General features: G+C 53.0%; 8 protein-coding genes and 3 long non-coding RNA genes across 16 annotated transcripts; 6 read left to right on the forward strand and 5 right to left on the reverse strand.

Moving 5' to 3' along the window:
- SRRT (serrate, RNA effector molecule) lies at window positions 233-13,655 on the forward strand. The gene is given in 21 exon segments (XM_003354479.3): window positions 233-541; window positions 798-937; window positions 5,990-6,118; window positions 6,375-6,521; window positions 6,774-6,962; window positions 8,780-8,949; window positions 9,080-9,264; window positions 9,475-9,573; window positions 9,655-9,772; window positions 9,977-10,063; window positions 10,066-10,133; window positions 10,468-10,529; window positions 10,645-10,723; window positions 10,940-11,128; window positions 11,730-11,903; window positions 12,001-12,154; window positions 12,323-12,516; window positions 12,707-12,863; window positions 13,047-13,136; window positions 13,255-13,381; window positions 13,465-13,655. Coding segments are annotated over 20 exon segments (2,616 nt in total). The 5' UTR covers window positions 233-541; window positions 798-815; the 3' UTR covers window positions 13,541-13,655.
- Window positions 13,722-14,740, reverse strand: UFSP1 (UFM1 specific peptidase 1 (inactive)). The gene has a single exon (XM_003354480.4). It carries the CDS (start codon window positions 14,297-14,299, stop codon window positions 13,871-13,873), a length of 429 nt encoding a protein of 142 aa, XP_003354528.1. The 5' UTR covers window positions 14,300-14,740; the 3' UTR covers window positions 13,722-13,870.
- Window positions 14,902-20,725, reverse strand: ACHE (acetylcholinesterase (Cartwright blood group)). Of its 4 annotated transcripts, none has more exons than XM_003354481.4 (5): window positions 20,616-20,725; window positions 17,920-19,006; window positions 17,076-17,560; window positions 16,120-16,289; window positions 14,902-15,248 (listed from the first exon to the last, which is right to left on the reverse strand). In XM_003354481.4, exons 2-5 carry the CDS (start codon window positions 18,982-18,984, stop codon window positions 15,127-15,129), a joined length of 1,842 nt encoding a protein of 613 aa, XP_003354529.1. In that variant the 5' UTR covers window positions 18,985-19,006; window positions 20,616-20,725; the 3' UTR covers window positions 14,902-15,126. The 4 variants fall into 4 exon arrangements, with proteins under 4 accessions (XP_003354529.1, XP_020941910.1, XP_013850941.2 ...); XM_021086251.1 differs by having other exon boundaries at window positions 17,920-19,009; window positions 20,616-20,696; XM_013995487.2 differs by lacking the exon at window positions 20,616-20,725 and having other exon boundaries at window positions 17,920-19,621.
- On the forward strand, window positions 19,790-45,156 carry LOC110259881. Of its 2 annotated transcripts, none has more exons than XR_002342301.1 (5): window positions 19,790-20,429; window positions 23,318-23,505; window positions 25,891-26,065; window positions 42,154-42,265; window positions 42,802-44,701. It is a non-coding gene; the product is annotated as an uncharacterized LOC110259881 (long non-coding RNA). The 2 variants fall into 2 exon arrangements; XR_002342300.1 differs by lacking the exon at window positions 19,790-20,429 and adding an exon at window positions 21,897-22,483 and having other exon boundaries at window positions 42,802-45,156.
- Window positions 52,289-56,944, forward strand: LOC110260077 (mucin-3B-like). Its single transcript, XM_021087975.1, has 3 exons — window positions 52,289-56,421; window positions 56,494-56,639; window positions 56,801-56,944. Exons 1-3 carry the CDS (start codon window positions 54,330-54,332, stop codon window positions 56,942-56,944), a joined length of 2,382 nt encoding a protein of 793 aa, XP_020943634.1. The 5' UTR covers window positions 52,289-54,329.
- LOC110260078 (elastin-like) lies at window positions 56,980-59,756 on the reverse strand. The gene is made up of 5 exons (XM_021087976.1): window positions 59,706-59,756; window positions 58,701-59,417; window positions 57,702-58,418; window positions 57,047-57,421; window positions 56,980-56,991 (listed from the first exon to the last, which is right to left on the reverse strand). Exons 1-5 carry the CDS (start codon window positions 59,754-59,756, stop codon window positions 56,980-56,982), a joined length of 1,872 nt encoding a protein of 623 aa, XP_020943635.1.
- On the forward strand, window positions 62,081-65,045 carry LOC110259882 (mucin-3B-like). The gene has a single exon (XM_021086252.1). It carries the CDS (start codon window positions 62,566-62,568, stop codon window positions 64,498-64,500), a length of 1,935 nt encoding a protein of 644 aa, XP_020941911.1. The 5' UTR covers window positions 62,081-62,565; the 3' UTR covers window positions 64,501-65,045.
- On the forward strand, window positions 65,467-69,946 carry LOC110259883 (mucin-3B-like). 2 transcript variants are annotated; one of them, XM_021086253.1, is made up of 9 exons: window positions 65,473-65,710; window positions 65,917-65,975; window positions 66,591-66,739; window positions 67,104-67,169; window positions 67,517-67,679; window positions 67,792-67,968; window positions 68,077-68,165; window positions 68,474-68,526; window positions 68,702-69,946. In XM_021086253.1, the coding sequence occupies exons 1-9, from the start codon at window positions 65,582-65,584 to the stop codon at window positions 68,741-68,743; spliced, it is 927 nt and encodes a 308-aa protein (XP_020941912.1). In that variant the 5' UTR covers window positions 65,473-65,581; the 3' UTR covers window positions 68,744-69,946. The 2 variants fall into 2 exon arrangements, with proteins under 2 accessions (XP_020941913.1, XP_020941912.1); XM_021086254.1 differs by lacking the exon at window positions 68,474-68,526 and having other exon boundaries at window positions 65,467-65,710.
- On the reverse strand, window positions 65,590-67,606 carry LOC110259884. Its single transcript, XR_002342302.1, has 3 exons — window positions 67,510-67,606; window positions 66,295-66,360; window positions 65,590-65,676 (listed from the first exon to the last, which is right to left on the reverse strand). It is a non-coding gene; the product is annotated as an uncharacterized LOC110259884 (long non-coding RNA).
- LOC110259885 lies at window positions 69,905-73,200 on the reverse strand. The gene is made up of 2 exons (XR_002342303.1): window positions 72,696-73,200; window positions 69,905-70,165 (listed from the first exon to the last, which is right to left on the reverse strand). It is a non-coding gene; the product is annotated as an uncharacterized LOC110259885 (long non-coding RNA).
- MUC12 (mucin 12, cell surface associated) lies at window positions 78,196-89,249 on the forward strand. The gene is made up of 12 exons (XM_021087977.1): window positions 78,196-78,223; window positions 81,679-82,509; window positions 82,921-83,022; window positions 83,695-83,822; window positions 84,102-84,166; window positions 84,894-85,045; window positions 85,418-85,489; window positions 85,583-85,745; window positions 86,417-86,578; window positions 87,186-87,262; window positions 88,693-88,781; window positions 88,934-89,249. The coding sequence occupies exons 1-12, from the start codon at window positions 78,196-78,198 to the stop codon at window positions 88,973-88,975; spliced, it is 1,911 nt and encodes a 636-aa protein (XP_020943636.1). The 3' UTR covers window positions 88,976-89,249.

Genomic DNA, 110,357 nt, shown 5'->3' on the forward strand with positions numbered 1-110,357 from the left:
AGGCTCCCAGATCAAAGCTGCGGGTCGGGGTACCAGCGGCTGGATGCGAACTGATTCAGACACACCCGGGGAAGCGCGACCTTCGACCTCGGCGAGAGGAAACTCACCCTCAAGCCCAGAGGCTTCTACCGCCCACCAGAGGCCACACTTGATCCAGCGCGGCTCCCATAGCTTCTCGCCCGTGCCGTTCTCGTCCCGGAAAGCTCGCGAGGCTTCCGGGTCCCCGCCCCTTCCCATCGGCCCCCGGTGCTCCCCGCCTTTGCCTCTGTGGTTTGGTTCCGTTCTGTCCCCGCGGGCTCCAGTTTGTATTTCGAGGTGCCATTCTGCGGGTGACGCAGGCGCAGCTCGGGCGGCGCGCGCCGACCGCCCATCTTTGGTTGTCCCGCTCTCTTCGCGTCTACTCGGCCCAGTCACCGAGAGCCCCGCGTCTCCCCCTCACCCGAATCCGTCCCCGTCGCGCGCCCGAGGGAAGGGGCGGGTCCAGGTTGCCCGGAAAATCTGCCGGCCGGAGCGCGAGACTAACGGCCGCTGCCGCTCCCAGGTGGGGGAGGGGAGGGGCCTGGAGAGCAGGGGCTGGGGCGGGCAGGAGGGCGAGAGGCCCGCGGGTGCGGGGAGCCGGGCGGGAGACCCCTGGCAGCTGGTGGAGCCCTGCAGCTGAAGGGGAAGAGGGCTTAGAATGGCGGGAGCAGCGGAAGGCTGGCCTCTGCGGACGGAGGGGGGCGTGCTGCTTCAAAGGGACAATCCTTTGCGCTTGTCGTCATTGTTCATTATCCTATTTATCCGTGTTTCGCCTCCAGGTCCTCTCAGACCGCGCCATGGGTGACAGTGATGACGAGTATGATCGAAGGCGCAGGGACAAGTTTAGAAGGGAACGCAGCGACTATGACCGTTCTCGGGAAAGAGATGAGAGACGTCGAGGGGATGATTGGAATGACCGGTAAAATGTTACTCTTCCTTAATTTTGTTCCAGCGCATTATTCTCTTGCACTCCACTTTTCACTGCATTGCCCTTAAGGTCTTATTAGGGTGAACCATATGAAATCGCTCATCCTTGACCATTTCACGTGGTTCATTCACCTCTTTGCTTTTGGTCCAATAGTTGTCTGTGTAATGACTAGAAGATCAAAGCGGTGAAAGTAAGAGAGTTTGAATATAAAAGAGCAATACTTGTGTGTGCTGTTTATTGTTTGTAAATTATACACCGAAAAGGTTGATTCAAAAAGAAAGTAATGTTACAGAATTGGTTTGACTGGAGAGGTTGTCCGACCAGTTTCCTGGCAGGATATGATTAAATGTCGTTGTCTAGCCTAAAATCAGCAAGAGTTCTTTGAAAAATGATGGTCGGGTTAATTGATTAGGTTTGACTCTGGTAGTAATTAGTTTTTTGGGATGTTCTTTTTTAAAAAAAAAAACAAAACCTTTTCATTTTATTTTTTCGGCCATATTTGTAGCATGTGTGTTCCTGGGCCAGGGACCGAACCCACGCCAGTACAGTGACCCAAGCCGCAACAGTGACAATGCTGGATCCTTAACCCACTAGACTACAGGGAACTCCTAGTTTGTTTGTTTTTGTTTTGCCGAACCTGCAGTATATCTGGGATATTCTTGAGTTATAGTTAAGGTGTATAGTTAGGCTGTTAAAACGCTGATGTTTTAAGTAACTGATATAAGAGGAACTGTGGAAGACTTTCATCTAAGGGACATCACAAATGTCAGTCAGTGAGCTGATAGCACAGGCTTGACTTGGAAACAGCCAAAAAATGAAGAGTTTGAGGTGGCCTATTTTGATAGCATTTTTTCATGCAATATCATTTTGAAAAATAGGTTTAGTAAACTGTTTAGGTCTTTTAGTCAGTTTATCTCTTCACCGTGGAGGCTTTATGTGGCACTTTGTTTTCCTTAGTATTTTCTAAGAAAGTCAGAAGAAAACTAAAGGTGTTTTTGGGATTCTGAGGATGAATAAGGTATAGTTATTGCCTTTAAGAAGTTTGTAGTCTGGGGCTTGGAGTGGGGAGCAAAGTGGCCCTGGGTGTATGTTGCAAGTGAATATACATGAGAGGTCATGATAAAGGCTCGAAACGTTGAGGGAACAAATGTTCTGAGGGAGGGGAGAAGTGGTGGAGGCAGTGTAAGGGAGAGCAACAGGAAAGGGACATTTAGCAAGACTTGGAAAGGTAAATGGGAATTCCTGAGAGACAGGAATGTACAGCTTGGAGTTGGGGACATAATGTGTGCAGAAAAGAGCATATGTTCTAGTTTTTATAGAGTAGAACCTCTTAAAATACGTAAGGGCTCCGTGAGCTCACAATTATTTTTATTACTGTTTTTATTTTATTTATTTATTTACTTATTTTTTTGTCTTTTGCTCTTTTGGGGCCGCACCCGTGGCATATGGAGGTTCCCAGGCTAGGGATCGAATCGGAGCTGTTGCTGCCAGCCTGTGCCACAGCCACAGCAATGCCAGATCCGAGCCTCGTCTGCGACCTACACCACAGCTCAAGGCAATGCCGGATCCTTAACCCACTGAGTGAGGCTAGGGATCGAACCCACACCCTCATGGTTCCTAGTCGGATTTGTTTTCGCTGCGCCACAATGGGAACTCCTGTTTTTAAATTTTTATTACTTAAATTTTTGTTGTTGTTGTTTTTTAGGGCGGCAGCTACAGCATATGGAAATTACCAGGCCTGGGTTCTAATTGGAGCTGCAGCTACTGGCCACCGCCACAGCCACAGTAACACCAGATCTGAGCTGCATCTTCGACTTATGCTGCTTGAGGCATTGCTGTGGTTAACCCACTGAGTGAGGCCAGGGGTCAGACCTGCATCCTCATGGATACTATTTGGGTTCTTAACCAGCTGAGCCACAATGGGAACTCCCCATTATTTTTATAGTAACACTAAGATAGTATGGTTCTTTCCATTGTATTGACATTTGGTGCTATAGCAGTGGTGGATAGAACTGCTGGTGCCTCAGGGCAGTGGCAATAAACAGTTTAAAAAGTCAGTTGCATTTAATGTCCTTGATGAAGCAATAAAAATTTCAAGTTTTATTAAATTGGATTCTTTTTTTTTTTTTTTTGTCTTTTTGTCTTTTGTTGTTGTTGTTGCTATTTCTTGGGCCGCTCCCGCGGCATATGGAGGTTCCCAGGCTAGGGGTTGAATCGGAGCCGTAGCCACCGGCCTACGCCAGAGCCACAGCAACGCGGGATCCGAGCTGGGTCTGCAACCTACACCACAGCTCACGGCAACGCCGGATCCTTAACCCACTGAGCAAGGGCAGGGATCGAACCCGCAACCTCATGGTTCCTAGTCGGATTCGTTCACCACTGCGCCACGACGGGAACTCCTGGATTCTTGACTATATGTTTTTTTAAATAATGTGTTGAATAGGAAGTAGGCATATGGGAGTTCCCGTCATGGCTCAGTGGTTAACCAGTCTGACTAGTATCCATGAAGATGTGGGTTCGATCCCTGGCCTTGATCAGTGGGTTAAGGATCTGGCGTTGCTGTGAGCTGCAGTGTAGGTTGCAGATGCAGCTGGGATCCTTCGTTGCTGTGGCTGTGGTGTTTAGGCTGGCAGCTGCACCTTTACTTGACCTCTAGCCTGGTGCCTCCATATGCTGCAAGTGCGGGCCTAAAAAGACAAAAAAAAAAGGAAGTAGGCCTAAAGCACTTCCCCTGTATGGCATAGTGGTTATCTTGAGGAGAGGGGCATTTGTGGGATTGAGTTGTGAGCTGAACCAATCATCCTTATCCTTTCTGTCCCCCATCCAAGTTTTCCCCCTTCTCCTTCCTGCCCCCACGGGATGCCATTTTTTACCTGTCAAACGGTGCTTATTCATGTTTCGGTATTTGGCAGACATGAAAAAGCCAAGATAATTTGTTACTTTAAGAAAAATTGTCAGTTTTGTTGTCAATGAGGAAGTGGAACTTTGCAGTGAAAACTAAAATTTTGGAAGATTTATATCTACCATTGTCAGCTTGACAGCTTCCCGTTACTTGAAAGATTTTTCTGCTGAGATATAGGTAGTGATACTAATGATTATGATGTTTTGATACTGTGTAATGTGATGTGTCAAGATCCAAAGAGCAAGATAGAACAATGAATTTTAATATAGGCTCTTACATAATGTCCACTGATGTAGTTTCAGATTCAACATTGTAGCTAGCTTTTAAGAAACTATCTCTTGCTAAATTTTGGGTGGTATCAAAGAATATCCCCAATTACCCGAAAAGGCTATTAAATATTAAAGTATTGCCTTTTCAAATTATGTGTCGATGTGAGGCCAGCTTTTCTTCATGTTTTTTCAGCCAAATAATATATCATAACAGGTTGAGTGGAAAAGTAAATACTACGATGGAGTTCCTGTCGGGGCTCAGTGGTTAACGAATCTGACTAGGAACCATGAGGTTGCGGGTTCAATCCCTGGCCTTGCTCAGTGGCTTAAGGATCCGGCATTGCCGTGAGCTGTGGTATAGGTTGCAGATGAGGCTCAGATCCTGTGTTGCTGTGGCTCTGGCATAGGCCGGTGGCTACAGCTCTGATTTGACCCCTAGCCTGGGAACCTCCATATGCAGTGGGAGCGGCCCAAGAAATGGCAAAAAGACAAAAAGAAAAAGAAAAAAGCAAAGTAAATACTATGAGAATCCAACTTTGTTAAGCCAGACCTTATGAAGATTTGTAAATGAAAAAACAGTGCAGGCATTCCCGTTGACTAGTATCGATGAGGACACAGGTTCGATCCCTGGCCTTGCTCAGAGTAAATACTATGAGAATCCAACTTTGTTAAGCCAGACCTTATGAAGATTTGTAAATGAAAAAACAGTGCAGGCATTCCCGTTGACTAGTATCGATGAGGACACAGGTTCGATCCCTGGCCCTGCTCAGTAGGTTAAGGATCCCACGTTGCTATGGCTCTGGTGTAGGCCTGCAGCTACAGCTCCGATTTGACCCCTAGCCTCGGAACCTCGATATGCTGCAGATGTGGCTCTAAAAAGACAAACAAAAACAATTCAGCTTTCCTCACTAAAATTCTCTTTGGAAAATTGTCATTTTTTATAAAAACATTTAACTTTTGTTACCATGTAACTTCCAAACTAATAGGTATTTTATTTTCTGTCGTAATTTTGAACATAGGTAAGTATTGCTAGATATAACCCACATAAGCAAAAGCTCTTAAACCTTCAGTAACTTTTTAGAGTGTCGTAGGGCCCCAAGACCAAAATATTTGAAAACCACTGGTTACAACAGATCTTCTTTTTTACCTTGTTAAGATGGGAATGGGGTTGGCTGGTGACTGGTAGAGAGCCTGGAATGACAGGCAGGAACCGAGGTTTTGAACAGTATTGTGTACTGACATTTAAGCAGGGATGTGGCATGATCACATTTGTGTTTGAGAAAGATCACTTTGATCTTACGGTGAAGAAGGGGGAGAGACCAGAGGCGGGAGAACCAAACTAGGCTGCATTTAAAAGAGAAATGGCCAGAACCAGGGCTCACGGACGGACGAGGGCAGAATTTGTGCGGATGGCAAAGAAAATGACTGCTTCACTAGGCCTTGAAGCAGAGGATTAACTAGCCAATAACAAGTTAGTGGTGAGAGTGACACTTGCTGACTGGATACCTGGCACTATATTGGTGCAGCTGAGGGTGGGAAGCAGGAGAGGGGCAGAGTCTGGGCCCACGGTGCCACATGGAGATACTAGGCTCAGTGCCGCCGTGTTGAAGTGGAGGTGACGGTGGCCGTCTGGGACGAGATGGCGCACGTTGGTCTGGAGCTCAGGAAAAAGGCCAGGCTGGAGGGGGAGCTGGCGAGCCATCAGTTTGTGGCGAAGTGAGGCAAGCAGGCAGGAGTCTTTTTCTGCTTAGAGTAGAGGGTGGTGGTACCATTGCAGGCTTTCAGTCCGGCGGCCTCTCAGATAGGACGGGAAGGGCCTGTCCAGGAACGTGACCTTGGCGTATCCAGCCATGTCTTCCTCCCTGTTCCCAGAGAGTGGGACCGTGGCCGGGAGCGCCGCAGTCGGGGCGAGTACCGGGACTATGACAGGAACCGGAGGGAGCGCTTCTCTCCCCCCCGCCACGAGCTCAGCCCCCCGCAGAAGCGCATGAGGCGAGACTGGTGAGATGGCAACAGTTTGTCCGGCTTCTCTCTTTCGCCTCTGTTCTGCCTGGCCTCAGCTGTCTTCCTTCACGTCTGCCGAGAACTTTCTTTGTCACTTCCTTTTCTCAAGCTCCCCGTAAACCTTTTTTTGTCCCTTTAAACCCTTGGATGAGAGACCGCATTCCATATACGCCTTTCCCTCTGTCCCATTCTCCTTTGTGCTCTGGAGAGACCGTTCTCTTCTCTGTCTGACTTTTGTGTCCCCCACCCTCAGGGATGAGCACAGCTCTGACCCATACCACAGTGGCTATGAGATGCCCTATGCTGGGGGGGGTGGGGGCCCAACTTATGGCCCCCCTCAGCCCTGGGGCCACCCAGACGTCCACATCATGCAGCATCACGTTCTGCCTATCCAGGCCAGGTAAAGACCTGGGGCTCTGGGGTTCTCGGGAGAAGGGCGTCAGTAGGCTTGGGGGATGGATCGGGGTTGCCGAAGACCATGGCTGGAGCCAGGAAGTGGGTTAGGCACATAGGCCTGCCTGTGGGCTGGTAGCATTTGGTGCCTGGGGTGACGTCCCTGGTGGGCAAAGGAAGGGGGCAGCTGGCTACCTCGGCCCCCCATGCCCCCACCCTCTTCCCCCACAACCAAGACCTCCTGACCGGGCCCCCCCAGGCTGGGCAGCATCGCTGAGATTGACTTGGGCGTGCCGCCGCCCGTGATGAAGACCTTCAAGGAATTTCTCCTGTCACTGGATGACTCTGTGGATGAGACAGAGGCAGTTAAGCGCTATAATGACTACAAGCTGGACTTTCGAAGGCAGCAGATGCAGGATTTCTTCTTGGCTCACAAAGATGAGGAGTGGTGAGTGCCCCTGCTCCCGTGCTGTCTTTTCCCTGGCACGTTTCCCCTGGCCCTGCCAGTGGAGCCTGCAGCCCTGTCCTCTTCCCGTTTTCCCCAATCCAGACCTCCTGGGGGAGGGGGATGGGAAGTACACCAGCACTGGCTGATGGGTTCTCCTCCTCACTTCCACGTCCGCCACGGCCCCCACCCGTCTCCCTCCCGCACTGTCCTCAGTGAGCGAGACACCTCCAGGCAGCTGGCCAGAGCCACCTGTTCCCTTGGGGCAGCAGACAGACTGCTTCCCACTCGCTGATTTGGGTCATTGTCATCCCTGATCGCCAGGACCCCGTGTGGCTGTGGCTTCCTCCCAAAAGCAACGAGTGAATCCAGACAAGAAAAGCAAAGATCTCAGGGTCGTTTGACAGAAAAAGAATTTTAATTTTTTTCCTTTTGTGGATGTTTTAATTTTAATCAACCATCTTTTCCCCCCTTCCTGCTCCTCCTCCTCCTCATCCTCTTTCTGCTCCTCCTCCTTGAAAAGAGCCAGAACTGGGAACTACACCCGCTCATCGACGGAGCTCGGAGCAAACCCACCTCCACCCCCACCATACCCAGCCCATACATGAGCCCCCAGGGCTGACCGCGCTGCCCCGGCCAGGCAGACAGGCAGGGCACCGCTGTGCACAATGCAGCGCTTTAGCTGAATGTGATTGCTCAGGCAGTTAGTCAGTCAGGGCCCCCACCGCGGAGTCCCGCGGGGGTGGGGCATCCAGGCCGGGCCGCCCCAGCCAGGAGCCAGCCGGTGGCCCACCAGCCAGCATGGGCCCTGGGCGCGGCTAGTTAAATCTTGAGCTCTGTTTGACCAAGCGGCCAAGGTAAAGATCCTGGAGGTGACGCCTGCGGCTTTCCTTCCCTCTTACGCTCGACTTGTGGTTCTGTTCTGTCACTGTTCCCTCTTCTTTCTCCGTGTCTCTGTCTCACTCTCCCATGGACCTTTCATTCTTTTCTGTTCCCTTTCTTGCTCCTGCCTAACACTTCTTTCTACTGTTCCCCCCACCCCCACCCATGTCAGTTTGGTCTTTAATTTTCCCCTTTGTTTTTGATTTCTGGGACTTTCTCACAGTTTCCACTTTCTATTTTGCATATCCTGATTTCTTCTGTCTCCTCCCAGTCCTGTTTTAAGTTTTTTTCATGTTCTGCCCTACCCCTCCACCCCATTTCTCTCTCAATCCCTGTGGGCAGTGCCTGAGGTTATAAGGGCACTTCGGTTTCTCCCTTTGGTCTTCTCCTGTCCCTTCACCATCTGCTTATCTTCCCAAGGGGGGAGAAAGGTATCCTGCCTTTTTTGGCTTTTCCTTTCTGGTGATTTCAGGTTTCCCTGTTTTCCACCTAGGGATGGAGGGAGCTGGTGGGAGCAGTCCTTTTAATGGCTGCTAGTTTGGGGTTGGCAAGGAGAGGGCGGTTCTTTGGGGCCTGCGGTTTCCTCAGTGTTCCTCTCGGAAGCTTTGGGAAACTACACTTTTTAAAATTAGTGTTTCCCAGACACTTAGGGCAGTCGTCTGCCTCCAACCCTGGCTCCCCTTATAGTCCCGTTCTTCCCAAATCCAGAGCTCTTAGTTCCTGGCTCTCCCCCAGAACTTCTCAGAGCATAACCTCTGGTTACTTTTGGGGGGATTGGGTGGTTCTAGCGCACCCCTCTCCCCTTATCTCTGCTTTTATGATCTTTTGTGGGTGCGAGAGGATGGGGGCTATGCCCTGACTTTCCTGGGCCCCTCCCCATGTCCTGGCCCTGGCCTCCAGTGACTGTTTGGTCTCTTCCCTCCCCACTTCTTTCCCAGGTTTCGGTCTAAGTACCACCCAGATGAGGTGGGCAAGCGTCGGCAGGAGGCCCGGGGGGCCCTGCAAAACCGACTAAGGGTATTCCTGTCCCTCATGGAGAGTGGATGGTTTGATAATCTTTTGCTGGACATAGACAAAGCAGATGCCATCGTCAAGATGCTGGATGCAGGTATGTGGGCTGGGAGGATGGGGTCGTCTGGCGATCAAAGGTTTGGGTGGAAGTGGAAGTAGATTGACAGTAAGCCAGAGGCTGAAGGCCTGGGCCCTTGGTTTGTGACCTCTGCTCCTTTTGTTGGTAGCTGTGATTAAGATGGAAGGAGGTACAGAGAACGATCTACGCATCCTGGAGCAGGAGGAGGAGGAGGAACAGGCAGGAAAGCCTGGGGAGCCCAGCAAGAAAGAGGAAGGCCGGGCTGGACAGGGCCTGGGGGATGGAGAGCGTAAGGCCAATGATAAGGACGACAAGAAAGAAGACGGCAAACAGGTCTGGGTGCTGGGGCGTTAAGGGGCTGCCGGCGAGGCCTGGGGAGGAGAAATGGAGCTGCTTGGGTGTCCAGATGAGCTGAAACTCCAGGGGGTTGTGTGTTGGGTGGAGGAGGGCGAACCTGAGGGCTCAGCTATGGAGGGTGGGAAGGGTCCTCTGATAGGGCTGAAGGGGAGACCGACATCCCTGATGATTTGTCGCTACCTGTAGGCTGAAAATGACAGTTCTAGTGATGACAAAACTAAGAAATCTGAGGGTGACGGGGATAAGGAAGAGAAGAAAGAAGACGCTGAGAAAGAAACCAAAAAGGTAGGATCTCCCTTGCATGGGGTCAGGGTTGGGGCTGGGCCCTGGTACCTGACTTACCTCCCCTCGCCGTGCCTCTCACAGAGCAGCAAGAAGCGGAATAGGAAGCATAGTGGTGACGACAGCTTTGATGAAGGCAGTGTGTCTGAGTCAGAGTCCGAGTCTGAGAGTGGCCAGGCTGAGGAGGAGAAGGAGGAGGCTGGTAGGCATTCTTTCTCTGCTTTAGTCCAGTCTCTTTCTGCTGAACAGGGCTGGGAGGGGGGAGAGGTTGGTGAAATTGATGGGAGGGTGGCCTTTTGGGGGAGACTGGAAGGTTTGATAGTGGGCGGGAGGTTTGATAGCGTCTCTCCCCCTCCACTCTGAGTCAGCAATAAATTTTCACTAACTACCACTGCTTTCTGCATAGAAGATGCAGTCAAGGAAAAGGAGAAGCCCAAGGAAGAAGAACGGGAGAAGCCTAAGGATGCCCCTGGGCTGGAATGTAAACCCCGACCCCTCACAAGACTTGCTCTCTCTTCATGCGCAACATCGCACCCAACATCTCCCGGGCTGAAATCATTTCTGTGAGTGGGGAAAATGGTTTTGGGGGCGGGGACGACACCCAAGGTCCATTCCGTCGGCGGAGTGGGGGAGACAGGGAGAAGGTAATCTGGCGCTGCCTCTGACGTGCATCCTATTTCTCTAATGGGGAGGCCCCCTTCCCATGGGCCCATGCTGTCAAGGCTGGCCCTGATTGTATCATTTGCTTCCAAGTACGATTATCCTTTAGCCTTTTGTGGGTTTTTCCTAATCTGAGGAAAGATTAAAAGGCAGTTCTCCGGGATTTTGAGGACATGGGGATTGGAGAGAGAAGTGAATCTTTGCACTAAGTGGGTTTCTGTTCCTCTGCTTTTCCAGCTTTGTAAAAGATATCCAGGCTTCATGCGTGTGGCACTCTCGGAGCCCCAGCCCGAGAGGAGGTGAGGAACGGAGGGAGCGTGACCCTGGATACCTTGGGGAGAAGTTGCAGGGGAAGATGAGGGGCCAACATTACTTCCATCTCAGGAGTATGCTGGCATTTTCTTTCTTGTCTAGGTTTTTCCGTCGTGGCTGGGTGACCTTTGACCGCAGCGTTAATATCAAAGAGATCTGTTGGAACCTGCAGAATATCCGAGTGAGTGCTGGGAGAGGGACTGCCGAGGAGGAGGCAGTGGGGCTTTCCATGCCCCGCACAACCTCTGACTCTGGGGCTCTGGGACCCTTCCTGTGAACAAGTCACACCTGTTCCCTGTCCTCAGGGAACTCAGTCTGATCACCAGCGCTCTCAGACAGGCCAGTCTTTGAGGGATTCTTCTTGGGCAGGTGTTGGTAAGCTTTCTGTTCCCTCCAGCTACGGGAGTGTGAGCTGAGCCCTGGCGTGAACAGAGACCTGACTCGTCGTGTCCGCAACATCAACGGCATCACGCAGCACAAGCAGATAGTACGAAATGACATCAAGCTGGCAGCCAAGCTGATCCATACGCTGGATGACAGGACCCAGCTCTGGGCCTCTGAGCCTGGGACACCTCCTTTGCCAACGGTCAGTGGCTCCTCGTGGAACTTTTTTTTGGCCACACCTGTAGCATGTGAAAGTTCTGGGCCAGGGATCAAGCCCGAGCCACAGCAGTGACAATAGGCATCTGTAACCACTAGGCCACCAGGGAGCTCTCATGGGACTCTTTTAACAGGCTGCTGGCACCACTTCACCTGCTATGGGCACCTTTGGCCCTACTTGATCTGTAGTATTGATCTCTCGTCCCTACCCACGTTTTTTTTTTTTTTTAAATGGCCACAGCCATGGCATATGGAACTTCCCGGGCTAGGGATTGAATCTGAGCTGTAGCGGTGGCAGTTCCTTTGCTGGGCCAGGAATTGAACCCTCGCCTCCACAGTGACCTGTGCTGCTGCAGGTGGATTCTTACATGCCACAGTGGGAACTCCCCCACCCACATTTTTGCCTCTCTCCTCCTGGTAGCACCTCCAGCTTCCAACAGAACAAATTGGCTTTAGGGATTATGGGTCAGGGCAAAGAAATACAAACATGAAAATAAATAATGAGGCACAGGTGGCAGGCCACTTGAGTCCTTGTCAGAGAGGAGGTTCCTTGGTGACCTGCTCTGAGGAGTTTGTCTGCCCCCCAGAGTCTGCCGTCGCAGAACCCCATCTTGAAGAACATCACTGACTACCTGATAGAGGAAGTGAGTGCTGAGGAGGAGGAGCTGCTGGGGAGCAGCGGGGGGGCCCCTCCTGAGGAGCCTCCTAAGGAAGGGAACCCGGCAGAGATCAACGTGGAGCGGGATGAGAAGCTAATCAAGGTGCCGGTGGGAGCAGAGTGGGGAGCGTGGGAGGGCCTGGCTCCAGGTGGTAAAGAGGCCGCAGCATAGTGAACTCAAAGCTTCTCACTTCTCTTAGGTTTTGGACAAACTCCTCCTCTATTTGCGCATTGTGCATTCCCTGGATTATTACAACACATGCGAGTACCCCAACGAGGACGAGATGCCCAACCGCTGTGGCATCATCCACGTTCGGGGGCCCATGCCGCCCAACCGCATCAGTCATGGAGAAGGTGAGCGCTCGGCTTCCCTGCTCCTGGTTCCCTTTCTCCCAGATGCCTCTGGCCTGGGTTCTGCTCTGGTAGCAGTGCTCTGCCACCTCCTGTAATCTCCTCCGTCTGGCTTATTCCTTGCCTTTGGCTCCCTTCTCCAACCGGCTGTCCTCTGTTCCCCAACTACAGTGCTAGAGTGGCAGAAGACGTTTGAGGAGAAGCTGACTCCGCTGCTGAGTGTGCGGGAATCTCTTTCAGAGGAAGAGGCCCAGAAGATGGGTCGCAAAGATCCTGAGCAGGAAGTAGAAAAGTTTGTGACCTCCAACACTCAGGAACTGGGCAAGGATAAGTGGCTATGCCCTCTCAGTGGCAAGAAATTCAAGGTCTGGGATGTCAGAGAGCTGTGTGTTAGAACTGTGGGAGGAGAGGGTTGAGCCAGGAAGCCTCCTCAAAGCCTGGGGGGAGCAACTCTCCCTACCCCCCTCTCCGGGGCTGGAGGGAGGGGAGAGGGTGGGTCTGGGGAGGTAGGGAACCTGCACTGGCACCTCTGTCCTGACCCCTCCTCTCCCCTAGGGCCCTGAGTTTGTGCGCAAACATATCTTCAACAAGCATGCAGAGAAAATTGAGGAAGTGAAGAAGGAGGTGGCGTTTTTTAACAACTTTCTTACGGATGCCAAGCGCCCAGCTCTGCCCGAGATCAAGCCAGCTCAGCCACCTGGCCCTGCCCAGAGTAAGATACGATCCGTGAGGGTCAGCCACATCCCCTGTTCCTTGACTATTGAGACTCCCGGTTCTCTTTAACGTGTCATACCTGAAAAGTCTCCTCCCATTCTCGAGCCAAATCACTAAAAAGCAGTTGTCCCCCCCCCCCCCGCAGTAATTCATGTTCCTGTCCGTGTTGTACTCCCCCCAGGCCTGACTCCGGGACTCCCCTACCCGCACCAGACTCCCCAGGGCCTGATGCCCTATGGTCAGCCTCGGCCCCCCATCTTGGGCTATGGAGGTAAGTGTAAGAGGGAGTCAAAAGGACTTGATGATGGTGAGGGGCCGAGAGAAAGAAAACTTAGCTAGGATGTAGTTGAGGTCACGGTTTTTCAGCTCAACATTGATGTTTTTCATAGCTGGTGCCGTTCGCCCTGCAGTCCCCACAGGAGGGCCTCCGTACCCCCATGCTCCCTATGGTGCTGGCCGAGGGAACTATGATGCCTTCCGAGGCCAGGGAGGTTATCCTGGGAAACCTCGAAACAGGTGAGAATGGGCTGCCTAAATATTCTTGCTCCCTTTTGGGGTCAGCTCTCATCATCCTATCTTACCTCTTTCTTATCTCAAAGGATGGTCCGTGGAGACCCACGGGCCATTGTGGAATACCGTGACCTGGATGCTCCAGACGACGTGGATTTCTTTTGAGCCATCTTTTCCTCACTCCTGGTATCATCTACAAATATGACTGCTTTGTCCCATCCAACTCTGAGAAGTTTTTGTACGTTCAGCCTTACTGCCGATAAAAGCACTTCCACGGTCACACTCTTTACTTAGTGTATAATATACACCTCCCCACATTCTCCCAAAGATTGACTGGGGCCATGGGTAGCTGGGCCTTGCCACTTTATTGACACCAAAGGTCCCAGGTTTTGCTGGGACTTCCTGGGGGCCTGATGTCAGGCAGCCTCTGCCTTTGAGTTGGGGGTAGGTGAGTGTATATGGAACTAGAGATGTTTTGGTTCTGGGATCTTAGCCTCAGTCCAAGGCATTTCGCTGCTTTTCCGAGTTACAGCTGGTCAAGCACAGGTTGTAGAAGGAGTTGGGGTCAAAGGCTGTGCTTACCTCTTGCCAGCCCACCCACCCAGCAGCCTGTAATTCACTGGGGTTTTTCGGAGCACCCCAGCAGTGAGGGTCCAATACCAGGACATAGGCTTCTGTGCCTGGCCCCAGGCACACTCCCAACAAGGCCTTGGCCTGGGCATCTGCATCCCCGCCAACCATTACAGGCCCCCCGCCTCCTGCAAAGTGAGAGTAGAGCCTCTCCAGCTCCCCCTGAAGCCCTGCTCCACGGGGCACGTGGCATAGGCGCCCCTGAGGCCCCCCGAAATGATCCAGGCAGAGGCTGGCCTCTACACACCCGATCCAGCTCCGAGAGCCCCGGAAGCCGGGTGGCTTGTCTCCCATGTCCTCCAGGGCCGCCTGCACGGCAGCCAGCCCGGGTACCCCCGTCGGCCGGCCCTCTGGCCACGAGCACAAAGTCTGCAGAGTGCGGTAACCGCAGCCCCAGCCCCGGTCATCCAGGCCGTCGCAGCCGTAGTGGTAATAGAGGTAATGGCCCGAGAGGAGAGCCAGGCGAGCGGGGCCGCGGGCGGGCGGGTCCAGGCCCAAGTGGACATCCTTCAGCGGCTCCAGGGCGGTGGGTGGGCGCGGTGGTCGCTGGGCCGGGCAGGTGCGGTCTCCGTGCGGCGCGAAGCGAACTCCGGGCTCCAGCGCGTCCTCTCGGCCCCGAGGCTCGAGCCAGCTGCGGGCAGACTCGGCGTGCGGGCCCCACGTAGCAGCGGAGAGAGAGGCCGCCCCTTAACGTCGAGGCCGAGCCGCGGGGCTCCCACAATGCACCGCCGCGTCGCCGGCGTCACCGCGCAGGCGCGAGCTCCGCCTCGCGGGGCGGGCGCCGGCCCCCCCTCCCACGCCAGCGATCAATCCGTCCCACCGGCTTTCGCACCCACGCTTCCATTCACCCGGTGGTTGAGGCTTTCTTCCCAGATCCCAGCCCCAGTCGCGCACACTTCTGTGGCTGATAACAGTTTATTGGCAGCCCAGAGGGGCGAAGGCACCGTGGGGGAGGGGGCTCGGCCCGAGACATGCAGAGGGCGGGGAGCCCCAGGGGAAAGGTGGGTGGGCAGGGTCTAGGAATCCTCTCTGTTATATCCCAGCCCTTAAATAAATAGTATATACAGCTGGGGGGGCTGGGCGAGGCGGGCAGGGCAGAGGGACGTGGGGTCCCGCCTGGATCACAGGTCTGAGCAGCGATCCTGCTTGCTGTAATGGTCAAACTGGTTCTTCCAGTGCACCATGTAGGAGCTCCAGCGGTGGAACTCGGCCTTCCACTGGCGCTCCGCCTCGTCCAGCGTGTCTGCGGCCAGGGCGCCCGGCAAGTGGGTGCGGGGAGGACAATGGAAAGGAAGGGAATGGACGTGCGGGGGTGGGTGGGGGGCAGTTCGGGGAGGACACACGGAGAATGTAGGAGGCCATGTGGGATGGTGGAAAGAGGATCAGGAGAATATGCGAAAGAGGGAAGACGGAAGACCAGAAAGAGGACAAGGATAGAGGCGGGGCCGGAGAAGGATGGCGGGAAGGAGGAGGGAGGGGGAGAAAATGACCGGAAGACGGGCACAGAAGGGGTCAGAGGAGGAGGATCCGTGGGTTGGTGGGGAAAAGAGAAGAGACAGAAATGGTTGGCGGTTATAGCCCCACTGTGTGGTGCTATCTAGCCCCAGGGCCTCACTCTCTCCCCAACACCAAGCTCAGGCTCCAAAGAATAATTTTATATAAAAAAGAAAATTGGCTTTTTCATTTCCACTTAGACAACGAAGGCGTGTGGGTCCCTGAGATGGGTCACCGGTCCTCTCCAGCCCCCCAGCCCTGTCCAGTTTGAGTTTCTCGGTTTGAGGAGGGAGGGGGCGCTGGGTCGGAGATCCCTGAGTGGGGCCCTTCCCCACGGTCCGACCACTCTTTAGAGGAGGGGCCCCCTGAGGCCGGAGGGGGAAGAGGCCATGGTCACAGCCGCAGGAACCGGGAGAGGAAGAGGAGGAGGAGGGATAGGGGGAGGCCGGGCCTGGGCCTCGGGGCAGCCTCCCCGTGGGCGGGGCCTGAGCAGGTGCAGGGGGCCTCCGAGGCTGGGGGGAGAAGAGAGGGGTTATACCCTGCCGGCTCCCGCACCCCTCTCTCTCTCCGCGCCCCTTTCCCGTTCCTCCGCCCAGCCCTGCCTGCGGGCTTCTGCGTACCTGTGGCGCTGAGCAATTTGGGTAGGAAGCGGTTCCAGAAGGCGCAGGCCTGGGCACGCAGCCCGCGTCGCACCTCCAGCGGCCGCAGGTTCAGGCTCACGTACTGCTGCGCTCCCGCCGTGTACGGGGGCCACTGCGGGGCTTTGGAATCCCAGGGGTCATTGGGGTCCCTGCGGAAGGAAAGAGAAGGTTCGGCCTCAGGCAAGCCAGCCCCTCCCTGGGGCCTGCGGAATGGAGATGGAGAGTAGGGGGAGGCAGGCTGCTTCCTGACCCCGTGCCCTCTTAGGCTCCAGGGAGAGCCTCATCCCCTCCCTCCCACCGCCTCCTTAATCCTTTCTCTTTTCCAACAGTCCCTGTTGCCTGGAGTCTTCCCCTTCCTCCTGCCTTCCCTCTTTCTGCTGTTCCTCTTCTTTTCCCTCAGTTTTACTGCTCCATCTTTGTTTCTCCCATTAAAAAAAAAAAAAAAAAAAAAAATTGCTGATTTATTGAGCCCTTTACTATATAAACAGGCCTGGTCCTCTCTCTACAAACGTCATATTTACTTCTGCCAACACCCGTATGATGCTGAATTTATGGTCCCCTTCTTCAGACAGGTAAGCTGTCTGCGTGCGCGCACACATGTCACAGCTAATAAAATCACCACCAGTCCAACTGATCCAGTTCTACACTTCAGCTCCTAACTGCGACGGTAACTCCTTTGTCCTTGTCTGTCTCTTCTCTTCACCTCCCTCGGTTCTGTCCCTGTCTCATCAGGATGTGCCACTGCCTCCCCCCTCCCCTTCTCTTGAGGTCTCCTTTGTCATTCTCTCTCCCCCTTTGTCTCCCTTCCTTTCTGAACTTGTCCCCCGCCCAGCCCTTCCTGTCTGCTCTGCTTTTCTGCCTCTTTCTCTGTCTGTCTGTCCCCTCCCCTTGCCTCCCAGGTTCCTGGGGGCCTTCCTCCCCTCAGTACCGCTGACCCTGTGCGGGCGAAGTTGGCCCAGTATCTCATCAGTCGCTGGGCAAAGGTTCTCTCCTCGACGGTGTAGTTTAGCGAGGGTTCCAAGGGGAGCCCGAAGATGAACTCGATCTCGTAGCCGTGGGGCACCCCCATCCAGAGGGGCCAGGAGAGTGTGGATGCTCGGTGTTCAAAGACGTAGGCATAGACTCTGGCGCCCTGGGCGGCCAGTCGCCCAGCCAGCTGGGCCACGGGGCACACGACGTTGTGGTCGCCCACCAAATCACTCATGGCCTCCCTCAGGCGTGCTGGGTCCTCAGGGTGTAGCCAGTCTGTGTAATGCAGGACCACAGCCTCGGCAGCCAGGTCGCTTGCCTGGGGGACCCCGACCCGCACCCCGGCCAGGAACTGGGCCCGGCTGATGAGAGACTCGTTGTCTTTGCTGAAGCCTGGGGCCCCGTAAACCAGAAAATAGGAGCCCTCATCCTTCACCACACCCACCAGCACCTGGGGGGACAGGATGGAGGGATGGGGGGTGGGGAAGCACAGACAGACAGGCAGACAGAAACAGATGGACAAAGAGCCAGAGAGATGAACAGTTATAGACCCAGAACCAGGGAGGAAGAGAACTGGAGATTGGGAAAGGGAAGGAGAGCACGAGAAAATACGCCCACATTTCCTTTCCTCTCTGTCCCCCGGACCACCCTGGGATTGGGTCCTGAGGGAAGAGGAGGTGGCCATGGGGCCCAGAAGCCTGGACCTTTGGGACTGGGTCTTGAGCCCTCTTGTCTGGGTTCCCAGGGGGAGGGGCGGGTGGGAGAACAGGCCTAGAGGAACAAGCTCCGCCCCCTCCAGCCACTAGTCACCTGTAGGCTGTGGAAGTCTCCAGCATTGATGAGGGCCTCAGGCGTGTCACTGAGAAAGTCTCCGTCCACCACAGGCACGAAGGAGAAGCGGAAGACGCTTTCCTGAGGCAGCACATGCCACTCGTGGTCCACGAGATCCTGAGCTGTCCGCGTCCGCAGGCAGGCCACCAGTTCTGTGTCATTGCCACCAGCTCCACCTGGGGGACAGCCCACGAGGCGGGCCAGCAGTGTGGCCCTGCGGCGGGCCTCTCCCACACCCACCGTGGCCCAGGGCCCATTGGGTGCACCGCTCTGCAGCACCGCCCTGTGGAACAGGCCCCGGCTGGGTGGGGACAGCAGGTGCATTCCTACAGAGGCTGCACCTGCGCTTTCCCCAAACAGAGTCACTGACATTGGGTCCCCTCCAAAGGCTGCCACATTCTCCTGCACCCACTGCAGTGCCAGCCTCTGATCCAGCAGACCCACATTGCCAGGGGCCTCCCGGCTCCCGGGCAGGGCCAAGAAGCCAAAGGCTCCCACCCTGTAGTTCATGGACACCAGCACAGTCCCCTCCACCTGGGCCAGGAAGCGGCCATCATACACGTCCAGGGAGGAGGCCCCGCTGTAGAAGCCACCCCCGTAGATCCAGACAAGGACAGGGGTGGGGGACGCAGGCCTGGGGTACGGTGTCCACACGTTGAGGTAGAGGCAGTCCTCACTCAGCTCACGGTTGGGGTTCCACATCTCAGTGCCCTCAAAGCCAGGGTACAAGGTGTCCACATATTGGTAGCAGACGCTTTGGAAGGCTGTGGCATCCAGCACCCCTGGCCAGGGCCGCTTGGGCTCCGGTGGCAGAAAGCGACGGGGGCCCACAGGTGGCTCTGCGAAGGGGATGCCCAGAAAAGCAGAGACAGGGCCCCCAGGGGCCATTAGGCTAATGCCTCGAAGCCGGCCCCCACGCACCGTCACCAGCAGCTCCGGGTCCTCTGGGCCCTCAGCCTCTGCCCCTCCTCCCAGAAGGAAGAGGAGGAGAAGGAGTGGGGAAGCCAGGGAGGGCGTGTGCAGGGGACACCACGGTGGCCTCATGGCTGCCGGGGCAGGCAGGCGTCTGCTGGGAGAAAGAAAGGCAGAGGGTGAAGGCTTGAGGCTGCCAGGAGGGAGGAGATGATTAGGTAACACTCTTGCCCAGGGGTTATCACTGAGCTGCAGAAGAGGTGGGGCAGGTTGGCAGAGAGGAGGAGAGAAATGGTGAGAGGGAGGGAGACAGACAGAGACAAGGACATAGACAGGGAGAACCAAGGGGGCACAGAGACGAGGCGCGCGTGCACACACACACACACACACACATACACACACACAAACAAATGCCGGGGACAAAGATGAGAACTGCCGAGCAATACCCTCCCCTGCCCCGCAGAGGACCCCCCACCCTCCCCTGCTTCCCAGCTGGGTGAACTGGGTTGGGCCCAGTGCAGGCAGTGTCAGCACCAGCACCAGAGGCCGCAGGCCACCGGACAGGCCACCCGACAGGGGCGGGGCCCTCATTGATGGGAGGCGCCGATGGGGGAGCTTGAGGTGGCGTGAAGGCGCAGCCTCTTCTGCGTTGGTCAGGGCCAGGGCCCTGGGGGAGGGGGAGGGTTTGGCACGCAGGGTGTGAGAGCGGCAGGTCCCTGGGTACCCCAAATCCTGCCTAGCCCACACCCTGCTCCACCCACCCCCACTTCATCCAGTCTGGCACAGCGCTCTGGTACTCCCCGGTGCCTGTCAACTGCGCACCCCCCTCGCCCAGCCTCAAAGAACAGACTCGCCAGTTCTGGCCCCCCAGGATTCCAATCCCCCATCTACCCGATGCTGCAGCGCATGCTGTCGCCAGCGGGGGGCAGTAGAGACCGAAAAAAGGTCGGCGCTCCCTGCCTGGAATCCTGGAGCTGGGAACTTAGGGCGGGGGTCTGGGGGCTTGAGGCATTGCCGAGGGGTCTGAAGGGCGACCAGGGTCGCCAGTGTTCTTGGAGCTCCGGAGATCCCCGGCTGTAGGGGCGGGGGCGCTATTTTGGTGCAGCAGCTGCTGCGGTTCCGGCATCTCCAGCCAAGGGATCAAAATTCCCCGGGTCGGAACTCCCCCCTCTCCCGCCGGTCACCCCTCACCCAGCCCCCGCTGCCCCGAGCTGGGGTGGTGGTGATGGAGATTAACTAGGAAACCCGAGTGGGGCTAATTATAACTCGGGGCTTCCGCTAAGCCTCCCCTTCCCCCAAAATAGAGACGGAGTCCCCGCGGGCGGGGGACGCCTGGGCCTGGGAGGGGGCTTCGGCTGGGCGCTGCTCAGGGGCGCTGAGGTCGCAGGATCCGGGGGCACCCAGCCCGGCGCCAGGAACCTGCGCAGCTCGGATTCCGCCCTAAGCAGGGGGCGTCTTCCAGTGGCCCCCAGACAGTCTTGGGGGCGAGCACAGGCAGCGGCGCTCGAGGGTCCCCACGGGAATTCGAGAGCAGAAGCCGGGGCCTGCCCTGCAGGTTGCCGCGCGCGCGGGCGACCGTAAGTATGCGGCGGCGAGGGAAGAGTTAAGGATGAGTGTGGGGCGGCGGGGGGCGTCGCTGGGCAGGCCCCGGGGCGCGGTGGGCGTCCCGTGTGGGGGCCTGGGTCCCTCGGGGAGCTCGCCGGCCTCGGACACGGAACGGACCGCGGGCCGGGGGAGGGTCCCGGGCGGGGCGGGAGACTCACCTGAGGCGGCCGAGCCGGGCCGGGCCGGGCCGCGCCGGGAGCTGGAGGCGGCCGATGTTCCCCGGCGCAGGCTGAGCCGACTCTGACAGCCGCCGCCTCCGGCCCCCCGCACACACCCCCTCCGGGCCGCTCGGCGCCCCCGCCCGCCCCCGCCCCCGCCCACTGTCTCCGCCCCCGCCCCTCCCCGCCTACTCCGGGCTGCCACCTCCCCTCCCTCTGCCTCCCACGAAGCCCAGCTCCCAGAGACCCCGGGGCCCAGACGGACTTCAGGGACAGACGCCGCCGACAGACGGACAGACACGCAGGGACAAACACGTTCGAAAGACCCGCAGCGGCGGAGCAGACAGCCACAGGGACAGACGGACGGACAGAAGCCCGGGGAGACAGACACGCGCAGACAGTCTCATGCCGTGACAGCCAGAGACAAACGGTGACCGACATTCACAGACGGATGGACACACTTGGATACACTGACACGTTGGGGCTGGGGGGGGCAATAAATGAGCATCCCTGACCACGACACAGCAGGGGTGGCATGGGAAGACTGGCGCGTGAAAATGTGGCTGGGGACCCCCTCAGGGGTCTGGGTGGCACCGGTGGAGAAAAGAGGTGGGACACCTCTCGGGATGAGGGCACACCTGTGGGAATGAGGATGTGAACATGAGATCACGAAGGGACACGAAGGGGCCCCCGAGGAGGAAGGAGACCCCCGGGCGGAGGGAGAGGTGACTCTGGGACAGCAGAAGGGAAGGCCAAGGTGGTGGCACGCGCAAGGCTGTGGGGCGAGGCCTCACTCCGCCGCTGCGGTGGAAACTTCTGGAACCCCCGCGGGTGGGTTTGCGCTGGTTCCCTGACGGGTGACCTCGTACTTTCGTCACCAGGGTCCGGTCAGGGCATGACATCACCAGGCCAGGCTCTCATTGGCCGCCGCGGCCAGCAGGTGGGAGCGGCCTGGCCCAGGCGCCCCCAGCCTGGTCCGAGGGGCCTGGGCCCCATGACTCCCCAGGTCCCGCTCTGCAGGGAGTCACCCATGGGGACCGTGGGGCCGCGGCTGCGGCGTTCCTGCACCCAAGATGAGGGTGGAAAAAGAGGGCAGACGTGTGCCCGCGCTAGTGCGCCAGGCGCAAGCCCCCTCCTCTCCTGGGGCAGCCAGCTCTGGAGTCTGCTGCCGGCTCGCTGCGTGAGAGAACGGCCGGCACGGGCGAGCGTCGGGGTGTGCGTGCGTGCGCGCGCGCGCGCGCGCGGCGGTGCGGGCGCTGCGTGGGGCGGGCTCGCCCGCGCACGCTCACTCAGCCGCCGAGCTCCTCAGCGTCTCGGGCCCGCGACCGCTGCCGCGAGGAGCGTGGGGCACCGGGACTTGGGGTCTCGCGGTTCCCCGGAATGCAAGAGACACGCCTATCTCTGGGCCGCGCGGTCGCGGCTCTCCAAGCTGGGCCGCCCCAGCCCCAGCCTGCCCGCCCGCTCCTCGGGAACCAGCCCCTCAGGCGCGGGACCCCGCGCTGGGTCTACTCTTCGCTTTCGCGTGGCGGCCGCCAGGTGGCGCCGAAGGCAGCCGCTCCAGCCTCGGAAACAGGGATGGTCCATCAAGGCCTTGAGGGTGATGGGGGCTTGCCCCCCTGTCTCTCCAAAACGGGCTGTGCCACGCAGGCACCTCATCAGACTTCTCTGGTCGTGAGGTCCTAGGCCCAGACCACAGACATAAGGGAGGTCAGGAACAGCTTATACCCTGAGGTGGTCATAAACCAGTGATAGCTTAGAAGGTGAAAGGGCTGTTCTAGAAGCTGGCCCAGCAGAGATCTCCTCTGCTGGCTTCTGCTCGCTTTGCAGTGGCATCAGTGGGGCAATAACTGTTGGGGGATCCATGGCAGGTAAGGGCAAGAAGGTTGTGGGGTTTCTTTCTCTCTCTCTCTTTTATTATTATTATTTTTTGCTTTTTAGGGCTGCACTGGCGGCATATGGAAGTTCCCAGGTTAGGGGTCTAATCAGAGCTGCAGCTGCCAGCCTACACCACAGCCACAGCAACACCAGATCCGAGCAGCATCTGTGATCTACACCGCATCTCACGGCAACGTGGGATCCTTAACCCACTGAACAAGGCAAGGGATCGAACCCATAACCTCATGGTTCCTAGTGGGATTCATTTCTGCTGCCCCACAGATGGGAACTCCGGTTGTGGAATTTCTGAAGGCAGTCAGAACTTTATTATTTTGGGGGGAGGCTGGGGGTGAAATATGGAAAGTCAGCCGGTGGGAGAGAAAAGGAGAAATTGTACCTGAAGGTGCTTGAGACCCTGGGGCAGGAAGAGGATGATGTCGTTTATGTCAATACCGTTCTTCTCCTTCTGCAGGTGTGGGGAGGGTAGGGGCCGGGCGGCACTAGGGAGATGGGAGGAAGGGTCAGCAGGCCAGGTAGGGGGGTAGGTTGGGATCTGAGGAGGGTGTCCTGATCTTGGAGCCCCTGCTGTGCTTTTCCAGGTTCTGGGTCAGGGAGGGAGGTCAAAAGGACTTGCAAATCTGCATGGAGTCCTAGGGTGCAGGTGTGGGAGACCCTGCAGAAGGAGGCCAGGACTCTGTAGCTGCCCGCAGCTCTGGGAGATGTGCTGAGGAGCCACGTGCATCCTCAACCTGCAGTTTGTCCCAGGATTGGGAGGATGGAGGAGACCATACAGACTGTGTTCTCATCTCAGAACCTTTTAAAATTAGCAGCGGACCACTCCAGAGAGCCAGGATTAAGGGTGCAGGTGTCAGGAGATCCACAGCGTCCTGGAGCAAGCCCTGGACGGGGTTCTCACTCAGAGTTCTGCCGACTGGTGGGGAGACCTCTGGAGGGACAACACTGCTCGTCTTGGCTTCAGTTTCCCCACGTCCAAAATGGTGGATTGGACTTGAAGGTATGTCAGAATCCCGGGGCCACTTACAGGCGCTGATCCACCTGGTGTTGGGTGGAGTCCTTAAATCTGCATTTTTAGCAGGTCATCAGGGCAGTCGCAGCACGAGGGTGGTCTGACAACCACAAGAGGAAAAATGTGGGATGAGGTGCCCCCATAGTGGCACCAAACTGACCTCCTCGGGGTCAGCAGGCTGAGTAGGTCAGCAGGAAGTGCTCCGGGTAGTCAGCGGATTCCAGACCTGACCCAGACACCTCTGGCCACCAGGGCAGATGGATAAAGATTTGCGCTTATTCTTAAAAGTGGGTAGAACTACCCGGAACAATTCCCTTTTTTACCTTGAGCCTTTCTCTAACCTTTGTCAACAGGGACCTCACCTGTTGACCCATAACACCTTCCCCTGTGTAGTCCAACATAGTCACCTCCCCCGTGTGACCACACCTCCACAGCTGTCACTACAGAGATGTTCTCATCCATTTCTTCCTTCTTCCTGTCTGCTTATCCGGGAATCCATCTGGCTTCTGTCATCAGTGCTGCCAATTCTACAGCTCTTGCATCTCTGTCTTCTACCTTTGCTAACACAGGGAACCCCTACTTCCACTGAAGTCCTCTGCCAGCAAAAAGGATTCTCATCTCTGTTGATGTGTTAGGATTCAGTTCAGCTATGTGAGACAGAAAATCAAACAATAATGGCTTGAATTAAATGTAATGGAAATATATTTCCCTGTGAGATAAAAGGGACCCAGAAGTCAGCCATGGAGGGTGGGCAGGATGCCCTCGACGTCAGGGACCTGATTCCTTTACATAGAGTTTTCTTGCTTAATCATTTTCAATATGTAGCTTCCACTGCGTGGTGTAACATGGCTGCTGGAGCATCAGCCATCACATCTACATTCCTACCAGCAGGAAGGAGGAAGGACTGAGGAAGGGTATCCATACTCCCTTTAAGGACACTTTTTGGGAATCACAGACACACAGACTTCCATTTATATCCCACTGGCCAGAACTTAATCCTAAGGTCAGAACTGGCTCTACAGGAGGTTCAGAGATGTAGTTTTTGTGCGGGATGACTGTGCTCATCTCAGACTTGGCTATCCTAATCCTGCGGAAGAAGAGGGAGCAGATACAGGGGACGGTCACTGTTTATCAAGCCTCGGGTAACTTCCTTTACCTCTGTCAGTGCAGGACTCAAACATACTTCTCAAATTTTTCAACTCAGGGATGACGTCGCCCCCCCCCCGCCCCCGGTGGCCCCCTACCCCGATTCCTTCATGAATGTCCCCGTCCTGCGTTTAGCCAAAGTCTATACCCAGTTGCCTTTCCTCAACATGCACTGGTTTTCTGGCTGCGCTGCGAGGTGGGAGTCCGCTGGGGGGCGCTGTGCGCAAGCCTGGCCGGAGCCGCTGTGCCGCCGCAGACGCTGAGGCTCCATTGTGCTTTCACTAGGCAGAGCCCCGTGAACCCGCTGGGGCTGAGGGAGGGAAAGGGATTCCTGACGGGCAGCGCCACCGGGGTCTCCTCATCACCCCAGGGCTCAGAGCGAGGAGGGGCGTTGATTACCTATACCACAACTCGTGGCAACGCCGGATCCTTAACCCAGTGAGCGAGGCCAGGGATTGAACCCGTGTCCTCCTGAATACTAGGGGGGGGTTCGTTATAGCTGAGCCGCAACGGGAACTCCACCTCGTGACCCCTTCTGAAGGTTGGCCTAAAATTCATACTTGATCCAAGTTACAGCGTTTTGTGTGATTCCTTTTTGGACTCATCCATCCATCCCATTTGTGTCTTTTTCCTCTTTTGCTCGTTTTGATCATTTTGCACAGTTTTTAGCCAGTCTTGGGAGAGTCTCATTTTATTTCCACAATCCTGTTAAGTATTTCACCAGTTTACCGTATTTCCCATGCAGTTCATCACACATCCTTTATTCTCTCTCCCTTTTTCTAGCTGAGGGTAGGGTGGTGTGTGGGGGTTCATACTCTTATGCTCTGGATTGACTCATTTTAGACATCACTATCCTTCTTGGGTTGATTTTGGCTCGTGAGCTGTAATGGTTCCGAAAGGGCTGAAGGGTGTAATATAATTCACAGTGAGTACATTTCGCCCCGTGTTACCATTTATCCGCTCTGGTGTCAGAACCCTGGAGGAACTCAGATCTGGGAGTGTGACTCAGCACCCACCTGATGATCCCTGGCGTGCTGGCCTGCTGCCCACTCAGATCCTGGTTTCACACAGGCTCCAGCCACCCCGATGCGGTTTCAGTCTAAACGTTAGCAGCGCATCTTGGATGACTTCTTGGGAACAGCTGGTGCGGTTGGAGTAGATGGTCTCGATGTTTGACACCCAGCGAGCTCCTGTAAATGTTCCCTTTTGCTCCTGGCCGCCCTGCAGGTTACCAGCCAGCCACCGAGAGCCATCCCAAAGCAGTTTCCTTGAATGACCTTGGCTGCGACCCAGGGACACCAAGCATCAAACCCAGGAGTTGGTTGCAGAGCCTGGAAGGACCTGTCTGGGCTGGCTGCAGGATTAACTTTGTGGCCGACGGTCCAGCAGCTAGAGCCCCAAGGTGAGTGTCCACACCATCGGGGACATCGGAGCAGGGCTAGGGAGTATCCCCGACCCAGTGGTACCTCCATCCACATGAGTGTTTACTGGGGCTTGTTTGCCCGCCACTGTGCCTGACCACTTGGCATAGCACCATCCTGACGAATTCTCACTCACAACATTGCAGAGTGGTACATCCTCTAATCCTGCAAGTGAAGAGTCAGGAGATGGAAATGGACACAGAGAGGTTAAGCTGTGAATTACTTCCATCAGCTGCTCAGTGGAGGGCCTGGATTTCGGCTGGGAACCCTGACCCGTGGGGGTGGCGTGCTTTGGAGTCACTCACTGCTGTGACTTCCAGAAGCCTTCCTCGAGTCAAGGACATGAAGACAGGTGGGGTGGGCGCCCGTGCTTGCTGGGACCCCCCTCCTCCCTGTCTGCCTGCCGGCCCTTCCTGGCCTGCTCGCTCTCTCCCTCTCAGGATCCTGCCCGGCAGACCCTCCAGCCATCTCAGACCCTGAAGACCGGTGGGTCTGGGCGAGGGGTGTGAGGCTATTGCCCAGCATTTCAAGGGTGGAGGGCAGGGGCAGGGGCAGGGGCAGGACACACTCCGGGGAGGAGAATGGTCTCTGCGGTTTCCAGGGGCCCTCCCCTCTCACCACGTGGGACCTCACACCTCCATCCCACTTCCACGCTGAGACCTCCCCCCACAGCACGAGCCCACCCTGCTCAGCCAGGTCAGAGGGCACTGGCTGTCCAGCCTTGACCCAGAGCCCAGGGTAGCCCCAGGCTCCATCTCTCTGGCCCTTCCCTGGCCACCCGCCCCCCCATTTCAGGGGCCACTTCCAGAGCCCCTTCCTTCCGCCCTCACTTCCTGGGCCTCTGTGATTTTCAGGGATTGAGATTCAAGGAGAAAGGGCACCCCTCCCTGGCTGCGTCTCTGGAGGCTGGTGGGCTCTTGGGACAGGGAAGGGACAGCAGGACAGAGGACGTGAGGTCCCCAGGGACGCTGTGGTGTGAGGAAGGTGGGAGGAGTTTAAGCTGGGAGGTGGCAATGCTTCAGCCCTTCTCGCCGCCTCACTTCCTTTCCTCCTTCATGTGGTCATTTTCATCACCCCATCCATCCTCCTTTGCCTGCAGGACAAGCCCCAGATTCTCCCAGGCACACATGCACTTCTTTTACTTTATTTATTTATTTTTACCAAATAAAGTATGGCTTTTGTTAATAATAATGGACCAGTATGGGTTAGTTAGTTATAGCAGATCCCATGCGCTTGTTTGAATTGTCAGAGGGGATCTCCCTTTCTGTCACTGGCAAGCTGTGCTGGGTGGGGAGCGGGGATGTGTCTGGAAAAGAAGCTATGAGGGAACTGGGGTGCTCTCTTAGAGGTTGGGGTCTAATTCTTCTTTTGGTGGTGTGTTGTCTTTTTCTTCTTTTTTTTTTGGTCTAATGTGTGGTTACGTTTGTGAATGTGTTCCATGGGCATCTGCAAGAGAGTTCTCTTCTCTGTTTTCAGGATACAGAATTCATTACCTAGATCGGTTGGATTTGCCTTATTCAGTTGTTTAGGCTTTTTGCATTCTATTAAGCTCTTTCTACATCCATTTCTTTTTTGGTCCTTTTGATTTATCCTGGGCTGAGAGAAATGAATTAGTGTTCTCATATTCATGTGCTTCTATTTTTTTTTTTTTTTTGTCTTTTTGCTGTTGTTGTTGTTGCTATTTCTTGGGCCGCTCCCGCGGCATATGGAGGTTCCCAGGCTAGGGGTTGAATCGGAGCTGTAGCCACCGGCCTACGCCAGAGCCACAGCAACGCGGGATCCGAGCCGCGTCTGCAACCTACACCACAGCTCACGGCAACGCCTGATCGTTAACCCACTGAGCAAGGGCAGGGACCGAACCCGCAACCTCATGGTTCCTAGTCAGATTCGTTAACCACTGCGCCATGACGGGAACTCCGCCTGCTTCTATTTCTTATATATTTTTTATAGGTTTAGCTCTAAAAATGTTGATAACTTTGCAAATGGGCACATAGATGTCCATAACTGTCATATCTTCATTGTGAGCTACACACTCTGCCGTTAGAAAGTGTCTTTCGTTGTGGCTTTGCGGGTTAAGAACCTGACATAGTGTCTGTGAGGATTCGGGATGGATCCCTGGCCTCGCTCAGTGGGTTAAGGATATCAAAAGTGGTCCAACGTTACTGTCCTTAAGGAAATGCAAATTAAAACCACAGCGAAATACTATCACACACTGATAAAGGACAGCTAAAATTAAAAAGTACTTCCAAGAAATTTTCCAGGTTAAGGATCCAGACTTGCTGCAGCTGTGGTGCAGGTTGCAGCTGTGGTGTGCGTTCAGTCCCTGCCCTAGGAACTTCCACAGGCCACAAATGTGGCAAAAAAAAAAAAAATGTATATGTATATATGTATATATATATACACTGACAGAAGTTCTCTGGTGGTTTAGTACATTAAGGATCCAGCGTTGTCACTGCTGTGGCTCGGGTCATTGCTGTGGTATGCATTCTGTTCCTGGCCCAGGAAATTTCACATGCTGTGAGTGTAGACAAAAAGAAAGAAAAAATTTTTTTGAGCTGTTGAGTATAAACATTTTGAATAAAGAACTTTTTTTTGGTGTATTTTAAAATGGATACATAGGAAATTGACCTGCCTTTTTCATCAAAAATGAGAAGTCTAGTAGGAATTACACAGTACAGCCAGAGAATGCACACAACCCAACATTAAAATGTTTGGATTTGATGCTTATTTATGTTATGGTTTATTCTCTGATCTGAGTTTGAATGGGGAACCTTCATATGTTTTTTTCCTTTTGTCATGCCCATGGCATGCAGAAGTTTTCCGTCCAGGGATTGAACCTGCGCCACAGCAGTGACAGTGCTGGATCCTTAACCTGCTAAGCCACCAGGGAACTGCTTTCCTATATGTTTTAACTGTGTTTATTTGGGGTTTTATTTAATCTGAGGTAAGTGATAATTGGAAGCATCTTAAAATGTAAAATTAGGAGCTGGTATCCATGAGGACTCAAGCTCGATCCCTGGCCTTGCTTATTAGGTTAAGGATCCAGTGTTGCCGTGAGCTAGGTGTAGGTCCCAGATGTGGCTCAGATCTGGCATTGCTGTGGCTGTGGCCGGTAGCTACAGCTCTGATTCAACCCCCTGGCCTGGGAATTTCCATATGCTGAGGGTGTGGACCTAAAGAGACCGAAAAAAAAAAAAAAAGAAAAAAAAAAGAAGTAAAACTGTAGGTGTTCTCTTGTGGCTCGGTGAAGGTAAGGATCTGGCATTGTCACTGATGTGGCTCAGGTTGCTGCTGTGGTGCAGGTTCAATCCCTGCCACAGTTGCAGCCAAAAAAAAAAAAATTATAGATGCAAAGTGACAATTTATAGACTTGCACACAATATCTCACAAGTTACCAGAGCAATGCCGAACATGTTCTTCCGTAAACTTTCTGGCTGATTTTTAATTTAGAAAAGATTCTTTTATTTATTTATTTTTTTGGGTCTTTTTGCCTTTTCTAGGGCTGTACCTGCGGTATATGGAGGTTCCCAGGTTAGGGGTCTGATCAGTGCTGTAGCTGCCGCCCGACACGACAGCCACAGCAAAGCGGGATCTGAGCCGCATCTGCGACCCACATCAAACATCACAGCACGGCCCATCCCCAGCCCACTGAGCAAGGCCAGGGATCAAACCTGCAACCTCATGGTTGCAAGTTGGACTCAATAACCACTGAGCCATGATGGTAAGGCCTAGAAAAGATTCTAAGATATGGCCAGTAAGGTTAAATTTAAGCTGTACAAGGTTATATTGCAATATAATTTTATTTATATATTTATTTACTCCTTATACAACCATTATTTTACTGATTTATTTTATTATTACTCAAACGAATTTATCACATCTGTAGTTGTGTAATGATCATAACAATCTGATTTCAATCTGAATTCCATCCCATGACCCAAGCACATCCCCCCGCCCCCGAAACCATCCCCTCCGGAGACCAAGTTTTTCAGTGTCTGTGAGTCAGCATCTGTTCTGCAAAGAAGTTCCGTCTGTCCTTTTTTCAGATTCCACATGTCAGGGAAAGCGTGTGATGTTGGTGTCTCATTGTATGGCTGACTTCACTTAGCATGATAGTTTCTAGGTCCATCCATGTTGCTACAAATGCCGGCATTTCGTTCTTTTTGATGGCTGAGTGATATTCCATTGTGTATAGGTACCACATCTTCTGGATCCACTCCTCTGTCGATGGGCATTGAGGTTGTTTCCGTGTCTTGGCTGTTGTAAGTAGTGCTGCAATGAACACTGGAATACATGTGTCTTTGCGAGTCGTGGTTTTCTCTGGATAGATGCCCAGGAGTGGGATTGCTGGATCAAATGGTAGTTCTATGTTTGGTTTTCTGAGGAATCTCCATGCTGCTTTCCACGGTGGTCGCACCAATTTACAGTCCCACCAACAGTGTAACAGGGTTCCTTTTTCTCCACACCCTCTCCAGCACTTACTGTTTGTAGACTTTTGGATGATGGCCACTCTGGCTGGTGTAAGGTGGTGCCTCATCGTGGTTTTGACTTGCATTTCTCTAATAATGAGTGACGCTGAACATCGTTTCATGTGTTTCTCGGCCATCTGTATGTCTTCTTTGGAGAACTGTCTGTTTAGATCTTCTGCCCATTTTTGGGTGGGGTTGTTTGTTTTTTTGGTATGGAGCTGCAGAAGGTGTTTATAAATTTTGGCGATTAATCCCTTGTCCGTCGATTCATTTGCAAAGATTGTCTCCCATTCTGTGGGTTGTCTTTTTGTGTTGTTGAGGGTTTCCTTTGCTGTGCAGAAACTTTGAAGTTTGAGTAGGTCCCGTTTGTTTATTTTTCTTTTTTGTTGTCAATACTCTCTAAGAGGTGGATCTGAGAAGATGTTGCTGTCGTTTATGTCCGAGAGTGTTTGGCCTGTGTTTTCCTCTAGGAGTTTGATAGTGTCTGGTCTTATGTCTAGGCCTTCAATCCATTTTGAGTTTATTTTTGTGTATGGTGTTAGGGAGTGTTCTCATTTCATTCTTTTCCATGTGGCTGTCCAGTTTTCCCAGCACCACTTATTGAACAAGCTGTCCTTTCTCCATTGTATAGTCTTGCTTCCTTTGTCATAGATTAGTTGGCTGTAAGTGCATGGGTTTAATTCTGGGCTTTCTGTCCTGTTCCACTGATCTATATGTCTGTCTTTGTGCCAGTACCATGCAGTTTTGACGACTGTTGCTTTGTAGTGTAGTCTGAAGTCCGGGAGCCTGATTCCTCCAGCTCCATGTTTCTTTTTCAGGATGTCTTTGGCTATTCTGGGTCTTTTGTACTTCCAAACAAACTTTAAAGTGTTTTGTTCGAGTTCTGTGAAAAATGTCCTTGGTAATTTGATAGGGATTGCATTGAATCTGTAGATTGCCTCGGGTAGCGTAGTCATTTTGATAGTATTAACTCTTCCAATCCACAAGCATGGTATATCTTTCCATCTATTTGTGTCATCTTTGATTTCTTTCGTCAGTGGCTTGTAGTTTTCAGAGTACAGGTCTTTTGTTGCTTTAGGTAGGTTTGCTCCTAAGTATTTTATTCTTTTGGATGCGATGGTAAACGGGATTGCTTCCCTAATTTCCTTCTCTGCTTTTTCGTTGTTAGTATATAGAAACGCTATCGACTTCTGTGTATTGATTTTGTATCCCGCGACGTTGCCAAATTCGTGGATGAGCTCTAACGGTTTTCTGGTAGAGTCTTTAGGATTCTCTAGGTATAGTATCATGTCATCTGCAAATAGTGATAGTTTGGCTTCTTCCTTTCCAATTTGGATTCCTTTGATCTCTTTTACTTCTCTGATTGCTGTGGCTAGGACTTCCAGAACTATGTTGCAGAGTAGTGGCGAGAGCGGACATCCTTGTCTTGTTCCTGATCTCAGCGGGAATTCGTTCAGCTTTTCACCATTGAGAATGATGTTCGCTGTGGGTTTGTCGTATATGGCCTTTATCATGTTGAGGTAGGTTCCCGTTATGCCCACTTTCTGAAGGGTTTTTTTTTTTTTTTTTTTTTTTTAATCAGGAATGGGTGTTGGATGTTGTCAAAGGCTTTTCCTGCGTCTATTGAGAGGATCATATGGTTTTTATCCTTCAGTTTGCTAATGTGGTGTATCACACTGATGGATTTGCGGATATCGAAGAACCCTTGCATCCCTGGGATGAATCCCACTTGATCATGACGTGCAGTCCTTTTAATGTATTGTTGGATGCGGTTTGCGAGTGTTTTGTTGAGGATTTTTGCATCGATGTTCATCAGTGATATCGGCCTGTGGTTTTCTTTTTTTGTGGAGTCGTTGTCTGGTTTTGGTACCAGGGTGACGGTGGCCTCATAGAATGAGTTTGGGAGTATCCCTTCTTCTGCAATTTTTTGAAATGGTTTCAGAAGGAGAGGTGTTGGCTCTTCTCTAAATGTTTGGTAGAATTTGCCTGTGAAGCCATCTGGTCCTGGACTTTTGTTTGTTGGAAGTTTTTTAATCACAGTTTCAATTTCAGTTCTTGTGATGGGTCCATTCATCTTTTCTATTTCATCTTGGTTTAGTCTTGGAAGATTGTACTTTTCTAAGAATTTGTTCATTTCTTCTAGGTTTTCCATTTTATTGGCATATAGTTGCATGTAGTAGTCTCTTATGATCCTTTGTATGTCTGTGATGTCCGGTGTTACTTCTCCTTTTTCATTTCTAATTTTATTGATTTGTGTCCTCTCTCTTTTTTGCTTGGTAAGTCTGGCTAGGGGTATATCGATTTTGCTGATCTTTTCGAAGAACCAGCTTTTCGTTTCACTGATCTTTTCTGTGGTTTTCTTTGCTTCTATTTCATTGATTTCTGCTCTGAGCCTTATGATTTCTTTCCTTCTACTAACTTCAGGTCTTGTCTGTTCTTCTCTCTCGAGCTGCTTTAGATGTAAAGTTAGCTTGTTTATGTGAGCTTTTTCTTCTTTCCTGAGGTGGGCTTGCATTGCTATAAACTTTCCTCTTAGAATGGGTTTTGCTGCATCCCATAGGTTTTGGGGTGTTGTGTCTTTGTTGTCATTTGCTTCTAGGTATTTTCTCATTTCCTCTTTGATTTCTTCAGTGATCCATTGGTTGTTTAGTAGCATGCTGTTTAGTCTCCACGTGTTTGTGTTTTTTTGCAGTTTTTTCCCTTGCTGTTGCTGTCCAGTTGTATGGCGTTGTGGTTGGAAAAGATGCTTGATATGATTGCAGTTTTCTTAAAGTTACCGAGGTTGGATTTGTAGCCCAGGATGTGGTCAGTCTTAGAGAGTGTTCCATGTGCACTTGAGAAGAGTGTGTATTCTGTTGCTTTTGGATGAATTGTCCTATAAATATCTATTAAGTCCATCTGGTTTAATGTATCATTCAGGGCCTGCGTTTCCTTATTGATTTTCTGTCTGGTTGATCTGTCCATTGCTGTAAGTGGGGTGTTAAAGTCCCCCACTATTGCTGTGTTATTGTTGATTTCTCCTTTTAAGGTTGTTAGCAGTTGCCTGATATGTTGTGGTGAACCTGTGTTTGGTGCGTAGATATTTAAAATTGTTATATCCTGTAAATATCTATTAAGTCCATCTGGTTTAATGCTTCATTCAGGGCCTGTGTTTCCTTGTTGATTTTCTCTCTGGTTGATCTGTCCATTGCTGTAAGTGGGGTGCTAAAGTCCTCCACTATCATTGTGGTATTGTTAATTTGTCCCTTTAAGGTTGTAAGCAGTTGCCTTATATATGTGGTGAACCTATGTTGCGTGCGTAGATATTTAAAATTGTTATGCCTTCTTCTTGGATTGATCCTTTGATCATTATGTAATGACCTTCTTTGTTCCTTAAAGTATTCCTCATTTTAAAGTCTATTTTGTCTGATATGAGTATTGCTACTCCAGCTTTCTTTTGATCCCTGTTTGCATGAAATATTTTCTTCCATCCTCTCACTTTCAATTTGTATGTGTCCCTACAAGTGAAGTGGGTCTCTTGAAGACAGCATATATATGGATCTTGTTTTTGTATCCATTCAGCCAGTCTGTGTCTTTTGGTTGGGGCGTTTAGTCCATTAACATTTAAGGTAATTATTGATGTGTATGTTCTTTTTTTTTTTTTTTTTTTTGTCTTTTTGTCTTTTTGTCTTTTTTGCTATTTCTTGGGCCACTCCCGTGGCATATGGAGGTTCCCAGGCTAGGGGTCAAATCGGAGCTGTAGCTGCTGGCCTACGCCAGAGCCACGGCAACACGGGATCCGAGCCGCGTCTGCAACCTACACCACAGCTCACGGCAACGCCGGATCGTTAACCCACTGAGCAAGGGCAGGGACTGAACCCGCAACCTCATGGTTCCTAGTTGGATTCGTTAACCACTGCGCCACCACGGGAACTCCTGGTGTGTATGTTCTTATTGCCATTTTTTAAATTACTCAAATGAAGTTATCACATCTGTAGTTGTGTAATGATCATAACAATCTGATTTCACAGGCTTTCCAAGCACATCCCCCCACCCCCCCAGACCGTCCCCTCCGGAGACCATAAGTTTTTCAGTGTCTGTGAGTCAGCATCTGTTCTGCAAAGAAGTTCCGTCTGTCCATTTTTCAGATTCCACATGTCAGGGAAAGCGTGTGATGTTGGTGTCTCATTGTATGGCTGACTTCACTTAGCATGATAGTTTCTAGGTCCATCCATGTTGCTACAAATGCCGGCATTTCGTTCTTTTTGATGGCTGAGTGATATTCCATTGTGTATAGGTACCACATCTTCTGGATCCACTCCTCTGTCGATGGGCATTGAGGTTGTTTCCGTGTCTTGGCTGTTGTAAGTAGTGCTGCAATGAACACTGGAATACATGTGTCTTTGCGAGTCGTGGTTTTCTCTGGATAGATGCCCAGGAGTGGGATTGCTGGATCAAATGGTAGTTCTATGTTTGGTTTTCTGAGGAATCTCCATGCTGCTTTCCACGGTGGTCGCACCAATTTACAGTCCCACCAACAGTGTAACAGGGTTCCTTTTTCTCCACACCCTCTCCAGCACTTACTGTTTGTAGACTTTTGGATGATGGCCACTCTGGCTGGTGTAAGGTGGTGCCTCATCGTGGTTTTGACTTGCATTTCTCTAATAATGAGTGACGCTGAACATCGTTTCATGTGTTTCTCGGCCATCTGTATGTCTTCTTTGGAGAACTGTCTGTTTAGATCTTCTGCCCATTTTTGGGTGGGGTTGTTTGTTTTTTTGGTATGGAGCTGCAGAAGGTGTTTATAAATTTTGGCGATTAATCCCTTGTCCGTCGATTCATTTGCAAAGATTGTCTCCCATTCTGTGGGTTGTCTTTTTGTGTTGTTGAGGGTTTCCTTTGCTGTGCAGAAACTTTGAAGTTTGAGTAGGTCCCGTTTGTTTATTTTTCTTTTTTGTTGTCAATACTCTCTAAGAGGTGGATCTGAGAAGATGTTGCTGTCGTTTATGTCCGAGAGTGTTTGGCCTGTGTTTTCCTCTAGGAGTTTGATAGTGTCTGGTCTTATGTCTAGGCCTTCAATCCATTTTGAGTTTATTTTTGTGTATGGTGTTAGGGAGTGTTCTCATTTCATTCTTTTCCATGTGGCTGTCCAGTTTTCCCAGCACCACTTATTGAACAAGCTGTCCTTTCTCCATTGTATAGTCTTGCTTCCTTTGTCATAGATTAGTTGGCTGTAAGTGCATGGGTTTAATTCTGGGCTTTCTGTCCTGTTCCACTGATCTATATGTCTGTCTTTGTGCCAGTACCATGCAGTTTTGACGACTGTTGCTTTGTAGTGTAGTCTGAAGTCCGGGAGCCTGATTCCTCCAGCTCCATGTTTCTTTTTCAGGATGTCTTTGGCTATTCTGGGTCTTTTGTACTTCCAAACAAACTTTAAAGTGTTTTGTTCGAGTTCTGTGAAAAATGTCCTTGGTAATTTGATAGGGATTGCATTGAATCTGTAGATTGCCTCGGGTAGCGTAGTCATTTTGATAGTATTAACTCTTCCAATCCACAAGCATGGTATATCTTTCCATCTATTTGTGTCATCTTTGATTTCTTTCGTCAGTGGCTTGTAGTTTTCAGAGTACAGGTCTTTTGTTGCTTTAGGTAGGTTTGCTCCTAAGTATTTTATTCTTTTGGATGCGATGGTAAACGGGATTGCTTCCCTAATTTCCTTCTCTGCTTTTTCGTTGTTAGTATATAGAAACGCTATCGACTTCTGTGTATTGATTTTGTATCCCGCGACGTTGCCAAATTCGTGGATGAGCTCTAACGGTTTTCTGGTAGAGTCTTTAGGATTCTCTAGGTATAGTATCATGTCATCTGCAAATAGTGATAGTTTGGCTTCTTCCTTTCCAATTTGGATTCCTTTGATCTCTTTTACTTCTCTGATTGCTGTGGCTAGGACTTCCAGAACTATGTTGCAGAGTAGTGGCGAGAGCGGACATCCTTGTCTTGTTCCTGATCTCAGCGGGAATTCGTTCAGCTTTTCACCATTGAGAATGATGTTCGCTGTGGGTTTGTCGTATATGGCCTTTATCATGTTGAGGTAGGTTCCCGTTATGCCCACTTTCTGAAGGGTTTTTTTTTTTTTTTTTTTTTTTTAATCAGGAATGGGTGTTGGATGTTGTCAAAGGCTTTTCCTGCGTCTATTGAGAGGATCATATGGTTTTTATCCTTCAGTTTGCTAATGTGGTGTATCACACTGATGGATTTGCGGATATCGAAGAACCCTTGCATCCCTGGGATGAATCCCACTTGATCATGACGTGCAGTCCTTTTAATGTATTGTTGGATGCGGTTTGCGAGTGTTTTGTTGAGGATTTTTGCATCGATGTTCATCAGTGATATCGGCCTGTGGTTTTCTTTTTTTGTGGAGTCGTTGTCTGGTTTTGGTACCAGGGTGACGGTGGCCTCATAGAATGAGTTTGGGAGTATCCCTTCTTCTGCAATTTTTTGAAATGGTTTCAGAAGGAGAGGTGTTGGCTCTTCTCTAAATGTTTGGTAGAATTTGCCTGTGAAGCCATCTGGTCCTGGACTTTTGTTTGTTGGAAGTTTTTTAATCACAGTTTCAATTTCAGTTCTTGTGATGGGTCCATTCATCTTTTCTATTTCATCTTGGTTTAGTCTTGGAAGATTGTACTTTTCTAAGAATTTGTTCATTTCTTCTAGGTTTTCCATTTTATTGGCATATAGTTGCATGTAGTAGTCTCTTATGATCCTTTGTATGTCTGTGATGTCCGGTGTTACTTCTCCTTTTTCATTTCTAATTTTATTGATTTGTGTCCTCTCTCTTTTTTGCTTGGTAAGTCTGGCTAGGGGTATATCGATTTTGCTGATCTTTTCGAAGAACCAGCTTTTCGTTTCACTGATCTTTTCTGTGGTTTTCTTTGCTTCTATTTCATTGATTTCTGCTCTGAGCCTTATGATTTCTTTCCTTCTACTAACTTCAGGTCTTGTCTGTTCTTCTCTCTCGAGCTGCTTTAGATGTAAAGTTAGCTTGTTTATGTGAGCTTTTTCTTCTTTCCTGAGGTGGGCTTGCATTGCTATAAACTTTCCTCTTAGAATGGGTTTTGCTGCATCCCATAGGTTTTGGGGTGTTGTGTCTTTGTTGTCATTTGCTTCTAGGTATTTTCTCATTTCCTCTTTGATTTCTTCAGTGATCCATTGGTTGTTTAGTAGCATGCTGTTTAGTCTCCACGTGTTTGTGTTTTTTTGCAGTTTTTTCCCTTGCTGTTGCTGTCCAGTTGTATGGCGTTGTGGTTGGAAAAGATGCTTGATATGATTGCAGTTTTCTTAAAGTTACCGAGGTTGGATTTGTAGCCCAGGATGTGGTCAGTCTTAGAGAGTGTTCCATGTGCACTTGAGAAGAGTGTGTATTCTGTTGCTTTTGGATGAATTGTCCTATAAATATCTATTAAGTCCATCTGGTTTAATGTATCATTCAGGGCCTGCGTTTCCTTATTGATTTTCTGTCTGGTTGATCTGTCCATTGCTGTAAGTGGGGTGTTAAAGTCCCCCACTATTGCTGTGTTATTGTTGATTTCTCCTTTTAAGGTTGTTAGCAGTTGCCTGATATGTTGTGGTGAACCTGTGTTTGGTGCGTAGATATTTAAAATTGTTATATCCTGTAAATATCTATTAAGTCCATCTGGTTTAATGCTTCATTCAGGGCCTGTGTTTCCTTGTTGATTTTCTCTCTGGTTGATCTGTCCATTGCTGTAAGTGGGGTGCTAAAGTCCTCCACTATCATTGTGGTATTGTTAATTTGTCCCTTTAAGGTTGTAAGCAGTTGCCTTATATATGTGGTGAACCTATGTTGCGTGCGTAGATATTTAAAATTGTTATGCCTTCTTCTTGGATTGATCCTTTGATCATTATGTAATGACCTTCTTTGTTCCTTAAAGTATTCCTCATTTTAAAGTCTATTTTGTCTGATATGAGTATTGCTACTCCAGCTTTCTTTTGATCCCTGTTTGCATGAAATATTTTCTTCCATCCTCTCACTTTCAATTTGTATGTGTCCCTACAAGTGAAGTGGGTCTCTTGAAGACAGCATATATATGGATCTTGTTTTTGTATCCATTCAGCCAGTCTGTGTCTTTTGGTTGGGGCGTTTAGTCCATTAACAGTTAAGGTAAATATTATTTTTTTTGGTCTTTTTGCTATTTCTTGGGCCACTCCCGTGGCATATGGAGGTTCCCAGGCTAGGGGTTGAATCGGAGCTGTCGCCACCAGCCTACGCCAGAGCCACGGCAACACGGGATCCGAGCCGCGTCTGCAACCTACACCACAGCTCACGGCAATGCCTGATCGTTAACCCACTGAGCAAAGGCAGGGACCGAACCTGCAACCTCATGGTTCCTAGTTGGATTCGTTAACCACTGCACCACGATGGGAACTCCTAAGGTAATTATTGATGTGTATATTCTTATTGCCATTTTAATAATTGCTGTGGATTTGTTTTTGTTGCTCTTTTTTTCCCTCCCTTCTTTTCTTGTTCCCTCCTCTTCTGGTTTGGTGACTATCTTTAGTGTTGTATTTGAGTTGATTTTTCTTTATTTGTTTATCAATGGTAATTCTTGGTTTGTTGTTTTTCTGAAGTTTTGATATAAGAGTCTACATTTATATGAGATTGTTTTAAGTTGTTCTCTTAATTGCAAATTCATCTCCAGTGTCCTGCATTTGTACCCACCTCTTCTCTTGATTTCTGATGGTGGTGGTATGATTTTGCATGGATGATTTCATATCTTTACTGTATATATACCTTTCTGGTGAGCCTTGTCATTTGTGGTATTTTTGTTTCCCGTTGCTGTCTTTTCTTTTCTGCCTAGAGAAGTTCCTTTATTATTTGTTGTAAGGCTGGTTTAGTGTTGCTGAATTCTCTCATGTTTTGCTTATCTGTGAAGGTTTTGATTTCTCCTTCAAATCTGGATGAGTGCCTTGCTGGGTAAAGTAATCTTGGTTGGAGGTTTTTTCCTTTCATCACGTTAAGTATATCATGACACTCCCTTCTGGACTGCAGAGTTTCTGCTGAAAAATCTGCCGATAACCTTATTGGGGTTCCCTTGTATGTTATGTTTCTTTTCCCTAGCTGCTTTCAAGATTTTCTCTTTGTTTTTAATTTTGGTCAGTTTGATTAATATGTGTCTCAGTATATTCCTCCTTGGGTTTATTTTATATGGTACTTGTTGTGCTTCCTGGATTTGAGTGAGTGGTTCCTTCCCCATGTTAGGGAAGTTTTTGGCTATTATGTCTTGCAATATTTTTTCTGTCCCCTTCTCTCTCTCTTCTCCTTATGGCACCCCTATAATACAGATGTTGGTGCATTTAACATTGTCCCAGAGTTCTCTGAGACTCTCTTCGTTTTCAGTCTTTTTCTCTTTTCTGTTCTGCATTTGTAATTTCTACTAGTCTGTCCTCCACCTCCCTTATTTGTTCTTCTGCCTTCTGTATTCTGCTGTTAGCTGCCTCTAGTGGATTTATTTCAGTTATTGTATTTTGCATCTCTTCTTGTTTAAGTTTTATATCTTATATCTCTTTCCTCAGTGTTTCCTGTAAGTTATCCATCTTTGCCTCCAGTTTATTTCCAATGTTTTGCATCATCTTCAGCATTAACAGTCTAAAGTCTTTTTCCTGGAAGCTGAGAATCTCCTCATGGCTTAGCTCATTTTCTGGGGGTTTTCCTTTCTCCCTCATCTGAGTTAAAGTCCTCTGTCTTTTCATTTTTATAGGTTTTTGGTGTGGTGACCTTTTTACAGATAATAGAGTTGTAGTCTGCCCCCCATGTAGCTGAAGTCGGTATGGGGGCTTGGTGTAGGCTTCCTGATGGGAGGGACTGATGCCTTCCCCCTGGTAGGTGGAGCTGATTCTGATCCCTCCGGTGGGTGGGGCTTAGTCTCTGGATGGGGTTAGAGGTGGCTGTGTGCCTGAGGGGTCTTTAGGTAGCCTGTTTACTGAGGGGTGGGTCTGTGATCCCACCTGGATTGTTGTTTGCTCTGGGGCTTCTCAGTGCTGACGGGCCAGATTTTCCCAATATGGCCACCTCCAGAGAAAGATACTGGCTGCTGAATATTCCCAAGAGCTTTGCTTCCAATGTCCTTCCTTCACAACAAGCCGTATTCACCCCTGTTTTCCCAGGATGTCCTCCAAGAACTGCAGTCAGGTTTGACCCAGATTCCCATGGAGACTTTGCTTTGCCCTGGGACCCAGTGCACGTGAAAGTCTGTGTGCACCTTTTAAGAACAGGGTCTCTACTTCCCCCAGTCCCATGGAGTTCCTGAGCACAAGTCCTACTGGCCTTTAATGCCAGATGCTCCAGGGGCTCTTTCTCCTAGTGCCAGAAGCCTACACGTGGGAGTTTGATGTGGAGCTCAGAGCTCTCATCCTGTAGGTGCGTCTCTGTGAACCAGTTAGTTTCTAGTTTGTGGGGCTTCCCACCCGGGAGGTATGGGGTTGTTTATATCGCATAATTGCCCCACCCCACCTCTTGATGTGGCCTCCTCTTTGTCTTCTGGAGTAGGACATCTTTTTTTTTAAGGTTTCTGGTCTATTTGGTTGAAGATTGCTTAGCCTTTAGTTGTGAATTTTGTTTTTAGGAGAGAAGTTGAGCTCCTTTCCTTCTGTTCCGCCATTTTAATCCCATCCTCTATCAAAAGTTTCTGAATCACTTTGTCTGAGCTGTGTCTTTTCTATGGACAGTTGGATTTTTCTTTGTGTGCTAATGTTGAGGTCTTTTTAAAAAGTAGGTGAGCTTAATTCATTTTTATTTATAGGACAGCTCATTTTTTCCCACTCCCTGCCCCCATGATTTCTCTTTTATAACTGAAAAAAAAAACCACGTTCATTGTTTGGACTATGCTTTCTTTTGTGTATATTTCTTCTCATAATTTGGAATATTAAATTACTAGTGGGTACTGGTATAGAATATGTAACTTATAGCTGTAATTCTGTTTCTCTCTGAATTACTTCCCTTGTATGAGCAACAATGAAATCGTATCCTCCTCTTCTCCCATCTTCCTGTCCTCCACCTCCTTTTTTTGTATTTATTATTTAAATGTTTTTCAGTATAGTTGATTTACAGTGTGGTGTTAGATGCTGGTCTACAGCAAAGTGATTGAGTTTCACACACACACATATATTCCTTCACATTCTTTTTTATTTTAGGTTATTACAAGATATTAAATATAGATTCCTATGTGGTACAGTAGGACCTTGTTGCTTATCTTATTATCTTTCTTAATATTTACCTTTGTACTTAAATAGTTTTATGCATTTATTGCTTGTTAATCAGCGTCAAATGAGATATATAAGTCTCCAGCTGTAAAAGGTAAGGAAGTCAACATCCTCCTCCCCTCCCATTTAACAGTACATACTATTTTTATGTTGTTAGGTTTTATAATGCATACACTGTCTTCTAACCATGATACTGGAATCCTGGAGTGGAATGTATTCTAGTACACGGTCACCCTCTGTTTTCTCGCCTCCTCAACTGTTACGGAGGGCAAACAGTCATGATCAGGACTGCATCTTGGCTGTTCTCCTCCCAGAGACTATGAGGTTTTATCTCTTCCATACAGAGAACACTGTGAACCAAGCATCCTACAAGGTCAAGCTCTGCAATCTGTGAATTCTGCTTCCGGGTGAATCAAACCAGAGCCGAGGGGGAGGGGAAACAGCAACCGGGAACCGGTAAGCTTGCCCTTTCCTTAAAGAGCAGTAACTGTCAAGCAATATAAGTTGCCTGGGTCAGGGGTGGGGGGGCCCTCAGGAGATAGGAGAAACTCCCCAAGAGTGGGCATTGCACTGAGTGGGAATTGGACGCCCCCCCTTGCCCCCCACCAGTAGTGCTTTCAACAGCCCAGGGTGCCTGGTAAAAACCCCAGACAGTTCATGTGGACCACACTGGACCACTGAAAATTGAACAAGTAGTGCTTCCCCTCTGCGGGGCTGTGCCTGACATCACTACTGTCTTAGATGCCTTGGCCACGGCTCTGGAGTGCAGGTACCGCATGTACCGTCCAGGAGCCCAGTAGAGCATGGCATGGACTTTGCAAATGCATTCTTCAGTGGGCCTCTGGCCACTGAGTCTCAAGATCAAGTAGTCTTTACCTGGGAGGGGCAACAATGGACCTTTCAAGTGCTTCCCCAAAGTTACCTGAACAGCCCTACCGTATGTCATGGGATGGGAGCCCCAAACCTGTCCCTGTTCTCTTTCCTCACCCCAGGAAAATGGGCCCGTTGCCTTGATGACTAAGGCGAACATGTGAAGACTTGCACTCTGCAGGCTTTGTTGGAACACCTGCAAGGGAGGTTTTGGAATTGTTTGGGTGAGGTGTGTGTTATCCCAGAAGCTGTTTGGTAAGATGCAAGACTCTCCAACCCCTAAGTATGTGAGAGAGATGCAAGGTTTTGTAAGGATTTGGTAGGTTTAGGGGACTTTTATTTTATTGGCTCAGTGCCTCCATCCCTATGCTGCCAGGTAAGCAAAGGCATGTGTGGGACAGGGAAATCAGCAGCAGGGCACATTTTTTTTCTCTTTAGGGCTGCACCTGTGGCATATGGAAGTTCCCAGGCTAGGGGTCGAATCAGAGCTGTAGCTGAGGCCTACACCACAGCTCACAGCAATGCCGGATCCTTAATCCACCAAGCAAGGCCAGGGATCAAACCCCCATCCTCATGGATACGATGTTGGGTTCTTAACCTGCTGAGCCACAACAGGAACTCCAGAAAGCACTTTTGAGAAGGCAAAATACTAGTAAAGTAGCTCTAAATATCCCACAAGCAGGGCTGTCATCTGAGTTAGATGTGTCCGTGACTCCAGAAAGTATGGCTCAGACACTGGCAGAGGTAGAAGGGGAGAGTGCCCCTAGGATTTTGGTTCCAGCTCTGGAAGGGGACAGAAACCCCATATAACCCCACAGAGCATCAGCTCCGAGCTGTATCCATGTGCTCCTTCAGATGGAGCTCTCAGAAGGGACTAAACTACAGCAACCACCAGGCTGACCTCGGAGTGGTTTTGACTGGTGATCACTCATGAGCCTTGGTTGTTAGCCCTTCAGGAAGCCAAGGGGTACATGATTCATGACTGGGCTCCTGTGGGGTCAGGATTTGTGGAGGGACATTCAGGTTTGTCTGGAAGAACCTGAGGCCATCCTCTGTTTTCCACATCCCAGCTCATGAGGCACTGATACCCCCTGGCAGTCAGGAAGCTGATGCCCTAGATTGGATCTGAGCCCTAGCAACAGACACTTCCATAGATACAGCAGATTGGGTACCTGGGCCACTGCAGTGCCTAGGTTGGGACAGTGTGTTATCCAGGATGCTGGATTGACCTTGGAATACAGTGACTTGGTTGATGCAATAACAGTATGTCCTGTGAGTTCTAAACAACACCCAAGGCAATTGCCAAAATAGTCTGGGCCTTCCACTGGAGTTCCAACTGGTAAGGGATTGGCAAGTTGATTATACTGGCCTCCTCCCTCTGAGTGAGGGTTCTAAATAACACACCCTCAGGGATCAAACCCTGCCACAGTATTGACCTGAGTGGCTACAGTGACAGTGCCAGGTCCTTCACCTGCTGAGCCACAAGGAAACTCCGATATAAGCTTTTAAGATTTGGCAGGTGAATGCAGAAAAACCATTTATCTTGTGGGCAGCCCAAGACAAGCCTGGTTAGTAAGTTCCCTTGCTCAGTAAAACTGTCACCCCCCAATCTAGAGTGGTCTGCCTATTCCTTCAGTCTCTCTGTGCCCTGTGTGTTTTTGAACCAAAAAGAAACAAGTCTATTGCATTTAGGTTATCAAATCTGTGGGCATAGAGTTGTACACAGTATTCATTTATTATCTTTTTAATGTCCAAGAGATCTGTAGTGATGTCTCCTTTTTCATTTCTGATATTAGTAATCAGTGTCCATTCTCTTTTTTTCTTAGCCTGGCTAGGGCTTACTGATTTTATTGTCTTTTCAAAGAACTAGTTTTTGGTTACATTGATTTTGACTGGTTTCCTGTTTTCAATTTCATTGATCTCTGCTCTAATTCTTAGTACTTCTTTTCTTCTGCTTACTTTCAATTTTATTTGTTCTTGGAGTTCTCCTATGGCTCAGCGGGTTAAGGATCCGGCATTGTCACTTGTATAGCTTAGGTTGCTGCTGTGGTGCGGGTTTGATCCCTGGCCTGGGAACTTCCACATGCTACAAGCATGGCCAAAAAAATTTCTTTTTGCTCTTCTTTTTCTGGTTTCCTAAGGCGGAAACTTAGATGATTGATTTTAGATCTTCTTTTATATATGCATTCAATATAATACATTTCCCTCTAAGCACTGCTATCATTGCATACCATAAATTGATAAATTGTGTTTTCATTTTATTTCAAAATATTTTAAAATTTCTCTTGAGATTTCTTCTTCGATTTTTTTTTTTTTTTTTGCCTTTTCTAGGGCTGCTTTCCGTGGCATATGGAGGTTCCCAGGCTAGGGGTCTAATTGGACCCGTAGCCACCAGCATACGCTAGAGCCATAGCACCGAGGAATCCGAGCCGAATCTGCAACTTACACCACAGCTCACGGCAATGCCGGATCCTTAACCCACTGAGCAAGGCCAGGGATTGAACCCGCAACCTCATGGTTCCTAGTCAGATTCGTTAATCACTGCGCCATGATGGGAACTCCAAGATTTCTTCTTTGATTTATGTTTTATTTAGAAGCGTATTGTTTGGAGTTCCCATCATGGCTCAGCAGAAACGAATCTGACTAATATCCATGAGGACACAGGTTCAATCCCTGGCTTCTCTCAGCAGGTTAAGGATCTGGCATTGCCGTGAGCTGTGGTGTAGGTCGCAGATGTGGCTTAGATCTGGCATTGCTGTGGCTGTGGCATAGGCCAGCAGTTACAGCTCTGATTTGACCCCTAGCCTGGGAACCTTCATAAGCTTCAGGTGTGGCCCTAAAAAGCAAAGCAAAGAAAAAGCATATTGTTTAATCTCGGCATTGTTATTTTTACACTTATATTTGTTACTGACTTCCAGCTTAATTCCATCATCATCTGAAAGTATACATTGTATGATTTCTATTTTAAATTTGTTCGGGTGTGTTTTATGGCCCAGAATATGGTCTATCCTGGTGACTGTTCCGTGTGAACTTAAGAAGAAGTAATTTACTTTTAATAGTCCAATTGACAATGTTTTATTTTAAACCCATTAAACTAAACATCCTGTACTATAAAGCATAAGAATGGCATTGGACCTGGTAATATATTTTTAAACATGACGTTCATTCACATCATAAAAACAGAACTGAATCCTAAAAGCAATATCCAGGAATGAAAAGTGTGACCCAAACACCACCTATAACAGTTACTTAGTAATCTAAAGTTGTGTACCACAAGCCAAGTTTTCCAGCTGTCTATGTGTATATCTTTAAAATTACCTTAAAATTTTCTTTTTTGTCTTTTTGTCTTTTGAGGGCTGCACCCACGGCATATGGAGGTTCCCAGGCTGGAGGTCTAATCGGAGCTGTAGCCACCAGCCTACACCACAGCTCACGGCAACACCAGATCCTTAACCCACTGAGTGAGACCAGGGATTGAACCTACAACCTCATGGTTCCTAGTCGAATTCGTTTCCGCTTGCCACTATGGGGACTCCAAATTTTTCTTTTGAATAAAATGCACACTTCAACAAATTCACCAAGACCAGTCATGCTATGCTATAGCTATGAAGGATTGCAGTTAGAACTATTAAAATAAAACTTTTAAGTGTACTCTTAAAGATTACCAACTGGGGGAAATCAGTTTTACTTTTTAAAACTCCTGAGGTTTGGAAGCAAAAGCATATACTGGCATGGTTCAAGTTGGAAGTTGATCTAGATATCAGGATTGGAAAAAAAAAAGAAACAGGAGTTCCCGTCATGACTCAGCGGTTAACGAACCCAACTAGTGTCCACGAGGATGTGGGTTCGACCCTGGCCTCACTCAGTGGGTTAAGGATCTGGCGTTGCTGTGAGCTGTGGTGTAGGCTGTCCGCCATAGCTCTGATTCATCCCCTGGCCTGGGAGCCTCCATGTGTCAGGTGGGGGGAAAAAAAAAAAAAAACTCAGTAAGAACTGAGGTTCCCCAAAGCCAAAAGATAACTTGTGCATTTAATTTCTTAAACAAATAAAAAACTCTAAAAGCAATGTTGTAAATACATACTTTTACAGAAGTAACTTTTCCAAGTAGAAAACAACAACAACAAAAAAAAACCAAGAGTCCAGAAACAGCAAGATTATAATCAATCGGAAGTGAAAACAGAGTGACTGCTTATGGTCTGGGATACTCAGCCAGTAGTTCCTTCAGTTCCCTTTGTTTTGGTCTGAAGCTTCATTGAGCGTGAGTGCTCTGCCGGTGTTGTAAGTAGCAGGCCTACAGCACCCTCCATCTGGATAGGAAAGCAGGCGATGTTCCTGGACTGGCTGTCTGGGCGAGGCTGGTGCCAACAGTCTTCCGAACATACCAGGCTCTAGGCGGGAGACTGCATGAGAGAGAAGAAGTAAATGAAAGGCGAGATTCAGTTTTCCTTGTGACATCACTTTGTTGAACCTTTAGAAATATTCTCAAGCTGATGCGATCTTCCTTACATGCAATCCTCAGAAATCAACTGCCATGTGAGAAATATGTGCACAAGTTTTCTGTGATTTTTTTTCCTTTTTGTCTTTTTAGGGCCACACGCACAGCATATGGACGTTCCCAGGCTAGGGGTTGAATCAGAGTTGTAGCCACCAGCCTACATCAGAGCCACAGCAATGTGGGATCCGAGCTGTGTCTGTGACCTACATCACAGCTCATGACAACGCTGGATCCTTAACCCATTGGGCGAGGCCAGGGATCGAACCCGCGTCCTCATGGATGCTGGTCAACAACGGAGCCACAATGGGAACTCCCTGTGATTTTTTTTTTTGGCTGCACCCATGACACATGGAAGTTCCTGGGCCAGATATCCAGCCTATGCCACAGCAGTGACCCGAGCTGCTGCAGTGACAGTACAGCATCCTTAACCTGCTGCACTACAATGGAACTCCCTCTGTGTTTTTTAAAAAAACTCATAAATCTATAAATGGTGGCATTCATTTCTCTAATTTTTTTTGGGGGGGCCCACATCCACAGCATATGTAAGTTCCCAGGCTAGGGGTCAAATTGTAGCAGCAGCTGCTGGCCTATGCCATAGTCACAGAAATGCCAGGTCCTAGCCACATCCAAGATCTATGCCACAGTTTGTGACAATCCCAGATCCTCAACCCACTGAGTGAGGCCAGGGATCAAACCCCCATTCTCATGGATACTAGTTGGGTTCTTAACCCACTGAGCTACAATGGGAACTCCGCATATAATGGCTCTGGTGTGGGATCTCAGTTCCTGGACCAGGGATTGAACCTGGGCACAGCAGTGACAGCACTGAATCCTAATCCGTAGACCACCAGGGAATTCCCTCATTTCTTTAATGGGAGCATTCCTCCTAACAGGATAAATCCCATATTTAAATTAGGGTATTAGTCCTCATTAGAAAGGAAATGTTAGCAATGATATCAAGTCCTATTGCAAACGGAAACTGGCAAACTCTTGTTCTCTCACTCCCTCCCCATAAAGTGTTTGCTTTAAATCATAAAGCCTGTAAGAGATTTATAGGAACTACATTAAAGTAGTGGTGATAAAATAAAACTGCCAGTAAGAAAGTTAAGAACAGAACTGGCTTCCACTTGAAATGCCACTTAATGATCTTAGGTTCCTGAATAGTATGAGCTAGGCATTCAATTCTATCCTAGAAATCACTGCGCATACATATCATCAGCAAGGAAGGAGAGAGAAGGGGGTGATGAGAAAGGGGGGGATATTGATTAATGGAAAAAAAGGAGCAAGGAGCAAACTTCGCATGAAAATGGAAGTTTTGAAAAATATATTGAAAAACATTTTGCCCACGACAGTCCTAGATCATAAACACACTACAGACATAGAGATTGCCAGCAGGTACATGAAAAGGTGCTCAGCATCACTAATTATCAGGGAAATGCAAATCCAAACCACAGGGTGGTACCACCTCATACAGGTTAGAATGGCTATTATTAAAAAGATAAGCAATAGCAAGTGTTGGCGAGGATGTGGAGAAGAGTGAACACCTGTGCACTGTTGGTAGGAATGTAAATTGATGCAGCCATTATGGAAAACAGTATGGAGGGTCCTCAAAAAATTAAAAGGAGAACCATCATAGGATCCAGCATTTCTTCTTCTGGATATTTATCAAAGAAAACAAAAACACTAACTTGATAGCTAAACCCTCATGTTCACTGCAGCATGATTTACAGTGGACAAGCTATGGGAGAGCCTAAGTGTCCATCAATGGACAAATGAAAAAGGAAAAAAATATATATACAATCTAATATTATTCAGCCATAACAAAGGAAGAAAATCCTGCCATTTGCAACCCCATGGCTGGACCTTGAGGTCATCACGCTAAGTGAAATAATTCAGAGAGTGACACGTACTTCATGAACTCACTTACATGTGGCATCTAGAACCAAAACCCAAACCAAAACTTACTGAAACAGAGAACAGACTGGTGGAGTCTCTTGTGATTCCATCTAAATTTTAGAATTTTTGGTTCTATTTCTGAAAAACTATCAATGAGATTTTGATAGGAATTACATTTGATAGGGTAGATGGCTTTAGGTAATATGAACATTTTAACAAAGTGAATTCCTCCAATCCATAAACACAGGATATTTCTTTTCTCCGTTCCCCCCCCTTTTGTCTTTTTTTAGGGAAGGGCCACGCCCACTGATATGGAAGTTCCCAGGCTAGGGGGTGAATTGGAGCTACAGCTATTAGCCTATACCACAGCCACAGCAATGCCAGATCCTTAACCCACTGAGCAGGGCCAGGGATCACACCAGAGTCCTCATGGATGCTAGTTGGGTTTGTTAGCACTGAGCCACAACGGGAACTCCTGTTTTTTAATTTTTAATTTTTTTTTGTGTGTGTGTCTTTTTGCTTTTTCTTTGGGCCGTTCCCACGGCATATGGAGGTTCCCAGGCCAGGGGTCAAATCGGAGCTACAGCCACTGGCCTACGCCAGAGCCAGAGCGACGCGGGATCCGAGCCGCGTCTGCAACCTACACCACAGCTCACGGCAACGCCGGATCGTTAACCCACTGAGCAAGGGCAGGGATCGAACCCGCAACCTCATGGTTCCTAGTTGGATTCGTTAACCACTGCGCCACGACGGGAACTCCATTTTTTTTAAAAATTTTTTAAAGCCATTATTACTTTACAATTTGTTTTTAAAGCTCTGGGGATTTAAAATTTTTTCTAAATTTATTTTTAAAAATTACAGTATAATTATTAGTGTTGTACCAGTTTCTGCTGTACAGAGGTGACCCAGTCATACATATATCTACATTCTTTTTCTCATATTATCTTCCATCATGTTCTATCCCAAGAGACTGGATATAGTTCCCTATGCTCTACAGTAGGGTCTCGTTGCTTATCTATTCTAAAATAGTTTGCATCTACTAACCCTAAACTCCCAGTCCAAACCACTCCCTCCTCCTCGGCAACCACAAGTCTGTTCTTTAAGTCTATGAGTCTGTTAAACGTTCTAGTCTTTAATGTCTGATTCCCCAAAGGGGAAAAGGGGAAAAACAAAGTGTTGGGTAGGGGGGCTGTTGGCCCTTTACATCACCCAGAAGTCTTTTCTGATGAAGGGGGTGGGGGAGAGGCAACAACTGAATGGCTATTTACCTCTTTTCCTGCATGTATGCGATCAGAAGTAGCAATCAGTGCATCAGAGCCGATCCCTGATGTCTGCAGTACATGGCTCTGCCTAGCTTACAGCTCCCATGTGGCTGGAGGTGCTGAAGAGGTAGCTGCTATTGTGTTAAGAGCTAGAATTGACCAAAAGTTACTGAAATTTGCAGTTTACCATCCAGGCCTTTCCTTGGAAGTTTCAAGCCTTCAACAGAGGCTAGAATTCCAAAATAGTTCCCTCAGACAGACAGATTCTGCTAATGCAATCATTGTCTAGGTGGGGAAATAGATCCCTGGGGTGTTCTAGCCCATAACCTTCCCAGAATCCTCCTCTAAATTATTTTTTAATTACCTTCAAAAACATAATACAGTCTCCCAGAAAGCCAGACATTAAAGCAGTAAGGATAGATTTTAAGCTCTAATAGACCACTGCAGTAGGAAAAAGTCTAGCGTAAACTGAATTCCACTTTGGCACAGAAGTGACCTGGCGTTTTAAAGGGAAAGTGAGGGTGTAGGCAGAAGGGCAAAGCAAGGGCTCAGCTGTGTTAGGAAAGTGAAAAGTTACAAAAAGGAGGGAATGGTCCTCGTGAAACTCATCTCGATTTGCTAACTGGCGCTTATAAAATTAGCTTCCTCCCCTCCACAAAGGCAAGGGGACAGGAACCCTATCTTCAGGTGTTGGCTGGAACAAACAGTTCTTTTCGCAGCCTTGAGTTTTCTCAGGCAGGCACTTCAAGGAGGGTTGGGGTCATCCTAGGGATGGGGCCTTGAGCTGCTAGAAACCATGTGTCAGTTCAAGTCTTTATAGGTCAAGGTTGTAGCTTATTGAAGAAGGAGACTCAGGGGAGCCAGGCTAGAGTTTAGTCAATAAGATAATCTTGGTTAAAGTAAAAACTACAGATACAGCCATATATGCCTGACAGTCATTCCCCACATGAGTTCTTTCATGCTTTTCTAAGGTAACCTTACCCCATTATTGGAGCAGGTAAGCCTCTTCCCAAAGTTTGAGTGCACTTACTTGTGTGTGTGTGTGTATTCATAGGAGACACATATGTGTGTGTTTTAACAAAGCTGTGTCTACTGGTGTCACCAAATAAGACATTCCAAGAATCTTGCCATGATGGTACCATTATTTCTGATTTGGATGTGGTGGTCTATCGTGTGACTTTTCCATCGTCATTCTAGCTTCCTATGAAGGGCCATTTGGGTTGTTTCCAGTTTCTTTTGGAATTGCAATAAACTGGACGGCAATAAACATTCTCATGAATGCCTCGTTGAAGTGCTTCTTGAACACAGATATGGAAAGGTGGAATTACTGGGTCCTTGAGTATGCATTTAAAATTTTAATAGATGCCACCAAATTGCCTTTTTAAAGCAACCCAACCCACTTACACTCCCACCAGCTGGGTAAGAGTGTTTATTCTTCCCACTTTTCCCAGCACTGGATAGAATCAAAGTTGCTAATCTCTGGGGTCAAAACTAGTCATTTTGTTTGATTGTTTCCACAAGCCATCTATGTTTCCTTTTCTGGGACCTGGCCCAGATCCTCGGATAGTAAAATGACTTTTGACTGAATCCTGCATTGTTCCCTGGCTTTGGTGGTGGGGTCATAGCCCCAGAGTAATGCTAAGGGCAGGGTGGGGAGGGGGAAGAGCAAGAGTCGGGGGAGTGAAGAAGACGTTTTCATCTAACCTCCCCCCCCTGCAGCTGGGGCCGAAGCTAAGGAGAGGCCCCAGGCTCCAGAGTCCAAGGTCTTGGCCAAGCATATTCTCCATCTAGTTTTGCTGGTTCTTGGTGGGGGGGCAGGGGGAGGGAAGGGCAACGTCCTAGGAACCGCTCTGAGGGGGCCAGGCAGGCTGGGGGTTGGGCCAGCAGTAGCTCTTCCTGGTTGACATCTCCTGGGCTTGTCTTATCTTCTAAATAGTCCTCCCTTCCTGCAGCAGATATAAGGGGGAAAGTGGGCGGTGCAAAGGTGAGGCTGTGCTCAGCTCCCACACCCAGCAGTGCAGATAGATAACCTGCCCATCGGGCTGGGTGCTGCTGTGCTGCTGTCCCCCGTGTGCTGGCACTGACCCTGCTCCCAGCCTCAGCTGTGCCAGGCCCATGCAGCTGCTCAGGATCCTCCGCCTCCTCTGGATGCTTGGGGTCTCCCTGGGAGCCACAGGTGAGGGGGTGAAGTGGGGGAGGGCTGGGGAGACCCCCCCTGATGTTTCAGGGCAGGGGTGTTGTGTGTGTGTGGCGGGGAGATCTGAGATCTAAGGGCAGACTGAGGAGGGGGTCCTCAGAGCTCCTGGTGCAGGGAGAACTGAGGGGAGGGGAGGAGAGGGGAGCTGGGTCCAGGGTGCCGCCGTTCACCTGAGAGGACGTTTGCAAGGGTCCGCGCTCGTATCAGGAGGGTGGGATGATCTCTTTCTGGAAGACTGCTCTTCCCACTTTGACTCCGTTTGCTGAGCTCCTCTCCTCTTGTTGCTCCCGCATCTTGAGTCCTGATACTTCCTCCACCCGGACTCCATCCCTCCCTTTACTTCCACGTTCAGCCCTCGGGAGAGACCCCGCCTCTGCCCCAGGCCCCCTCCTCTGGGGCATCTCTGCCTTTGGTCTCAGTGCCCCCTCCCCAGCTCTGCTCCTAAGCCACCCCATGTTTCTGGGCACTGCTGTCATCGGCAGGTGGGCAGATCCTGATTGCTCCCAAAGGGTGGGTCCGAGGCCACCTGGTGGGGCGTCCTGCTCCTTCTCTCTCCCATCCCTTAGGAACCCCGCAATTCCTCTGCACTTCCCTTCCCTCTGCCCCCTGCCATGTTGGCTCCTGACCCCCAACCCTAGACCTTCCCCACAAAAAAGTCCATGGTCCATCCTCTCAGTCGCCTCCAGGGCCACCTCCTGCCTATTTAAGGGCTCTATCCCAGGAATCTTCACAATCCCCTTCCCTGCCTCCCTGCCAGCCCAGCTAAGCCTAGAAGTAAAACCCCAGCTCCCAGAGCAAAGACATGCTGAGAGTGAGGGGAGGAGGAAGCGAACCCCCGAGGGGGCAGGAGGTCTGGGTGCTTCCTGCTAACAAGTGGTGTGGCCACCACCCACCTCAGCGTTATGAGGTCTTTGACCCCCACTCTCTCCACCTGTAAGATGGGGTTGGCGATATCGTAGAAGGAGGGGCTCGTGCTCATAAACTAGTTAACTCAGTGGCTGAAACAGACTAGGTGATAGAAAATATGACTGTTTTTAGTATGAACTCACTGCTACACCCGAAGGTCTCTGGGACTCAGGCCTGTCTGCTGAGTATCTCTTTCTGGAAGTTTCCTTTTCTGTCCTGTTCTGCGGCCTGTGGGTGGTCCTCTCTCCTTGTCCCTCAATCTCATTGAAGTCTGAGCTTCAATCTCTGTTTTTCCCTTTTTCTCTTTGCAATTTTCCCCTCTGACTCCTCATCCCCCATGATGCATTCCCACCCTCAGCCCAGGCTTGGCTGGGGGCTGTTTCTCTCCAAAGAGGAGAGGCGCTCTCTCTCGGGTTTCTCTTCAGGTGGTATAAATCTTTCGCCTTTTGCCAAGAGGAGAGGCAGCCCGGACAGCAGTGGGTTGAAGGGAGGGGACAGAGGTGGGCCGAAGGGTGTGGGTGGAGAACCAGTGGGGACCAGGACGTCTGGTGGCAGGTGGAGGCGAGCGGAGAGAGCAGAGTTAAGAAAACGCGGGTGTGTGCGGAGGAAGGGCTGGCACTGGCAAGGGGAGGGGGCAAGACTCTCTGCTGAACCGCGTGCTCAGCACGGCCATCCCAGGGCTGGGACTCAGACGAGGCGTGTGCGGGATTAAGGCCACCCTCCACCCCAACTCCCCTGGGGGAGGCTGCCCCGGGGAGCAGACAGATGCTGGCTTTCGGAACCGTGAAAGACCCCAGCTCCAAACGGCCTCTGCTGGGGGAATAAGTGGCGGCAATTCCCACCCTCTGTGATATGTAGCTGGAAAACGAAGTAGTGAGTAACCTATGCGGCATTATGGTGACAAAGCAACCTACCAATGAATTGCTCTGTTCTACCATCAATACAGGAACTTCAGCCATGGCCACATCCACCTCTAATGCACGTTTGCGTGCTTCCCTCAGCTCCCCACACTCCAAAGGCACAGCCGGGTGGCCACTGAGTACCCCTAAAACCACTTCTCCCACTCCTGACAGTAGGGATCACATACCTATGGCTATCTCCACCTCCCCTCGCTCGAAATCCATTTCTAAAACCTTGCTCAAACCGCCAACTGATTCCAACACCTCAGCAATCCACACGCCCAAGTTTGTCTTCAAGGTCGAAACCACCCCACCGACCTTGGTTGTCTATAAGGGCACGACAGAGTGCGTCAATCCATTGAGCTTTACGGTCACTACCACTTACGCCCCCACCACCTGCATGACACGGACCCAAGTGTCCTTCACCAGCTCTTACACCGCCCCACCTGTGACAGGGAAGCCACAGACAACCAGAACCAGTACCCACCCTGTGACAGCTACCAAGCGAGTCACCTCAGCCGTGACCAATTCTCCCACCATCACCACTCTGGGGAAAACTCTCGCAACCACGGCCCATGCCTCGTCCTTTGTCCCGACCACCGCCACGACCCTAGACACTCTGATCTCCTCTCTGACTGGTACCATGGAAAACACTACCCCAACTGCTGCAACTGTCCGCACAACTCAGTCTCCTACCCCAACCGTCGTGTCCACCTCTGCTACTACCCCTTCTCTAACTACTAAAAACACTTTGATGACAACAGTGACTGATAAAAGTGCCTCTCCCACCACCAGTAGTCCCTTGATTACAACCACTACTTCATTTCCAAACAAGGTCAGTACATTTAAAACAACTACAGCCACCACGCATGCACCTTCCTCAACTGATATAGTAGCAACACATATGGCACCAGTTATACAGGCTGCTCCTGAAGCTACCACTGCACTAAGTGCACCAAAAGCAACTCCTTCACATGCAATGAGCTCTGTGAAAACGACACTTATTTCAATGACTGACATTCCCAGAGAAATTCTCACCACAGGAATTGCTTCTATTTCTTCAAACATGTCTTCTATCATTCCCACAGACACAATGATTTCTACCACACGGACCGCGTCCAAAGCAAGCCCTGTGCCAGCCAACACTGATGCATACACGACATCCACTACCAAGGGATATCCCTCCACCACTGCAGCCACCACAGAAACAGGCAAGATGAGGGGTACAGCCGCTCAAGCTTCATCCACTTGGGAAACCACATTTATCCCCACCACTGACACGTCCAAAGAGCCTCTCACAACAGCAATCACTGCCACTCCACCAATCATATCAGACACTCCCACAATTAAAATCCATAATCTGACGTCCATTACAACTAGGTCAATGACCACCAATGCCTTGACATCAAATGTGAGGATGCCTCACTCATCGGTACTTGCAACAACCAAAGAAACAGTCCCCTCATGGACCTCAAACATTAAGCCTCTGTCCACCCTAATGACCACAACCCCAATCACCCATGCCACATCCACCTCTTCATCACTAACAAGAAACGCCAAAGCCACAAGTATGCCTACCACTAGGTCACTCAAAATCAGAATAAAACGTGCATCCACATATACTTACAGGAGGATAACGGAAATACCACGAATTAAAACGACATCCCACGCCACGATATACAAAACACAAAATATATACACTACCACGAGAAAAAATGATATCAGTCCAAAAATAACAGTCAAAACCACAAGCCAGGAGAAATATGGAAATCCGTCAGAAGCGGATAAATCCAAATATAAAACCCAAACGGTCTCACCCAAAAATATGACAATAGAAAAAACCACAAATACAAAAGATAGCTACACTTTAAGAAAAACACAAAGTATTGTAAATACCAAAAATCCAAATATTCTGACCGAAATACAAAATCTAACAAAGAAAATCTATTATTCTCTAACAAAAAACAAAACAGAAACTATAACAGAACTACACACAACCATATACAAAACCACGAGGGAAGCCAAAACACTCAGGGTCACCACGGCCGCCCCGGGCACTCCACACAGCGCCCCGGCCGTCACCTCCGGCACCGTCCCCACCATCCACCCCACACTCACATCGCCACCCACCTCCACCTCCCTCATGCACTCCTCCCCAGCCTCCGCCTCCGCCTCCCCCTCGGCGCCCGGCCTCCCAGCCACAGCCCCGGCCACCACCACCACCACCACCGCCACCAGCGCCGCCTCCGCCCCGTCCACGGGGGCCCCGACCCCCACGGCCGCCCTGGGCTCCACGCTCGCTCCCGCCAGCTCCGCCCCCGCCCCCGGCACCACCACGCCCGCCCCCGCCCCCCTCCGCACGACACACACCACGCCCGCCGTCCCCACCACCGCGGCCACGGGGCCCGGCGTGACATCCATGTTCACCAGTACCCACAGCACCCCCGCGCCCTCCCTCTCCACCAGCCCCGCGGGGACCTCCTCCGGGGGCTCCTCTCCCGCCCCGACCGCCGGTACCCGGGCCACCCAGGCCCCGAGTGCCACCTCGGCGGTGGCGGCCGGCTCCAGCTCCGCTCCGCCGCGCCCCACCTCCGCCACCCCGGCCACTGACCTCTCCCCCGGCTCTCCCGCCATCACCACCCGCATCACGTCTCCGCCTTCCCTCACCACAGCCGTCACGCCCACCCACACGGCCCCGTCCCCGGCACCCACCACCACCTCCACGCCCGTGGCCGCCCACACCCTGACGTCCTCCACCAGCGGCCCGGGGTCCTCCCCGCCGGCCCCCACCACGCTGCCCGCCCCCGCCTGGACCTCCAGCACCAGCCCTGGGTCCGGCTCCCCGAGCGGCACCCCTGCCACCCACACCACCTCCCTCCCCGCGCCTGCCAGCTCCGCCCCGCCCACCGGGGCCACCTCTGACACCAGCCCTGGCCCCGCCACCTCGGCCCCCGCCTCCGCGACCACGGCCACCCTGCCCACGCCCCCCGCGTCCCAGGCCACCCGGGACGCCACCACACTCAGGGTCACCACGGCCGCCCCCGGCACACCACACAGCGCCCCGGCCGTCACCTCCGGCACCGTCCCCTCCACCGTCCACCCCACACTCACATCGCCACCCACCTCCACCTCCCTCACGCCCTCCTCCCCCGCCTCCGCCTCCGCCTCCGCCTCCGCCTCCCCCTCGGCGCCCGGCCTCCCAGCCACAGCCCCGGCCACCACCACCACCGCCACCAGCGCCGCCTCCGCCCCGTCCACGGGGGCCCCGACCCCCACGGCCGCCCTGGGCTCCACGCTCGCTCCCGCCAGCTCCGCCCCCGCCCCCGGCACCACCACGCCCGCCCCGCCCCCTCCGCACGACACACACCACGCCCGCCGTCCCCACCACCGCGGCCACGGGGCCCGGCGTGACATCCATGTTCACCAGTACCCACAGCACCCCCGCGCCCTCCCTCTCCACCAGCCCCGCGGGGACCTCCTCCGGGGGCTCCTCTCCCGCCCCGACCGCCGGTACCCGGGCCACCCAGGCCCCGAGTGCCACCTCGGCGGTGGCGGCCGGCTCCAGCTCCGCTCCGCCGCGCCCCACCTCCGCCACCCCGGCCACTGACCTCTCCCCCGGCTCTCCCGCCATCACCACCCGCATCACGTCTCCGCCTTCCCTCACCACAGCCGTCACGCCCACCCACACGGCCCCGTCCCCGGCACCCACCACCACCTCCACGCCCGTGGCCGCCCACACCCTGACGTCCTCCACCAGCGGCCCGGGGTCCTCCCCGCCGGCCCCCACCACGCTGCCCGCCCCCGCCTGGACCTCCAGCACCAGCCCTGGGTCCGGCTCCCCGAGCGGCACCCCTGCCACCCACACCACCTCCCTCCCCGCGCCTGCCAGCTCCGCCCCGCCCACCGGGGCCACCTCTGACACCAGCCCTGGCCCCGCCACCTCGGCCCCCGCCTCCGCGACCACGGCCACCCTGCCCACGCCCCCCGCGTCCCAGGCCACCCGGGACGCCACCACACTCAGGGTCACCACGGCCGCCCCCGGCACACCACACAGCGCCCCGGCCGTCACCTCCGGCACCGTCCCCTCCACCGTCCACCCCACACTCACATCGCCACCCACCTCCACCTCCCTCACGCCCTCCTCCCCCGCCTCCGCCTCCGCCTCCGCCTCCGCCTCCCCCTCGGCGCCCGGCCTCCCAGCCACAGCCCCGGCCACCACCACCACCGCCACCAGCGCCGCCTCCGCCCCGTCCACGGGGGCCCCGACCCCCACGGCCGCCCTGGGCTCCACGCTCGCTCCCGCCAGCTCCGCCCCCGCCCCCGGCACCACCACGCCCGCCCCCGCCCCCCTCCGCACGACACACACCACGCCCGCCGTCCCCACCACCGCGGCCACGGGGCCCGGCGTGACATCCATGTTCACCAGTACCCACAGCACCCCCGCGCCCTCCCTCTCCACCAGCCCCGCGGGGACCTCCTCCGGGGGCTCCTCTCCCGCCCCGACCGCCGGTACCCGGGCCACCCAGGCCCCGAGTGCCACCTCGGCGGTGGCGGCCGGCTCCAGCTCCGCTCCGCCGCGCCCCACCTCCGCCACCCCGGCCACTGACCTCTCCCCCGGCTCTCCCGCCATCACCACCCGCATCACGTCTCCGCCTTCCCTCACCACAGCCGTCACGCCCACCCACACGGCCCCGTCCCCGGCACCCACCACCACCTCCACGCCCGTGGCCGCCCACACCCTGACGTCCTCCACCAGCGGCCCGGGGTCCTCCCCGCCGGCCCCCACCACGCTGCCCGCCCCCGCCTGGACCTCCAGCACCAGCCCTGGGTCCGGCTCCCCGAGCGGCACCCCTGCCACCCACACCACCTCCCTCCCCGCGCCTGCCAGCTCCGCCCCGCCCACCGGGGCCACCTCTGACACCAGCCCTGGCCCCGCCACCTCGGCCCCCGCCTCCGCGACCACGGCCACCCTGCCCACGCCCCCCGCGTCCCAGGCCACCCGGGACGCCACCACACTCAGGGTCACCACGGCCGCCCCCGGCACACCACACAGCGCCCCGGCCGTCACCTCCGGCACCGTCCCCTCCACCGTCCACCCCACACTCACATCGCCACCCACCTCCACCTCCCTCACGCCCTCCTCCCCCGCCTCCGCCTCCGCCTCCGCCTCCGCCTCCGCCTCCCCCTCGGCGCCCGGCCTCCCAGCCACAGCCCCGGCCACCACCACCACCGCCACCAGCGCCGCCTCCGCCCCGTCCACGGGGGCCCCGACCCCCACGGCCGCCCTGGGCTCCACGCTCGCTCCCGCCAGCTCCGCCCCCGCCCCCGGCACCACCACGCCCGCCCCCGCCCCCCTCCGCACGACACACACCACGCCCGCCGTCCCCACCACCGCGGCCACGGGGCCCGGCGTGACATCCATGTTCACCAGTACCCACAGCACCCCCGCGCCCTCCCTCTCCACCAGCCCCGCGGGGACCTCCTCCGGGGGCTCCTCTCCCGCCCCGACCGCCGGTACCCGGGCCACCCAGGCCCCGAGTGCCACCTCGGCGGTGGCGGCCGGCTCCAGCTCCGCTCCGCCGCGCCCCACCTCCGCCACCCCGGCCACTGACCTCTCCCCCGGCTCTCCCGCCATCACCACCCGCATCACGTCTCCGCCTTCCCTCACCACAGCCGTCACGCCCACCCACACGGCCCCGTCCCCGGCACCCACCACCACCTCCACGCCCGTGGCCGCCCACACCCTGACGTCCTCCACCAGCGGCCCGGGGTCCTCCCCGCCGGCCCCCACCACGCTGCCCGCCCCCGCCTGGACCTCCAGCACCAGCCCTGGGTCCGGCTCCCCGAGCGGCACCCCTGCCACCCACACCACCTCCCTCCCCGCGCCTGCCAGCTCCGCCCCGCCCACCGGGGCCACCTCTGACACCAGCCCTGGCCCCGCCACCTCGGCCCCCGCCTCCGCGACCACGGCCACCCTGCCCACGCCCCCCGCGTCCCAGGCCACCCGGGACGCCACCACACTCAGGGTCACCACGGCCGCCCCCGGCACACCACACAGCGCCCCGGCCGTCACCTCCGGCACCGTCCCCTCCACCGTCCACCCCACACTCACATCGCCACCCACCTCCACCTCCCTCACGCCCTCCTCCCCCGCCTCCGCCTCCGCCTCCGCCTCCGCCTCCCCCTCGGCGCCCGGCCTCCCAGCCACAGCCCCGGCCACCACCACCACCGCCACCAGCGCCGCCTCCGCCCCGTCCACGGGGGCCCCGACCCCCACGGCCGCCCTGGGCTCCACGCTCGCTCCCGCCAGCTCCGCCCCCGCCCCCGGCACCACCACGCCCGCCCCCGCCCCCCTCCGCACGACACACACCACGCCCGCCGTCCCCACCACCGCGGCCACGGGGCCCGGCGTGACATCCATGTTCACCAGTACCCACAGCACCCCCGCGCCCTCCCTCTCCACCAGCCCCGCGGGGACCTCCTCCGGGGGCTCCTCTCCCGCCCCGACCGCCGGTACCCGGGCCACCCAGGCCCCGAGTGCCACCTCGGCGGTGGCGGCCGGCTCCAGCTCCGCTCCGCCGCGCCCCACCTCCGCCACCCCGGCCACTGACCTCTCCCCCGGCTCTCCCGCCATCACCACCCGCATCACGTCTCCGCCTTCCCTCACCACAGCCGTCACGCCCACCCACACGGCCCCGTCCCCGGCACCCACCACCACCTCCACGCCCGTGGCCGCCCACACCCTGACGTCCTCCACCAGCGGCCCGGGGTCCTCCCCGCCGGCCCCCACCACGCTGCCCGCCCCCGCCTGGACCTCCAGCACCAGCCCTGGGTCCGGCTCCCCGAGCGGCACCCCTGCCACCCACACCACCTCCCTCCCCGCGCCTGCCAGCTCCGCCCCGCCCACCGGGGCCACCTCTGACACCAGCCCTGGCCCCGCCACCTCGGCCCCCGCCTCCGCGACCACGGCCACCCTGCCCACGCCCCCCGCGTCCCAGGCCACCCGGGACGCCACCACACTCAGGGTCACCACGGCCGCCCCCGGCACACCACACAGCGCCCCGGCCGTCACCTCCGGCACCGTCCCCTCCACCGTCCACCCCACACTCACATCGCCACCCACCTCCACCTCCCTCACGCCCTCCTCCCCCGCCTCCGCCTCCGCCTCCGCCTCCGCCTCCGCCTCCCCCTCGGCGCCCGGCCTCCCAGCCACAGCCCCGGCCACCACCACCACCGCCACCAGCGCCGCCTCCGCCCCGTCCACGGGGGCCCCGACCCCCACGGCCGCCCTGGGCTCCACGCTCGCTCCCGCCAGCTCCGCCCCCGCCCCCGGCACCACCACGCCCGCCCCCGCCCCCCTCCGCACGACACACACCACGCCCGCCGTCCCCACCACCGCGGCCACGGGGCCCGGCGTGACATCCATGTTCACCAGTACCCACAGCACCCCCGCGCCCTCCCTCTCCACCAGCCCCGCGGGGACCTCCTCCGGGGGCTCCTCTCCCGCCCCGACCGCCGGTACCCGGGCCACCCAGGCCCCGAGTGCCACCTCGGCGGTGGCGGCCGGCTCCAGCTCCGCTCCGCCGCGCCCCACCTCCGCCACCCCGGCCACTGACCTCTCCCCCGGCTCTCCCGCCATCACCACCCGCATCACGTCTCCGCCTTCCCTCACCACAGCCGTCACGCCCACCCACACGGCCCCGTTCCCGGCACCCACCACCACCTCCACGCCCGTGGCCGCCCACACCCTGACGTCCTCCACCAGCGGCCCGGGGTCCTCCCCGCCGGCCCCCACCACGCTGCCTTCCCATGCTCCCAATTCTTCCCCCATTGCCTCTGCTGTTTCAAAGACTTTTACTCGTAGCAGAGTCTCTTTCCCTGTCGTGTCAAAACCTACACATTTTTCCACAGCGATTGCAGAAATTTCTACTACTAAGCCTGCCTCAACGTCCTCTTCTTTGATTAACAGTGATATCACTGCCACTGGCAAATTCACCATATCCCCTGACATTTACACTTTTTCTACTTTCTCATCAAGCACTGTTTTCAGTCCCTCCTCTTCAGAAAATTTCAGGAGTGCTTCCACCCTTGTCATTTCCACTCCTATCCCAACCACAAAACAAATCTCTTCAGGCATTACCTCTGCTGATGTATTCTCAACAAGTAGCATTATCACATCCACAAGCACCTCACCTCCATCCACTTCTTTCACCCCTTACACCTCAAAACATATGACTCCATCTTTTGTTCATACGAGCAGCACTATCCCAACATCAATCAGTATCTCCACCTCCAGCAGTATCACTCTTCCATCAAGTACCACTTCTACCCTCACCTCCAAACCTACGCTTCCTAGCGATTCTGTAACTCCTTCAAATATCATCACTCATTCCCCCACCTTGCACAATACAGATGCATCATTCAGTGTCATCAGCACCTCTGCCTCGCTGCCTCCCGTGACATCCTTTTCCACCAGTACCCAGAGCTCTGCCACCCCCTCCTTCACTACAGGCATTGCTCTTACATCTGCAGGCTCCTCCACCACGTCTACCGGCAGTACCAGGATCACTCAGACAGAGAGTCCCACCTCATCTGCAGGGAGCACAAATGTGATGCACACAATTGGTGAATCCACCTTGGCATCCACTATCATTGATACCTACATGACACCTACAACAATAGGACCTCCCTCTTCCACTCAAGCTACTACACAAATAGCCAAGACGAGGGATGCAACGTCTCTTGCTTCATCCACTTTGAAAACCAGTCTCACTCCTACCAGTACCATTTATTCAGAGTCTCTCACGACAGACATTACTTCTACTTCTGCAGTCACATCATCAGTTACTCCAATGAATACCATCCATTTTCAGACATCTCCCAGCTCTACTCCAGCGACCACCAGCACCATCCTTACATCATCCACAAGTATGCCTCCGTCATCTTTTTTCCCAGCCACAGAGCCAGTCCCTAGTGGAACCTCTGACACTACTACTCTGTCCACCTTGATCCCCACAATCCTTACTACCCAAGCCTCATCCACTTCTCCATATCCCACTAGTACTTTCACCACTACCAGGTTAGAAACCACTCCCACCTCTTCAACCTTAGCTTCCTCCATCACAGCAATTTTCCCCACTTCCCCCACCACAGAAGTAGCGAAGAGTGGGACCACAAGCATGATAACAACACCCACCTCGAAGATACCTTTCAGTACTTTAAGTGTTTCTCCCTCATCACCTTTCCCTATGTTGAGTACTTCCACTAGTGCAGTAATGACCCCTTTTAGCACCATCATCTCCTCTTCAATACCCACAATAACAATGTCCTCTTCTCTATCTTCCATTAGTGCAAGTTCAGTGCTCACTACAACTACTAAATCTTTTCCTACCTCCTCGCATATCTCCAGTACAGAAATCACCAGGTCTTCTTTTGTCAGTGCTTTTCCCACTCTTTCTATGTCTGAAACTACAAGAACTTCTCCAACCATGTCTCCCCTAATGACCTCTCCTACCAAAACAACCACTGTATTGACTCTCTCTTCCTCTACCCAGTGTCCAGAATCTATATCAGTTACCATAGTGTCTGCTTCTCCCACTACACCATGTATAGAAGTAGATACAAATAATGAAGTTACTTCTGTGTCTACCGTCCCATTATCCATTTTCACCTCTACTACTGAGATGGCCACCTCCCCCATTTCCACCGCGGTGACAACTGGGTTTCCTGCCAAAACGGATGCTTCTACTTCAGTTCTGGAAACTGAGCCCACCCACGTAACGGATGCTCCCAGTTCTATCAGCACTGGAACCATCTCCATTAACACAGTTTCAACAAGCACACAGAGGCCCAGCAGCGGAATCTGGATGAGCACCAAGTCTGTAACTACCCCACGTGTGCCTGGCTTCACTAGCCTCCCACTGACCACGAAACCAAGGAGCAGCTTTTCAACTGCCATGATGACTTCAAGCAGGCTGACACGCCCCACCCCACCCGCAACCAGGACTCCAGGGATACTGATGACCAAGACTCTCCCCATCCTTACGTCCCCCAGGAGAACTTCGATCACTACTCGGATGACCACACAGTCTAGGTTGACCACCACGCCAGGTTGGATGTCCCACCTTCCTGTCACATCTCCTCCCTTTCCTGTTAAATTCCCGTGACGAAGGTCAATCCTGTCCTGTCCGGAACTTCTTTTTTTTTTTTTTTTTTCCCTCCCCTGTGAACACTCAGGCACTTGTGACAATGGTGGCACCTGGATGCACAGCCGCTGTTTCTGCCCCAGCACTTTCTATGGCTCCCGCTGCGAGTTTGCCGTGGAACAGATGGATCTGGGTGAGTTGCTGTCTGCACTTCTTCCTGGGAGGTATCACTGACTCTCCCTGAACCCGGCCACTCTGCCTCATCCCTTCATCCCTCCCTTATCCCTCATGCTATCGCCCCCCCATATCCTCCCCTCCAGAAGAGAGCTGGGGCCACTCTCTTCCCTGGGACTGCCTCCCAGTCTGGACTGCTGGGAGTCATATTAATTCTAATTTCTGCTGTGACAAATTATCATAAATTTAGCAGATGAACAATGCACACTTATTACATTTCTATAGCAGTCCGGCATGAGTCTTGCAGGGCTAAAATCAAGGTGTTGGCAGAGCTGGGTTCTTTCTGGGGGCTCTAGGCAGGAATCCATTTCTGGGCCTTTCCCAGGTTCCCAAGCTTCCCACATACCTTGTCTCAAGGCCCCCATGCTCCATCTTCCACGCCAGCAACAGTGCATCTCTGTGCCCTTTTTCCATACTCACATCTTCTTCTGATTTTGATTTCTGCCTCCCTCTTCCACTGCTAAGGATCCTTGAGATTATACTGGGTGCACCTGCAGAATCCACATTAACTTTCCTACATTAAAGTCAGCTGGTTAGTACCCTTAATTCCACGTGCAACCCTGATTCTGCCTTGCCACTGCCAGGTAGCATAATATATTCCCAAGTTTTGGGAAACAGACATAGGCATCTTTGGGGGCCATTATTCTACCTCCCACTGGTCAGATGAGGGAGAGGCCTGAGTGCCATACATTCTGACTTCCAGCTTTTCCCTCATCAAAGGACATCTCATCCTAAAATTCCTACCTCTCTCCCTCCTTCCATTCAGTCAGTCCTCAAGGAACATGGAGAGGGGCCATGGGAGCAGCCTCTGGGTTGGGGTGGTGGTGACATCAGACAGGGGTGGATGGTGAAGTGACCAGAGCAGGGCATGCCTTGTGCAGACACAGTGGACGCTGATGTGCGCATGGAGGTGTCTGTCGACCAGGAGTTCTCCCCGGACCTCAGCGACAACACTTCTAAGGCCTACAGGGATTTCAGGAACATCTTCCAGGATCAGGTGAGGGGGAATGGGAGGGAACTCAAAGGTTGATTTGATTTCTGCCTCCCTCTTCCACTGCTAAGGATCCTTGAGGTTATACTGGGTACACCTGCAGAATCCACATTAACTTTCCTATATTAAAGTCAGCTGGATTTGAACTTGGGCTTCTGGGTGGCCCCTGGTCTGGAGGGTCAGACATGAGCCCAGGATCCTTGGCATTTCAGATGCAGAAGGTTTATCAGAACATGCAGGGTTTCAAGGATGTGGAGATCCTGTCCCTGAGGTAGGAGACCCTTCTGGGGCCACGGGTGCTGTGCCAAGTGGCGGGGAGGGGGCCCAATGAAGGGCTGGAGAAGCCATCTTTTGCTTTTGGAATCATCAGATTTCATAAAGCGGGATGGAGGGAGGACGCAAGGGGACCACTCCATGGGGGATATTTTGCTATTATTTTCTGGAGTCATTTCTCTGTAGGAGAGATGCCACTCATCCTCTATAAGCATGTACGAAAGAGAACAATTGCTTGGAACATAACAGGGAGGTGGTATGTGAAGGCTGGTGGGACGCCTGCTGTCTGGCTTATGGCTGAGCTCTCTGGTTGGTACCTGGTCTGCTGGATGGGTCAGCAAGCATAAAGCAGAGAGTCCAGGAGGGCCTGGTTTGATTGTGGCCTGAGGTAATGAAAAGAGAATGTCAATCATTTCTTGTCGTACCTCCTGAGGCAGAGTTGCTGGCAGCCCCTTCTGGACATAGCGTGTCTGGAATCCCAATTCATTGTCTCTATCTCCTTCCAACCCACCACCTATATATTTAGGGTTATTCCGCAAATGCACTTCTACAGGCCTATGGTGGCCTGGACTTGGGCACCTTTTCAGGCCCCCTGCTCCCCTGCCCCCCTCAGGAATGGCAGCATTGTGGTGGACTATCTGGTCTTGCTCGAGTTACCCTTCAGCCCCCAGCTGGAGAGTGAGTATGAGAAGGTGAAGGTGGCCTTGAAGGAGGAGCTCTGGAAGGTCAGCCAGGATGGAAGCGGTTGCCAGAATGACCAGGGTGAGCACAGGCTGGGGACCTTGGGCTCCAGGGAGGAGTCAGGGTCATAGCCTCCATCCCAGCCTGCTCCAGCTCAGACAGGGGCTTCTTGGGGTCAGGTGCTGGCCCTGTGCTACCTCTGGCAGGTTGGGAGAAGAGACACAGGTCCACAGCCAATGGGGTCAAGGATGGGGCTAAGGAGGGGCTGGCCAGAACCTCTGGGCTGCGGAAGAGACAGTTCTACCCAAGGTTTCCAGGGTTGCCGAGGACCCCTGATTATTTCTAATTTGGGGAGAAGAGGGACCAAAGGGGCCTTTCCTTGTGGCCCATCCACACCTCCCTCACACTGACAGGGCCCTCTCTGCCCCTCCCTGTGTCCCTCCAGTCCTGTGTTTTAAGCCTGACTCCATCAAGGTGGACAACAATACCAGGACGGAGCTGTCTCCGGAAGGTGAGAGGTGGGGAAAGGGGGTGAGTGGCCCCAGGAGGCCATGACCCCTCCCATAAGGGATATCTGCCCACGGAAATTCCCTAGGGAGGAGGGTGGTTACCTTTCGGGGGAGGCGAGTGGTGAGGCGGCGTCAGCGCTGCCTCTCTGGCCCTGGTCTTTAGCTTCCACTTGGGAACCAGCCCGGAAGGTGAGAGAGGGGCCTTCCCTCCCCTCATCTACCCCCAGGGTCAACCCCTGCGCTCCCCACTCTGGGAAATGCAGTCCTCACCCATTTTCAGTCATTATAGCCAGGCCCCACGGCAGAGCGGACCAGGTCTTGGCCTCAGCAACTCTTACTTACCCCCCAGCCGTCTGTCGCCGGGCCGCTGCCGAGGGCTACGAGGACTTCTACTTCCCCTTGCTGGAGGAGAACCGGCTCCGCTGTGTCACCAAATGCACGACGGGCGTAGACGACGCCATCGACTGCCATCAGGGCCGCTGCTTTCTGGAGCGGAGCGGCCCCACTTGCCGGTGAGGCCCCGCTCCTCGGCCCGCCCCTCGTGGAGCCCCGCCCACCTGTCCCCCATTGGGCCCGGGGCCCGGAAGAGGGGGGGTGGGCGTGACCTATGACCCCTTCCTCCAGCTGCTTCTCCACCGCTACGCACTGGTTCTCCGGCCCGCGCTGTGAGGTGGGCATTCCCTGGAGGGTGCTGGTTGGAGGCTTGGCGGGAGCCTCGGTGCTGCTGCTGCTGTTGCTGCTGGTGGCGCTGAGCTTCATCGTCACGCGCTCCCAGAGGAGGGGCGGCCAAGGCGGAGGCCAGTGAGTGCGCTGGGGGGGCGGGGGGGAGACGGGGCGGGGGGCGGTGGGGGCAAAGAGGTCCCAGATGGGGTGGCCCAGCCCTGACGGCAGCGTGGTGCTCCGACACAGGTCCTGGGACAACAGGAAGTGGTTCGAGATCTGGGATGAGAGCACCGTGGGGACTTTTTCAAACTTGGGTTTTGAGGATGACAGAACAGGTGAGTCCTATTTCCTGGGGAAAGGGGATGGGGCTTTCCTGGGCACCATTTCTGCCTGGGCAGGACCAGAGGGTCTCTCTTGCCCAAGAAAAGCATATACTTCAGGCCCGGAGCTTGCCTCGAGGCTTCCCCCCCACGCCACCCCACCCCACCCCCGGCCCTTCTAGGGCCCAAGCAGCACCCCTGGGGGGGGGCGTCACAGGGGCCCCCTCAGACCCTGCCTTCCTCACATTTCTGTCTCTCCCCACCTCTTCCATCCCCCTCACCCCGCCCCCACCTCCCCACTTTCTCCTCTTTTCTCTTTCTAGTTAAAGATGGAAACCTCCATGTGGCCTTGGAGAAGGTGGACACCAATGTGAGGGTGAGGGGGGAAGGGGGTTGGTAAGGAACTCTCCCACGTCCAGCCCCAGGTGTCCCCCTCCCAGGGCAGGGGGCTGGGCTGGGACCAGGAGGCAGTGACCCCCACCCCTACCCCCAAGCCAGCGCCAGCAAGGCGGCTCCTTATTCTCACTCCCTGTCTCCCGTATCTGTGGCAGGTGCACATCCACAGACCTGAGATGGCCTCTTCTTCACTGTGAGCCCCCGACAGTGGGAGGAACCGTCTGAGCTGCCTTTGAAGAGATGGCCATGGACTTGTGTGGCTCAGTCTCCTGGTTTCCTTGGGCAAAAATCCAACTTCCCTCTGACCTCCAGTCTTCTCCCAGCTTGAGTGAAACCCACCTGGAGCCTAGTTCAAATCCAGGCTCTTTCACTGTGGAAACCTTGGGCAAGTCAGTAACGCCCCCACACCTCAGTTTTGTCACCTGTAAAATGAGTGTGGCAACCTTGTCCTGACATCTCGTGTAGCTATTATGAAAACCAGATGTGCTGGGTCAGACCTCTGTCCCAGTGCAACTTCCTGTGTCAGCCCTCGTGCTGATACACGGCTTCTCTCCCAGTGCCCACGGCCTTCCCCGGGGCTTAGGCCTCAAGCTCTTATATTCCTGTTACATCCTTAGTGCCTCTTTGTCACCCTGAAGCTGTAACCAGCCTGTAGCCCGTCCCATTCTCCTACCCTTTCCTTATGTAACCCCCTGCTGCACCCCTTCCCCCACCCCTTAAACTCCTCTGAACCTACCCACCACATGCGGAAGTTCCCCAGCTGGGGATCGAACCCGCACCAAAGCTAACACTAGATCCCCAACCCACTGAGTCACAATCGAACTCCCTGAACCCACTTCTTTAGTCACTCCTTCTCCACCCCCAGCACCCAGCCCTGTCTCCCCGTTTCAGTACTCTCCCTTCCCCCATCCTTGTACCCGTAGCCCTAACTCCCCCCATCTCAGTGCCCCAGTCCTAAATCCTCCCTTCTCTCCTGCCCCCCATCCCTAGCTAGGTACAGGTGGCTCCGCATCTTAGGACTCTCAGCTGGTGCTCCCTAGGCCAGGTCCCCCATTCCAAGGCTCCATCCCTTCCTGTGACCCCCCAAGGGCCCTGGATCCCAGTGGGTGGGAGGTGGGAGGTAGATTTCCCCCGTCCCTGAGAATGAGGGGAAGTGGGACCCCGAGGTGGGAAAGCTCCCTCACCCCTCCTACTCATCCCTCAAGGCTCCCTCCCTCCCTTCCTGCTCCTCCCCCTTCCCCCCCTACCTCTCCTCCCCCTTCCTCTCCCTGGTCTGGCCACCATCCCTGCAATAATCCCTGAAGCCAGAAGCCCCCAGGGGGGCCTCATTTGGGCACAGGAAGTCTGTGAGTCCCCAGTTCTCCCAAGTGAACATAATAGAGCATTTATTGTAAAAGCAACTGCTCTGTGTCTTTCTTTCTCGTGCTCCGCTCCTGCACTTGGTGGGGGCCAGGGACATCAGAGGAGACGCTGTAGGAGGGCCTGGGAGCCCTGGTTTCTCCCAGCGAGGAAGGAGGGGGTCTGTGGGCAGCCCTCAGGGCACATGACCATCCTCAAAGGAACTTGGAGACCGGAGGACCCGTTTCCTCGGGGAGTGGGTGGGAGCAGGAGGTGAGAGCCTGTTGGGTTTGACATTGAGAGCTTAGGGCTGGGACAGGGACGTGGGGGACTCCGGCTGGGTCAGCTGCCATCGGTGCTGATGGGTGAGCAAGTATCCCCAAAAATCTTGCAATGACAAGCCTGGGTGGCAGACACACTCATGCCAGAGCCTGCTGTGCCCTGGCTGGGACCCTCTTGTTGCCACTCTTGTAGGCAGCCAGGCCTGCTGGGCTGGAGCCGAAGGGTGGTCAGGGCTGGTTCTCTGGGTGGCAGTGTTGGAAAGGCCCCTGGGACCTTTGTCCAGGGCAGGAGAGGCAGTGACCAGCATGGGGGTGATGACCAGGCCCATAAAGCCTCAGGTGTGAATGGGAGCCCCACCCAGGAGAAGCACTAGTGGTCACAGGTGGCCGAGGGGAAGGCATAGGACTACTTGGAAGGGACCAGCTCAGGGTGGCTGATGGGGAAGGAAAGCTGAAAGGGGGACCTCCCCACCACCCGGCCTGGACTGGCAGCAGCTCCTCCCTCCATAATCACCATCTCCCTGGCATTTCTTGGTTCCTGTCACACCCTCTCACACCTCTGACTGTCCCTTCCTCTTGCACTGCCACACCCATGGCTCTGGCTTCCACTTTGTAGAGACCCTGCCGTGTAGAGAGGAGAGAGGTTGACAGACTGCCCTTTAGCCAACTGCCTGTGGTCATCGTGTGTCACCCACTCGGCCTCATCATCTCACCTCCACCCTGGGCCAGGCACTGTCCTTCCCAAGGCAAAGGTCTCCAGGGTCCTATATATAGCTGATCCCTCCCTGGGAAGCGCTCACTTCTGGATCCCTCCTGATGAGGGAAGACTCTGCAGCCAGAGCCTCACTCTCTGGGAGATGCTGGTGATCTGGATCCTGCCCCTGACTCTCTGGGTCTGGGTGCCCGCCACTGCCTCTACCACTGCCTCTACCACTGAGACATCAAGTGAGTGAGACCCAGCCCGAGTTCTTGGGGGCCCCAGTGTGTCCTGACCACAGGCAAGGCTGATTTGCAGGGGAGGGGGCTGCTCAAGGGCTGGACACCCAGGCTGTCCCGCATGCTGCCTTTGGGAGCTGAAGGGGTCACCCTGGAGACCCACAAGTGCGGTGGGGCGGGGGGGTCTGCCCCAAACCCCAGGCCCAGGGGCTGAGTGGGAGCTGGAATCTACCCATTCTGTTCTCCTGGTGTCCCCCCTGGGGACAGGGGGCTTTTTCCTCACCCAGCCAATGGTCTCTGCCTGCCCTCATCCTAGGAGCTACTTCTATCCAAGGATTGGCCATTTCCAAACCTCACAAGAGACACTGCAGTTTGCTAGCCCTGGAGGAGGCCGTGGGGTGTCCAGAAGCTTCCCTCCTTGCTTGGGGAAGGCCTCCAGGGATGGCAGGGAAAGACCCTCTAGTTAGAAATAGCTGAAGGGGGATTTTCTGTTGTGGTTCAGCAATAAGGAACCTGACTAGTATCCATGAGGACGTGGGTTCAATACTTGACCCTGCTCAGTGGGTTAAGGATCCAGCATTGCTGTGAGCCGCAGAGTAGGTCTCAGATCCAGCTTGGATCTGGTGTTGCTGTGGCTGTGGTGTAGGCTGGCATCTACAGCTTCCATTTGACCCCTAGCCTGGGAACTTCCATCTGCCAAGGGTGTGGCCCTAAAAAGACCAAAAAATAACAAATAAAAAGAAATAGCTGAAAGGCTGAGGGAGGAGCCAGGCTCTTATTGAAGCTTGTCATGGTCATTTGTCCAGGGAGACTGGTTACAAGCTGACTTCCCATGGGTCCCCTTGTACTGAACAGACTTTCTGACTCCCCCCCTGCCCCTGAGAGGGAACCCTTCCCAAGGGGTTGGTAGGGTGGATGCAGGGGTGAGGGGTGCTGGGGGAGTGAGCCCAGGGTGCCAGGTGAAATTAGCTTCTCTTGAGGTGAAGGATATTCAGGGTGTGGGGGCAGGAGTGGTGAGTGGGGGGGAGAGGAACCAGGACTGGGGGTGTAGACTTCATGGATTTAGAGACATTATGAAAAAACATGTTCATTACAGACATATGAGCTGGAAGGTAACATACAGACAAAAGGAAGCTATGGGTGGCGGTCAAACTTAAGAGGGGTCCCCCCATCCCTGCTCCCCAAGCAGGTGCTGAGGAGAGGGATGGTGGTGACGATGAAGGACCCAAATGTCAGCAAGTGCACTGCCTCTGTGCCTCCCACCATGCCTTAGAGGCAGCCACCCACGCAGGCAAGGGGCTCATGATTGCATGGGAAAGATAATGATGCATCCATTAGCACGCAAAGGAGTCAAAAACATCTCTCCCTGATAAATGCAGAGAGCCGTCAGGATTGGGGAGATCAGGCAAGGAGGGCCATTCTGGGGACCTCCAGGTCCGATGGTGGCCTGAGGCCCCTGCCCCCACCTGCAGAGGGCTCTGCTATTTACAAAGCCGTTTCACAGCATTGTAGCCTGTGTGACTCTCGTAAGGAAGACCGTGGAAGGAAGCAAAGCAGGTGAGAAGGTGAAGCTCAGGGAGGGTGAGCGACTTACCTGGGATCAGCAGGGCCCATAATTACGGGATAATTAGCGTGAGCTCATTCCTGTGACACTAGGTTTGTGCCGCCCTGACCTCACACTGGCCGCCCTCAGCCCTCTGCGGTGCCTCCACCCCCTGCCTGGACCCTGGGTCCTCAGGGAAGGCTTCAGACGGTCAGGCCAGAGATTATGGGTGGCATCTGTGGTTTTCTGTTTCTAATCGACTCCTTCCTCTGGGCACTCCAGTTCACCGTGAGCACTGATGAGGGTTTGGACAAGCGAACCGTGGAGAGAAGGAATGCCAGCCTGAGGAGGTAGAACAAAACATGGCAGGGCTGAGCAGGGGAGCCGCGGGGCAGGAATGCCCCTCAGGGGAGGCACGTGTGACTGGTGGGGAAAGCGTGGTAGCTGGTGAGAGAGCATCTTGGGGCGACAGGAGCATTAAAACCAAGTGGAGGCTTTTGTGTGTGTGTGTGTGTCTCTTTAGGGCCACACCCACAGCATACGAAGGTTCCCAGGCTAGGGGTCAAATCGATGCTGTAGCCGCCAGCCTATGCCACAGCCACAGCAACGCCAGATCCGAACTGTATCCGTGACCTATGCTGCAGCTCACAGCAGCGCCAAATCCTTTCACCCACTGAGCAAGGCCAGGGATCAAACCCACATCCTCATGGATACTAGCTGGGTTCTTAACGTGCTGAGCCACAACGGGAACTCCAAGTGGAGGCTTTTAGACACCAAAGGACCTCAAAGGACCGAGCGGCAGTGGGTTGCTCCTGCCAGGACAGATAGGAAGAGACATTGAGAACCATCCTGACACAAAGCCACGAGGGTCCAGCTGGGAAGCTGAACCCCCCCACACCCCCCGGAAGAGGAGAGAAAGGCACCTAGATAGACGGTCCAAGAGCCTGCGTTACTCAGAGGCCAGAACTCTCTTTTTGGTGGTTGATGATGGGCTCCAGGCAGATCTGCTGTGCTTGGGGTGAGATTGGAACTTCTGGATGGAGTTTTTCTGGAGGCCTGGGGCTTGGGAAGGAGGACAAAAACAGGGACACGGTCTAGGAGTCTTGATTCTCCACATGTTGCAGGGGCAGCAGAGACTAGACCAGGTGTCAACATGAGGATTGGCGTCTGTGTCCTGTTTTGTGTACATGAAGTTCTGGAGTGTTTATAGTGAGGGTGGGGGAGGAGTGGCAGCAGGGCCCAGGGTCCAAGTGTCTTTCCTGGAAGGGCTGGTGCAGGGGCCTCAGGGGGTCAGAGGTCTGGAGCCTCCCAAAGCGAAAGTGGAAATGGAAACATTCAAGGTATGAAAATGCAGTAAAAGCCAGAAAAGATTTGTTCACCATAGACAAAGGGGCAACCTTTGAATCCTAGGCGATTTAAATTTAGAGCAATTAAAAGTGTGTTTTATACAGAGAGTAATAAACTTACTCATTCAGCAAATACACGAGGCCTGACTCTGCCCAGACAGGTGCTCCTGCTCTGAAGGAAGCAGGATGAATAAGCCAGTTTATAGACTCATTGATGAGAGGGAAACACAGGAACGGGGCAAAAAGAACCACAACCCACGGCTGATGCTGAGGCTCCGAGAGGCCACTCAGAGGCTGTGTCTGCCTGGGCTGATCCAGGGCACCGCAGGGGGAGGTGGCGTTGGAGGGTGCTGGCTGAAGGGCAGTAGAGCAGGGTGGTATCAATAGATAACAGAGGCCTCAGACAAGTTCAGAACTAACAAAGCCATTCGTAGCTATGGGCAGAACTGGCATATTGACCAAAAGGTTCCCCATGAACAACAGTTTAAGAAGCCACACTTCCCTGTAGCATGGGGATGACACTGATGCTCATGGTGGCTGATGTTAGGTGTTCCCGTCGTGGTGCAGCAGAAATGAATCGGACTCGTGACCATGAGGTTGCAGGTTTGGTCCCTGAGTTAAGGCTCCGGCGTTGCCATGAACTGTGGTGTAGGTCACAGATGCACCTTGGATCCCGCATTGCTGTGGCTGTGGCTGTGGCTGTGGCTCCAATTCGACCTGGGAACCTCCATATGCCACGGGTTCGGCCCTAAAAAGCAAAAAAAGTGTCATCTCTGAGTTTTCCCAACCCACTGTGTAATCTGCAAAGACCGTAACCAAGAATGCGTCCATATCAGGTCCAGGTGACTCGTAGTAGTGGTGGAAATTAGCCATCTTCACTACTAGGCAAATAATTTCTCTTACAACACTCTTAAGAAACATCAAATTGTTCAATTTCAACTGCAGGTACTGGGAGTTCTGCCACCTTTTCCAAAGTTCTGGATCCACTCTCTCTTCACAAAGTACATCCACCACGCCCTGGAAGTCCTACCACCACTCCGGAATGTCTGGACCACTTCTCTCAGAAGTACCTCCACCCAGGCCCTGGAGTCCTACCACCACTCCTCCCTCTCCACCCCCCCAGGCCTGGATCCTACCACCACTCCTGACTGTCTGGACTCACCCCAGGCCCTGGGAGTCCTACCACCACTCCGATGGTCTGGACCCACTTCTCTTCAGAAAGTACCTCCACCCCAGGCCCTGGGAGTCCTACCACCACTCCTGACTCGTCTGGATCCACTGTCTCTTCAGAAAGTACCTCCACCCCAGGCCCTGGGAGTCCTACCACCACTCCTGACTCGTCTGGATCCACTGTCTCTTCAGAAGTACCTCCCCCCAGGCCCTGGAGTCCTACCACCACTCCTGACTCGTCTGGACCCACTGTCTCTTCAGAAAGTACCTCCACCCCAGGCCCTGGGAGTCCTACCACCACTCCTGACTCGTCTGGACCCACTGTCTCTTCAGAGGGTACCTACACCCCAGGCCCTGGGAGTCCTACCACCACTCCTGACTCGTCTGGACCCACTGTCTCTTCAGAAAGTACCTCCACCCCAGGCCCTGGGAGTCCTACCACCACTCCTGACTCGTCTGGACCACTGTCTCTTCAGAAAGTACCTCCACCCCAGGCCCTGGGAGTCCTACCACCACTCCTGACTCGTCTGGACCCACTGTCTCTTCAGAAAGTACCTCCACCCCAGGCCCTGGGAGTCCTACCACCACTCCTGACTCGTCTGGACCCACTGTCTCTTCAGAAAGTACCTCCACCCCAGGCCCTGGGAGTCCTACCACCACTCCTGACTCGTCTGGACCCACTGTCTCTTCAGAAAGTACCTCCACCCCAGGCCCTGGGAGTCCTACCACCACTCCTGACTCGTCTGGACCCACTGTCTCTTCAGAAAGTACCTCCACCCCAGGCCCGGGAGTCCTACCACCACTCCTGACTCGTCTGGACCACTGTCTCTCAGAAAGTACCTCCCCCAGGCCCTGGGAGTCCTACCACCACTCCTGACTCGTCTGGACCACTGTCTCTTCAGAAAGTACCTCCACCCCAGGCCCTGGGAGTCCTACCACCACTCCTGACTCGTCTGGACCCACTGTCTCTTCAGAAAGTACCTCCACCCCAGGCCCTGGGAGTCCTACCACCACTCCTGACTCGTCTGGACCCACTGTCTCTTCAGAAAGTACCTCCACCCCAGGCCCTGGGAGTCCTACCACCACTCCTGACTGGTCTGGACCCACTGTCTCTTCAGAAAGTACCTCCACCCCAGGCCCTGGGAGTCCTACCACCACTCCTCACTGGTCTGGACCACTGTCTCTTCAGAAAGTACCTCCACCCCAGGCCCTGGGAGTCCTACCACCACTCCTGACTGGTCTGGACCCACTGTCTCTTCAGAAAGTACCTCCACCCCAGGCCCTGGGAGTCCTACCACCACTCCTGACTGGTCTGGACCCACTGTCTCTTCAGAAAGTACCTCCACCCCAGGCCCTGGGAGTCCTACCACCACTCCTGACTGGTCTGGACCCACTGTCTCTTCAGAAAGTACCTCCACCCCAGGCCCTGGGAGTCCTACCACCACTCCTGACTGGTCTGGACCCACTGTCTCTTCAGAAAGTACCTCCACCCCAGGCCCTGGGAGTCCTACCACCACTCCTGACTCGTCTGGATCCACTGTCTCTTCAGAAAGTACCTCCACCCCAGGCCCTGGGAGTCCTACCACCACTCCTGAATGGTCTGGATCCACTGTCTCTTCAGAAAGTACCTCCACCCCAGGCCCTGGGAGTCCTACCACCACTCCTGACTCGTCTGGACCCACTGTCTCTTCAGAAAGTACCTCCACCCCAGGCCCTGGGAGTCCTACCACCACTCCTGACTGGTCTGGACCCACTGTCTCTTCAGAAAGTACCTCCACCCCAGGCCCTGGGAGTCCTACCACCACTCCTGACTCGTCTGGACCCACTGTCTCTTCAGAAAGTACCTCCACCCCAGGCCCTGGGAGTCCTACCACCACTCCTGACTCGTCTGGACCCACTGTCTCTTCAGAAAGTACCTCCACCCCAGGCCCTGGGAGTCCTACCACCACTCCTGACTGGTCTGGACCCACTGTCTCTTCAGAAAGTACCTCCACCCCAGGCCCTGGGAGTCCTACCACCACTCCTGACTGGTCTGGACCCACTGTCTCTTCAGAAAGTACCTCCACCCCAGGCCCTGGGAGTCCTACCACCACTCCTGACTCGTCTGGACCCACTGTCTCTTCAGAAAGTACCTCCACCCCAGGCCCTGGGAGTCCTACCACCACTCCTGACTGGTCTGGACCCACTGTCTCTTCAGAAAGTACCTCCACCCCAGGCCCTGGGAGTCCTACCACCACTCCTGACTGGTCTGGACCCACTGTCTCTTCAGAAAGTACCTCCACCCCAGGCCCTGGGAGTCCTACCACCACTCCGGAATGGTCTGGACCCACTGTCTCTTCAGAAAGTACCTCCACCCCAGGCCCTGGGAGTCCTACCACCACTCCTGACTCGTCTGGACCCACTGTCTCTTCAGAAAGTACCTCCACCCCAGGCCCTGGGAGTCCTACCACCACTCCTGACTCGTCTGGACCCACTGTCTCTTCAGAAAGTACCTCCACCCCAGGCCCTGGGAGTCCTACCACCACTCCTGACTGGTCTGGACCCACTGTCTCTTCAGAAAGTACCTCCACCCCAGGCCCTGGGAGTCCTACCACCACTCCTGACTGGTCTGGACCCACTGTCTCTTCAGAAAGTACCTCCACCCCAGGCCCTGGGAGTCCTACCACCACTCCTGACTGGTCTGGACCCACTGTCTCTTCAGAAAGTACCTCCACCCCAGGCCCTGGGAGTCCTACCACCACTCCGGAATGGTCTGGACCCACTGTCTCTTCAGAAAGTACCTCCACCCCAGGCCCTGGGAGTCCTACCACCACTCCTGACTCGTCTGGACCCACTGTCTCTTCAGAAAGTACCTCCACCCCAGGCCCTGGGAGTCCTACCACCACTCCTGACTCGTCTGGACCCACTGTCTCTTCAGAAAGTACCTCCACCCCAGGCCCTGGGAATCCTACCACCACTCCTGACTGGTCTGGACCCACTGTCTCTTCAGAAAGTACCTCCACCCCAGGCCCTGGGAGTCCTACCACCACTCCGGAATGGTCTGGACCCACTGTCTCTTCAGAAGTACCTCCACCCCAGGCCCTGGGAGTCCTACCACCACTCCTGACTCGTCTGGACCACTGTCTCTCAGAAAGTACCTCCCCCCAGGCCCTGGGAGTCCTACCACCACTCCTGACTCGTCTGGACCACTGTCTCTTCAGAAAGTACCTCCACCCCAGGCCCTGGGAGTCCTACCACCACTCCTGACTCGTCTGGACCCACTGTCTCTTCAGAAAGTACCTCCACCCCAGGCCCTGGGAGTCCTACCACCACTCCTGACTGGTCTGGACCCACTGTCTCTTCAGAAAGTACCTCCACCCCAGGCCCTGGGAGTCCTACCACCACTCCTGACTCGTCTGGACCCACTGTCTCTTCAGAAAGTACCTCCACCCCAGGCCCTGGGAGTCCTACCACCACTCCTGACTCGTCTGGACCACTGTCTCTTCAGAAAGTACCTCCACCCCAGGCCCTGGGAGTCCTACCACCACTCCTGACTCGTCTGGACCCACTGTCTCTTCAGAAAGTACCTCCACCCCAGGCCCTGGGAGTCCTACCACCACTCCTGACTGGTCTGGACCCACTGTCTCTTCAGAAAGTACCTCCACCCCAGGCCCTGGGAGTCCTACCACCACTCCTGACTGGTCTGGACCCACTGTCTCTTCAGAAAGTACCTCCACCCCAGGCCCTGGGAGTCCTACCACCACTCCTGACTCGTCTGGACCCACTGTCTCTTCAGAAAGTACCTCCACCCCAGGCCCTGGGAGTCCTACCACCACTCCTGACTGTCTGGACCCACTGTCTCTTCAGAAAGTACCTCCACCCCAGGCCCTGGGAGTCCTACCACCACTCCTGACTCGTCTGGACCCACTGTCTCTTCAGAAAGTACCTCCACCCCAGGCCCTGGGAGTCCTACCACCACTCCTGACTGGTCTGGACCCACTGTCTCTTCAGAAAGTACCTCCACCCCAGGCCCTGGGAGTCCTACCACCACTCCTGACTGGTCCGGACCCACTGTCTCTTCAGAAAGTACCTCCACCCCAGGCCCTGGGAGTCCTACCACCACTCCTGACTGGTCGGACCCACTGTCTCTTCAGAAAGTACCTCCACCCCAGGCCCTGGGAGTCCTACCACCACTCCTGACTGGTCTGGACCCACTGTCTCTTCAGAAAGTACCTCCACCCCAGGCCCTGGGAGTCCTACCACCACTCCTGACTGGTCTGGACCCACTGTCTCTTCAGAAAGTACCTCCACCCCAGGCCCTGGGAGTCCTACCACCACTCCGGAATGGTCTGGACCCACTGTCTCTTCAGAAAGTACCTCCACCCCAGGCCCTGGGAGTCCTACCACCACTCCTGACTCGTCTGGACCCACTGTCTCTTCAGAAAGTACCTCCACCCCAGGCCCTGGGAGTCCTACCACCACTCCGGAATGGTCTGGACCCACTGTCTCTTCAGAAAGTACCTCCACCCCAGGCCCTGGGAGTCCTACCACCACTCCTGACTCGTCTGGACCCACTGTCTCTTCAGAAAGTACCTCCACCCCAGGCCCTGGGAGTCCTACCACCACTCCTGACTCGTCTGGACCCACTGTCTCTTCAGAAAGTACCTCCACCCCAGGCCCTGGGAGTCCTACCACCACTCCTGACTCGTCTGGACCCACTGTCTCTTCAGAAAGTACCTCCACCCCAGGCCCTGGGAGTCCTACCACCACTCCTGACTGGTCTGGACCCACTGTCTCTTCAGAAAGTACCTCCACCCCAGGCCCTGGGAGTCCTACCACCACTCCTGACTGGTCTGGACCCACTGTCTCTTCAGAAAGTACCTCCACCCCAGGCCCTGGGAGTCCTACCACCACTCCTGACTGTCTGGACCCACTGTCTCTTCAGAAAGTACCTCCACCCCAGGCCCTGGGAGTCCTACCACCACTCCTGACTCGTCTGGATCCACTGTCTCTTCAGAAAGTACCTCCACCCCAGGCCCTGGGAGTCCTACCACCACTCCGGAATGGTCTGGATCCACTGTCGCTACAGAAAGTACCTCCACCCCAGGCCCTGGGAGTCCTACCACCACTCCTGACTCGTCTGGACCCACTGTCTCTTCAGAAAGTACCTCCACCCCAGGCCCTGGGAGTCCTACCACCACTCCTGACTGGTCTGGACCACTGTCTCTTCAGAAAGTACCTCCACCCCAGGCCGTGGGAGTCCTACCACCTCTCCTGACTGGTCTGGATCCACTGTCTCTACAGAAAGTACCTCCACCCCAGGCCCTGGGAGTCCTACCACCACTCCTGACTGGTCCGGACCCACTGTCTCTTCAGAAGTACCTCCGCCCCAGGCCCTGGGAGTCCTACCACCACTCCTGACTCGTCTGGATCCACTGTCTCTTCAGAAAGTACCTCCACCCCAGGCCCTGGGAGTCCTACCACCACTCCTGACTGGTCTGGATCCAGTGTCTCTTCAGAAAGTACCTCCGCCCCAGGCCCTGGGAGTCCTACCACCACTCCTGACTCGTCTGGATCCACTGTCTCTTCAGAAAGTACCTCCACCCCAGGCCCTGGGAGTCCTACCACCACTCCTGACTCGTCTGGACCACTGTCTCTTCAGAAAGTACCTCCGCCCCAGGCCCTGGGAGTCCTACCACCACTCCTGACTCGTCTGGACCCACTGTCTCTTCAGAAAGTACCTCCACCCCAGGCCCTGGGAGTCCTACCACCACTCCTGACTCGTCGGGATCCACTGTCTCTACAGAAAGTACCTCCGCCCCAGGCCCTGGGAGTCCTACCACCACTCCTGACTCGTCTGGATCCACTGTGTCTTCAGAAAGTACCTCCACCCCAGGCCCTGGGAGTCCTACCACCACTCCTGACTCGTCTGGATCCACTGTCTCTTCAGATAGTACCTCCACCCCAGGCCCTGGGAGTCCTACCACCACTCCTGACTCGTCTGGATCCACTGTCTCTTCAGAAAGTACCTCCACCCCAGGCCCTGGGAGTCCTACCACCACTCCTGACTCGTCTGGACCCACTGTCTCTTCAGAAAGTACCTCCACCCCAGGCCCTGGGAGTCCTACCACCACTCCTGACTCGTCTGGACCCACTGTCTCTTCAGAAAGTACCTCCACCCCAGGCCTGGGAGTCCTACCACCACTCCTGACTCGTCTGGACCCACTGTCTCTTCAGAAAGTACCTCCACCCCAGGCCCTGGGAGTCCTACCACCACTCCTGACTCGTCTGGATCCACTGTCTCTTCAGAAAGTACCTCCACCCCAGGCCCTGGGAGTCCTACCACCACTCCTGACTCGTCTGGACCCACTGTCTCTTCAGAAGTACCTCCACCCCAGGCCCTGGACCCCCCCCCCCCCCCCCCCCCCCCAGGCCCTGGAGTCCTACCACCACTCCTGACTCGTCTGGACCCACTGTCTCTTCAGAAAGTACCTCCACCCCAGGCCCTGGGAGTCCTACCACCACTCCTGACTCGTCTGGACCCACTGTCTCTTCAGAAAGTACCTCCACCCCAGGCCCTGGGAGTCCTACCACCACTCCTGACTCGTCTGGACCCACTGTCTCTTCAGAAAGTACCTCCACCCCAGGCCCTGGGAGTCCTACCACCGCTCCTGACTGGTCTGGATCCACTGTCTCTTCAGAAATTTCCTCCACTACAGGTACTGAGAGTTCTAGCACCATTCCTCACTGGTCTGGATCCACTATCTCTTCAGAAAGTTTCTCTACCACAGGCACTGGGCATTCTAGCAAATTTCCTGACTCGTCTGGACCCACTGTCTCTTCAGAAAGGACCTCCACCCCAGGCCCTGGGAGTCCTTCCACTGTTCCTGAATGGTTTGGATCTACCTTCTCCTCAGAAAGTTCTCCTACCACAGACCCTGCGGGTTCTAGCACCATTTCTGAATGGTCTGAATCTACCTTCTCTTTAGAAAGTTCTCCTACCACAGGCCCTGGGCGTTCTAGCACCATTCCTGACTGGTCTGGTTCCACTGTCTCTTCAGAAAGGTCCTCCACCCTAGGCCGTGGGAGTTCTATCACCTTTTCTGACTGGTCTGAATCCACTGTCTCTTCAGAAAGTTCTCCCACCACAGGCCCTCGGAGTTCTAGCACCGTTTCTGACTGGTCTGGATCCACTGTCTCTTCAGAAAGTTCCTCCACCCCAGGCCCTGGGAGTTCTAGCACTGTTCCTGAATGGTCTGGCTCCACCAATGCGTCAGTCCCTGGGTTTCGTACCATTTCAACTCTTCATCCTTCATTCACTAGTAGGAACACAGTTGTGACGACAGCCCATTCTCTGACTACGACACCACGTATGTCTCCTTGTATATCACTCTATAGACCCTACCCGTTCACCTCCCCTCATCAGCTAATCATTTTTCTCCTTTTCTCAGTCTTGTTCCACCCTTCCAGTGCCTTCTTGTTGCTAATGGACTTAGTCCATGCAGATGATAGTTTTCCCTTTTGGTTGTTAGGGCCCTTGTTTTCTTTGCATGTCCTCTTTTATCTCTTGCTTCCTCCCTCTCTGTTGTCCCTCCTCCTTTCCTCACTATCTCCTGGTGATTGAGGTGGTGGCAGAAGGGTCTCCATTCCTGCATGATTATCTGGTCCCAGTGCAGTGTCTTTCAGTGTAGTATCTGAATGATGGGGCTTGAAGCAAGAGTTGGTGTTTTTGTGTCTTGGGCTTCCATGGTAACCTCTGTGACTATTCTACCCCTTTTCAGGGCAGTGCTATAATGGGGCCACTTGGAACGGAGAAGATTGTATCTGCCCTCAAGGCTACTTTGGTTACCAGTGCAAATCCCTCTTGGATTACCACTTCCTAGGTAAAGACTTTTTTTGAGGCCTGTAGGTCGTCCCCACCCCTCTTAACCACTTAAAAGAGGAGGGCAGGACTGCAAGGATCATGTGCGACCCCTGCTTAATTGTGCAGTTAGAGGAGAAAATGTGACTTTCGCCCAAGCCAAGGTGCAGGTAGTACACGGTGCTTCTGCCTCTTCTTTTAAGGCCCTTTTCACTAGCTAACTTGCCTCTCTCATCATGATGAACTGGAGCCCTCCACTTAGATCTCACTGGGTCGTGATCCTGGCCACCAGCTCCTCATGGTATTCAGAAACAAGAGGCAGAAGTTTCAGCTACTCCCACCTGCCTTTTTTTTTTTTTTTGTCTTTTTAGGGCTTCACCTGTGGCATATGGAGGTTCCCAGGCTAGGGGTCGAATTGGAGCTACAGCTGCCAGCCTATGTCACAGCCACAGCAATGCCGGATCCTTAACCTGCCGAGCAATGCCAGGGATCGAACCTGCATCCTCATGGTTCCTAGTCAGATTCGCTTCCGCTGAGCCATGCTGGGAACTCCCCACCTGCCTTTTGAATTTCCCTCCTCCCCCCTACACATCTTCCCTACCTCCATGAGGCCAACAGATGAAGAATTAACCCATCCTGGAACTTATTACTCGGGGGGTTGCTGTCTCATTCCTGATGTGGCCTGTTCCCACAGAAATCCCAGAAAAAATCAATGCCACTGTAGACCTGAGGGTGAAAGTGACTAACAAGAATTTCACAAAAGAGCTAAATAACATATCCTCCCATGAACACCGGGATTTCACTCAAAAGTTCAAGAATCAGGTAAGAGCCAAGAAAGCCTAGATTCCCCCAATGTGAGAGGGGCTGCCGGGGCTCATCCTGACCTTCTCTCCAGGATTTCTCAGCTCATGGGTCCCTTCAGGCTTCCCAAGTCCTCAGACGGGGTCCTCCGGGAGCTTCCTTGCTTGAGCCCTCCCCCACCCGCATCCTGGAAGCAGGAACATCCCTATGCCTCTCCCTCTCTCTTTCCTGTGGGCTCAGAAAATGGGGACGGCTGCACACTCCGGGCCTATATGAGCTCAGCTTTCTTGTTTATTTCAGATGGCTAAAGCTTACAAGGGCGATGACTTTCCCCAGTACAAAGATGTGATCATTAGGAGACTGCTGTGAGTATGGGGGCAGTGGTGGGGGTGGGGGGAGTACTTTAAGACTTCTCTCTTGCCTGCTCTCCTGCTTCCGCCATCAAGAACAGCCAGAGTGTCAGTACCTGGCTGGGCCAGAAGACCCCCAGACCCAAGGCAACACCTGAGAGCTCTGAGACCATGCATTCCTTCATTCTTTCATCAGAACTTCCTTCCTTTTAAGACAGAATAACATTGCATTATATGTATAGACCACATTGTGTTTATCCATTCATCCATCAATGGACACTTAGATCAGTTCCACATTTTAGTTTTTATGAATAACGCTGCTATGAACGTGGGTATACAAACATTTCTTCCCGGGCCTGCTTTCAAGACTTCGGGATGGATGCCCAGAGGTGGAATTGCAGGACCATACGGTCATTCTATTTTTTAATTTCTTAAGAAACCACCATACTGTTGTCCACATGACTGTACCATTTCACAGCCCCACCAACAATGCACAAGGGTTCAAGGTCTCCACGCCTTTGCCAAGAGCCTGCATCTTTAGGAATGCACTTTGCCCATTGGCATTTATTGTAATCATTTACTGATGGTTCAATATCTTACTCTGTGGCCTCCCTCTAATTTAAAGGGGCTCTGTTCTGTCTTGCCTCTGGGTTATGCAGCTAAGGTTTCTCGTCACCCCTCCTATGTCTTGGGCCCCCCTTGTGGGGAGGGTGGGCAACTCACTGATGTCTCCTGGTTCCAGCAATGGCAGCGTTGTGGTGGAACATGAAGTCGTCATGGAGGCAAACTTCACACCAAAATTTCAGGAACTGTTTGAAAACCTCACCAAGATCATAAACCTCAAGCTTACAAATGAGACCAGAAGGCTAAGCAGTGATTCTCAAGAGTGCAAAGGTGAGCCCACCTAAAACCCCTTGCTGCTGGTGGGGAAAGGAGAAGAGGGGTCCCCTAGAGGTCTCGGCCCCACCTCCCACCCTCGACCCCTGCATCTCACCTCTCTCTGGACCTCCAGAGACCTGCCTCGAGGAATCCAGAAGCCGGGCCCAGGTACCTTCCCCACGCTCTTGTGCTGCTCCCCGCAGCCCCTCCCTATCCTGGGCTGAGGTTGTCACCAGCCCTAATGTCCTCACCTAAGCCAGCTCACAGGCCTGGCGGCATCTAGGGACGGGCCAAGACCTGAGTCCTCTTGGCGGGCGCAGAGGCTGGCTGCCGCCAGGGGACAGAGTGTGGCCTACCTGCTTTGTTCTTTCCCGCCGCCCCGGGCAGACGCCATGGATCTGTGCTTTGACAAGACCATCTTCGTTAACGAGACAGTGAAGCTTGGCTTTGACCTGCAAGGTAAGCAGCTCCGCAGAGTGTGGGTGCTAAACGGGGGCTAGGGGGGCGTTCGCCTCGCTGATGGTTCCTGCCTGCCCCCACCCCGCCCCCCAGGGCAATGCACCCAGCAGGTGGCCAAGGACTTTGCCCAATTCTACTATGTGGATGAACTGGATGGGAAGCTTGCCTGTGTGACCAAATGTACCACGGGGACAAAGTCGCAAATGAACTGTAACCAAGGCACCTGCCAGCTGCAGCAAAGCGGGCCCCGCTGCCTGTGAGTGCCCGTCCCCTCGAAGCCTGGCGCCCACCCTCTCTGCGGCAGAGCTGCACTCTCTCTGACAGTCACCCCAAGGGGCAGGGAGGGGGTGGGCAGAGCTCACAGGGCCCCTCCCCCCACTCCTCTGCATCCCCCTTCCCCCTCCCCAGGCCTCCCATCACCCCCAACCCCCACCAGAGGGAGGGGGAGGGGCAAATTACAGACACAGGCGGGCGGGCGTCTGAGGACTGAGGACTGAGCAAGCCCCTTCCTGAGAAAGTTCCAGCTATCAATTTCCAAATCTCTAACTACGCATCTCTTGATCTCCATCTGTCATTCATTTCCCTGATGTCAGCCCAGCCACCGTACCAGTATCACCTCCAGCTGCAGCTGGGGCGAGACTTTTCAGAGACCATAAATTAAGTACAAAATATAAAACACATGTGCCAGCTCCTTAGCGATTAGGCGGGCGGTGAACATCCTATGTCTGGGGTGAGGCACACAGCACTCTTGGATGCTGAATTCCTGCTCTGCAGATCTGGGGTCCCGGTACCCTCTCCCTACCTCTTCGCCTTGAGAAGTCAGAGCGAGAGCTGGTTTCTTGGGCTTTGACGTGGACTGTTTTGTATGGGGAGACTGGGTGGGCGAGGGATGCTGGTGGGCTGGCCTGAGCTTGTGTGTGTCCCCAGATGCCCGAACTCCAAGACCCACTGGTACTGGGGAGAAAGCTGTGAACTCAGCACCAGCAAGAGCCTGGTGTTCGGGATCGTGGGGGCCGTGGCGGTGCTGCTCGTGCTCGCGGTGCTGCTCCTGACCGTCTTCCTCGGCCGATCCCAGAAAAAACTGCGCAGGTGAGCCTCTGAGACAGCGCCGGGGAGAGGGAGCCACAGGCGGAATCCCTTAAGGCTCTGCCTCTTCCAGCTCAGCCATCAGAAGTCAGCTGAGGCCCAACCAGGGTGAGGCCCGGCCCCTCCCAGGCCCTCCCAGCTCTGGGTACAGCAAAGGGCAGCCTGCCGATCTGCTAGGATATTCTGTTTGGCAGAGAAATGGAAACACAAACTTATATACTGAAATTGGCTTAGGTAATGAAATGACCTGGTGCTTGTTATCACCGTGGCTGTTATCACGCGTGTCGCTCTTCCCAGCTGTAAAATGGGTTAGATCCACCTGGGAAGGTTGAATAATGCCCTGCCTGGCACTTGACCAGCTGTCAAAGGGAGCTGCCCTGACTCTGGTCCAATGTCCCCATCTCACAGGTAGGGACACTGAGGCCCACCAAGGGATGTGTGGGGGCAAACTTTGGTGACATGCCCAGGCATGCCTTTTGTTTTCTGCTGCCGAGGGCAGGGCCCCACCCGCCTCCGCCCCTGACCCACGGCTTGTGTGGACAGCTTCTTCTGGAAGCCGTGGGTCAGAGGCAGCTCTGCCCCCAGCTGCTCACGGCATTTCTATTGGCAGCCAGGAATACAATTTCTCTCGAGAGTGGCAAGGAGAAGATGTCCCTGCCGGTTTCCAGAACACAGGCATCTGGGAAGGTACATCTCACGGGGGGGCGGTGGGCAAGGGGGGTGGCAGCCTGGAGGGTTGGATAAGTGTCTCAGTTGGACTTAGTGGGGTTGTGGGGGACACGCACCTCCTGCCAGCCTGTCTTACATCTGCTGCAGCAGCCAGGCTTGGCCAGCTGCTTGGCAGCCTCCTGACCCCAAGCCCCGTGAGCTGAGGGCAGGGACGGTGCTTCAAGTAAGCCACCTGCTTCCGTGAACCTGGTGGGCAGCGAGACCTTGTCCCGTGGGGACCCTGCTTAAGAAAGGGGGTGGAAGACTTCCTGCTGTGGCACAATGGCATGGCCAGTGTCTTGGGAGCCCTGGGACATAGGTTTGATCATCAGCCCCGGCATCGTGGCTTAAGGATCCAGTGTCGCCGCAGCTACAGCTTAGGTCACAACTACAGCTTGGATCTGATCCCTGAAACAGGAACTCCGTATGCCGTGGGTTGGCCAAAAAAAAAGGAAGGAAGAAAGAGGAGATGGCAAAGAGCAGAGCCTGTAGGGGAATGAGGGCAGGGGGTCAGTGGGACATGAGGATGACAAAGCCAGATCAGGGCTGGCCCGTGGGCTTTGATGGGGGGACCTGCGGGGCTTTGGGAGAGGGGCCCGGGTGTGCTTCTGAGCAGCTCATGCAGGAGGATTCTAGGGGGACAGCACGTGCGACAGCGGAGAGGCCAGGGAGGGAGCTCCGCAGTAAGGCAGGCAGGGGACCATGAGGCCGAGCAGGGTCCGGGATGTGCGGACAGCAGGTGACAGTGTTCAGATGCCAGCGGGCAGGGCCGGTGTGCTGTTCACAGGCCCAGGGCGCGTGACCGAGGCGGGTGGGCACAGCGGGGAGAAGGCGCGCAGTGGGGCGCCGGGGGGAATGCAGAGGCCGAGGCTTCGCACAGCTGGTCTGTCTGAGGCCTGAGGAATGTTTGGAGAGATGCCAGGAGGACGTGGAGCCCGTGGCATGACGCCAAGGAGGGAGTTTATCTGCAAGACGGGGACATGGGGAGCTGGACACATGCCAACTCAAACAAGAAGATTCCAGCCCAGCCGCCCTCTGTCTGTGTGCTGTGGTTACTGTTGCTGAGGAAGTGGGCACGGGGACCTCCTCCTGCTCCACCCTGACCAAGTCACCCCGCCGCCCCAGCTCTCCAGGCCATGACCTCTGACCCAGGGGCATGTCAGAGGGCTGCGGCTCTGGTTCCCTCTGGTCCCTGTGTCACACGGGGCCAGCTCCCATCACAGTCCCAAGGCCCAGACAAGCTGCGCTGTCGGGAGGATGGAGGAGCAGGGGGAAGGCAGTTTAGGGCAACCATGGGATGGATGCTTCAACCCCACCCCCCTTTTATTTAACTGGAAAAAAAAAATCCCTCCTCTGTGTTTCTTCAGCCTCCCCCAGGCTGACTCTCACCCCAGCCCCTCTCCCTACAGGCCAGAATCTGAAGGGGGACAAGTTTGCCCTTGAAAACACTTACCAACACTTCCAGCCCTCCCTGGAGAATGTGGATCCCACCACAGAGGTGATTCAGGACCCACCCCACGCCCCACCAGGGGCTACTCCCCTTCCCCGCCCCTGCCCCCCCAGCGCCTGGGGCATCCCCCGGCCCGAGGCAGGTCACTGCATCACCAAGGGCCCCCTTGGCTCACCCCCTCTCTCCCATCCTGCCCCCAGCTCCACATTCAGAGGCCCAAGGTGGTGACAACTGCTCAGTGATGGGGGACATGGACTCCCACCCCTCAGCCAGATCTGGACGACCAGGCAGTGGCAGAGTCCTCCACAGGCCCAGGTCCACCAGGAGGAAACAGACGTCAGGGCCCAAGGAGGTCCTGCTCAGGGCTGGTGGCCTTGCCTGGCTCCCGCTGCTGTGAGCCCCCTCTGCTGCCTCGCACTCCTTCTGGGGCCCTCAAGGCTGCCCAGACACCTCAGCATCTTGTTTGCTCCGCTCTGGCATTTCCTACCAATAAAAGAACAAGTTTTAAAGTGCAGAGTGACGTCAGTGGTCTGTTCCCCTCCCCGCAGGGGCTGGGCTGCAGGCCTGCCTCTCTGGAAAGCTCCTCCTTGGCAGAGCACCCCTCCCAGGGTTGGACGCTGAATCTCGGCCCCTTCCTGTGCCCACATGTGGAGCACGGAGTCCCTTGCCTGCTTCAGGTGTGGGCAGAGCCGGGGCCATCTCCAACCGAGGTCTCTGTGGCCCATGGGCTTAGGGTCGCATCCAGGGAGTGGACCTCAAGCCGACAGAATGAGGATCAGGAGTTCCCAGGAGGCAGAATAGTGTGCACTTGGCCCTGCTGACCTTGGAGGGGGGCAAGGTCCCTCCAAATGACCCCAGGGGCTGGGTTTAGCTGTGAGCCCACAGACCCCAAAACTCTGAGCCATCCTGAGACTGGGCACTGCACCCCATGTCCTGGTGGGGCTCCCATGGCGGCAGTAAAGAGGGCTTGAGAAGAGGAGAGAAGGGGCCCCTCTTGGAATTCCCATCGTGGTTCAGTGGTGATGAACGTGACTAGTGTCCATGAGGTTGCGGGTTCAATCCCGGGCCTTGCTCAGTGGGTTAAGGATCCGGTGTTGCCATGAGCTGTGGTATAGGTCACAGACGTGGCTCAGATCTGGCATTGCTGTTGGCTGTGGTGTAGGCCGGCGGCTATAGCTCTGATTCAATCACTAGCCCGGGAACCTCCATATGCTGTGGGTGTGGCCCCCCCCAAAAAAAAGCAGGACTCCCTTCTCACAAGCTCAGGCCCACCCTCTCTCTGCCTCCTACCTCCCTCCAGGGGTCTCCTTCATTCCTCCAGGCTGCTTCAGACCCTGCACCTGCCCCTCCATGGGGGCGACAGATCCAATGGCCTGTGTGCCTACATGCTGCCTGGCCAGGGAGGGGCTCCCCTTCCCTTCCCCTTTGGCCCGGAATGGGGCTTGAACCCCCAATCGTTAGTGAAACTTCCAAGCTGCCTCAGGTGGCCCCCAGCTCTCCAGGGCCTCCGGACCAAAGGACTTGGGATCCATTTCATTATGCGATTTCTTGATGGTTATTCATTTCACCAGTTCCCAAAGGGGGAAGGGCAGGTGTGCTGCTCTCCAAGCTCTGAAGTCGAGACTGGTGACAATGACACTCTGTCTTCTGCCTCTGGTCCCCCAGCTCCTGCCCCACCCCCCCAATGGTGTTTGACCCTCCACTACCCTCATAGTCCCAGCGATGCCATCTCCTGGATCAGCCCCTGCCCAGGGGGGCCGAGTCCTGGGGGCACAGGTGGAGGTGCCCTCAGCCTCCTGCCCCCGGCTACTCCTCTCCTTCTGCAGCAAGATCTGGGGGAAGAGCCATGGCCTTGGGGCTCTTCTGAGTTAGCCTCTCTGAGTCAGTTTCTTCTCCGAAAAGTGAGAATAAGAATGTTGGAGTTTGGGAGTTCCCTCTGTGGCTCAGGCCGACTAGGATCCATGAGGATGCAGGTTCGATCCCTGGCCTCACTCACTGGGTTGGGGATCTGGCATGGCTGTGAGCTGTGGTGTAGGTGGCAGATACAGCTTGGATCCCGTGTTGCTGTGGCTGTGGTGTAGGCCGGCAGCTGCAACTCTGATGTGACTGCTAGCCTGGGGCCTCCCATGTGCAGGCCGTTGGGAGGTGGAGCCAAAAGACAGAGAGAGAGCTGACTGATCAGGGCTGGAGGATCAGACAGAAGCCCCCAGGCATGATCCCTGGCACGTGACAGATGCTCAACCAATGGGAGGGTCTGTCCTTACCCTGTGACTGCGGCCTCAGCTCCCACCCCTGCACCAAATGCCCGGGGTTTTCCTTGCAGGACAGGAGACAAATGTCTGCTCTCTCCAACTCTCTGGGCCATTTCTGCACCACTCACCCCCGCCTCGTGCCCTGAGGATGTCACAGGGCTGTCAGGCATCCCAGAACCGGGGAAAAGCCCACTGCTGTAGCCAGATGGACACCAGACGGGGGTTGGGGAGCCCCAGTTTCTAAACCTGCCATGAAGCCTCCGTGTGCCACTGGGCAACTCGGTTCATCTCTGGCCTCAGTTTCTCCCCCTAAAGGACAAAGGTGGGGACACTTAGGATTTCTTCCAACTCAGCTGCTCTGGGCTCCATGGCCATGGGGACCGGGTTCAGATCAGTGGCGGACGAGAGTGGGTCCTGGTCAGACCCTCCAGAAGTTCTCTCTGGCCCTCTCCTGCTCCCAGAAAAAGAGGGAGGAGAACAAAGGCGGAAACCAAACCATGGCCTCTGGACTCCCACCCCCTCAGGATGTCTTCCTGAGGTCACCGGGGTGGGGGGAAGGGTACTTGGGGGAGACGTGGTGGGGCCTGCACCCCTCATGCTGGGCCCTGCACATGCCATTCAAACAGCCACGACCTGGACTTTTTCCTGCCCCGGGCTCACGACCCCAGGAGCAGTGGGGGTCCTTGACGCCCTGCCCCAGACCCCAGACGACACTCCTTCAAGGGGACATGGGGACAGGAACAGGGAGAAAGAAGCCCTGAGCATCATCATGGGCAAGTCCAAACCCACCCACGGGCACAGGGGCCTTCCTTGGCGGCCACCCTGAGGCCTAACTGGGCAAGTGCAGAGAGTGAAGGCCGGACTGGAGGCTGGGCTGGGGCGGTGGCTCGCGCTAAAGAGGGGTTCACTGACCTGAACCCTGCCACCCCTTGGCACAGACTCCTAGCATAACGTCACCAGGAGTCTTATCAGTAGTAAGAATGACACCTTCTTTCCCGGCATGTTCGACGTCTTCCAGACTCTTAGTCACCAACATCTAAGGGTGGCATTTGGCCCATAGTCATGGCCGATCCTTCTGGTTCCCTCTCATCCCTTTATGCGCCCTGTCCTCCCTCTTCCCCCTTCCCCTCTCTCTTCTTTCTGCTTTTCTCTTCCTTCTCCCTTTCTTCCCCTTCTTTTCTCTCCACCGGTCCCCGATCACCCCTAGCCACTTCCCACCTTCCACACCCAGTGACTCTGTAACTCTGGCCTCAGTCTCCCCCCTGTGCAATAGTCTCTCAGATGCTCCCCAGGATTCTATCGTCCCCTCTCTGGGCCTGGCATCCACTGGCCTGGAGACCCCTAGCCAGCTGTGCGTGGCATCTGACTCCCCCACGTCCCTTCTCTGAGGACCCAGAACCATGTGCCCCTCAGGCCACGGGCCTGGGGATGCCAGGATGAGGCGTGGGCCTCGAGGAGCATCCTGGTGGCCTCTTCCTTTCCCAGGAGCCACACCTTCTGCAGCCACCTGCCCGGCCCCAGCATGTAGCACACCCTGGTTGTATTTCGTATGAGTGAAACACGGTGTTTTTTCAGTCCAGGGCTGCCCCATCCAGCCTTGGCAAGCGCCTCCTTGCCTCCCACCCCCAGCGCCAGGGGCACCAGGGCCTGGATACTCAGTTCTCTGCCTACGGTGTGCCCCTCTGTCCCTTCCACCCTCCCTCTTACCCCCTGCCCTCCACGTTAGACCGGGGGCCCTTTCACCTGCCTCCTGGTCCATGCTGCCAACACTGTCCAACTCTTGTTCTTCTTGAGAGTCTGGGAAGGTAGACTTGGGGGTTTATCCCTCCCCCACACCATCCCGCCCCACCCAAAATGAGGCCCACCTCCTCTGAGGAGCCCCCCTGGGCTCTCCACTAACCTCTTTCCCCTCCAACCCACCCCTGCAAGCAGTGGTGACCAGAAAGAACCATACTTCCTGCGGTTGCCATAACAAATTACCCCAGGAGTTCCCGTGTGGCTCAGGGGGTTAAGAACCTGACCTGTATCCATGAGGATGGAGGTTCGATCCCTGGCCTAGCTCAGTGGGTTAACGATTCCACAGTGCACTGGCCGTGGTGTTAGCCGGCAGCTGCTGCTCTGATTTGACCCCTGGCCTGAAACTTCCGTTTGTCGCAGGTGCGGCTTTAAAAAAAAAAAAAAAAAAAAATCCGACATGGTAATTCCCAGTTTAGTACAAAAGGACTTTATTGTCTCACATTTACAGAGGCCAGGAGTCCAAATTCAAGGTGTCAACAGGGCTATGCTCCTGCTGAAGGCGGCAGGGATGGCTATGTCCCAGCCTCACCCCTGGCTCCTGGAAGTTGGCTGGCAATCTTGGCATTCCCCGGCTTGCAGGCACATCGCCTGGATCTCAGTCTTTATCTTCATGTTCCCTTCTCCCTGTGTGCTCGTCTGTGCCTAAACTTCCCCCAGAACAAGGACACCAGTCATACTGGATTAGGCTTTAGCCTAACCTCATTTTAACTCGCTTACCTCCATAAAGACCTACCTGCAAATAAGGTCATGTTCAGGGTGCTAAGGGTTAGGGTTTCAACACTTCTTTTTGTTGTGGGGGGGACACAATTCAGTGTAAAACAATTGCCAAGAACTCGAAAGCTAGATGGTAGACTGGGTGTGGAGAGTGTGGGGAACAGGCCTGGCCGCAGCAAGGAGGAGGGGGTGTAAACGGAGGGTGTTTTGTTGTTGTTGTTGTTGTCTTTTGTCTTTTTAGGGCCACACTCATGGCATATGGCGGTTTCCAGGCTAGGGGTCGAATCGGAGCTGCAGCCGCCAGCCTACCCCAAAGCCACAGCAGCTTGGGATCCGAGCCACATCTGCAACCTACACCACAGCTCATGGCAACGCAGGATCCTCAACCCACTGAGCGAGGCAGGGATCAAACCCTCGTCCTCATGGATTCTAGTCAGGTTTGTTAACCACTGAGCCACGATGAGAACTCCGGGAGTGTGAGTGATACAACTCCATCCAGAGAAGCGACACAACATGAAATACTTTCGCTCTTTCACTGGGCAATTCTCATGTTTCGGGACTTCAGCACACCCCACCCCCCCAAACACCATTATCATGCCTAATAAGTTAATGATAATTCCAATATCCATTTTCCCAATTAACCCAAGAATATCTCTTATCCCATGGAGTTCCCGTCGTGGTGCAGTGGTTAATGATTAGGAACCATGAGGTTTCGGGTTCAATCCCTGGCCTTGCTCAGTGGGTTAAGGATCTGGCATTGCTGTGAGCCGTGGTGTAGGTTGCAGACAAGGTTCGGCCTCCACGTTGCTGTGGCTCTGGCGCAGGCCGGTGACTACATCTCTGATTTAACCCCTAGCCTGGGAACCTCCATATGCTGTGGGAAGCGGCCCTAGAAAAGGCAAAAAAGTAAAAAAAAAAAAAAAAAAAAAAAAAAAAAGAGAATGTCTCTTATCCCCTGCTTTTCTCAAATGCGAATTCAATAAATTTCACGCATGGATTTTGTTGTGTCCCTTTGGTCTTTTCATCTAGAACTGACTCCTACCTCTTTAATTTTTTGGTATTCTTGAATCTAGTATAGTTGTCTTAAGGAGTAGTTCACATTCTAGATTTGACTAATTACTGGTGTCATTTAACTTGTCCCTCAATCTCTATATTTCCTGTATACTTGCAGTTAGGTGTAGAGGCTTGATTAGACACAGCTTCACCATTTTTTGTTAAGCATACATCATAAATAATGAGGTACATACTTGCAGGTTGGCCTGGTATGATTAGCACAAGATTGGTCACTTGATGAGGGGAGATGACTCCTTGATTGCCAGTTCGATTTTATTTCAACCAGATAGATATCTGAGGGCAGAAGAAATACCCTCAAAGTATTCACACTTGAGAAGACGTGTGCTTGGCTTTGGCCACTGTACTTCCTAGAGAGAGCCTTGGGGCAAAGAAGAACTCCCTAGGCAGGAAACCTTCCAACCTAACTTGTGGATGGGGGCAGGAGAGACACAGTTGATTTGTGATAGACTCCAGCTAAGAGGCTCTGTTCTTCCCCAGTCCCAAGACTCTTCTCCTTTCAAAGACCAGTTTCCTCAGGGGTCCAGCCCTCACTTGGTTCTTTCTATCTGTCATGAAAATTCAGAGACCCCTGGTGATGATGATATTGACTTAAGGCAAAGGCAGTTTTGTGTGGGAGCTTGGGATCTGGGCATGAGGAGATCTCTATTCAGTTGAGCTTGGGGGACCATTTCCCAATGGAGCCCATTCCACAGGAACCAATGAGAAACACCTGTACATATAGAAGGAAGAGAAAGACCACAGTGATGGGAAACACTCCAATAGAATCACCATGGAAGTTTTGTCACCATCTCTGGTGAGGCCCTCCTGCTCATTCCAGGAAGACTCTTCTTCCCAGCATGCTCAGTTTCAGGACCAAGGACAGCACCCAATCAACTGGCTTAGGGCCGTGATCGCTTGAACACCGAACTGAACTTTCCATTAGACAAAATGTTCCTGTAAGATTTATTGTATTTCATCTTCAGGAAAAACATGTACTTTAAAACATAGAGCATTTTCTTTGGGGTTATAACACTATGAGTATTTTTAAAGTTCTTACTTATATCCATAGGTTCTGATTTTTTTTTTTTGTTGTTAGTCACTACAATCATGCCTAATAACTAAAAACAACAAAAGCAACTTCATGGAATTTTTCGTGGTTCCCAGACCTTCCCCATCATCTTTTGCTGGCCACCGAGGATACCACAAAAAGCAGGTCCCATGCACACTCACTCATGTGATTCAGGGACTCACTTCCTCCTGTGAGAAAACTTAAGTTCTCCTTCTGGAAATGGGTTCACATGTCTTTCCATGGATCTGAAGGGATAGAATCTTGGGCTCTTTTTCTGGCTTTCTCATCAACACCCTGGGTTAAATTGGGGGAAAATCACATTTGACCATTTGAACTCGTTCTTGCCTTCCTCTGAATAAAGACTAGATAGTTTCTGAAGTCCCCCTTACTGCTGTCATCTTTAACATTTGTAGGATGCTTTAGCACTGTTCCTGCCATGCAGCTCAGAATTCATTTTGCTCTGGAAGGTGTCTCCCACAGGCAACTCTACTTAAACCACAACTTAACAAGAGGGCAGGCTCTGCTGCCCCCTCATGGACACTTAGGGAATCTGCAGGCACCGTCCAGCTTCTCTCCCAAGAGAGATCTTTAGCTTTCATTTGTTTGGTTCTCATATTTGCAATCAAGATGCCCAGCTCCTAAACTGAGCTGTCCTAGTCCATTCAGGCTCATATAATAGAATACCACATACTGGATGGCTTAAAAACAACACACAGTTATTCTCACAGTTCTGAAGGCCGAGATACCCAAGATCAGGGTGTTGAGAGCTTCAGTGTCTGCTGAGAGCCCGCTTCTTGGTTCATAGGCACCTTTTTGCAATACCCTTCCCACACCTTCCTCCCTAGAAGCTGACTCATCCTGAAACTCCAAATCCACTTCCTCCAGGAAGCCCTCTCTGATACAACCCTTGCAATTAATCCTTCTCATCTACATCTGTCTATCTAGTCAGCTCTGGGTGCTACAACAGAATACAATATACTAGGTGGCTTAAACAACACACACTGGCTTTCTCCCAATGCTGTAGGGCAGAAGTCCCAGATCAGGGTGCTGGCAAGATCAAGATCATATTCTGGTAAGGGCTCCCTTCCTGGCTGGCAGACTGGCCCCATATCCTCACACGATCACTTTTCTGTACATGCACACCCCAGAAGTAGAGGTGGGTGTGCAAAAGAGCAAGCTGTTGTCTCTTCTTATAAGAGCACTAATCCCTGTTGGATCAAGGCTCCATTCTCATAACCTCATCTCACTCCACCTCCCAAAGGGCCCATCTCCCAAACCCTCACGATGGGGTTTAGGGCTTCAACACATGGTTTTGGGATGGGGCAAATATTCAGTCATTAGCTCTTCTTAACACAAAGGGGTGACACTCCTAGATATACTCCTTATGTCACAGTGGTAATTTTCCCTATGTAGATAGGACAAGGGCGAGGATGTGGCTTTGCTCTCTTCTGTGCCCCAAATGCCTAACATAATGCATCGTGCATAGAAGATGCAAGTAACGCTGTTATATTTAACTGAATCAAGACTCATCTCCACACAAAGTTTTTAAAAACGTCCCCAGTCACATTCATCTCACCCTCTCTGGCCTCCTTTTGGGCTCATGGCAACATGACATAACTGAATTCTTACATGTTCTCTGATTGCTTCATACGTGCTCACCTCCGATCCTACAGAAAGCTCCATGTTTAGGGCCATAGAAGCCAGTTCCGGGCCGTGTGGGCCATGGGCACCTGTTTGTCCTCCCCTCCCACAGCTAAGCACCGCCCTCTCCGGACTAGATCAAGACAAAAGGAATGGTGAGCGGAGCTTCCTTCCCCATCACAGAGGGGCTGGGTTTGGGGATAAATCAGCACCCTCGCCTCCTTCCTTCTCCTTCTCTGGATTTTTCCAGATTGTTTTCAGTCACCCAGAGACCTTGGGAATGGGCAGAGCATGAAATAAGGCTGGGCGTTCAAGGACCACTCCCTGATGATAACCTAAGACCAGTGCCACCAGCCCACCCTTGAAATGTGTAGAGACAAAGGAGATCAAAGCTTCCTCTAAAATTCAGTGCTCCGCAGGCAGATTATAGTATAATTTTTCATAAGTAAGGGTCTTGGTGTGTAGAAGTGCAGAGATTTCCCTAGACCCGGGAGATGTGACCATTTGTTCTGCTGCTGAGGGTGGTGTGACTCCGTGTAGACGGCGTTTAGGTTACAGACCCAGGTCGGGCTGGCCTGATTCATCCGTGATGATACAGCAGGCAGGGAGCTGGCAGCTCGCTAAGCTGGGCTGCCTGACAAGAGGCAGGGCTCACAGGGGAGCCTGGTGGCTGAGGAAATTTACTGCGTGTTGTAGCCAAGGAAAGTAGAATTGGCTCTGGGCGATAATCAGCCTGATTAGCTGAGCGCCTCCTGGAGCGGTTGGAGGGCAGGGAGGCGGGGTGGGGAGGACAGCCAGCATCAAGGTGGAGCCCCAAGGGCTGGGGTTTGCTGAGGTCAAGAGCCACTGAGGCCCAGAGGAGTGTATGGAGAAGCAAAGGCAGAGAAAACAAGCACAACGCCCAGTCGTGGGAGGGAGGGTGTTTCAGGAGCGGCGACCAGGCTGAAAGCTGGGAGTAGGGACATGCAGGTGTGGTGATGGGGCAGCCAGGACCGAAGACAGTGGGTGGAGCCGGGGTGCCCATCGTACCTCTTCACCAGGCCCTGGCCGAGGGGCAGGTGCTGGCCAGGTTAAAGGCCCAAGATCCACCATCAGTCCCGCCCTGGGAGACTCAGCCTCTGCTGCATGTGTGGGTCCTAAGCGGAGCTCACCAGCGTTGACCTTGGTGGGAAGGCCACAGGGTTATTGTAGTGTGCCTGCTAGAACCCCAGCAGGTCTGTTTTGAGAGATAAAACTGCAGCCTGCTGGCTCTGCCCTCCCCTCCCACCTCCTTGCTATAGGATCCTGTCATGTCTGGCCAGGACTGAGTGACTCTGTCCTCCACGTGGATGGGCCCCTGTCAGATGACACACCTGTTGCCAAAGCTTGGCCTCTGTCTGCCAAATACAAACGTGGAGACGGGTTTTGGGTGAAGGAGAAAGATAGCTTTGCCAGGCAAAGGGGGCACAGCAGGCTAAGGCCTTAACGACTGTGCCCCCCCTTGGGAGAGATTGGGAGGTGGTTTTATAGTTTGGGCTGCAGATAAGGGTCAGGGTAGAGGCAAGCTTGCATTGTCTTTCAAACCTGGGGTTTTGTGGTCCTAGGACTGGTTCTGGTGGTCCTCCTTCTTCCCAGAATGCAGACGCTTCATCAGGTAGGTCTTCCATTTGTTGCGGGGTTTAGTCCTGCAGAAAGGGCTCAAAGATCTCCTTATGGTTCCTTGAGGAGGAACCAGCACCCCACCCATGGCTGCACTATTGTCTCTTGATGCTCCTCCCTGGTCCCTGCATCCCTTCCCTTCCCTGAGCAGCAACTGCCCTTTGGAACTCAGGGAAGCTCATGGAGGCTGAGGCTTATTTCCTAAAAACAAGAAATGGAGGGCACAGAAAGGCTTGTGTGCCCAGGAGCCTCAAAGGGCCCTGCTCGGTTACACCACCAGACTTCCCAAATCATCGTGATCACAGTCACAGCTCAACAATTTGTGAACCCTTGGTCTCTGCCAGTCCTGGTGCCAACCATGCACATGCGTTAATTCGCAGCTCCCCAACCTGGGCACCTCCACCCAGTGTGCCCAGAAAGTGTAACAGTGAGCAGGGACAGGGAGCACCCCCCCATCCCCTGCCACTTGGACCACCGCAGGGCTTGCTGGAGGCTGGTGGTGCACCCTTAGGTAACCTCTTCCCAATGCAATCAGTTTTGCCCTTGTGCCAGTCAGGGGAAAGCTTTGAAAGCATAGCCATAGTGCATTTGATCCTCAAGCAGCCATAGGAGGCAATGACCTTTTTCTAGGCTGTACAGATGAGGAAGTCGAGGAGTCAAAGGGTTAAATCGCCTGCCAGTGGTCACCCACGTGGGAAGAGGGAGGTTTGCACTGGGCGTGCTCAGTGTGAAAGCCGGCTGTGGGAAGAAGCCTTTGGGAAAGCAGACTGCCCTCCCCCACACCAGGACCCATGTCATCGGGTCAGAATTGCTGGCAAAGCCAGCGCTCTCCCAACACCTCCATCAGGATGGAGGGTCCCCCCTGGGTAGGGTGGGGCCTCTTTCAACAGCTTGGGGAGAAATGGAAGGAAAGGTCCTCCTGGTTCTCTTAAGCCCAGGGTTGAGCTCGAATCTTCCTGGGGTGGGCGGGGGGGATAGGGGCCACAGGTGCTCAGCTCTTTGCTCCTCCTCTTCCTCCGTCACCCGAACGGGGCTCTCGGCACTGCAGAGATTCACGCTGAGGGCATCCAGGGCTGGGATTTGCTCCAATAAGTCAGAGGCGCCTGACTCGATGCCAGAGGAGCCAAGCATCATCGGCTGTGCTTTCAGCCACTCTTAAACCTGGAGGGCAGTTTGAGCCCTGGAACCTGATGGCAAGCTCTTCTGGAGAGCTGCCGCAGGAGCCTGGCAGACCCCCTAAGACTCACTCCCCAGCCACCAGATCGAGACCTCCTACACACTCCGAGGAGAGGCTGACCCCTGTATTCGTTTTCTATTATGTATCCATAACAAAGGGTCATGCTGAGCGGCTTAGACAATAGAAATATATTCTCTAGCAGATCTGGAGGCCGGAAGTCCCAGATCAAAGTGTCAGCAGAGTTGGTATCTTCTAGGGCCCCGAGGGAGAATCTATTCCATGACTCTCTCTTGGCTTCTGATGGCTGGCTGGCCATCTTGGCGTTTCTTGGCTTGGAGAGGCATCACCCCTCCTGCTTTCATCTTCAGATGGCATTCTCCTCGTGTGCTGTTCTCTTTGTGGGCATAAGCTCAACCCTGGGCACAAGCCTTGACTTCCCCTTGGTATGAGGACGCCGGTCCTATTGGATGGGGGCTCACTGTACTCCAGTATGGCTTCATCTCAATGGAACTCGCTACCCCTGCAAGACTATTTCCAAAGGTCACGTGCTGGGGTCCTGGGGGTTAGCCCTCCAACATACGAGCTGGGGGGAGGGGGCGCAATTCAACCCATAATGGCTCTTCTCCTACAATGGCTGTTCTCACATTTGGTTAAGGATCCGAATCGCCATCAAAGACCCCAGAGGCTCAAGCGTGTTGACACAGGATGAAGACTAAGGGGTCCTGACACCACCGGTGTGACTCTCCTTGTGGACTTTTAACTCACCCAGGTACAGAGTTTTGAGCTGGTTACACATCTCAGATCAACCCATTGTCCACTGGGCAGACAAGGCTTCTTTGTCATCACATTTGTCCCTCTGTCCCAGCGGCTGACTCTCTCCCCTCCTGCATCAGTGCCTGCTCCAACGTGCTACGTGTAGATTAATTACCCATTAATAGATTACGGTTGCCTTGAAAGTTATACTGTGCTGGTTTTATCTCTACAAGTGTTTTAAAATTAGGTATGTGAATGCATTCTGTGGATCTTGACTTTTTCTGTTTCTATTCATTTAAGTTTTTAAGGCTTGTCTCCAGGAGAGATTCTCTGGGGGTTGGGTTGCTAGGTCATTAGATTTGCATATAACTTAGTTTCACTGCTTTGCCAGTGGGCTCTCCCAAATGGCTATGCCCATGTCTCCACCCCCCAGTTTCCATGTCTCCCCAGACCTGTCTTTGGATGGGTACGGGTGCAAAATTAGGAGCATTTTCTAAAATGCTTATTGGTGGAGTTCCCATTCTGCCTCTGCTGTAATGAACCTAACTAGTAGCCATGAAGACGCAGGTTTGATCCCTGGCCTCGCTCAGTGGATTAAGAATCCATCATTGCAGTGAGCTATGGTATAGGTTGCAGATGCGACTTGGATCCTGCGTTGCTGTGGCTATGGTGTAGGCTGGAAGCAGCAGCTCGCATTTGACCCCTAGCCTGGGAACTTCCATATGCCTCGAGTGCAGCCTTAAATAAACCAAAAGAAAAAAAAAAAAAAAGCTTACTGGCTTTCATAATCTTTGCCTATTTGTCTTTGGGTTGCTTGCCTTTTAAAAATTATTTTGCAGGAGTTCTCGTGGTGGCGCAGTGGTTAACGAATCCGACTAGGAACCATGAGGTTGCGGGTTCGATCCCTGCCCTTGCTCAGTGGGTTAACGATCCGGCATTGCCGTGAGCTGTGGTGTAGGTTGCAGATGCGGCTCGGATCCCGCGTTGCTGTGGCTCTGGTGTAGGCCGGTGGCTACAGCTCCGATTCAACCCCTAGCCTGGGAACCTCCATATGCCGCGGGAGCGGCCCAAGAAATAGCAAAAAGACAAAAACAAAACAACAACAACAACAAAAAAATATTTTGCAGTTTGCTGGATATGAATCCCTTATCGATTTCAGATATTGCAACTGTCTTTTTCCAGCTATACACACTTTTTTTTTCTTTGCCACACCTGTGGCATGTGAAAGTTCCCAGGCCAGGGATCAAAAAGGCCCACCACAGCTGTAACAAGAACCACAGCAGTGACAACACTGGATCCTTAACCCGCTGAGTCACAAGGGAATTCCTGGACACCTGTATCGTAACTATCTCTACAGCACCCCTTGTTGAACAGGAAAAAATTTTTTTCTTTCCCATACATAGTTTGTGTTTTGGAGCTTCAGTTCAAAAAGTTTCCCCCTCTAAAAATTTCACAAATCCTCTCATAAGTCATATTCTGTAAGTTTTGTCATGTTATTTTTCACATTTATCTCTGGACCTAGTGGGAATTCACCCCACTAGGTAAGTATATGATAAGTCAGGAATCTGAATTAATTTCTCATTGCTGGTACAACAAAGTACCACAAAGTTAGTGACTTAAAACCACTCAAGTTTATCATTTTACAGTTTTGGAGGTCAAAGTCTAAAATGAGTTGGTTTTGGGGGTGGGGGGCATGACTATGGCATGAGGAAGTTCCCAGGTCAGGGACTGAACTTGTGCCACCACAGTGACCCAAGCCACAGCAGTGACCATGCTGGGTCCTTAACCTCTAGGCCACCAGGGGACTCCCAAATGAGTTTTATGGGGCTAACATCTAGGAGTTAGTAGGGCTGTTGGCTTTTGGAAGCTCTAAAGAGAATCTATGTCCTTGAATGTTCCAATGTCTAGAGGCTGCCTGCATTCCTTGGCCTGTGACCCCTTTCTTAATTTTTATTTATTTGTGCACACCCTGTGGCATATAGAGGTTCCCAGGCTAGGGGTCAAGTCAGAGCTGCCAACCCAGGCCACGTCTGCGGCCTACACAGCTCACTGCAACACCAGCTCATTAACCCCATGAGTGAGGCCAGGGATCAAAGCCACGTCCTCTTGGATACTAGTTAGATTTGTTACCACTGAGCCACAAGGGGGAACTCCCCCCTTTCTTAATTTTTATTTATTTATTTGCTTTTTTGGGCTGCACCCGAGGCATTTGGAGGTTCCCAGACTAGGGGTCTAATCGGAGCTGTAGAGTGCTGAAATACATCACAGCTCATGGCAATGCCAGATCCTTAACCCACCGAGCAAGGTCAGGGATTGAACCTGCAACCTCATGGTTCCCAGTCAGATACGTTTCCGCTGCTCCACGACGGGAACTCCGCCCTTCTTTGATTTTTAAAGAACTGCTTCCATCATCTCATCATCTGCTCTCACTCTGGCCACAGGTGAGGTTCATCTACTTTGAAGGATTCATGTGATTAGATTGGGCCCAGCTGGATAATCCAAGATACCCTCCGCATTTTATGACCTAACTTAATCACGTCTAGGAGTTCCTGTCGTGGTTCAGTGGACGGTTACCGGACCTGACTAGTATCCATGAGGACGCGGGTTCGATTCCTGGCCTCACTCAGTGGGTTAAGGATCCGGCCTTGCCGTGAGCTGTGGTGTAGGTTGAAGATGTGGCTTGAATCTGGCATTGCTGTGGCTGTGGTGCAGGCCGGCAGCTACAGCTCCGATTCAACCCCTAGCCTAAGAAAGTCCATATGTTGTGGTTTCGGCCCTAAAAAGACAAAAAGGCAAAAAGGTGAAAAAAATAAAAAAATCACATGTACACAACCCCATTTGCCATGTAAATTAACATATTCACAGGTTCTGTGGGATGTGGACATCTTTGGGGGACCATATTCAATTGAACACAGGATCCAACTTGATTTTGTTCCATGTGGTGAGATAGGCTCCCAGCGGCAGCTACCACAGGCCGTTTTCCTCCACTGACCTGCGCTATCACCTCTTCCATGCCCCAGGTAGCTGCATTCACACCAATCTGATTCTGAGCTCCCACTCTGTTCCATTGCCCCATTTGTCTGTGCCTGCACATGTATCAGTGTGATTTTGTTATTACCATGGCTTTATAAAATATTTTTAAACTAGTAGAGTGAGTCCTTCCGTTTTTTGTTTTTTTTTTTTTTTTTTTTTTGCTTTTTTGGGCCTCACCCTTGGCATATGGAGGTTCTCAGCTAGGGGTCTAATCCGAGCTACAGCTGCTGGCCTGCGCCACAGCCACAGCCATGCAGGATCCTAGCCGCACCTGCGACCTACACCACAGCTCATGGCAACGCTGGATCCTTAACCCTCTGAGCAAGGCCAGGGATGGAACCCCAACCTCATGGTTCCTAGTCAGATTTGTTTCCGCTGCACCACTACGGACACTCTGAGTGAGTCTTTCTGTACAACATTGTCTTAACTACATAAGGACTTTATTCTGTCATATAAATTTAGGATTGCATTTAGTTAATTTGCAGAGAATCCTTATGTTTGCAGTGCTGAGGCATTGTATCCATGAAGATAGTATATTTTTTCTTTTATTGGGTCTTCTTTAAAGTCCCTCAAGGAATGAGTTCCCTTGTGGTGCAGTGGATTAAGGAGCTGGTGTTGTCATGGCAGCATCTATGGCACATGTTCAGTCTCTGGCCTGGGAACATCTACATGCCATGGCCATGGCCAAAAATTAAATAAGTGCAAATAAATAAATTCCTTCAAGGGAGTTTAAACTTTTCCTCTGTAAGGGGTAATTGTTCTGATCATCATCTTCGGTGTGTATATGGTGGGTTTTCCCCACATCAATCAGCAATTCTTTGACGCCAGCTGGATGTCTTACTAGTCAACTCAGTTCTGACACTGTCTACCTGGAGAGAGCATCAGATTCCCAAGGTTAAGTGTTCATTTTCCAAGACCCCACTTCAGATGCCAACCCCAAGTCCAGGTTGTTGTCTATATTCCTGATCAACCAGCTATGAATCAGAGGTTCCCACGACCTCCTCCCTAGGTTCAAGTCATTTCCTAGGGTAGCTCACGGAACCCAGGACACTCATTTACTCTCCAGATGACAGGTTTATTACAAAGGATATTAAATAATACGAATCAATAGCCAAATGAGGAGCTGCATAGGGCAGGTTCCTCCCCAAAAGGAGCCTCTGTCCCCATGGAGTTTAGGTCTGGCACACTGTCACGTGTAAGGGTTCTGATTCACCCACCTGGAAGCCCTCCAAACCACATCCTTTTGGGTTTTTATACAGGCTCCATTACATAGACATGCTTGATTAAATCATTAGCCATTGACAGTTGATTCAATCTCCAGCGCCTTCTCCTTCCTGGAGGTCAAGGGGATGGGATGGAAAGTTCCAACCCTTTAATCACCTGCTTGGTTCTCCAGGCAACCAGCCCTCAATCTTAGGTGTGATCCAAAAGTCATCTCATTAACCAAATAAGACACCTTCAATGGCTCTCATACTTAGGAAATTCCAGAGGTTTTAGGAGCTCTGTAGTGGGAACTATGAACAAAGACCCTGTAAATTTCTTATTGTAAATCATAACATCAGAAGTCCCATAGGTTCCATTGATGGGAATAGTCATTCCCCAATGCTTGTGTTTCTACTAGGAATTGCTCCTGGATCTTACCTCCTTCCTACACTTGGAATGGTAAGTGATGGCTATTTGTCAAAATCGCTCTCTCTCTCTCTCTCTCTCTCTTTTTTTTTTTTTTTTTTTTTTTTCTTTTTAGGGCCGCACCTGCAGCATATGGCGTTTCCCAGGTTAGGGGTCAAATCGGAGCTACAACTGCTGGCCTACCCCACAGCCACAGCAACACAGAATCTGAGCCGTGTCTGCGAGCTACACCAAGCTCGTGGCAACACTAGATAACTGAGCGAAGCCAGGGATCGAACTGCAACCTCATGGTTCCTAGTCAGATTCGTTTCTGCTGCACCATAATGGGAAATCCTATTTGTCAGAATCTCTCAAATGATTGCGCTAACCATCAAAAGGCTTTAAACACTGGGGTTTACGACCCTTTTTCTTCTCCCTCTTTGTGAGCAGTGTGAGGCTAGGAGTTCTGAGTAAGTGCCTCTGATGTTGAGGGTCGGTAAGATAGGAGAACCTAGAGAAGGGGTGGGCTGGGAGCTGGGGAGAGAACCAGAAGAGCTGGGGGACCGAGATGCCAAGAGTTTCGAGGAGGGTTGATCTCTGCCAGACGCCAAATAAGAGGAGCACAGATGAGGTGAAGGTCGTTGGTGACCTTGACCAGAGCTGCTTCCTGGGAAGTGTCGAGAACAAAAGCCCAATTGTAGTCAGTGCAAGAGAAAGAAAAACAAGACGGGAAAAAGACGGGAATGAAAGGGCGTGTGAGGTCAGGCAGGGGACTGGTTTTCTTTTGTTTTAAGACAGGAAATATGCCGAAGAAGCATCCAGGGGCAAGAAGAAAGGTGATGTCGGAGAGAGAGAAATACAGAAGTGACATCCTTGACTAAGAGGTAGGGGGTGAAACCCAGCAAGGCTGGGCTGCACAGGGCTGAAGCCTGAGGCCAAAGGAGAAGCTCAGTAATACCGATTTTTGTCTTGACTTAAAATGTGAATATTTTGCTCCTTATGGATTTTTTGCATTAGTTATAATTTTTAAACGATTGCCCTAAAATAGTAATGTTGGTTAATGATATTCTGGGTGTTCTTTTAGGTTTTGCATAGGAGGCCCTGTGGAGGGGAATCTTAGTGCAAGAGGGAGGTTGAAGGCAGGGGGTGTATGAGAATAAGAGCGCACGAGGCCTCTGATGATTGACAAAAGCAGCCTGCAGGCTGAAAGGCAACCCCAAAGCCCAGAAGCCAGGAGAGGTACCAGCCGTTCAGCGATGGACCATGTCACAGAGTAAAGTCAGCCTCTGCAGGGACAGAGCTCCCTCTGGTGGGCATAGGTGGGAAACACAACTCAGAAGGGATGGAGCCGGGAGTCTGGGGCGTGTTTGATCGCCCAGAGACAGGCAGCTGCAGAGGAAGCCCCCCCGCCCCGCCCCCGAGCAAAGGGGAGTGGTCTCAGAAGGAGGGGGAGGAGGGGCGTTCAAGAGAGGAGGGAGTTTTCAAAAAGGAGTGATGGACAGTTTCAAACGTCAGAGAGGCCCGCTCTAATTTCGGCCTGATTATTTATGTGGATGCTGCAAATGCTGTGCATTTATGCATGTCAACCTCTTCCAGGGGACTGTATTTCACAAAGATGTGAAACTGACCGGTTTTTGTGTGTGTCTTTTTAGGGCCGCACCCGCGCATATGGACATTCCCAGGCTAGGGGTGGAATCGGAGCCACAGCCACAGGAAGGCCTGATCCAAGCTGCCTCTGCAACCTGGGATCCTTAACCCACCCACTAAGTGAGGCGATCTAACCTGCCTCCTATTTGATACTAGTCTGATTCTTAACCCACTGAGCTGCAAGGAGAACTCCAAGAAACTTAACTTTTATGTGGAAATTTTCTAAAGGAATCTTGGCTTGGACCTTTAAAAGTCTCAGTATTTACTCTTCTCTCTTGAATCTAGGACCAAAGCCAAGACAGTCTGTTCACAAATGTCACCTGCAGGACCTGTCAGTGGAAGTGAATTCTCATCTCAGAGATATTCCCAACATTTTGAGGGTTCTGACTCTCAAGGGGTGATCTTCCTCACCCTTGTGAGGCTGGGACATTAAAAAAACAAATTTAAAAAGCGAAGTTGAGGAGCGTAAAAGGTAGAAGGAACCCAGAATACAAGGCAGATTTTGCTGTTTGTGGGTGTTGGAGCCTGAGGCCTTTGGTGCTGGGCTAAGAGGGTTAGTTGGCCAGTGACAAGGTGGATTTTGAGTGACTCAGAACAACTCTGATTTTGCTGTAAGACTGACTGAATCCCAGACTCACACCACTGAGAAAATCAGGACTGATTTGGCAGTTTTAGCATACAGCCTGTGAGCAGGAATTTGGAGACACAGCCAGATTTGTCTGCACACCCGGGGCTCCAGGCATCAGCCCTGCTTCTCAGTGAAAGGGGACAGCTCCTGGCTGATGGGTTTAGCATATGCACAGACTGAAAGCTGACATCCAAGCCACATGGTCAGCTCTGCTGGACAGCCGGAACACCAATGCCAGGGACACAGGCCAGGTCTCGCTCTATATTTTTACTTTTGTCTTTATTTTTTTCTTTTCAGTGTTGCACCTGAGGCACATGGACTTTTCCAGGGTAGGGGTCGAATCAGAGCTGCAGCTGTTGGCCTATGCCACAGCCATAGCAATGCCAGACCCAAGCTACGTCTGCAACCTACACCACAACTCAGGGCAAGGCCAGATCCTTAAACCCACTGAGCAAGGCCAGGGATTGGACCTGAATCCTCATGGATACTAGTCCGGTTTGTTACCACTGAGCCACAGTGGGAACTTCTAATTTTACTTTTAAGAGAATATTATGGAATAATTTCATTTTCAACTACTTTGCAGCATAGCTACTTCCAGAACATAATGGTTTTTAAAGGTAACTTGTTTTAAAGGTAACTATGTAAATATCACTAGGTATCCTTCGAGACTAGCATGTCCATTTCCTCCAGGAAACTGAGGGGCCCAGCAGAAAATAAAAGCTGGAGATGCGAGTATAGCTGAACCATAAATATGTCCCCCTGCCCACACACAGGTCACTTGGCAGAGGACAGGAGCCTTCAGGGCTCCAGGTATTTGAGCACAACTTCTGCCCAGATCATTGATTGACAGACAACTAAGCTAAGCAGACACTGGGAGATTCCAACATCAGGCTAATATATAAGAACAGAAAAATCAAGTAGAGATATCAGTGACCTCACACCTCAGAGAAACAAAAGCCACAGTTTAAGGCTAGTCTAGTTGCTAGGCAACAGCAGCATCAGCAACAACCCTCCGCACCAAATACTCCAAGATTCACCAAGAAGCAGAAAAGTGTGAGCCGTATTCAGGGGAGAAGAATAATCAACAGAAACCGGTTCTGAGTGGCCCAGAGGTTGCATGTAGCAGATGCTGGTATTACGAATATCTGTGAAGAATCAAGGGGAAATAGACGACCATGATTCCCCCAAATCTCAGTAGAGAAACAATTAAAGAAAAGAGAACCAAATGGAGGAGTTCCCATCATGGTGCAGTGGTTAACGTATCTGACTAGGAACTATGAGTTTGCAGGTTTGATCCCTGGCCTTGCTCAGTGGGTTAAGGACCCAGCATTGCCATGAGCTGTGGTGTAGGTCACAGACTCGGCTCAAATCCTGAGTTGCTGTGGCTCTGGTGTAGGCCAGTGACTACAGCTCCGATTCGACCCCTGGCCTGGGAATCTCCATATGCTGCGGGAGCAGCCCTAGAAAAGGCAAAAGGACAAAAAAAAAAAAAAGAGAGAGAGAGAGAGAACCAAATGGAAATTCCGTGGTTGAAAAGTAAAATCACTGGAATGAAAACTTTATTAGCAGCGCTCAACCACAAATTGGAGTTGTCAAAAGAATCAGGAAACTCAAAAACTGACGAATAAAAATCCAAGCCAAAGAACAGAAGAATGAGCAGAGCCTCAGAGACTGTGGGACCATGTCAAGCTCTACGATGCATGTGTAATGTGGGACCCAGAAGGAGGAGAGAGAACAAGGCAGAAAAGATTATCCTTCAAGAATGAACACATGTAAACCAGCTATAATGGAAAAAAATAAAAATCATTATATACCAAGAAAAGAAGAAAGATCTCAAGACTAGATGCAAAAAAACCTCAGTAAAATATTAGCAAATCAAATCTAAAAAAAAAAAAAAAGGAATGAACACGACTTCTTCTGTCATTCCTGGCACTGTTTGTGGGCTCATTTGGTGGGATCTGGTATCTCTTTTGTGAAAGCAGCAGCTTAGGAGACTCCAGTATCGCTTTCGGGGATGGAAACCTTGGTCCAGATTAAGAACCAAGGCGATGTTGATGTGCAGCTGGAGGGCAGGGGGGTTCCACGGTGCAACTGAAGATTCAGAAGCATGTACTGGATTTCCTGCCGTGGCTCAGCAGGTTAAGAACCCGACCTAGTGACCGCGAGGATGCAGGTTTGATCCCTGGCCTCACTCAGTGCGTTAAGGATCTGGCGTTGCCGTGAGCTGTGGTGTAGGTCGCAGAGGCGGCTCAGATCTCGCATTGCTGTCACTGCGGTGTAGGCTGGGGGCTGCGGTTCCAATTCAACCCCTAGCCTGGGAATCTCCGTATGTCCCAGGAGTGACCCTAAAAAGAAAAAAAAAAAAAAAAAAAAAGAAGAAATGAAAAGAAAAAAGAAAAAAGAAAAGAAAAAAAGAGGCATATACCACCTAGTAAACTAAAGAAAGCCTATTTTGAATGACAATTCAAATTTATGGGTGAGGCAGATAAGGTTCTGATCTGATGGGCAGGTGACCAGTGAAATAGACACATCTGCATGGTTGAAACTGGAGGGCACAGACACAAGTGATAATATTCCTAGAGCAGACAGTACCTCCTAGAAAGAGGACCTGCCT

This window comes from Sus scrofa, chromosome 3 (genome assembly GCF_000003025.6).
Source record: "Sus scrofa isolate TJ Tabasco breed Duroc chromosome 3, Sscrofa11.1, whole genome shotgun sequence".
In the NCBI taxonomy this organism is placed as follows: domain Eukaryota; kingdom Metazoa; phylum Chordata; class Mammalia; order Artiodactyla; family Suidae; genus Sus; species Sus scrofa.

Coding starts and splice junctions, on each gene's coding strand:
- MUC12 (XM_021087977.1), top strand. CDS start 78,196: ATGGTCTGGACCCACTGTCTCTTCAGAA. Junction 85,490..85,582: donor GCTTGGCTTTGACCTGCAAG/GTAAGCAGCTCC, acceptor CCCGCCCCCCAG/GGCAATGCACCCAGCAGGTG. Junction 86,579..87,185: donor TCCCAGAAAAAACTGCGCAG/GTGAGCCTCTGA, acceptor TTCTATTGGCAG/CCAGGAATACAATTTCTCTC.
- LOC110259883 (XM_021086253.1), top strand. CDS start 65,582: ATGCCTTGTGCAGACACAGTGGACGCTGATGTGCGCATGGAGGTGTCT. Junction 65,711..65,916: donor GGAACATCTTCCAGGATCAG/GTGAGGGGGAAT, acceptor TTGGCATTTCAG/ATGCAGAAGGTTTATCAGAA. Junction 68,527..68,701: donor AGGTGGACACCAATGTGAGG/GTGAGGGGGGAA, acceptor TATCTGTGGCAG/GTGCACATCCACAGACCTGA.
- ACHE (XM_013995487.2), bottom strand. CDS start 19,443: ATGAGGGCCCCGCCCCTGTCGGGTGGCCTGTCCGGTGGCCTGCGGCCT. Junction 17,561..17,919: donor GAGACTTCCACAGCCTACAG/GTGACTAGTGGC, acceptor CTGTCCCCCCAG/GTGCTGGTGGGTGTGGTGAA. Junction 15,249..16,119: donor CAAATTGCTCAGCGCCACAG/GTACGCAGAAGC, acceptor CCCTGGCCGCAG/ACACGCTGGACGAGGCGGAG.
- LOC110260078 (XM_021087976.1), bottom strand. CDS start 59,756: ATGGATGTCACGCCGGGCCCCGTGGCCGCGGTGGTGGGGACGGCGGGC. Junction 59,418..59,705: donor TGGTGGGGACGGCGGGCGTG/GTGTGTGTCGTG, acceptor TGGACGGTGGAG/GGGACGGTGCCGGAGGTGAC. Junction 57,422..57,701: donor TGGTGGGGACGGCGGGCGTG/GTGTGTGTCGTG, acceptor TGGACGGTGGAG/GGGACGGTGCCGGAGGTGAC.
- LOC110260077 (XM_021087975.1), top strand. CDS start 54,330: ATGGTGACAAAGCAACCTACCAATGAATTGCTCTGTTCTACCATCAAT. Junction 56,422..56,493: donor CGCCCCGGCCGTCACCTCCG/GCACCGTCCCCA, acceptor ACTCCTCCCCAG/CCTCCGCCTCCGCCTCCCCC. Junction 56,640..56,800: donor TGGGCTCCACGCTCGCTCCC/GCCAGCTCCGCC, acceptor CCTCTCCACCAG/CCCCGCGGGGACCTCCTCCG.
- LOC110259882 (XM_021086252.1), top strand. CDS start 62,566: ATGACTCCATCTTTTGTTCATACGAGCAGCACTATCCCAACATCAATC.
- UFSP1 (XM_003354480.4), bottom strand. CDS start 14,299: ATGGGAGACAAGCCACCCGGCTTCCGGGGCTCTCGGAGCTGGATCGGG.